At 35.4% G+C, this 144,179-nt stretch overlaps 2 protein-coding genes and 1 non-coding gene across 3 annotated transcripts in view; 1 reads left to right on the top strand and 2 right to left on the bottom strand.

Moving 5' to 3' along the window:
• The window catches only part of LOC110457285 (protein O-linked-mannose beta-1,2-N-acetylglucosaminyltransferase 1-like), a 57,047-nt gene extending 56,319 nt beyond the window's left edge, over positions 1–728 (top strand). Inside the window, exon 26 of the mRNA XM_021508489.1 lies at positions 1–728. This exon is cut by the window's left edge and continues 177 nt beyond it. The gene's annotated coding sequence lies outside the window, so the exon portion shown is untranslated.
• Positions 729–40,948: 40,220 nt separating this feature from the next.
• Positions 40,949–41,021, bottom strand: Trnas-aga. The gene has a single exon. It is a non-coding gene; the product is annotated as a tRNA-Ser (tRNA).
• Positions 41,022–43,623: 2,602 nt separating this feature from the next.
• Positions 43,624–97,691, bottom strand: LOC110457298 (protein PRQFV-amide-like). The gene is made up of 4 exons (XM_021508503.1): positions 97,548–97,691; positions 54,984–55,069; positions 49,524–52,269; positions 43,624–44,387 (listed from the first exon to the last, which is right to left on the bottom strand). Exons 2-3 carry the CDS (start codon positions 55,051–55,053, stop codon positions 49,571–49,573), a joined length of 2,769 nt encoding a protein of 922 aa, XP_021364178.1. The 5' UTR covers positions 55,054–55,069; positions 97,548–97,691; the 3' UTR covers positions 43,624–44,387; positions 49,524–49,570.
• Between the last annotated feature and the right edge of the window lie 46,488 nt (positions 97,692–144,179).

A 144,179-nucleotide genomic window follows, 5' to 3' on the forward strand; every position in this document is an offset into this window, starting at 1 on the left:
TGTGGATCACTGTACAATAGTTTGTTGTAAGTATTGATATTTTCATCATAATCAAAATCAAAGCTTATTGCACTACATGTCGAGGGGTTGAACATGATCAGCATAACTGTAAAATCATTATGCATTGTTAAAATATACATGTTAGCTATTTATACAATTAAATAATATAGGTATACATATGTATATACATAAAACAAATGACGAGAGTTTCTTAGTACATCCCTAGCGCTTTCACCTCTTTAGGTTCATCAGGGAAACTCTGAAAATATATATAATATATTTCACAAATGAAGCTGTATGAAACTTAAATCATTCTAGAATAAAATCTACGGAGTTTTGAGTGACTGAAGCAGAATGATTCATTAACCTGGTCAATTTTATTGTTGTGCTATTGTTTGATTTTGCCAAAATGAAATATCCTGTGCCCTTATAGGAGGGTGCCCCTGTAGTAGGGAAATAAGATTCTTTTTCTTTTTATGATAGTTTATATTTCACTGATTTCACCCTCGTCAAACATGAGTATTTATAGAGATGTGAAGGATAATGTTTCCCTACTACAAGAACTAAATGTTTGTTATCAAACTTATAATTGTTTTCATAGGAAGACATGTCCAATGAAGCTATCGATTTTTCAAAATCATTCATTTAGATTGGTTATTATGCTGTTAAACTGTTAGTATTGTTATAGGATATCAAAGAGTATTTGTTTTTAATTTACATTTGTATAATTGTACAAACAATTTTACTGAAAACATATTCTTGTACATTGTACATGTATGTAATATCAACTGTGATTTAAACCATTATATAGCGCTTTAATTTAGCGGTGTCAAATTTTGCGATTTTGTTTCTAGAATATTTTAGGTTTACAAAATTTGTGCAATATTTTCTACAATCAATAGTCCTATAGGAAATCTTTTAAAGTACGGCAGCAAATAGACATTTAAGGACATTTTTTACCCCGCAGACAAAATTGTGATAAAACCCAGTCGCAATATGAACAAAATTTGAATAAAACCAATGATTTCTGAAAACATTTTGATTTTCTTATCACAGAGTTGCAAGGTCACAATCTTAATAGTTTACAATCATTTTAACAGGAACACTTATCATATATTAATCTATGTTTGTAATTGAAATTTGTAGAAAAAAAGCCGTAGAGTGCAATATTGCCGTGATACGTTTGATGGACGTTAATACTCTTTAAGAAATAATTATCATCATCTTAACTGTTAATGCGATGTTTTAACTGCTAAAACAAAATGACATTAAGAATCAGCTTATATGTCCAATGGTAGTTTATGATTTTATGTATTTGCGTTTGATTTGATACATTATCCTGTATTTAATCTTTGCTGATTTTGATACATTCCGTCAATTTAATATTTTTCTTGGTATCATACGGAAGCTTAATTGTGATGTCAGAATCTTTTCAATATGTTAAACCAAAGAGTGTTGTTTTAGTGTATACATCTAAAGCTTCATTGTGCTGTAACATATAACAGTTGTTGGACTTAAGTTTGTACATAGTATCTAATTGGCCTCATGCCATAGCTTTCATAAAACAAAAGAAAAATAAAAGCATTTAAACCCATTTCATTTTTAACCTGCGTTTAACCTTAATATAATGCTTTATTTGCTGTCTCTCTCTGCATTGGCCTTATTAGGATATTTTTACTTGCACCCTCATGCAATGCCTTGTCAAACCAATTTATGGTAATTTTCAATGATATGTTTATCAAATTCTTTACACGCGTTTTAGTGTATATAACATTTTAAGGATTTCATAATTATGTTTTCTGTTTTATGTGATCTTGCAATTTAATCATGGTGAGACAACAAGAAAGTTGTCACTTCAATTTATTTTTGGCTCTCTGTAACAAAAATTGTAACATTTTAATTTGGCGGCTGGTTGGAGGCAGCCAAATAGATTGTTTCACAAGTGTGCCATTAGCGAGAATCTGTTAATTGCAAAATGGGTCTTCCAAAATCAAACTCAAATGGCGCCATTTGGTCGAAGATGGTGTATAAAATCATTCCACTCAAAAGTTCAACTGTGCGAATAAATCTATTTGAAGGACGATCTCCAGATGATTCGATACTATGTGATAAAACAAGATTTCTTCTTTTGCCAAATATTCCAATATCACTCATTTTTTCTGTTTTAACGAATGGAAGCTTTGACTAAGCTTGTTCCTGATGCCAATTTAATAGATTTTTCATATCAACTTTTTGCTAAGTTTATGCCAAAAAGTTAGATTCCAGAGAAGTGTTGTGGCGGTAAATTCTGTTCTTTGACCTCCGTCCCTGCAATATGTAGTATGTTTCAGTTATGCAGCTTAATTTAGCACAGATGATTAATTTTTCTCATTTTGTTGGCTTTGGGTTGTTACTTATGTTTGATTTTATGTGATTCAAGGAGACATGATTTTGTTTATTAGTGTAGTAATTTGTTTACAAAATACTTTTCTCTTTCAGCAAGTACCGCAGTTTGATTATGTATACCAAATCAAAGAATGTATGTACATTTTATAATCATATTTGTGTATGTAGGTATGCTAATCAAATGTACATGATGCGTCTTTATCTTAGAGATGAGTGTAAGAGAATGCTGGGAAGAAGTTCTTGCACAAAAAAGTGGTGTATTTTAGGTACTGGCCAGCCGATAAAAATCTTGATCATTACTTTTAGATTCTTAAGAAGACAAACACTACTACATGATTTTTTTGGACAAAAACATAACCGGTGTGGTACATAATGCGAAAACTCAACATTTATTTTTGAGTTTACAGTTTAACCTAAAATCTGAATAATGCTTTTAGCGTCAAAATGAAAATATATTATTGACTTATAGCCATGTGGTACCCATAACATAATGAAAATTCATAAATGGATGTGTTTTCCTCATTACAAAGATCCAGAGACATAGCTGCTAGAAATAGTAAACTGACAGAGAATAAACTGTAGTGGTACAGTGAGACAAAGGACAAGACTGAATGACACAATAACGTATAGGGGAGACTGTCTCCAATGGTACAATTATATAAACAACGAAACTGTCCCCAATGGTACAATTATATAAACAACGAGACTGCCTCCAATAGGACAATTATATAAACAACGATACTGTCTCCAATGGTACAATTATATAAACAAAGAGACTGTCTCCAATGGTACAATTATATAAACAACGAGACTGTCTCCAATGGTACAATTATATAAACAACGAGGCCGTCTCCAATGGTACAATTATATAAACAACGAGACTGTCTCCAATTGTACATTTATATAAAAAACGAGACTGTCTCCAATGGTACAATTATATAAACAACGAGACTATCTCCAATGGTACAATTATATAAACAACGAGACCGTCTCCGATGTTACAATTTTATAAACAACGAGGCTGTCTCCAATGGAATAGTGACAAACCGAGACAGGAATTTTACAATGACACAGGAGAAGGCACTGTCTTTGGTGGTACAAAGATTTAAAGGACGGAACTGTCGATTGTGGAAAAGTAACACAAGGCTATGACTGTACGTAGTAGTCCAAAATCACAAAAGATAAGGCTACGACTGTACGTAATAGTACAAAAACACAAAGGACGCGGCTATGACTGTACCTAATAGTGCAAAAACACAAAGGACAAGGCTATGACTGTACCTAATAGTACAAAAACACAAAGGACACGGCTATGACTGTACCTAATAGTACAAAAACACAAAGGACAAGGCTATGACTGTACCTAATAGTACAAAAACACAAAGGACAAGGCTATGACTGTACCTAATAGTACAAAAACACAAAGGACAAGGCTATGACTGTACCTAATAGTACAAAAACACAAAGGACAAGGCTATGACTGTACCTAATAGTACAAAAACACAAAGGACAAGGCTATGACTGTACCTAATAGTACAAAAACACAAAGGACAAGGCTATGACTGTACCTAATAGTACAAAAACACAAAGGACAAGGCTATGACTGTACCTAATAGTACAAAAACACAAAGGACAAGGCTATGACTGTACCTAATAGTACAAAAACACAAAGGACAAGGCTATGACTGTACCTAATAGTACAAAAACACAAAGGACAAGGCTATGACTGTACCTAATAGTACAAAAACACAAAGGACAAGGCTATGACTGTACCTAATAGTACAAAAACACAAAGGACAAGGCTATGACTGTACCTAATAGTACAAAAACACAAAGGACAAGGCTATGACTGTACCTAATAGTACAAAAACACAAAGGACAAGGCTATGACTGTACCTAATAGTACAAAAACACAAAGGACAAGGCTATGACTGTACCTAATAGTACAAAAACACAAAGGACAAGGCTATGACTGTACCTAATAGTACAAAAACACAAAGGACAAGGCTATGACTGTACCTAATAGTACAAAAACACAAAGGACAAGGCTATGACTGTACCTAATAGTACAAAAACACAAAGGACAAGGCTATGACTGTACCTAATAGTACAAAAACACAAAGGACAAGGCTATGACTGTACCTAATAGTACAAAAACACAAAGGACAAGGCTATGACTGTACCTAATAGTACAAAAACACAAAGGACAAGGCTATGACTGTACCTAATAGTACAAAAACACAAAGGACAAGGCTATGACTGTACGTAGTAGTACAAAAACACAACGGACACAGCTATGACTGTACGTAATAGTACACAAACACAAAGGACACGGCTATGACTGTACCTAATAGTACAAAAACACAAAGGACAAGGCTATGACTGTACGTAGTAGTACAAAAACACAACGGACACAGCTATGACTGTACGTAATAGTACACAAACACAAAGGACACGGCTATGACTGTACGTAATAGTACAAAAACACAAATGACACGGCTATCTCTAGTTGTACAATGATACAAAGGACTTAACTTTCGACAGTTGTATAATTATACAAAGGCTGACACAGTCAGGAGTGGTACAGTGAAACAAATGGTGATACAGTCGATAATGGTAAAACGACATATGAATCTGTCTGAAGTTGAAATATAACACAAAAGGTAATATAACACAAAAGGTGAGACTGTCTCCATTGAAACAATTACACTTCATGGGTACAGTGACGAGGGAAAAACTGTGCAGTAGTACAAAGATGGAATACAGATGGTTTATATAAACTTGCTTAAGTTTTATATTCCACATTAAAAGGCTTGATTAGGTCATTCATATGAATTTGATTATGATTGAACTCCGCATATACAATTGGACAGTCTGAAGAGGAAATATTCTTTATCTAACGTTTCTGTCGTATAATTGACTGACCGTAGATTCCAATTGGTTTTACTTTAAAATGCATGGCTTGTTGTATTTGTTCTAATTCGTACTATTTGTATGTTGACATACTTACCTGTATACATTCTGTACTTGCTGTGTGCAATATATTGTTAATGATTTTGAGATAGCTGCTGTGTGCATTTTGCTTTAAGTCAACAGTTGTTGCGAGATTTGCTGTATTTATGTGCCATTTAATTGCAATATCGTTATGAACATTTGTTCACGTAATCATAGATATTTACGATTCAAGTATTTTTGAATTGTATGAGAAAAGTCTTTACTTATTTTATACCAGAAATACAATTATATTGTTGAAAGTTTCATACAGTGTAGTGTTACTGATGAAACTGTTACTGCCTAGTGCGCATTGTTTTGAATTCTAATTGATTCATTTATCTTTGTGTTTTATTTTCAACTACATTGTATATACACGTTTAATAATCGTGCATTGTTTTGCGATATAATTTTTGATTTTTTGATTTTGATAAAAATATCCGGAAATTTGATTCCGCATTTGATTTCAAAAAAACAAATGTTGATTTACCATACAAGTTATTTTCGTTTTCCGTAAATGTTTTCGTATTGTGTATTTCTATACCCCTCCCCCGCAACGACGTTAAGTAAAAGCAATTAGAGTATCTTCTGTCCATCCGTCTACTCGACGAGCGGTTGTCCATATATAAAATGGTTGGCCTAAGACACAAATTTATCAAGACTACGCCTTAACAACTGCATTGATCTCAAGACAACCTTGATAATTTTATCATTATCCTTGGAAGTCGCAAATATGCATTCCCCCCTTGTAAATGGTATGAGTTTAATTTTTTTGCAACCAAAAATGAGTTCTAAGGAGGTTTATGGGGTATTGGTAAGCCCGAGGCTTACAGTTTGGTTATTTCAAACTAAAATACTACTATCTCTTCACATCTAAAGTGTAATCAATTAATTTTCTTAGTCTTATAACGGTAGACTGAAATCTGGATTTTCCTTATCTTTTAGTAAATCTTCGATACCTCAAAATGACTACACATAAGCACTATTCAGCATAATCAAAAATAACTTTGTTTCTAAAATAAACATCATGATTACAATTCAACCGCATTTTGTGTGACTAAAATATATTTGTCTTACGGGTAGCAAAGGCTCGATCATTCCAGATTAGATTTGGAATAACAAGTGTCTATAGAGTGGAGTGAGAAATAATTTGTCTCCCACATGACTTACTTATATACTGTAAATTTCATGGGGTGTGGCAGTTCATTCCTTGGAATTTTTTCAATTCGTATTCTTCTCTTTCATTATTTGATTTGGAGGTCATAACTTGAGCCTCAGCATTGACGCTGTTGTATTCATCTCCTCGCTGCTTTTTTGCTAGACACATAATACTTGTTTACTTGATTATGGCATGCATAAGTTATTTGTCAAACGATTCCTGTTATGTGTATGATAAATGTTTCAGGGAAATGCTTTATTTGTATGCTTCGCAAATTAGGATTGATATTTCAGGAAACTTTTAGATGGTGACGTTCAACGTGTTAAAGCCCGTTGTACTGACATACATGTACACGTGACGTGCTGTGATGAAATAGATAACTAGTTCACGTTTCATGTGCTTTCTATAAAGATCTTGTATAATCTTTTCTCGTCAAAAACTTGTTTAAATATGAAAAAATATCACGTTCAATGGAAACTTGTTTAAGATATATTTTATTGATATGCGTATTGAAGAATTCATTTACATTCTCGAAATAATTTTTAATAAAATTTTCAAATATCACAAACGGTGTTGTGTGTTTATTTTTGTATTTGAAATATTGTAGACTTGATCATTCATTGATTCTTAATAATAACAATTTATCATTAATATAATAAAGAACACTCCCCCCCCTAAAAACAACAAAAAACAACGAGACACATTTAAGATATCACACATGAAGAGGTTGTAAAAATATCTATGCTTACCATACACATTGTAATCAGCTGACACAGATATGGATGTGACAATGACAAAGGTTAATAGGTGAGCAAATCCTGCACATAATTTATTGATTTGTCGACGGCTTCCTCACAATAACTTGGTCAAATATGACAGAATTCTTATGTGACTTGGTCAATATTTACACTTTGTCTCATAGCTTAATCTGATAACAATAGAAATATCTTTGTTTTTAACGGTGTAAGATGAATCGATTATTGGCAAAAAGGTGCAATTTCCATTTTCATGGTGTGAAATCTGTACAAAAGGAGGTAATTGCAGTTCTGTTTTAAAGGTCATAACGGTCAATCATATTAACATTGAAACATCATTTGTGAATCAAAATGGGACACCTTAATAAAAATAAATTATAAAAAATTATATATACGAAATATATATATTCCTTCAGCTTAAATTGGTCAAGTATGTTATCTCTTTTCACCACATTCCAGGAATAGTTCTCAACGTTCCTGAGTAATACAGTACATATGTTGATTCTCCTTACATTTTCATACACAGCAACGCAGCAGAAGGATTGTAAGTATGTCAAATGGCATGGGACGGGCGTATTGTCTCGCCCTGTGGTACTCTTGTTTATTTTTATTTTTTTAAAGTTGTTTAAATTATACTACAGAATACAGAGGGGTCAATAACATTCTCATTCGAATTAAAAGTACATTAAATTAGGGCTCAATTTGAACAAAAGAAATCTTTACTTGGAGATACTTGATTACGTATGTGGAGAATAGGACCAAATGTCCTATCCGTACAAACAGGCTTTGAGAATCGAATCTGTGGCACATTATCAGTTGCTTTTATGAGTCTCCAAGCTTGCTTCCAAAAGTCACCGGGAACAGTTAGAATCGTCTTGTCATTTTCGTATTATAAAGAAAGGAAGAGAGTACAACATTGGTCGTACATAGTGGACATCCTATGGTTTCTTCAGCAAGTCTTCCATTCCAACGTGACATAGTATTCAATTTGACTAAGGACTGTTGTAATGTCGATGTGCATTACGACACTTTGTTTCCTTTGAGAAGTGTACAAGGACTTTTTCGTTATTATGACTGCATCTTGGACAAGGCGGTCCTTATATCCATATGGCGCAGCAGTGGTATTTTCCTCTCGTTGTTTACGGTACAGGGTACCAAGTTCAAAGCTGTTATTTGGATGATACATTTTCTCTAAAATAGAGTGGTCAGTGAGATTTAAACAAATGTTCTCCACTGTTCAATGTCGTCTTCTTTTTGAGAACAACGAAGATACCGAAATTTGGTACGGTGTCTTACGATCGATACATTTTGAACTTTTATTTTCATGTTATTTTTACAGACTGTACTCGTACCTTCCATTGTTTCCCTATAGTGGGCCTTGGGTTAACCTTTTTGTCATATTTATGTGTACGGAGGAAGAGTTGTGATGACATGTCCAAGCTGTGATGGTTAAAAAGATACTTTTACGGCCCCACCATCCAGGAGTCCTGTTTTCACATGCCCTCTTCATATGCCCTCTAGATCTGTTCAAACAGCCGTTTTCTGCGACGTCTTCTCTTGAATGATAGACAGGCTGATTCCATTATCGAATGATCCATTCCTGAAGAGAACATTGCTCACTGACTGGTCAAGTGGTAGTCTATGTAGAATAGTAACTTCGCCTTTAAAACACTGTTCGTATAGGACAGGGCTCCAATGTTTAACGGACTCTGAAAGAACGAACACCTTATTTTGGTAACGTTTAAATTCGAATTGTTCTTTGTTTAGAAATTGGTGTTGCACCTTATCAAAATCCTGCGAATTAGTTCCAGCAGCAAAGTCATTAAAATTAGTGATCCCACGCAATCATTATCTTTAAAGTATCACGAAAGCTGTGGACAGTTTTTTCGCGTTAACAAAATATCAGGCGAATTTAAATCAAAACGTCTTCCACGAGTTCGTTATGCACACGATATTCCTTGTCGGAAACAAGCTATTGACAGGAGATGTTACAGAAAACACTCCTCCCCTCGCCATACTCCAAACTAATCCTTACACTCTCTAAACAAACCTTAGTTCGCGAACTCTGGAACAATAACAAAAGTGTATCTTATTATGCACCGGAGCTCCGATTAATCCGATGAATTTAGTTTTCTTTACCTCTGTTTAGCTCTTTATCCTTGTCGACACGCTGTGGAAGCCGGCCATTCGAGGTTGTTCGGGTTCTCCGAGTGTAATTAATTGTCTTTGGAAGTTTATGTTGTCGATGGCGGGTCCTGCTTGTAACTGTAATATCAGTGTGTGATTCAGAAACTGGTAGTCTAATTATTGCATTTCTGCAGTTACGCGATGTCTTACCAGAAGATTCAATATAAAATAATAAAGTAATGTTGAAGTCTCATTCATTATATATATGTATTATTTTTTAATATTTCTTTTTCCAAATCCTACTGGTGTACCATATGCTTATTAACACTAGAAATCTGGATTGTCTATTGCAAAAATGTTCCGTGTTTTTTTCTGGCAAAATTTTGCGATAAAGGAACGGTCGCTCCGAAAATTAGACAATCTTGTTTTGTCGACACTCTCGTAGTTACTATTTTGACCAATGTGTTCATTTAAGTCATTCGTATCCTACAAACATACGGATACGTTTGTAAGAATGCAGTTTTATTTTGGATGTTACCGTTGATATCACTTTTTGACATATATACATGTATACATTTAAGATAAAATGCCAATTGCCTGAAGAGCCCGGCAATGGTTGTAACAGACGATCTGATTTGTATGGTTGCATATACTCTCAAATTAGACAGTGTCGTGTTTTGCAGTTTGAATACAAAGCGCCATTTCGTGGGTACATGAATTCGTGGGTTACGAGTACCTTCTCAAAAGTGTTTTATATCAAACTTGTAATAACTTCGAGGACCTATGAATTCGTAGATGACAATTATCCACGAAATAAACGAAATAATAAAAAAAACTACGAAAATGAGTGATTTCACAGTATCTCCTGAGATGCCCAAACAGGCAGAAAAGCCTAGGCCTAGCAGTCTTCTGTGTTAGATACATGTGTATCATTCCCTCTATAGATAACTGTACAACATATAATACTCGCCTCAGTTCTCAGTAGCTCGGTGTACAATAAGATCCAATTGTATTCGCAATGCCGTTCCTCATTGATGAGCATTTATCCGTTTTATCAAGGACATTGGGAATTCGTATAATACTCCATGCAGATAAGTCTTCAGTATAAAGCTTGTTTATTTGATTTGTCTTGGTGGAAGTTTATTCACGTCTTTCTTCTGTTGTCTCTTTGATCTGCTTCTCTTTTTTTTGGTGTATTTTTATGGTTTATTTTACGATTTTGTCCTTGTGTGTGGACGCTGTGGTATGTTTTATATTTTCACTTTTAGAGGTGACATCTGCTTGGTGAGAACAAATTCTGATGGTATATGTGATCATCCAGTATCTTTGCCAGAGGTGAAGCGCGCTATTTCTAATATGAACTGTGGCAAAGCGGGGGGACATGATGGATTAGTATTAGAACATATAAAATATGCTAGTAACACTATGATGGAGATAATTGTACATATGTTTAATAACATTATCGAAAGCGAAAGCTATCCAGAACATTTTAAATATGGTATTGTGATAACTTTATTCAAGGGAGGGAAACGAGATAGATTATTAATGGATAATTACAGGGATATAACGTTAACACCCGTTTTACAGAAAATTTTAGAAAAGGTTCTGTTCTTTAGAGTTATAAAGAAATGCAATGAAATTAATTTCCCTCACAAATTGCAACAGGGGTTTAGAGAACAATGCGGTAGCGTTACGGCTGCTTTCATTGTGAAAGAATCTATCTCTTATTATATTGAGAAGAGATCGAAAGTATATGCAGCTTTTCTTGACAATCAAAAAGCGTTCAACACTGTATGGATCAAAGGGCTAATGTATAAAGTGTATAAATTGGGATTCAATGGCAAATTTTGGAGAATTTTATATAACTCGTTTATTGATGTTAAAGCATCAGTGCTTTTCGAAGGCAAGAGAAGTAAGACGTACACTATAGGACAGGGGGTAGGTCAAGGTCGAGTTCTCTCTGCTTGGTGTTTCCTTGTTATGATAGACGACCTTGCTAGTGAGTTAGACAATCGAGGTCTTGGACTTACGATAAAAGATATACACGTACCATGCGTGTTATTAGCGGACGACACATTAGTATTGTCAGCCTCTATAGGGCTACTTCAAAAAGAATTAGATATAGTATATACATACTCTACTCGTTGGCGTCTCAACTATAACTCCACAAAGAGCTCTCTAGTAATATTTCAATCCCCACGTCGACGTGTGATGTCAGAAGAATGTGGGCCTATACAATGTAAAATTGGTTCCGATATAATTCCAATGACATCACAGAAAACGTACGCTGGGATAACGTTTACCCATAACCTACAATCAAGCAGTAGTATTTTTGATGCTTGTGTGAAAGGAAGGACTAACCTAAATTCACTTTTAAGTATTGGTATTCACCCCAATGGGCTGAACCCTGTATTAAGTTTTAATATTATTAAAAGTGTTGTATATTCAAGTATGTTGTATGGTTGTGAGCTTTGGAATTCATATACTAAGCAAGCTGTAGAAGAGTTGGAACGTACACAGAGATATGCATGTAGACGTTGTATTGGTCTTCCTAAAACTTCCTCCACAGCAGTGACTGCTCAGTGTTTAGGGTCATTTGATATGTGGAGCGAAGTGGAGAGAAGGAAACTATTATTTTGGAACAAATTGTGTTTAGGTGGTGCTAAGTTTTTATGGAAAACACTTTTTATTATTAGACTATGCCAATTTATGTATGGTAGTTCATCAACTACTCAAATAGGATTTCTGCCTGATATATATAACATAATGGTTAAATTTAATATAGAGTCATTTATCAATGACTATGTTCTAAATATATTCGTACCACCGATGTTATGCAGGAAACGTTTCATTAAAAGATTTATATATGATTTTTATTATATAAGGTGGACAGATAAACTAAATACACGTGATGAACATAAGAGATATGCTGCTATCCATAGTGATCCGGGAATAAATCCAATATTGCAACTAAGCACTAAACAAATTTCTCAACAACATGTATGGGATCTAGTAGAGTTATTTAAATACTCAATATCTTGTGAGAATGAATTGGTTATATGTAAGATATGTGAGAAAACAAGTAAAGATATTGTGTTGCATTTTATATTAGAATGTCCAGGTTTATACTTAAGCCGTGATAAAATGATGGATGGTGTTTAAAAGGTATAGAAGTATTGTCATATGTACAGTTTTCAGAACTAAGCATTGAAGACCAGTGCAGCTTTTTACTTGGCGATCATTCACATGTATACTTGACTGATATAGAGTGGGAAACACTAATGATAAATATGGCTGGAAATATCAAAGGAATGGTATGTGAGATGGAGAGTTTTCTATAATTAACCTATTGATGTATATATAAGTGTAAACGTATATATGTAAAAGATGTATGAGGAATATATATTGTAGTGAACATTTTGTATTATGAATTATATAATGCTGTTATATGAATGTCCAATACGTCATTATTTAATACATTTACTTCTCAAAACGATGTATATATATAAAGTAAGACACATTTTGTAAAACTGTTTTGACATATGAAATCTCCTAAAGGAGGTATCCCGGCATCTTGTCTAACCAGACAAATAGGTTGAATCCCACAATATGTCGGATTAGACACGTTGATATTACTAAAATGTTGTCACACAGTGTCGGATTAAACAGGTTGATATGTTGCCATGCAATGTCGGATTAGACAGGTTGGCATGTTGTCTCACAATGTCGGATTAGACAGGTTGCTATTACTAATATGTTGTCACACAGTATCGGATAAGACAGGTTGATATTTTGTCACACTTTGTCGGATAATACAGGTTGATCTAACCGCTACAACGTCACACAGCGTCGGACAAATTCATTGTTAATATTTTAAACAAAAAGACGGCATGGGAGTAAAATCGCTTTCTTGTTAGAGTCGTCCCAAAATAAGAATTTTATCGATCATGATGTTTCTCTTATCTCCTTAGTCTGTTTATGACAAAAATCTAAGTTTTGGTAATGAAAANGTGGATAATGTTTAAAGTATCCCACTCCTTAGTCTGTTTATGACAAAAATCTAAGTTTTGGTAATGAAAACCAAGCGTTTTAATTAGCTGTTTTTATAATGACTATGATTGCTCTTAGTCTTAAACAGTCGGAAAAGAGTGTGTTTGAGAAATAGAACTACAATGTATAAAAATGATTGTGACTTTTTAAATGTCAAACGTCAGTTTGAATGGAAATGTTTTAAGTAAGGTATTTTATTAAGATTTGAAATAACTAACGGTTCATTTTGGCATAGCTTATTTAAATTTACCACGTTTCAATTGTATACTTTGCTGTAGTCATAGATACATTATGATTGTACTACATCACAGTAAACGTGGAATATCTACGTTTTCATTTTAGCACTTACCGTTTATTCTTACCAATGGGCATTTTCTCACCCATTACAAAAAAACTAAATCAGCATGTGTAAGTAAATATAGATTTTTTTAGATATTATACTGAGATAAATCTATTTTCAAAATCTATTCCATTTCTCAATTTCCAATGAAGCTAATTGACGCTAATGGAACAAAACTTCACGTAATCAGTAAGTATTGGGCACGTCACAGCTAATATACACTGTACGACAAACCACCTGTCATTTTCGAGATGTAGAGAAACCGCAAAGTTTACACTCGAAGTCAATTATATATATGTTAGCAACAGCATTGATATATATGGTTTCATTTAAAACACTAAAATCTTGTTTATCATTCATGTGCGAATGTGGTTTGTCTGTATTGATTTCAGCAACTGTCCGTGAATAAAAAGTCCCCATATATACCTATATATTTACATGGTTTCTGTGTGTCGTCCTTTGGCGATGTTTGTTTAGGTTTCTTAAGCACGGACATTTAAGCGATGCTGTTCGAAAGATATTTAAGTCATTAAAAATGCTCCCTATGTGAGAGCTAAGGAAATATATGTTAAAATACTGTATAGTGCATGAATGTTTACTCAATTTAAGTTGTATTCCATATTGTATGGGTAATAAAAAAGGGAAACATGTGTCTAATACGCAAAAATAAATACGTGCAAGAAAAAAACACCTTTGGTTTGTTTGTGTTTTAACAGCTTTAGTCACGTGGTGGTACACATATATATGAAATTTTCTGCATAAAGTATCTGAGATTAGAACACAGAAAGAAAGCCTACAGGGTTTGTTTCACGTTGCAATGCTCTTTTTTCCCGTTATTGTGTTTTTTTTTCGAAATTTGAAACATGAACGAAGTGACCACAGTTATTACAAGTCAAGATAAAATCCGAGGTCGGAGTCGATGGAAAGAGTCAATAACAGTGTCGGCGAAGACATAAAACAAAATGAGAGAAAAAAAATGACCTTTACCAAATTCTGGAGGCTAAGCCAGATACTACGGTATTCCACCACATGTGGAACCCGTCATGATGTCTCCCGTAAATTTAGTAAATTTTGTGGGTCATCAACCGTATAGGCGACAGTGATCAACATTTAATTAAACCCCTGAAATTCCCTTAAACTTCCAGTGATGTCCTGCTTAAAACGAAAGAGAGAATGAGAACAAATGTTATAGACTTGTGAATGAGATCTTGATGTCTTTTGTTATTTTGCTGTTGTGTAAGAATCTTCATGTAGGTTCCATTCATGCACTGGTCGTGTTATAACAAGCGTTCCAATGACCCTGACGTTGATCTTTGGCAGGTGTTTGTCGTTAAACTGATGTAAGGTACTCAGATACAACAAAATTATATAGAAGAGCGTCAACGGTGAAGCTTAATTTATTTTTTAATTTGTTGCAAATTGTACTTTTCACATGTTTTACATGTACTATGTAGTAAAACATACAGTTTTAACGTTTGAACATTGCACAAATCAAGTATACATACTTTCATGCATTACGTAACTGAGATAATTATATTTCTATATTGATTTCTGAAAACAGAGCCGAACATCATAAAACCGCGAAGGAGGTAGGCTCGATTAGTAAACTGTTCATATGGAACACGGTTAGGGCCGTCGCACCATAGCACGGGGTGTGATCCCATGATGGCGACTAGTACCCTCGTCATCGTTTCCATGCCTTTTAAATAAATGCGTGTTGGTAATAAGACGATAATAAGTTAGTGATGATACAATGACTTTGTCATCGCAGATTCATACCATTTCCTTATTACCATAGTATATGTACCATAATATCGGCACACCGTATCCACTACATGTATCAGGCATGCCATCGTAACATTGTCCAATTGTCCAATTGTCGTCGCAATGTCGTTCCCTACCATCTTATATTTATCATTGTATCATCGCCGCAGCACGCCTAAAATAACGAGGGTTCGATAAGTATGACATACGTTGAAATTTCCATCGTGATCATCGACATATCTCACTGTGGCCATTTTGGAATCGTTCTATAGCGTCACCCTACCTTTGTGTTATCGCTGTCGGCGGTATTAAGTGGCCCTAACCGCATTCCATACATTCCAGAGTACATTCCGTGTAACATTTACAATGTCACGTGGCAGATTACAGTAATACACGACACGTTTACTCGCCTTAAATCCGAACCGTCATGATTTTTTCTACATTAACTGTACAGCACGCTACGATCTTACGAGTTAGCTTTAAAGTCGGAGCTGACAGGTCCAATATTCTGATTTTGAAATTTGCCATTTCTCAATTTTTACGAGACGTTTCATTAATAGAGGGTCTCGTTTTGATGGACTCATCATATATGTACAGAACTCTACTTAATATCATGGATATATCACATACCATTAGATTGAATGGCCATAAACACTTCCAGCGCCCGTTTTAATGACGAGTTTATGGCGTCTGTGTACGCCTAAGTGCGGAATCCCATTCTGGCTATTTCAAGACAATCTACAAATACTATACTTACACGCGCAAATATATCAACAGTCTGAAGATGTGTGTGATGCGGGGCGCCCGTCTTATCTGTGGAAATGTACTTAAAATATGCTTCGAAAGTATGCTGAAAATTATTTTGAAATTGCAGACATTTGTTTATTTTTTGAATATTTGTATATTTAAGTGTTCTTTAGTTTCGTTAACTTATATAAACTGTTTATGACAATTTCTGCAAGTCAAACACTGAAGAAACAGTGGTTATGATCGCAAGTGCATTAAACCCGTCACAATTGTGTTGCACGGATCATTCCCGTCTTTGCAATCTGAAAGATGGTTTTATTTATGTGTCCTTCTAGGAACTTTTAGATGTGTCGTAGTTCGAACCCTGCATCAATTGGGGCTTGTATGGTCTTAGCCCCACGCTATTTGTGGCGTACTTCTGTATACATCCTGCGTTCGCCATATTTGTGGATATTCATGAAATTATTCTCAACTGTGTACTTTGTAATGTTGACAACATCAAGAATTAACTCCCTGCGCTATTTTCGTCGCTGGACAGACCCATATGAGGCATCAAAGTGGCGATAGACCAACGCCTTCTGACAGTTTCCTCCCACTGACGGCTTTGTCAGATTGATACAGCCGACGTTACATGATGTTGTCTATTCCTTTAAACTTATTATTTTCAAACAATCAAATAACAGAGATGATCAAATAATAAAGGGGAAAACTGTTTTAGTTTACGTAATAGGAAATAACTCGAACGAAAATGTCTTATTGAAAGTAGCGCTTTAACATCTTTCAAAACATCACCTTGAAAAATACAGATATTGTAACTAGATGACAGCTGTTTTCTTTGGTCACCTATTAACAAGGTACATAACTTGTGACAAACCAATCTAGAATTGTATCGGGTAAACTCATATTTCCTTAACTATGATATAAGATAAGAGTTATTATCATTCTAGTTCATGTCAGATTAAACCACCGAAAGAAACTATGATGTTTAAAAATAAATAAATGTATTTGTAATTATAAAACCCCTTGGTCACTCGGCCGTGGATTGGCAAGAACATACTTGCTGTTAGCAACTGTATGTTGTAGGACGCAATTAATGTGGGAACCCCCGGCAGAATTAGAGATTTGATTTTGCACCCTCTATTTTGGGACACAAAAGTAACAAACGAAAATCTTATCTATACCATCTCCCTACTTCCTAACAATGCCTTTCTTTCCCAACCCATTGCTTAGCTTAATCTTATGTTGGTTCCGTCCCCACGCCGGGACATTCCAAAGTTCTTAATACGTCGCTTATGTATAAATAATCATTAGATTTTGATATCGTATATGGTTTACAGTTTGTTTCCAAGGCCTAAATTCCGAAGAAAAAGGTAGATCGATAAAATTATCAATATATTTCGGTCCAGTTGCATGTCTTTCCCCAGAAAATAAGCAGGTCCTCGAAATGATAATCTGTTTACTTTGGTAATAAGAAGACTTTAAATACAGATACAATTTGGCCGAACTCAATTGTTTTCTAATCGATTCTACTTTCGGCGTGACAATCTGTTGACCTCAGTTACAAAATAATCACTAGGATAGGTCACCTTATTCCCTTGGTTTGACAATATGTATAGCGTAGATCGATGTGATCCATACCCATGTACAATTTGGTTCGAAGATTTTTTCTACACTTGAGGTGACATTCATTTAACTTGGAAACGAAGTAGAACTAAGTTTACTATATGAAGTCTGGCCTAAATAAATAGATTAAGGTAAAATAAAACAAAACAGGACAAATACTTGCATATTGTTGTGTAGTCTCGTTCAACCCGACTCTTGTTGTTTGCGCAAGCTACGCCGAACAGGATTACAAGTAATCAAGCGTCTGGTTAAACGAGACTTATTGTTGTGAAATGAAGACATGCATATGTATAGGCTTCACGTGACAAATGTGACAGTGTGCACGTGCAAAAGAACAGCCTAATGTAAATAATAAGATTATCTAGGTCACCTTGCTTATCATATGGGTATGGACAATATGGTTGACTTTCATGGCACTCTCCAGGTAGAACAAATATAATCAGAAGATGTTTATATATTATAAAGGAAAAATATAACTCGGGATTCGAAAATGAGGGTATAATATTCCATTAGATACTTCAAACATTTTCTCATCCTCGATATTCCATCATAAATCACGCACTTATGTTAATCATATTTGAAAGATATTTTTTTTGGTTTATCGTTAAAATATGTAAGGAACGTTTAACAATCTCGTCCATTTATGACCAAAGAATTATTACTACTTGTTCTAAATCTCAAAATACTGAGCCACAAAATGTCATATTAAACGAGTTTGATACACAAAATATGACATGTTTTCATTTACCGAATCACATGGTAGATGTAGATATGCCATGATTAGTAATGTATTCGTTTCTATCGAAAGACAATATTCAAAACCGTGTAGGGGTACACAACTTTGGTGAAGCGGTCATAGAGAAACCACCAACAGGTATATTGCAAATTAATTCCTGCAATGCGTTACAAACAGAGTGCCATGTGTCTGGTAGTCCTAAGTAAATGCTTGAAAATTTTCGTCTGATAAGATAGTGTTGTTATGTTATGTCTATACCCATTGACAACTCAAAAGTTAATATAAATCATAAAGCGCTTAGGTAAGTATACAATTTAAAATAATATTCTTATTATTTTCCAGCCTCCCATACTCTCCCCTCCTCCGGCGCTATATAGGCGTCTCGGACGTTCAACCCCCTGTAAGCATAAACACCGGAAAAAACGGATTTGCTACGCATCTGTCAATGAGAAATTAAATGATAATCTCATATCGATATTTTTGTTATATTCGGGAATTCCAGTTTGGAAGTATCATGTATAAAATGGCACAGGCTAGCTCTCCGTTCCGTTACCAGAGGATATCGCCGACACACAATGAACGGTTGTCATAAACCTTCCGTAGTCTGATTTCCCTGATCAGCTTTGGGGTTTGTGCCAGACGTTTTGGTTCACAAGGGGAAGCCTCAGATTTTTTTTTTTTAATTAAGATCAGATGTCGTCTGCTATTTTTGGTCCTTCGTATTAACGTATTGAGCAACCCAGTACTCCATACTACTGTTGGAACAATCTGGATATACACGCACGCGTAGAACCTTCATTCAACCATCGAGTTACAATATGACACATTTTCTTGTTCGTCATGTCGGGTTTAGTCCACTTACTACCATGTTTCAGTGCAACCTTGCTTCGTGGTCGTTTAAGATTATAGTTAGTACGAGGCATCTCATGTCGGAAAGCAGTCATCAAATGAAGATTGAATGTAGTCTTTACAATGATCTTACGTATTCTGTCAACTGTAACTGTCAACAGTATTTCCTTACTTTTCGTACCCACTGTAGTCTGCAATGCCATTTATTTTGTCAACATCATTTCCTTTGTTCATATTCCCGTGTTTTAATCAGTTTTGTGCCACAACAATAGATGTTGAAGATGATTAGATCAAATATGAGATAATATAATCGGTTATGGGTATATTTTCCTCGGCTTCTCTCTCTTTAAGAGCCCCATTCCCAACCCACATCGCCTAATGCTCTGCTAAACTCCCTATTAAGGCTCTCGGCGAGGATGACACGAACAGTCTCGCAGTTAAAATGTCTCACCAAGATCGATGTCTAATTCAATAAATTATATTTAGTCGCCAAATTATACTTGAAACAGAAACACTAGCCATTAATTGACGATATTGGTACTAAGAGCTGACGAAATATTTTTGCACTAAGACGTTTCGAATAATACGTCAATGGACGAACTACGGTAGGTCTTATTTTTAGAACTTTTGATTCAATAACATGGTGTTTTTTTTCACTACGTCATCAAATAACTTTTAACGCAACTTGTGTAATTGAATTAATATTTCGTCAAATGGAGACCGAACTCGCGCAAACAATATGACACAAACCATGCTAAAAATATCGTGATTTTTCACTAAAATGTTCTAATTATTTAATTGTGTTAGAACATGAACGCATTGACAGTGTTTTTATCTATATCTTAAAGTCTCTGATTTACAAAAAATGGTTTTGAAAATTGGAAATATCAAACCAGTCTTACGACTAAGTATCAACAAATTTATTGAACCAATAAGTAAAAAAAAGGGGGAAAATATTAGAAAATGTGAATTTCAAATGTTTTTTTTCTATAAAGTTAGAAGTATCTTTTCATAAACGTTACAATGATTAATCGTACTGACCGGATGCTTTCCTTGTAAAATCGATTTTTTTAGGTTAAAGAAATTGGTACTTTTTGCGAGGTATGAAAAAAAGCCAACGAACAATTTCATTATGAAAAATCGCACTGAGTTGTTAATGATATAATGTTTAAGATACACACGACCTTGAGGGAGCATGTGTCATCTCCGAGCCAGAAAATCTCATTTTTAAGCATAACTACTACTGTGTTATATATATAAATATATATTTATATGTTTAGGTTGTCAAATTTTCGGAGCGATCCGCGAAAATTTGACAACCTAAACTTGTCCACACTGCTGGAATTACTTCTTTGCCCCATATAATATTTTAAGCAATTCGTATCCTACGGACATACCTCCATTAGGATCCTGTGTTATATGGGATTTTACCGTCTATATTACTTCTTTGACCCATATATATATATATGGTGTGCAGAGAGGTAATTCCAACAGTGTGGACAAGTTTAGGTTGTCAAATTATATATATATATGTGTACACACAATATATCGAACTGCAAAATTGTCTTCAAAGTTTCCAAAATTTTCAAACTGAATCCCTAAGACTGCTGGAAATATTTCTTACCACATCAGATGCTTCACGCACAATGTATTTGCCGTTTTTTATCATTTCGAAAACCTTAATTCTGTGGCTATAAGTATGACGGATATTTTGGCACCTCGGTTAAGGAAGCCGTGCGATGCTGGCTTGCACGAAACCTTTCGTATGTCATCCCGAACGCCTTCTGTAAGTGCTAAATATCTCGGCTCAATTTCTCGCATGACAATTCAATTAGGCTTCTGACGGGTCAAATGGGGCTCTTTATGGGATAATTTTTTGTTTAAGTTACAACAGTATCTTTAATTAAACGAAAAAGTGAACAAAAATGCATGGTTTTGTGTTATTTCTCTAGAATATGCTTCTCTAGCAATAATGCTGGTAAGAAGTAAGATTTCGGAAACAAGGGTGTAGGTATGATACATTTTGGAATCCCCTTAATGGGCCTCATATATGTGGCAGTTCAAACCAGGAAGTTTTATAAGCAATAAGGCCACACATTCGATACTAGCTCTAGGAAATTACTCGGAACAGTTTACGATGTTTAATTTTCATCTGTGGAAACAAGTTGGTTATTTTCAGTTTTTTTTAATGAAATATAAAATTTGAGAAATATGGTCGTGATTGTCGTAGGTTTGTAGATTTGGGTTTCCAGCGTTTTCCCAACAGTCTATCAAGTGTTTATTGAATATGGGTAGGCTACAAGACCTTTCTCCTATATAAGAGTTACCTCCCCTCGTGAGAGACAGCTTGGCAGTAGCTAGATACTAAGAATGGTACAAAAAAGAGTTAATAACTTAATCAACCTTGGATATGTCAATTGGCAGTGATATATATTATCCTTAGGCTATAAATAGCCAGACCACTAGGAGCAATTCTTTTTTAGACGACAAAAAACACAAACTCTGGATAAATAGGACCGGGCACCTGCAGGTGTTGCATTTCTGCACCAAACGTGCTATATATACACTTCATTAATATTTTCTAAAATACCAAGAAAGACAGAAAGATAGACAGAATGACAATGCACTTTTCATATGCGACACGTCAACTTAGTAGTGTACGTGAACTGGCAAGTGCGCGTGTCACGTTCATGGATGTTCATCGTAAATGACGTCATTATAGGAACTAGTATACATGATAACGACATACAGTTTACATATACCATATACAACACCGGGCTTTATGGGGGTGGGGGTAGGNACTTTGATAATCTCGCTCCTTATATGTAAGATATTAGGCGAACGTTTTAATATCTAGCTTTGGCACAAGTTAATGACAGTGCCTTTTCCGTTCAATATATATCCGTGTCACATGACCACCCACGAACGGAATCAAGTATTCATCGATATTGTCAATTTGTCGGTCAACAAGCAGAGGGTGTACTAACCTTTGGATTGTTGTTTACCACTTGTTCTAAACTTGACTCTTGTTTTTTTTCTTTCTGCATAACATGTTGCAAGAAAAAAACCTCGTGACATTACATCTGTAGTTGGCCTCTGCGTTACCCTAAAAGAGACTTTCGGTCGAAGCGATTTTATTTTTTTCTGTACTTTTAATTAGGAAGCGCCAGAAAGAAAGCGACTTAACTATGTCATGCTACAGTTAATATTGTTATAACATGTTTTTATGAGAGGCGACCAATGTTTCCCCTCTTCTGATTTCCTCTGTGTCTCTCGCATTATGCTTAATTAATGAGGGGTCATTGGACAAACCAGAATTGATGTGCTTTCCCATTGCAACACGTGTAATATCTAGATTTTCTTTTAATTCCAATAATGTATCCGTCCTTTCTATTGGGTTGTTTCCCTTGACACTCGTCTTCATAGATGGTGCTAGAGTTTGCACCGTCTCCCCCTTTTTAAAAAAAATCAAGTTTTAGAGTTTCTGAAGTCGACAATTGTTTATATGGACTTGGCATATAACAAGTGATAAGTATAGCTACATGATGCCACCGTACCAAAGATCTTGCTTCCCATACCGTGACATATAGGATATTTGTAAGAGGAAGGAGCAACGCAAATATATTACGGTATAACGGTGTAATGTATGTTGAACCTACGACCCCAGACTTTTTAGTCGAAAGGGAAATTCCTTTAGCCGAAGCTAGTAAGGCGCCATTGACTCAAACGGCTTTCATTAACATATCCCTAATGAAGTGGTCACGTGACTCAAGTAACGCCAGACGAGTTAGCATCCGTCTAGAGTTTGGACGTCCCAAGTTCAAGTCCTGACCTTGCCGTTGGATTTTCCCACTCCTGTTAAAATAATTATGATGGTATCTTTTAACGGCTCTCCTTGAAATACTACCGAAATATTTACCCTCATTCTCAGTGCCAGCATGGCTTTCGATGATCTCCTAGGAATGTTGTAATAAACGCTAAAAAGAAATTAAATTTTGTATCTGTAATTCCGCCTTCTATCCCCCACGTCACCATCGGTGTTTCAGCGTAAGAAGGCATCATCTAGATTTGATTAAATTACAACGGAGCCAAAATGGCTGACTATGATAATTATGGTATACATAGCCCAAGAACAAAAAAATCGAAATAGGCAAAATAAATAATATTTACAAGCCTTGGGGACGGAGAATATAGCACTAATATGATTTAGGATCGATGGAAATGACACATGCACCTTGCGATGTCAAAAACGAATATATTGTACATCTTAATTTCTTCTGAGAATACCGATAACTGTTAAAGGGTTTTCATTTTTGCGTTTACTGTTAATGGGTAAATGTTTCAGCAGAAAACTTACAAGTGTTCCTTTCCAAAATACGTTGTATGATTTCAATGTTAGACGGAGATTAGATCTGATTTGCTTTTACTGTATTAAGGCAAAATCATATAAACACATGTATTAGTTCTGTTTTTTTGTTCCATCTTATTTTATGTGATTCTGATATCATAGGTTTTCAAAAGTTGAATGTTTTTGCATCGATTCCTAGTATCTTGTTAACAGAAACATTAAATTTTGATGATCATGAAATATATTTCAGCTTCATGTAATTTTTTTTTCTTTCATTTGGTAAAAAATGCATTGAATTTAAAATTAAAAAGAACGCAACTCCTTTGGCATAAGCATTTTACAATGTTGGAATTTGAGAGACTAGCATTTAATTTTGAGACAAAGATTGTCAAGGGCAGTAGCTCTAGCGTGGAAAGAATACGTTCTACAATTACTAGCTAAGGATTCGCCAAATTATGCGATTCGGAGGACTCAACGCATACCACAAATGAGTTTAGATTACCAAAGTATGACTCCAAATGTAACACATAAGGTGAGTTCGGACAGTTTGAAGATTTAGATCAGAAGGGTACTGTAAGAAAAGACATTTTGAAACAGAAAAGTTAATTAGAATAAGAAACATTTGTGCAATATGCTCCTGAGTAACGAACCAACAGTAGCAACTATGAGAAGTATATTACAACGATCGCGGAATAACTAGAGGAGAGGTAATGAAGGAGAGGGGAAATGTGAGGAAACAGGTTTCTTCTGTATTTAATTTGTTCAATCTTATTAAATAAGCTTCATCCGCAAATTTGGAATACATCAAAATTGTAGTGTGACAATATATGCTGTACTACATTCTGCTACCACTGGCCTTCCACCACTGGGTCGCTGGTTCGAGGCCTACGGCAGTCGCCAGGTACTGGCTATAGGTCGGTGGGTTTTTTTACCGGGAACTCCGGCTTTCCTCCACCACCAAATATCGTCCAGGAATACCTTACCACACCGTGATCTACAGGTATCGTCCAGGCATACCTTACCACAACGTGATCTACAGGTATCGTCCAGGTATACCTTACGACAACGTGATCTATAGGTGTCGTCGAGGTATACCTTACCACAACGTGATCTACAGGTATCGTCCAGGCATACCTTACCACAACGTGATCTACAGGTATCGTCCAGGTATACCTTACCACAACGTGATATACAGGTATCGTCCAGGTATTACTTACCACAACGTGATCTTCAGGTATCGTCCAGGTATACCTTACCACACCGTGATCTACAGGTATCGTTCAGTGATACTTTACCACAACATGATCTATAGGTGTCGTCCAGGTATACCTTACCACAACGTGATCTATAGGTGTCGTCCAGGAATAGGATTGATTTAATCACTACGCATACAACCAATACCTGAAATTTCACTACTTACCGATAGTTAGATGAGTAGTGTAGATAAACACACTAATACATTATTGCTGTGTAGCCTTTTATTAATTACTCCCCGTAGATTTCGATTTAATGCCAGAAATCGGTTATTAATCGCTCTTTTGAGATTGACCTGCATTATTTCAATATTGTTTAGTGGTCATTTGGGAATAATAACCTCATTATGACACTTTTATAAATTAAACGCAATATAATCAAGAATGTCTTCATGAAGTAAACTACAACAGTCACAGCGTCAACACACAGAATAGGAACACACATGATAGTAACACACAGGATAGGAACACACAGGATAGGAACACACAGATTAGGAACACACAGAATAGGAACACACAGGATAGGAACACACAGATTAGGAACACACAGAATAGGAACACACAGGATAGGAACACACAGAATAGGAACACACAGAATAGGAACACACAGGATAGGAACACACAGGATAGGAACACACAGAATAGGAACACACAGAATAGGAACACACAGGATAGGAACACACAGAATAGGAACACACAGAATAGGAACACACAGGATAGGAACACACAGGATAGGAACACACAGAATAGGAACACACAGGATAGGAACACACAGGATAGGAACACACAGAATAGGAACACACAGGATAGGAACACACAGGATAGGAACACACAGAATAGGAACACACAGGATAGGAACACACAGGATAGGAACACACAGAATAGGAACACACAGGATAGGAACACACAGGATAGGAACACACAGAATAGGAACACACAGGATAGGAACACACAGGATAGGAACACACAGAATAGGAACACACAGGATAGGAACACACAGGATAGGAACACACAGAATAGGAACACACAGGATAGGAACACACAGGATAGGAACACACAGAATAGGAACACACAGGATAGGAACACACAGGATAGGAACACACAGAATAGGAACACACAGGATAGGAACACACAGGATAGGAACACACAGAATAGGAACACACAGGATAGGAACACACAGGATAGGAACACACAGGATAGGAACACACAGGATAGGAACACACAGGATAGGAACACACAGAATAGGAACACACAGGATAGGAACACACAGAATAGGAACACACAGAATAGGAACACACAGGATAGGAACACACAGGATAGGAACACACAGAATAGGAACACACAGGATAGGAACACACAGAATAGGAACACACAGAATAGGAACACACAGGATAGGAACACACAGGATAGGAACACACAGGATAGGAACACACAGGATAGGAACACACAGGATAGGAACACACAGGATAGGAACACACAGGATAGGAACACACAGGATAGGAACACACAGGATAGGAACACACAGGATAGGAACACACAGGATAGGAACACACAGGATAGGAACACACAGGATAGGAACACACAGGATAGGAACACACAGGATAGGAACACACAGGATAGGAACACACAGGATAGGAACACACAGGATAGGAACACACAGGATAGGAACACACAGAATAGGAACACACAGGATAGGAACACACAGGATAGGAACACACAGGATAGGAACACACAGGATAGGAACACACAGGATAGGAACACACAGGATAGGAACACACAGAATAGGAACACACAGGATAGGAACACACAGAATAGGAACACACAGAATAGGAACACACAGGATAGGAACACACAGAATAGGAACACACAGGATAGGAACACACAGGATAGGAACACACAGAATAGGAACACACAGGATAGGAACACACAGGATAGGAACACACAGGATAGGAACACACAGGATAGGAACACACAGGATAGGAACACACAGGATAGGAACACACAGGATAGGAACACACAGGATAGGAACACACAGGATAGGAACACACAGGATAGGAACACACAGGATAGGAACACACAGGATAGGAACACACAGGATAGGAACACACAGGATAGGAACACACAGGATAGGAACACACAGGATAGGAACACACAGGATAGGAACACACAGGATAGGAACACACAGGATAGGAACACACAGAATAGGAACACACAGGATAGGAACACACAGAATAGGAACACACAGGATAGGAACACACAGGATAGGAACACACAGGATAGGAACACACAGGATAGGAACACACAGGATAGGAACACACAGGATAGGAACACACAGGATAGGAACACACAGGATAGGAACACACAGGATAGGAACACACAGGATAGGAACACACAGGATAGGAACACACAGGATAGGAACACACAGGATAGGAACACACAGGATAGGAACACACAGGATAGGAACACACAGGATAGGAACACACAGGATAGGAACACACAGGATAGGAACACACAGGATAGGAACACACAGAATAGGAACACACAGAATAGGAACACACAGGATAGGAACACACAGAATAGGAACACACAGAATAGGAACACACAGGATAGGAACACACAGAATAGGAACACACAGAATAGGAACACACAGGATAGGAACACACAGAATAGGAACACACAGAATAGGAACACACAGGATAGGAACACACAGGATAGGAACACACAGGATAGGAACACACAGGATAGGAACACACAGGATAGGAACACACAGGATAGGAACACACAGGATAGGAACACACAGGATAGGAACACACAGGATAGGAACACACAGGATAGGAACACACAGGATAGGAACACACAGGATAGGAACACACAGGATAGGAACACACAGGATAGGAACACACAGGATAGGAACACACAGGATAGGAACACACAGGATAGGAACACACAGGATAGGAACACACAGGATAGGAACACACAGAATAGGAACACACAGGATAGGAACACACAGGATAGGAACACACAGAATAGGAACACACAGGATAGGAACACACAGGATAGGAACACACAGGATAGGAACACACAGGATAGGAACACACAGGATAGGAACACACAGGATAGGAACACACAGGATAGGAACACACAGGATAGGAACACACAGGATAGGAACACACAGGATAGGAACACACAGGATAGGAACACACAGGATAGGAACACACAGGATAGGAACACACAGGATAGGAACACACAGGATAGGAACACACAGGATAGGAACACACAGGATAGGAACACACAGGATAGGAACACACAGGATAGGAACACACAGAATAGGAACACACAGAATAGGAACACACAGGATAGGAACACACAGAATAGGAACACACAGAATAGGAACACACAGGATAGGAACACACAGAATAGGAACACACAGGATAGGAACACACAGGATAGGAACACACAGAATAGGAACACACAGGATAGGAACACACAGGATAGGAACACACAGGATAGGAACACACAGGATAGGAACACACAGGATAGGAACACACAGGATAGGAACACACAGGATAGGAACACACAGGATAGGAACACACAGGATAGGAACACACAGGATAGGAACACACAGGATAGGAACACACAGGATAGGAACACACAGGATAGGAACACACAGGATAGGAACACACAGGATAGGAACACACAGGATAGGAACACACAGGATAGGAACACACAGGATAGGAACACACAGGATAGGAACACACAGAATAGGAACACACAGGATAGGAACACACAGAATAGGAACACACAGAATAGGAACACACAGGATAGGAACACACAGGATAGGAACACACAGGATAGGAACACACAGGATAGGAACACACAGGATAGGAACACACAGGATAGGAACACACAGAATAGGAACACACAGGATAGGAACACACAGAATAGGAACACACAGAATAGGAACACACAGGATAGGAACACACAGGATAGGAACACACAGAATAGGAACACACAGGATAGGAACACACAGAATAGTAACACACAGGATAGGAACACACAGGATAGGAACACACAGATTAGGAACACACAGAATAGGAACACACAGGATAGGAACACACAGAATAGGAACACACAGAATAGGAACACACAGGATAGGAACACACAGGATAGGAACACACAGGATAGGAACACACAGGATAGGAACACACAGGATAGGAACACACAGGATAGGAACACACAGAATAGGAACACACAGGATAGGAACACACAGGATAGGAACACACAGAATAGGAACACACAGGATAGGAACACACAGGATAGTAACACACAGGATAGGAACACACAGGATAGGAACACACAGGATAGGAACACACAGATTAGGAACACACAGGATAGGAACACACAGAATAGGAACACACAGCCGGTACTAAGGAAGATACACGGACCTAACTGACAGGTTCTGTGGTGAAACTAAAGTATCAGGTACAAAATCCAAAAAGAGCGACGCCATGCTCCATGAAACTAACCCATCCCGAGTGATCAACAAGTAGAGAACAGAGACAATATAGGCTATAATAGAAAACAAAGCTTTGAGTAAATAACATATTGAAATAACACACTGAATCTTCATAAAACGTCTCCCTGAGCCAACACAAATACAAAAGAAACTACTTTTCGAGTCATCAATTAAATTAAAAACAAGAAAAGAATGAAAAAGAGAGAAAAGTGAACAAATAGGAAAAATGAAAAATATAACCCAACTACACAGGTACATATATGATATAGTATAGGTGCTCTAGAACTGGGAAGGTAAACAAATAACTTTGTGTAGTTAGTCAATTCTCTTAAAACCCCCGAAAAAACATGGAAAGGATTTTTAATAAACTAAAGTATTATTAGCTTTCGGTAAGATACCAATTGTCAAGATTTTCGCTCTGCATTACAGATTTGTCGGCCTTTAAGGTTCATTTTTTTAAGCAAATAACAAAAATAATGAGACCTTTTGTGTCATGATGGGTGGCGCGTGTAGTTAAGAAAACAATCCCCATCAGAAACTTCCGGTTTTTGCTGCCGTTTGTTTTTAATGAGAGTTCCTGGTGATTTTTGATGTACTTATATTAGATCCTGGCGTTCTGTTTTAGTACATTGATCCATTCCTTTACCAATTTTGTCCATATGTGTTGACGCTGTGGTATTATTTATTATCTATTTCTTTGAGATACTCGTCTTTCTTTGGCTTTCTGTAGCCCGATAGCTTGTGTTTAATGTGGCACGATTAAAATGAGGTTATATCTTTAAAAATCATTTGCTGCGAACACAAATATGTAAAATAAAGGCCAAATTCGTCAAGCAAAGAGTGTAAATGAGATTACCAGTGTCTCGACTCTAAACCGTTGAAAACAACTCATTGCTCCAGTGGGCCAAATCAGTAGAGTCAGCTGTCAAAAATCATAGAGACATTTCGCCAAATTTTACTCTAATTCCGAACAATATGTAAAGTATTAATTTGTAAAAGGTGTTTAAAGCATTTGTGTGGAACAAATCACGCCCTTTTTCATTTTTGTGACCACTTGTACCTATGATAGGCCCTATATAAAGGCCCTATAACCACGGATAATAATTTGTGAACCGCTTTGAGACGACCTACGAACTAGGTTGTGATAAAGCGGTGTATAAGAACCTCGAATTATTATTATTACATTGAAAAATGGTCAAATGATGCAGTAAATGGTTTCTTTTTTTTGGCTTTCTTCGTCGTCTTTATTAATATTAGATCAGTATTTCATTATTTTGTATTCCTTATGAATATGTTAGTAGTTTTTATAGTAGGAACATTGTGGCTGGAGTGTATTCGTAAATGGTTAAAATAAAAAAAAACAGTTTAAAACTTAATACCTGTTGTTGTCACTTGGAACCTTAAGAAAGGTTTTGCATGCCTCTATCAGCTGTTGAAAGGCATAACACAGAGTATATTTTGATTCAGCTGATATTGTGTAACTTTCTTATCAACTCTGCGGACATTTTTTTTCCGGACATGTTTATATATATGCAGTTAAAGGGTTACAGTATAAATCAAATTATTAAGAAAGGTTTCCATTTTTTTTTTATGAATTTTGCCAAAACGATGCCGTTCATAAATCGATCCCCTACAATGTACTTTTCCCCCCTCATATTTTTAGATTGGTCTCCAATCTGACTTGAATATCATTTCATTTCATGACGACGTAACCCCAATGTATATTTACAATAATGTATATTACTGATCGGTGATAGCTAACAAAAGCACTCTCCATTTGATAAATATCGGCAGAAGCGTGCATTAAAATCCTGATGTTAGAAACACTTCCAAACTGGCCGCATTTACTCTCCTCTTTTCACCAAGAGCTGACAGTCAGACGATAGCACAATCCTATTAACAAGACTGAATATGTAAAGTTATCTATGTAGGTATCAAAATAAATTTTCTCGAGATAAATCATCGACGTTTGGACGCTCCTCGCGAAGAAATTCGTTTACAATATAGATCGTAAAATCGAAGTAATTTACAGTTGCCATAACCGTTTTAGCGCTTATACTATAAAACACATCAATATGGACACATTGCCATTTTAAAGGTCCTGATTGAGACGGCTTGGGTGTGTGTACATTTCTGATTATCATTCTCGTTACCTCTATAGCACACTTATGCCAGGCCTTTTTATGGAACGTTTAACCCCGTTTTCTTTTGCAACAAAAATGTCAAAATACAAGTGTATAATATGGTTTATGTGATGGCAGTTTTAAGAGAACTGCACACGCTTAGATAATCGTCCATATCCATGGTTATAACGCTGAAAGTGTCTCCTCATGATGTAGTAATCAACATATGTCGTGATTTTTTACCTGGTCGGACAGCAGGTGGGTGTCCAGGACAATTCATTCTGTCCTTATTGCGTTATGTGTTATCAGTGATAGGGTTTTCAAAAGGTAACTTGATGGGCGATATGTCACCGTTATCGCTCGGTGTAGTTTTAAATGCGTGGCTGTTCAGTAAATCATGTAGATAATTTACTGTTTCCAATAAAGTCTTCAGTATTTAACTTTTGTATTGATTTTATACAAATCTGCGAAGGCGGCGATTTAAACCGTGATTTGACGCTATATTTTCATTTTCTAACAGGTACAGGTTTTCCAATTTAGTCTCAAATAGGCTATTTCATATTCTTTATTTACTTTACAAATCTAACCCAGGGCTGACGCCACGATTTATTGTAAGCGTACATATTTCACAGGTAGTCTTGTTTTAGTGTTTTTCACACTCAATACGCTAATCGGTTACAATTGGTCAAAACGCTAAAATGTCAGTGCGCTCAAACAAGAATGGTTACAGCATTCTGTTTTCACTTGCAGTAAACGTCACAAGTTCTATTATACAGAAATAGGTTAGGGATACCATATATCTTCTGTTTTTTGTTTTGTGAATATTACTATGAGTTGATGATTTATTATTCCGTTTTCTACGTTCTATTATTTATAGTATAATTCCCATTTGGAAATTTCCTTGTACAATAAAAAGTTATTTTTTTGTATTTGACATAGATTTACATACATGTCCATGGCGGGTGTCGCCGATGACGCAGATAACGTATACCCATCCGGAACACCTGGTCTTATCAATAATCTTCATTTTTCAAAAGTCTCCTTATATACAATGTATATCACCTTTGTGCATAATCTGCCGAAGTTTAATAGATTTCATTGAGTTAAAATTCTGGTTTTGTTCACGGTTCGGCATGTCTTTGTAAATTTGTAAAAAAAAAAAAATGAAAAAAAAAGACATTTTGATATGATTTGCTTTTACTTAACAAGTGTATATATCTGATTATAACTTGATGCCATGTCTTATATGATGTTCTGTTGACGTTAAGCGTATACGTGACGCAGATAAATCGAAAGAGCTTGACTTCAGACTAACGTTTAATGGATTTTGTTTTTCTTTTTTCTTTGTTTTTGAATTCACCAAAAACTATTATTTAAAAAAAACACTACATCCCATTCAGAGCTAGGGCTTTACAACCATCGTACCTCCAGTGTGTCAGAAATGTTGGACCACCTAAAGCAGATAGACGTAGAGATACTCGTCTGACCATGCTTCATAACATTGTAAACCAGAAAGTCGCTATCGTAAAATCAGACAGATTAATCCCTACAGTTAGAAAATCCCGAACGAACCAGCAGTTTTCGTATCAAATTCCCCATTCGAGCCCCACAACGGAATTATTCAAATCAGCCCTCTACCGTCACTTTTCAAACGCAAATTAGACCATCTCTCGTATCTTTTAAAAACAATCTCTTTCCATTTTTCACTCCTCGTCTGACATTTTATCTTCAAATTGTTGAAGTTGGTCAGTACCATTTAGAAGTAGAAATAGAACGGCTCTAATTTTGAACAGGATTGCAAACAACCCGATTTACGTAACGCTCGTCATAAGTATTTGTCTTTAAATTTGCTTCGTTGTAAAAATTAGCACCAAATTTCTGAACGGAATGTATTTCTTCACTCATTTTTTGCCCATTTATTTTGATATTAAAATGGTATGACGATTCAATAATTTTGCCTAAATGTTAAGGAAGGTTTTTATTAGATGGAACATTCAACAGCTAGAATAGGCCAGCTACATATATCTCAAACGTTAGGTATGACCTCACGATTGAAACGACGTCACAATCGCTAATTCAGATAAGTAGTTTACTAGAGTACAACTGACTTTGACTAGCTTAAACAGCATAGAAATTGTAAATATACATTTATAAATTATAAGTCCACTGAAAAAAATCAAAGGTGTATTGAGGTTTTGACCCCATATTCTATAACCAAGGGTATATTATCTTTGTATCACATACTTACATTGGATGGACTTTAGTTTAAGGGTATACCATTATCATATCATCTTTAGGCTTTACATTTATTTTATATAGTGTTTGGTCGTGTTTTACGGATAACTTATACATTAGCGTTCTCCCCTGCTTATTTAAGTCGTGTTATAAGGATAAGTATACCTTAGCGATCTCCCTTGATGATTTCAGTCGTGTTATAAGGATAAGTATACCTTAGCGATCTCCCTTGATGATTTCAGTCGTGTTATAAGGATAAGTATACCTTAGCGATCTCCCTTGATGATTTCAGTCGTGTTATAAGGATAAGTATACCTTAGCGATCTCCCTTGATGATTTCAGTCGTGTTATAAGGATAAGTATACCTTAGCGATCTCCCTTGATGATTTCAGTCGTGTTATAAGGATAAGTATACCTTAGCGATCTCCCTTGATGATTTCAGTCGTGTTATAAGGATAAGTATACCTTAGCGATCTCCCTTGATGATTTCAGTCGTGTTATAAGGATAAGTATACCTTAGCGATCTCCCTTGATGATTTCAGTCGTGTTATAAGGATAAGTATACCTTAGCGATCTCCCTTGATGATTTCAGTCGTGTTATAAGGATAAGTATACCTTAGCGATCTCCCTTGATGATTTCAGTCGTGTTATAAGGATAAGTATACCTTAGCGATCTCCCTTGATGATTTCAGTCGTGTTATAAGGATAAGTATACCTTAGCGATCTCCCTTGATGATTTCAGTCGTGTTATAAGGATAAGTATACCTTAGCGATCTCCCTTGATGATTTCAGTCGTGTTATAAGGATAAGTATACCTTAGCGATCTCCCTTGATGATTTCAGTCGTGTTATAAGGATAAGTATACCTTAGCGATCTCCCTTGATGATTTCAGTCGTGTTATAAGGATAAGTATACCTTAGCGATCTCCCTTGATGATTTCAGTCGTGTTATAAGGATAAGTATACCTTAGCGATCTCCCTTGATGATTTCAGTCGTGTTATAAGGATAAGTATACCTTAGCGATCTCCCTTGATGATTTCAGTCGTGTTATAAGGATAAGTATACCTTAGCGATCTCCCTTGATGATTTCAGTCGTGTTATAAGGATAAGTATACCTTAGCGATCTCCCTTGATGATTTCAGTCGTGTTATAAGGATAAGTATACCTTAGCGATCTCCCTTGATGATTTCAGTCGTGTTATAAGGATAAGTATACCTTAGCGATCTCCCTTGATGATTTCAGTCGTGTTATAAGGATAAGTATACCTTAGCGATCTCCCTTGATGATTTCAGTCGTGTTATAAGGATAAGTATACCTTAGCGATCTCCCTTGATGATTTCAGTCGTGTTATAAGGATAAGTATACCTTAGCGATCTCCCTTGATGATTTCAGTCGTGTTATAAGGATAAGTATACCTTAGCGATCTCCCTTGATGATTTCAGTCGTGTTATAAGGATAAGTATACCTTAGCGATCTCCCTTGATGATTTCAGTCGTGTTATAAGGATAAGTATACCTTAGCGATCTCCCTTGATGATTTCAGTCGTGTTATAAGGATAAGTATACCTTAGCGATCTCCCTTGATGATTTCAGTCGTGTTATAAGGATAAGTATACCTTAGCGATCTCCCTTGATGATTTCAGTCGTGTTATAAGGATAAGTATACCTTAGCGATCTCCCTTGATGATTTCAGTCGTGTTATAAGGATAAGTATACCTTAGCGATCTCCCTTGATGATTTCAGTCGTGTTATAAGGATAAGTATACCTTAGCGATCTCCCTTGATGATTTCAGTCGTGTTATAAGGATAAGTATACCTTAGCGATCTCCCTTGATGATTTCAGTCGTGTTATAAGGATAAGTATACCTTAGCGATCTCCCTTGATGATTTCAGTCGTGTTATAAGGATAAGTATACCTTAGCGATCTCCCTTGATGATTTCAGTCGTGTTATAAGGATAAGTATACCTTAGCGATCTCCCTTGATGATTTCAGTCGTGTTATAAGGATAAGTATACCTTAGCGATCTCCCTTGATGATTTCAGTCGTGTTATAAGGATAAGTATACCTTAACGATCTCCATTTCTGATTGTAGTCGTGTTATAAAGATATTTGACCTTAGCGTTCTCCATTTCTGATTTTAGTCGTGCTATAAGGCTATTTTGCCTTAACGTTCCCATTTCTGATTTTAGTCGTGTCCACCCTGTAGGTGGGGGATCGGGAAAGAAATACACCTGCTGTTAACCCGCGGCATGTATCGTGGGAGGCGACTGATTTGGAACCCTCTGCAGAATTTGGGATTTGCTTTGGTGTCCTCTATTTGTGGGCACAAAAGCGACCATAATAAATCTGCTGCGCCCATTGCAATATTTTGGATCTTTATATTTCTTTCTACTTCTTACTACCTTTTATTTCCTGGCGCCTTGCTTGACAATACTTCACTTTTGGCTTGACTGTTGAGCGTTCGCCCAGGTGAGGAAGGCAATGGGTTCTGTTCTCAGGCCTTGACATACCGAAGTCCTTAAAAATGGTAGTTGTTATTCCCTGCTTAACGTTCAGCATTTAGGGGAATGGTAGCTGGTTCACCCGTTATCAGTATAATGTGACCTGGCGGAATGCTGTGCTTGTTGCCTTCGGCATGGCATTTCAGTGAGATATCACTATAAATTCGGCATCAGATCCACGCTATCCCAAGGAGGCAAGAACACCAACATACCCTGTCTCCTGCATATACACACGCAAGCACGAATACACTTCAGACATGGAAGCACGTCCTTAACTGACCTTAGCTGTTTTAAAATAGGACGTTAAACAAAATTAAACCAAACCTTTAGTCGTGTTATAAAGATATTTTACTTTAGTGTTCTCCGTTTCTGACTTAAGTCGTGTTATAATCATTGTTATTTTCAAATGTACTAAAACGTTCTCTGTCCGATGAAGTCTTGCTTCAAGGGTGATTTATACCACAGCGTTATCACTGTGTGATTTTAATCGTTATATAATAATAAGTTATATAAGAGCGTTCTTTCTGATTCGGTGTAATACATGAACATACAAGCGTACGTATTACCACCCTCTGTTCGTTTGTTGTATGTCTTTGATGTCGTTCGCACAGACTTCATTTGATTTTGGTCAGGTTGTTCGAAGCATCAATATTTTAACACTCAGTTAACTTGAGTTTTCAAAATGTATAAGTATTTTAACATTTTGTCTTGAATCGTTTAAAATACAGATATTTTTAGTCTTCGTTCAGGTAGCGGCACGTTTAACAACCGGGTCCTGAGCATTATTTAACAGAATTGGTGACATTATTTTCACATATTTTTTAAAAGCTGTAAACGATTTTGTACCTGTCCTCCGCTCCTGTGGTTAATGCAGACGCTAGCGTATTTCTTTGCCTTGACAACACTCATTGTTCACCCATGTTTCTCCAATTTTTACTTGAACATTATGCAGAACCCTCCGCTGTTTTGCAGATTCAAAATTCATTTGTTTTGTTGTACGTACGTACGATGTCTATATCATTGTTATCTTATAACGGAAGGTTTTGGATCGATTTCGGTAAATTGTCAACTGGAAAATATTAACTACAGTAAGGCATGCATGCTGAAAGAGATTCCTTTCTTTAATCGTACATTGACGTCAGCGATATTTACATTTACATGATGGCAATATCTTTAATCTATAACGATACTTTCAGAAAACCTATGACCCCGGCCTGTACGTGATACGAAGATTCCGTAGTAATATCAACGGCTAATGTGTTTAGAGAGGAAGGCAAACATGGTTCCGGTTATCTGACCGTTCTATACTTCACACATCTAATACTAACATATTTCACTCTACCATGTGAGGCACAGTCGATTATGAAGACAGATTAGTCGAGTTTATGTTGCCGTATTCTTGCCATGTCCAAATGTTCTGTTGTCTTGACAATACGACACTGTTTACGTAGACATGGATACGATCAGGCTGGACAAGACATTACATAATGTCTTCCATCTTGTTTAGTTATGTCACAATACGTCTAGGTGCGCCTCTATTGCTGTGTGTAGTATTATGTAGAAGTTATATGGATTAGGATTCTTTACCTCGGCGAGCAAGGTTGATTCCATATTATCGAGTACTTGAGATTGTGTTTCGAAACCAGGTGAAATGTTTTCTGTTAGATTTAATATAAAGTTACCATTTACAAGATTTTAAGATTGATTAGGCATGCTGTTTTGTTCTTGTGTTTTGATATTGTTGTAGACTTTCTATCTTTTATGTCTCCTTTGATCCTGTTGTTGCCTTTACATTTGTTTCTCCTTCGATCCTGGTGTTGCCTTTCCATTTTTGATGTCTCCTTCGAGCCTTGTGTTGACTTTCAATTGTTGATGTCTCCTTCGATCCTTGTGTTGCCTCTCCATTTTTTATGTCTCCTTCGATCCTGTTGTTGCCTTTCCATTTGTTTCTCCTTCGATCCTGGTGTTGTCTTTCCATTTGTTTCTCCTTCGATCCTGGTGTTGCCTTTCCACATTTGATGTCTCCTTCGATCCTTGTGTTGACTCTCAATTGTTGATGTCTCCTTCGATCCTTGTGTTGCCTCTCCAATTTTTGATGTCTCTTTCAATCCTTTTGTTGCCTTTCCATTTGTTTCTCCTTCGATCCTGGTGTTGCCTTTCCATTTTTGATTTCTCCTTCGACCCCGAATTGACTCTCAATTTTTGATGTCTCATTGGATCCTTATGTTGCCTTTCCATTGTTTTGGTTGTCTCCTTCGATCCTGGTGTTGCCTTTCTCTCTGCTTTGGAGTCTGCTTGGTTTCTGGCTGTTAACGTTCGTGTCGGGATATCATCCATTCTTGTTGTTTTTTCATTTAGTTTTGATGTCTTCTCGGTTCCTGTTGTCTTCTTGTATTGACGTCTTGTTCCGATTTATGTATGATTTTGAGATGTTTATAATTTAGTTTACAATGGCACTTTAATATTTGATTGATATTTCTCGATCCTATTACTACAACTGAATTAATTTGATATTGAAGTTTACCACATTCAAAAAAGGCCTGATACGTTTACCTTATTCTGACAAGACCATTGTATGCTTAAAGTCATAGGAGTGAATTGATAAACGGAAATAGGAAGTACATCCCTAGTTGAAAATCCAATGTAGGGAGACAGTATCACAATTTCTGCATATTCTAATGTTTAATATTAAACTGATGAATATTGTATGTTTATTATTGACAGAACAGTATGTTCTTTCAATATTAAAGTATTTCAAAGCAATCCAGACATTAATTCAGTTTTTTTTTTATCAATGAGTCACATGTGTCCATTTTTCTGTTCTTCAAGAAACCGGCTACCTATTTTACTACTGTGAAGTTTTTCAAGAAAGATAACTCTTCCATGCAATTACTATGTGTATATGGTTTTATTATCAAGTCTCAATTTTTAATCGTTTAACGATAATTTATTTTACACAATTTTAGTTAATCTATGGCAGTTTCATTTTTGTTGACATTATTTTGCAAAAAAATGTGTCTTTCATTTTTTTCTTCAAAATTCACTCCTGTTTACATACATTTCCATTTAAAATCCTTTAAAATTCTGACAACCTGTATTTTTTTTGTGGCAGAAATGTTTCTTTACTTCAAAGCAATATAACTACAAAATTTGAAGAAATTCTACATAGAAATGGTGACACAATCCTATTACCTTAACACATTTCCGAAATGTTGCACTTGCGTTTTTAAGTAGCTTATTAGTATAACTAAATCATGATATAACAAACACCTTATAACATATGTATATTTACCAAGCACGGTTTTGTCTGCTTCTTATGATTACATTCTGTGCTTTATCCCATTTTTACAAGGTCCTATTTTTAAAACAAATTACCTTACTGAATCAGAATGAAAGTTACCATTTCTAACCAGGATATGATTCGGCGTTTATACTCTTTGTATAGTTCTTACTGGCTAATAGACTGTCTTGGTAAGGAGATATAGACAGAATACTTTATCATGCTCGCATCACTTCTCTTTTTACCTGATTCATACAACATCATGATTTGTTATATGACGTTCGTCTCTGCTTCACTTTTAATTGGTCGAATCCACGATACGATATTGTATTGCAAAATGCGATGTTGACTTGAAACTCCAAATTCAAATTTGAGAATTCAACAAAACATCTCTTTCTTGGGTTAACTACAAATAACTATGTTTACCTAAAGTTATGATAAACGGACCAAGCAATGATCAAAAGATACATTTGACTCATTTATACTAGGTCAGTAAACCAACAGAGTTTATCTCCTTCGCACAAGGTCACAATACCTTGTGACTATTTGCTTCATACAAAGTCGAGATAAAGCGTGCTTGTGGTGACAGAGATACCACCGTTTGTTGATATTATCCTTAGCACTTCACTGACTTACAAACAACAACTTAAACGTGTCGATAATGTGGCATTTGTTCGTAAATCTTGTACTATTTCGTGCAAGATTTTGCTTTGTATTTTTGGTTTTGTTTTTGAACCTGGTCTGTTTTCATGTAAAACAGTGTCCCACCTAGTATGTTCTGTTGTATGGTATAAATCCCATTCAGTTTGGTATGATGTAATCTTCGTGGTAACACACAGTCTTGTCCGATGTATGATATAATGATCAAACAAATTTTCTCGTGTATGATAAATAGTCACACCTATTCTACTCTGAGGCATGATGCTTCGTCACACTCAATGTGTCATGACGTGTCCCACTTGTCCTTTATGACGTGAGATAAATGGCCTACCCCACCCACTGTTTATGCATTGTAGATAGTCCCACTTATTCTGTTTCGAAATTTGATGCAGAGTCAGGACTAGTTTTTTTTTAAAGTATGATACATATCAAATCCTGATACATAATTAATTTAATATACCAAACCATACATGTTGGATCTTCTGTAACAGGAGAGGAAAAATGAACGGCCAGACCGGGGTTCGAACCCGGGACCCTCCGAACTCTAGACGGACGCTCTACCAATTGAGCTATCTGGTCGCCGACGATCGATCCCGTCCAGTTCCGCTACATCTTCAAACGAAAGTTAAAAAAGTACATATGGACTGTGACATTGGACATCTTAAACGATGACCCGTGAGAGAAGTGGTCCACAACAGGGACCCGTGAGAGAAGTGGTCCACAACAGTGACCCGTGAGAGAAGTGGTCCACAACAGGGACCCGTGAGAGAAGTGGTCTTCAACAGTGACCTATGGGAGAAGTGGTCTACAACAGTGACCCGTGAGAGAAGTGGTCTACAACAGTGACCCGTGAGAGATGTGGTCTACAACAGGGATCCGTGAGAGAAATGGTCTACAACAGGAATCTGTGAGAGAAGTGGTCTTCAACAGGGGCCTCTGAGAGAAGTAGTCTACAACTGGGACCCGTGACAGATGTGGTCTACAACAGTGACCCGTGAGAGATGTGGTCTACAACAGGGATCCGTGAGAGAAATGGTCTACAACAGGAATCTGTGAGAGAAGTGGTCTTCAACAGGGGCCTCTGAGAGAAGTAGTCTACAACTGGGACCCGTGAGAGATGTGGTCTACAACAGTGACCCGTGAGAGATGTGGTCTACAACAGTGACCCGTGAGAGAAGTGGTCTGCAACAGTGACCTGTGAGAGAAGTGGTCTACAACAGGGGCATGTGAGAGAAGTGGTCTACAACAGGGGCCTGTGAGAGAAGTGGTCTTCAACAGTGACCTGTGGGAGAAGTGGTCTACAACAGGGGCATGTGAGAGAAGTGGTCTACAACAGGGACCTGTGAGAGAAGTGGTTTTCAACAGGGGCCTCTGAGAGAAGTAGTCTACAACTGGGACCCGTGCGAGAAGTGGTCTACAACAGGGGCCTGTGAGAGAAGTGGTCGTCAACAGTGACCTGTGGGAGAAGTGGTCTTCAACAGGGGCCTCTGAGAGAAGTAGTCTACAACTGGGACCCGTGCGAGAAGTGGTCTACAACAGGGGCCTGTGAGAGACGTGGTCTTCAACAGTGACCTGTGGGAGAAGTGGTGTACAACAGGGGCATGTGAGAGAAGTGGTCTACCACAGGGACCTGTGAGAGAAGTGGTCTTCAACAGGGGCCTCTGAGAGAAGTAGTCTACAACTGGGACCCGTGGGAGAAGTGGTCTACAACAGGGGCCTGTGAGAGAAGTAGTCTACAACTGGGACCGGTGAGAGAAGTGGTCTACAACAGTGACCTGTGAGAGAAGTGGTCTACAACAGGGGCCTGTGAGAGAAGTGGTCTTTAACAGTGACCTGTGGGAGAAGTGGTCTACAACAGGGGCCTGTGAGAGAAGTAGTCTACAACTGGGACCGGTGAGAGAAGTGGTCTACAACAGTGACCTGTGAGAGAAGTGGTCTGCAACAGTGACCTGTGAGAGAAATGGTCTGCAACAGTTACCTGTGAGAGAAGTGGTCTGCAACAGGGGCCTGTGAGAGAAGTAGTCTACAACTGGGACCCGTGAGAGAAGTGGTCTACAACAGTGACCTGTGAGAGAAGTTTTCTACAACAGTGACCTGTGAGAGAAGTGGTCTACAACAGTGACCTGTGAGAGAAGTGGTCTACAACAGTGACCTGTGAGAGACATGGTCAACAACAGAGACCTGTGAGAGAAGTGGTCTACAACAGGGACCTGTTAGAGAATTGGTCAACAACAGGGACCTGTGAGAGAAGTGCTCTACAGCAGGGACCTGTGGGAGATGTGGTCTACAACAGGGACATGTGAGACAAACCTTAAATCAGGAGATGAAGTATAAGTGGTTTAGAAAGCGGTTACTTTGATAAGACGATTTTTAGCTAGATACGATTACTGTTTTTAATTTGCTCACTACATACTAACTTTGAATATTTGTCTTAGAAACCCCTGTCTATAAGCCATCATCTGCTCATTACTACTGTCCAATTTGAAAGATAATTTAACTAGCATGGCAGATCACCTATTTATAACTACAGTCAACTTTATCTTGAAAAGGGCAAAGATTTATAACGACACAGATGCCTGCTTTTGTTCATACCATACTTCCTCCCGTTGTCGTATTTTAAGCTTGGTTTGAAGTTGCTTTGTTTTGTCCTTTTGTCCATGTACGTATATGTTTATGATTTTTGAGCTGTTATGATATGACCGAGACAAACGTCGCCTACGCTACAGCGTCAGTGACCACATTTAGGTACGAGTATTATGAGTCCACTGAGAGATAAGTTTAGTCGCAGGTTTACGGCCGGTTCCAATTGTTCTGCCAAGTATTAAGTTATGGCCGTCTGCATTGGGAACCAGACACATTTTCTTTTCCAAATCTCGTTTATGAAATTAAACGTTTTTGACACAAGGCTGTTCTCTTAAATATAAGTTTGTGTAGCCGGTTTTTTTCAGTCATAGAACTTTTGTTGATGGAATATCGTTTCTGTTTATAGTTTTTATTTTTAAAGGGACGTTTTCTAAATAAAATGTAATTGCTGATATTGTGATTTGAATAACGAGTTAATTCATTCGCAAATTTATTCGCAAATTTCAGGAACCTTTAACGAGTATCGGCCATAACCAAATCTTTTGGGATGTATAGTTTAGTCTTTCACCTAGATGAGAAAATACGAAAAAGACTGATGGAAAATTCAATTTTCTTTAATTCTTAACATTTTCGCCACACCCGACGAAGACATTTAAACAAATAAATTACCATATTTACAAGATTGAGCGATGCAACTTGACAACAAAGGTCAAGGTCATTGAATACATGTGATGTAAATAAAGTCTAACACATCTGCTGAATGTCCTTGACTGGTCAATACAATGATCCAGGAATGTTATCGCGACGGATGTGAAACATATTTTTAACCTTTTCCCTAGTGATATATACCCACATGAAAATATTCTTTAAACATCAGTTTATTGTATGCATTGAACTTACAGTCTCATTTGAATAAAATTGACCGAGCAAACGTAATCTATATCCCGGCATATACATTTTCCACCAGTGGACAATGTTAAAATCAGCCTAGCCATTCTCCTGACCGTTTACCCAGGTACTCTCCAAATCGTTTTCCTATAAACTCGGCCCATCTCTTGTTGGAGCGTTTGCCGAGAAACTCAGCCCATTTCTTGGTGAATTCGATACGGCCGTTGTCTGGGTAAGTGTCGGTAAACTCGGAGCCAAGTTGTCCAGTCTGGTAATTCCTAATAGCGGCTTTAAGATTATTAAGTCCGAATGCATGTTCTAGCGCATGCGGTTTTAAACTTCTAACTACATCCGGGAACCCGTATTTAATACTTCTTGTTTCTGCGGGACTAGGGAAATCCTCCTCGGGTGTGTTCAAATGATTAACAGACAGACGCAATGCTGTTTTCAGAAACGAGTCATCCTTAGGTTCATCTGGAAATACAAGATCACAACTCCATAAATACAACGTAAAAGTGGTATATACATATTTAAGAAAACTCAAAGAAAAATCCTTCTTGATGTTAACGATTTTAAAATCAAATACGTGTAGCTTTTTGAAATTGGGCTGTCGCTGCAATCTGGCATATCAACACATTTATTTTTCTCTTATAAACCATAATACTGAAAATGTCTAATAGACTATGTAGTGAAAAATGAAATGACGATTAGCTGATGTGATTCGTAACACTGATGTATTTTAGATGGGAAGAGTTTATAAATGTCAAATGTAGGATTGAGATACCAATAGATCCCGTATCAGCAAATCTAAGACCAAGACAAAGATAAAAACTGAACATATTTGGTTTCAAAATGAACTTAAAGATGTGCATTCTACTATGATTATCCAAATGTAGATCATGTGCTTGTTACTTTATCTATTAAGAGTCTAATCTATTCAATTTCTCCTAATTGTCAATTCAATTGTCTAACTTACGTTTTTTACTTCAGAGAATTCTATTCCCCCCCCCCCTCCAAGAGATATTATATATATAATAAACCCAAGGAGACGTTAGAAATTAGTTAACTACTTTAAAACATGCTTATTACAAACCCAAAGGGACCTTAAATATTAGCTGTAATCCGTGTTTATGATGAACGTAATGAATAACAGGCGAAATAAAAGAAATTTCAACTATTCGTAAAGGATATAACAGTATCGGATATGTATTTTTTTTGTTAAGTGACTCCCCTGTTCATGATTTCCTGATTAAATTTTAGAAAAACTAATAATGTATATATCCGATCTCACGTTTGCTGCAATGCAATTTTCGCGTTTCCGCGGTTGAATGGTTTAATGAATATAAACAATTGCTAATCACGCAGTTCTACATAACCAGATATAGCTCGGTTTAAGAGTAGGGATTGACACTTTAGAAGGTCAATGCTGGACTGTAAATCATTTTGACGCCCCAGAAAGCTCTACAAAATAGCTCACCACAATAATAAACTTACAATTGATTACCAGTGTCCTTTTCGGAGAACATACCTAGCAACACGCGTAGTACCGTTCTATGTTCACAATAACCATCCTCAAATAACTCAAGTTAGTGATTATCTCTGACAAAGAGTTAATGTCCCTGTTGTTTAGGGAGATTCGATTATCTAGTGACCACTTTTCAGCGAGAGTGACAATATCAAAGAGTTCACAGTACGACGCCAGAGTACGACTTTCGGTTTAGAAATATTCCAGTATATACGTTGTTTCTTGACATAATCAATATCAGTCGATAACTACTTTAAACTCGTTCGAAGTCATCCAACATGAAGTCAAGACATACCACATCCTATAAATAAACAAGATGTAGCTTAATTGATAAACCAAACAAAGCTAGACCTAACAGCAATGCACAGATTAAATGAGCCAAAACAACAGGCTCATCCTCGAGTCCATCTAATCAACAAGATGCCGATATTGACATCATGTGAATTAACAATCAACCAAAGCGTATACAAACAAGAAGTAAATTATAAATCATACTTGATAACAAGTCTAACTACGGAATCATGAAAACAGACAAAAAGTCACCAAGAACGGTGTTAGGTAATAGCAAATGTAACTAATATCCAACACAGAATTTAGGTAAATAATTTTAGTCATCGACTTCATGTAATTAATGTCGGTCACCGACTTAAGGTAAATTATGTCAGTTAACGACTTAAAGTAAGTTATGTCAGTGACCGACTTTAGGTAAGTTATGTCAGTGACCGACTTCAGGTAAGGAAATTTCAGTCACCGAACTCAGGTAGGTAATATCAGTCACCGAACTCAGGTAAATAATGTCAGTCACCGACTTCAGGTAAATAATATCAGTCACCGATCTACGGTAAGTACTGCCAGTAACCGACTTCAGGTAAATAATATCAGTTACCCGACTTCTGGTAAGTAAAATCAGTCACCGAACTCAGGTAAATAATGTCAGAAACCGACTTCAGGTAAATCCTATCAGTCACCGAAGTAATGCCAATCACCGAACTCAGGTAAGTACTATATTCACCAAGTTAGGGTTAAGTAATATCAGTCCCAAAAGACCTAAAATACAATGATGATTATGTTCTTTATGAAGGACACCTTATTTTCTTTTTAGGATGACATGAACTGTCTTTTATCGACTTAACTAGGCACTTATATCTGTGTTCTTTAATACACACTATACTAATTAAGCTCTATAAAAATACCAAACAGCCTGGCAATAGTGAAGTGTTGAAATGTCGATAGTCTCTTGAAACAAATGTTTCTCCTATTTAAATAATACCATTGGGATAAACATGTTCTTATTTCAATAAATATAAGTTGTTTGCCACAAATGTTTCATACACATATGACGTGCCCCTTATACTTTCGTGTTTGTTTGTCTATTAATGTCAACCGCACGTGCTTTATGTTGTATTTGAGATACAGTCTTTGTCTGACCTTTGATGGTTTTAAATACTCAATCTAATGGTATAATGTTCGATACCAAGTTGAAAAAATCGAAGCCATTAATAAATAGAAAACTGACCGGCGACACACTGTGTGGCGTCGAATGTCTTTTCCTGCAAAGACGACCCACCACGACGAAGTTAACGCCATTATAACACACCCTGATGTGTTTAAATAGAACAGAAGCGTATGCAGGTCAACTATCGGAGTGGTTTGTCGTTAAAAATTGCTTGGACATACACGGGTTGACGGACAACGCGCAGACTTCCACAGTGTAAGACGGAAAAGAAACAGCATGTTTTCCTCGTGCCAGAACGGACATGAACACGTAGACATGACAAACAAGTCGTGCCTGTCGACGAGACTGGGAAATAGATTGGCAAATGGTTCGAGCAAGAGCATTGTAAATACACTGATAAAGGCTATTACATTATCGTGTGGCATGGATTACTAAACACTTCACCTCTCGGCTTGTTACATGTGCTAAAGCTGTATAACATAAGGTCCTTAATCGCAATGAGCATTACTAACCGATTAAGTCAAATATCCATGTTAAAGAAATAGTCATTCATGTTTAGTCTTCATACATATTGCAGATTCTTTAATGATGATATTGCAACTTGACTAAAACAAAAACCAAAACATTTAAGGTAGAACTTCCTAGCGAACTTTGTTATATTTACGGCGTTTTTCTTATTCGCGATTGCTTGTTCACAACAAAGTTTTGATTCTGTAACAAGTTTTTGATCCCAGACCACTAAATTGTAAACCAAGGAGCTTTGCGAGTAGCAGTTCATACTCTCTTAAAAATATGCACAGCCTCTAAATATCTGTGTAGGTTTTAAAGATGACACAACATGAATCTAGTAGAAAAATAACTTTATAAAGGCCCGTATTTGGTAGAAAAATGACCGGACACGTAACCATGACTGAACTTTTTTTTTAATCGACTTGAGTCGAACCGTTTTCCTCATTTTGCTGATCGGTTTCNCCCCCCCCAAGGGTTTTATATGTTTAAACAGTATTCATTTTGTGTTAAAGGAAATGGGTTGTAAATATTTTCCTAAGCTGACTTGGAGAAAAAACGCTGCACATGAGAATTATATAATGTAGATATATATAGGTGTTTTGTTTCCTCAATGATTATTGTAAATTGATTATAAAACTATCACACGATAATTGTGTTAACAATACAAGAGCATAAATGTTGTATATCATCTGTTAATATCACTGTTACTACAAAGGTGATGGGACGCATCTCAATCTGAAACAAAAATACATTTTAACACAGGAGATTAATGACATAATTACATGTAGGTAATTAGGGATAAAATAAATGCTTATTTTCCCGTTCATTAAGCTGTTCTAGAAGCTCAATTATATATAATATATATAATCCACAAATTTGAAATTGAGTATTTTCCCCACATGTAAAAAGACCTACCTTGTTCAGGATTCCAGATATTCTGAAAGCTTTGTTACCCTGCTTTTATATTTGTTAATAAATAATGATGACTTTGTCATTGCCGAAGTAGTGGAAATACTCGTAGTTTGACCCTTCAAACCACTCGCGAGGAGGAAAAGAATTACGTTGTAAGTTTAGTTGCAATATGCATCTGTATACATTTCATTTTGTTTGCGTTTTTGAACACGCGCTGTTTATTTTTTTAATAAACACGAGTCAATCAAGTATTTTACAGGAATAATATTTCCACATTTACGGATCATGGACAAAGTTTCGCTGACAAAGAAAATGATGGAAGAACACATGAGCAACACACATAATATGGTGAACACACCTCAATATAAATGTTGATAAAGCCATTTTCACACGAAAATTGTTTAAGCATAAAAAAGTTACAAATACAAGTTAGTAATAAACTGTGTTAGTAGATATTGAAAGCAGTTATATTAATGAACTAGTTAGTTTCTGGTTACAATGAAAAGAAATGAATATTAGTTAGGAACACTTCGGATGTTAAGGTTTCGACGAGAAATAAACGTGTTAGTATGGTTAACTTATTATGCAACAGTAGGGAAGATTAAAGATATGCAAATCGACATCATGCTGATGAGGTCATCACATCTGCGGTCAACAATGACGTCATAACAGGACAGGGCGCATGACGTCAACACGGGGACATCGTCTTGCATTCATCAATACGCCGACATGCAATATGGGATACGAAGAGTTTGGACGCCGAGCATCCGTAGGGAAGTTGGACAGCACAACACACTCCTCTTCCTACACAAAAAGTTCCCTACCTGCCCTCCCCTACCTCTCCAGTACCTTACTGATAACATATTGCATTTATGCTGTCCTTTTGATGTTAATAACACTATATTCTATTTGATTAGGAATACATCAGATTTTCGTTTTCGAAAATGTTGTTATTCAAAACAAAAACTTCGATATAAATGTATTAAAAAATGAAAAAATAAAGATGCATTCCCTCTTAAGAAGTAAAATTTATAATATGCAAGGTTCTTAAAAATATATATCTTATGCTTTCAATAACCAGAGGAACATCCCCCCCCCAACCCATTCTGTAATTTTGAAACCTTCGAGGAGGTATTGTACTGTTGCACCGTTTTGGAAAGGCTTAGCAGTCAAGGAATCGCAGAAGAAACTGACATTCAAGACTTACGCCTCTGCTATTGTGTTCAGCGCTTCCGGTTGTTTACGAGATTGTGTCTATGTTCTTTCTGGTATGCTACCAAAGAGACCTACACTGGTATCCCCAGCAAAGTCAGATATTAGCGACACACTGAGTTCGTCATCAAGATCACTCTTGGTTTCGCCATTGCCAAACATTGAACTTTGCACTAACGTCGACTCCATGTTTGGTTGTAAAAAAGTCTGTCGACGCCTTTTTGGTAGATGCAAGCCCGGCGATGAGGCTAGATGTCTATCGAACGAGTCAGTTTGCACAAAACCTGACTGCATAGAATGTTTTCCTATGAAGTTAGGCGAATTAAAAGACGTTGCACTTTGAAAGGGGAAAAAATGGAGAAAGCTCGTATCAAGGGACGGAGTTTTGGATAGGGAACCAGACGGAAATTTGGAAGCTGAAATCCTTGGTCGCATTCCGAGATCGGAATATGGTTCGTTTTTGCCTAGGTTCAAACGATATGTCCCTAAATAGGGGAAATTGAAAGGTTCTGAGCGATCCGATGACACATATTCCATATCTCCAATGTCTGGTTCACTATAAGCACGTTTTCCTATAAAATCAGGAGGAGTGAACGTGATCTCGCGGTCTTCCTGAATAACCTCAGAACTGCGTTTTCTAATAAACCTAGACATGTTATCACTTGTTGGAGTTTCGCCGGAAGTTGACTGGTCTTCGTTATCATCTTCTATTGCTGGTAGGAACTCTGTCACCTCCGGATAGCTCCTATTATCTAATTGATTTGGACTTTTGCTTAAAGTTTCCGGAACTTCTGAATCTATTTTGGTGTCTTTTGACATTTGAAAGAAATTGCTTGGATCGTATTGATATTTTGAATTAACTGCATTCACCGGACGTTTGGAAAGTTCTTCAAGTATATCAGTTTGACGTTTTTTGTTCTTCCAATTTTCCTCTTGTAGTCCTCCCTTTCTACCTAGAGTTGGGAACTTGTGGGAAAGTTCGCGTTTACCTATGAAATCAGGGGAAATAAATCCTCGTTTACGTTCAACCGCAATAGAGCTATAATGATATCCACGTTTATCAAAATCATCATTGGAGCTGTAACGTTTACCAATGAAATCAGGAGGGCTGTAACGTTTACCAATGAAATCAGGAGGACTGTAACGCTTACCGATGAAATCATTGGGGCTGTTACGTTTACCAATGAAATCAGGAGGGCTGTGACGTTTACCAATGAAATCAGGAGGGCTGTAACGTTTACCGATGAAATCATTGGGGCTGTAACGTTTGCCGATGAAATCATTGGGGCTGTTACGTTTACCTATGAAATCATTGGGGCTGTAACGTTTGCCAATGAAATCATGGGGACTATAACGTTTACCGATGAAACCAGGAGAGCTATAACGCTTACGGATGAAATCTGGGGTGCTGGAACGTTTGACAATGAAATCATGGTGACTATAACGTTTACCGATGAAACCAGGAGAGCTATAACGCTTTCCGATGAAATCTGGGGTGCTGTAACGTTTGCTAATGAAATTGGGAGGGCTATATCTTTTACCAATGAAATCAGGAGGGCTATATCGTTTACCAATGAAATTAGGAGGGGGGTATCTTTTACCAATGAAATGATGGGGGCTGTAACGTTTATATTGTGAACTTGGGAATTGATTGAGCGTGGGAGGATTTAAATTATTTAATTGTGTTATTCTGGATGTAGTCTGTCTTTCCAGAAATCTTAGCATATCACTTGGATGTTGTGATCGCTTTCCAACGAAATCTGGTATATTGAATTCACGATTTCGTTTCCCTACAAGAACCGGCATTTTTGAGTCGTGTGAATTTAGTGTTGTGATTCTACTGGACGTTGCTGATAGTTTTTCAAAATGATTTGATCCCCGTTTACCGACAAAAAAGGGTGCATCAAAGTTCCGCCTATCTTTATCTAAAATAAAATCACTATCGCGTTTCTGTCGATCGCGTTTTGAATAGTTATCTCGCTTTTTTCGTTTCACTTTAGAGTGAAATCGTTGTCTCGCCTTATTTTGGTTTATAGCTTTTATCGTGGCTGTATTGATTGCAACATGTTCAGTTGTTTTGTCTACTGATCGTTTCCTGCGACTAGTCAAACCTTGACCAGATTTAAGATTTTCAACTGACCTTTTTCCCATAAATATAGAGCTATCAAGGTCACCGCTGGCCGTTCGTCGCCCGACGAACATCGGGTGACCTCGACGTCCAACGAACATTGGCTTTGATAAACCTCTCGCTACCAGCACTGGATCAGCACGCTTTCCGACAAACATGGGGTTCCTACGCTTTTCTGCCGCCAAATTGTTATCTGTTTGTGAAGTGCGCTTCCCAACGAAATATGGAGATCTTCTCCTGCCAACAAAAAGTGGACCTCGTCGCTTGCCAACGAATTTAGGCACCCATTTGCTTCTTCGGCCTACCATCGAAGGTGTGTAACGGGTTTGTCTGCCAAAATATTCACTTTGCGCTGCACCTTCAGAACCATCGGGCAAACCTTCGTTTGACCCACCGAGTAAGCTGGAGAGCAAATTTCGCTCAATTGCTTGTGCAACTTCTATTGGCATGTTTTGACTGTCATCAGATAAATCTAAATCGTCATTCGCAAAGTAGTCCCTTTTACCCACAAACTGCGGAATACGCGCCCGCTTTATCTCTTGCGCTAATATGTCTGTTCCGCTATTGCCGTCGTATTGTTCCAGCCTGTCAGCAGCATCTGAACCTGCCGCACCTGCCGCAAGGAAAAGAAAGAAAACAAAAATCATGAGAATTGAATTTGCAGCCATATGAAAAAGTATATTAGAAAGCTCTCATATTTTGTTACTTTTCGCTTTTACGGAAGTAATAAAGTAACGACATTAAGCATTTCTAGATGTGTCATTTTGAATCTGATACGAGAAAAATAATATTGATTCATCAAAGTGGCTAAAAATTTAGCTTCAAAATTTATAAATATAGCAGAAATTTAATAAATTTGTATGTATGAATTATTTTTCCGACACATCTTGAACAAAGCATTTTTGGATATCATTTAATAAGACGTTAATTTTCCTTTAGCTATTGATTTTTACTTGAAAACCTTGAAGATGAAACTTTCGGTTAAGTTGACATTGTCTTCTCTCAATTGATTTCGTAACTGCTTGAAATATAAGTGATCCTAAGTGTGTCTGAATCAATAATTATTCAGAGGTAAAACATAAAATATACATCAAGGTATTAATGTGAAAACGATTAAATGCGATAGATAAAAAGACATAAAGAGGTATTGAACATTAACTGATTTATAAAAATGAAAGTGACACAATTGATTCATGTGAATAAACGCCACAAAATTGATAGATCATGGAAATTAAAATCAACAAAAAATATATATTCTGATAACAGAACATATTGGTGCATCGTGAAAAGATAATAAACACAATTGACATATGTTCGTTTTAGGAAGGCACAGTCAATATATATATGTATATATTCCGGAGGAAATACCTTTTGGATGACAATTTTTTTAAATTGTTCATTTATCCTGCTACGTTTAAACAGTTTAATTAAAAGAATAGAAGAAACTTAATAAGTGAGAGCAATGCGGCCTTGCGCCTCGCGACATCGCTCTATGAGTATGTTACAGCCGAATTGTCACAACAATGCATCGCATACCATTGCCATCTTCTTGAAAGACATTTTAATTCAAACGCAGATATATAACTATATGCAATGGGAGATTTAGCAAACAGAGAGCCATTTTGCCAATTCCAACGGATCGAAAATGTATATTTTATTAACAAGATAACGGTACACTAGTCACATGATGTTTAATAACACTAGTTGTTTTCATTATGCATATTATAAGATCAAACATTTTTGTTTATTTGTTGATTTCCTATTAAGAGTTTTGATACAACGAGATTGTCTTCATTTCAGCTTAACGTGTTATTATTCCTAACACGACAGGGTTCTTTTTACTCTTAAATATTATTCGTCTTGAAATTATTTCGTAATTTCGAAATCCTTCATTCTGATTTATAAAAAACATTTAAGTAGTTATTATAAATGTGAACATTATATCTAGTCGGGAAATCGTCATCTAATATATCTTAAAACACAATATCAAGCATACGTTTCACAACTTTACGTTTAGTCTGAAAGGAATGGAAGATATTATCGGTGATAATGGTACACGCGCTCTTTATGTACTATTGCTGAATGAATTTCAAGAAAGCCTGATATTAATACCATATTTTTGTTTGCATTTTCAATTATTACAAACTATTTCCATAATCTGGTTCTTCACAATTACAATGTTACCTGCAGCCTTGTTCATCTGTTATGTAAAACATCTATAATTTATAATAATGTAAATAACAAAACACCAAGGAAACTCTTAAATAGACTTAAAATGAAAATCTGAAATGTAAAAAAATCATGAACATACATTTTACAAATCGTTATTACATATAACTGATGTAACCGAATAAAAACAACCAGTCCTAATATATACCATTAATCAATACCCATTTTTTTTAAATGTACGGCAAATCTTCGAGACCATTATTTATTCCTGGAATAATATCACAATATCCATTACTTAAGAGCTACCTTGTTCATATTTGTATATTATTTTGATCTTTGTGAAACTCAAGTATTTGTTATTGCTTCAATCTAATAATTATCAAAATACTGATGATTCTAATACGACTTTTATGTAATATATGTACTAATTCCTGACGCTTTGGATCCTGGTCCATTACATCCATCGCTCATACAGATATATATGACTCTAATTAACAGGTTTCAGATTTGATTGATGTATAAATGAAATTGGAAAGATAAGATCGATATTTAACCATTGTATCGGTTTATATATCATCTGCATTTGGTTCAGTATATCTAGTTTAATTGTTGTTTAAACAAACCCCTCAACTAATCAAAGCAGAAAAGAATATGTAAACTGCGAAATATAACATGATATTTACAATTTACATATAAGCCATATTACTGCCAATTAATTTCCTTCCTCTTCAACACACTTTTCAAGACTTAATAGTATATCTCCTTCATCATTATGGTTGTAAATAATGAAAGGAATACGGTGCCACCTACATATAAGTGTTTCGTTTAGACGAGATAATTCCCAGCAGACTACACTCTTTGACGTAGAATACAATGCTAACGATGATTTCCCTTCAGTTTAAAGGACAACACAGAGCTTTTCATTGAAGTATCGTATATCAAAATGTAATGTTCCAGGTAAGCTAATACCTTTGTACAAAAGAGTTCGATATAATATCTGATACAACGCTCACACACAATCATTCACAATAGCCAACAGTATCTTCATGGCATTGCTTTGTTTTAGTCTAGCTAAGCAACACCAATGATTTCGTATTTGGGTGGTTACAAACTAGCTTCTGATGCTGTCGCATATCCCACTCCGGGGTGTTTCCTTACCTGGCCCATCAGCGAGGATATGTTGTGTAATTAACATAAGTGCCAGTATACATGTTTCCAAGAATTTCATAATGCTGGTCTTCAGACTGAAAGTAGAAAAAAAGATTCTTAGTAAATTGGATGAGAGAGAGGCTTAGAGATTTGAGAGTCTGAATGGAATTTGACATCAGAAAACCTTATCATCTTAAATGATATAACCTGTGATTTGTTGTTTATCAACATATTCAATACTTCAGTGCTTGCATTGCAACTTTGAAATGAATTATAACTTTTGTTAAAAGTCTCAGTTTTTCTTTCTTTCTTTAGTCTATACACATGTTATTTATTTAATCTCTAGACAAATGTGTTTAAATAGACCATCCTTGTCATATTTGTTTTTGAGTTATGCTTTCTCAATTTGAAACTAAATGTTTATCAGAAAAAATGGAAAATGGCTATATACAAGACCACAATCGTCACTCACATAACAGTCTTGTAGGAAATGGAGGACATCCTAAAGTAAGTTCTAAGAAATAAGTCGAAAAATAAATAAAGTACGTTAGGACACCTATTAAATTCCACGATACACCCGTTCAGAGAGTGAAAACAGTAAACTTAAGGGCAAGACAATGCAACTATGCAAGTTCTAGTTAAGCCATACACTGCTTTCAGTTTGCGTTCATTGACCTTACGAGTGGCATCGAGGTTGCAGGGAAATTGTGAAGCACGTACGTTCCTTCTTTGACCCATGAATTAGGTATAACTATACAATACGGTAGCAGTTATTACAAATATTTTGAAATATTGTTGGAAACCTCAATATGACAGCGATATCATAATTATCACTTACTTTCATGCGTATATTTGTATGTCTATCTTTATTTCTCATTGATATACTTACGCTTTGTAAATAGGAACAGATTTTATAAAACTTCATTATCATAGCTATGTATTTAGTATTTTCATTCCCCCCCCCCCCCCCCCCTCAAACTGTACCAATATCGGGTAAGTCATATTGTCCCAGTAACGATCATTTGAATTTTATAATGCATATAGAAACCTTTTAAAAATAAAACAATATCGCTGGTTGCTACGTGAAGTTGCCGGTAACATAAGTATGTGTTATTTCAGTATGCTATTGTAACTTTCAGGATTAGTTTTTTTTGGCATTATCATTTAACCAGAAAAACGAAAAATACATGTCCAGGAATTAAGGTTATCAACGAACAGTTTAGACAAATTTTCATATTTCTAAAATCTATTTTCAAAATATTGTTTTTTAACATCTTACCTAAAGCGGCTGTGTGGTAGTGAAGCTATTTAAAACAGGATTCGGATAGCGAAAGGCAATCACATGTTGAATATGATTGTCCATTACACATTTTGTGACTTTACCATTGTTCCTGTCGTAATGGACTGTTTTCTAATGGGTATTTGTTGGTGATTCCAGTCATAGGAAAAACTACAGTTTGTCCTAATAGGTATGGGGACAGAATTTTCAATATCCCACACACCTACAAAATTAATTTACTCTTTCTTCGCTTTTGGCAAAATCGATACTAGCAATGCGGATGAAGCAATAAATATGACAATTTTTTTGTATAGAAAACCTTCAAAGCGAGCTATACTACCAGTTTATTTCCTTAAGGAAATGTCAGGGGTTGGGGGTGGGGTTGGGGTTGTATCTTTCTACTGATCAAAATGGCAATTGAATCTAATGACGTATTTTACTGAGATGAAGTTATATTTCCAAATGTCAACAGACCCGATTCTAAACGTCAAACGATTTGCTTTCCACACTTCCTAGCAAGAATTTCGAGGAGAAATGGGTCACTTATAACGGCGATGTAAGACACATGTTTATCATTCCCTGAACGTATGTATTTATTGTTTTTCCGATGTGGGTTGGTTCCTTATCATTATAACTCAGCAATTGAGTGACATCACGGTCTGTAATAAGAAATGTCATATGGGCTTGGCTATCAAAGCAGTATTTTTTTTACAGAAAATAATTATGTGTTAACATGTTATAGAAAAAAATGAATCAGTTCCCAGTTTTGGGGTGAGAGAAAAAGAATAATTCTTCCCATTGGGTACGAGATGAGAACATTTCAACCCTCGGGGTAGGATTACTCCTGTATACATGTTCCACGAGAGGGAGGTGTGACGTACATTTGTAGAGGTGGGGGAGATAAATGTCTTAAATACAAAAAAAAAGGATTTATATTGTCCAACATTTGCAATCCTCAATAAGGTACCCTGAGAAGATGCTAAATCTTTACATTAAAAATGGCGTTACATTAATACATTTCCATACATACAACCATCTGCAGATTCATGTGGAGTATATTTCCCCCCTAAATGAATGATCCTACATTCACGAGTTAAAGTAATATTGACGAATGTAATGGATGCCGATATACTTCTGATTGTTCGTTTCTATTTACTCCATTTGTCAGTGATATGACAAATGCTATTAAGACCATACGGATACATGTGGATGCTGTTTGCTATCTGTTTCTTTGATGTGAGAACTTCAATTCGCATGTTTTGATAGCGAGCAGGCTTATTTCAACAAAACGTTGCTATGCGTTATAGACCACATCCCTCGTGTAAACAATAACTTTTTGACTATGAATACCTTTGGTAGAGTTGCAATGTGAGTTAGCTTGTGCTGTTCTATCATTAGTACAAAAACGAATGTAGTATATATAAATGGGCACAGATAAAAATGTGATTAACAAAATTAAATAAAGAGAAGATTTACTTGCGTTTCATATTGTCTAAATCCTCGTCAATAAAAAACGTTAACGTGTTTATTTATCACTTTAGATGATACAGCGAGAGACAATTAATGAAAAAGTAAAAAAAATGTTTATATGTATAAAGCTGAGAGGGGAATAACTTTCAATAACAGCCAGCTAATATATACGATTCTACTAACACAGCTTTGCTGTATTGGATGTTAGTTACTGTGACAACGCATCGTTAAGCTGACAAATCTTTGCTGTAATGGATGTTAGCGACTGTGACGATGCACCGTTCAGCTGACAAATCTTTGCTGCATTTTGTGTTAGTTATTGTGAAAATGTACCATTAAGCTAACAAATCTTTGCTGTATTGTGTGCTAGTTACTGTTACAGTGAGAGAGTGCACCATTTAAGCTAACAGTTCTTTCCTAGATTTTGTGTTATAGTTGTTATCGCTAGGTTGACAGATTTTGTTTTAGTTTTGTGATAATTCCTGCGGCACTGAGACAATGCACCGTTAAGCTAACAGTGTTTCTGGATTGGGTGCTAGATACCGTCACACTGAGATAACTGCAGTGTTAAGTTGACAAATCGTTCTCGGATTTGTTTTTAGTTTCTGTAAAACTTGATGTTTGATTGATATTGATTCTGTGACATGTCTGTGAGCAATGGAATGGACAGATGTACATGTAACAGTGGCTCGCTATATCTACATGTGTTTGTAGTTGACACAGCATGCCATGGCAACCTACTTAACCCATTGGCCGGGGAATATACATCGTTAAGTAGCGGACTTCACGTCAGTGTTCAAATGGGCACGGAAACCCTATGGACGGAACTGTTCACTGATAATGCATTGTTGATATTGTTAGAGCCTCTATATTCCGGCACCTGTGATGTAAAACCATTATCACCTCTGTAAACTAGTCACTGTGAAGTATAGGTAATGTTACCTCTATAATCCAACCACTGTAATATATAGGTAATGTTACCTCTGTATCCGATCACTGTGATGTATAGCTAATGTTACCTCTATAGTCCGAATCCAAAGGATGCATAAGAGATGTTACCTCTGTAGTCCGACCACTGTGATGTTTAATCTTTGTTATCTAGACACTATGATATATAGTGTGGTCCGACCCCTGTGACATATTGATAATGTTACCTCTGAAATCCGACCAGTGATATTTAAGCTTCGGTACCTCTGTAATCCGGCCACTGTGATGTATATGTATTGTAGGCTTTATTATCTAGCCACTGTGATGAATAGCTTATGCTACCTCTGTAATCCGACCACTGTGATGTATATGTAATATTATCTCTGTAATCCGACCACTGTGATGTTTATCTAAATATAACCTCTATAATCCGACCACTGTAATATATAGCTAAATTAAACCTCTGTAATCTGATCACTCTGATAGTTAAATGTTGATCTTAAATAAAAGGAATGGCTATTTCATGGAATTTTAACGTATGCTTTGTTTTGTTATGTAAACTGGATACCCAGCCGAGATCGGCGAATAAATAAATGATGACAAGTTTTCTGATACGAATTTGTTCCGATATTTTATAGGGAAACGACATTTTCTGGACTAACTCTTGTACATGTATTATCACCGATAGAGATATTTATTTTCAGCATTCATGCAATTCCTTAATGAGTACAGAATATCATATTTATCACACAATTATTTAAATCAAAAATTCATAAAAAATAAATTGAAGCGATTGATTGCGCTTTTGACTATAAAACCTTATATTTATATCTGTAAATATAATAACGGAATACTTAAACACATAACCCCGCATTATGTGACTCAGTATGAATGTCGACAACACACCGCTGCACGTGTTTATGTCAGCGTTTCTGTATAACAGTCATATCGTATTAAGATGACTTTTTGATGCGTCTAGTTTTCATGCAACCACGAGTCTACTACATATACAGTTATGTGGAGGTGTGGGGACGAACTGTCATTTCTTATTTACCTGCATACATCATGGTTCCATTTACAGATCATAATTTTATTATCGAATTTCTATTGCTTTGAGAAGAAGCCTTGCATTCAGAATTAACACAATACAGCAAATGCAGGCGTTCTGTGTATGATCTATTTAAAAGTAGCTTTACACGTTTTCTCTCCGACTTACGGTCTCTTAAAAAAATTTTTGATTCCGAAGCACACAGAAAAATCATACAATGTTAAATGTTCTAGCTTGAGTTTGGTAATCATGTAATGATTTTTTCCTACCTCGAGTTTTGTACATTGATACCTGCTTTGAAAAATACTTTCTGAAAAGGAAATATATTTTCAACATTTGTCAAATATGCCTAACCGCCATCTGAAGAATTTACATCGTATGTATAAGACCGTTTTACTCTATCGGCCTAAGTGATAATAGATTCAGTGTAAAAAACAAAATCATATAAATACATTTGCTAACAATACTTATGTATTGTACTGTGTTAATAAAATTTGTTTTCTTTTTCTTTTATCCAAGTTTGACAGTTGCCAATATCTTTCTTCTTATAATTGCACCGTTTCAGCTTCATTTTGCGACGGTTCGTGGTATTAAGCGCAAGGGTGCTGTAGATTAATGTGCCACACACGATACTCGTTAATATCAAGAAATGCCCTGAACGGTATCTGATATCAATAATCATCACTCGGCCATTTTCCTATCGATTTGTGAATCAATATTTTCATGAAACTATTACATTGCTTCGTTTGCCTTGTACCCAATGCAGTGATTCCTCGGGGTGTATGAATATTTCAAAAGAGCTGAGAAGCTATTAGCGAATCCTTACTTCAGCGTTTGACATTCAATTTAGCAATGGGTTACACTTGATAAAATGTCCACAAGCTATATCTCTTTCCCAGCCACAGAAACTTCGATAAGCCTGAGTACTCCGTACGACAATGTGATGTTCTGTCGATACAGAAACCTTTGACTGGGAGGTCTTCACGTTTCATTTAATACATCAGGTTCAAAAATAACTTTTCTATATGTGTTACATTTTTAATCTGTAATATAAGCGTGTCGTTTACTTTTTACATGTCTTTCTTCAAAGAATAATCCGTAATAAAATTATGAAAAAAGGCGGAAAAAAATGAAGAAAATTTGAACCCAAAGCCTTGCCTTCAGCGAGGTTAAAAATAATTAATTCTTCTTTCAGAAATTTATATAACGCAATCAACCATCCTTTTTTTTGTGAGGAGAATAACCAGCTAGAGTTATTTTGCTAATTTATCTGTTTTTTCGCTTTCATGTTGTCACGTAACGGCTCCGGGTAAACTTGTTCGATACTTTGATTTTAATAAGGTCGTGTACTGAATGCAGTTTCTCAATACCTTGAGGAGAACCTTGTCTCCAACACGATACTTGGTTGAGTATAATGCTATCTTTCCGTTTATGTTGGCGTCACTTCTGTCTATATTGTATTCGTTTTGGATTTTTGTTTTGTATGTGTTAACACTGGTATATATATGACTTTTTCTGACTAATTCGACCTTGTTCCCCTTATCTTTGGCAAAACAGCACCGAACAGGAACTCAAGGACAACGTTATACTTGACTAAACAGACAACACCATGAATGACTTATTAACAGGACAAGGTCATGCTTCAATGAACAAACAAAGGTCATATCTTACCAAAAAAACAACATCTTGAATGACTTAATAGGACAACTCAATGTCTCACCGAACTTTAAAACGTCATACCTCACTGAACAAGAAAATACAACGTCTTTCCCCAAAAAACAAAGCCATGTCTTATTGATAAGGATAACAACATGTCTTGACTAACAACAACAGCGCCATGTCTTACGGAACATACCTTATATTACATGACGTCGTATTTTACCGTACCATAAATAACTGTTATTAGTACGATATTCGGTACTTTATCAGTACGACACCCGGAACTGTATCAGTTTGATATCCGGTACTGTCTCAGTACAACATCCGATACTGTATCAGTTCGACATCCGGTACTGTATCAGTACGATGTTCGGTACTGTATCAATGAAACATCCGGAACTGTATCAGTTTAATATCCGGTACTGTCTCAGTACAACATATGGTACTGTATCAGTTCGACATCCGGTACTGTATCAGTACGACGTCCGGCACTGTATCAGTTCAACATCCGGTTCTGTATCAGTTCAACATCCGGTACTGTATCAGTGGAACTTCCGGTACTGTATCAGTGCAACATCCGATACTGTATCAGTGCAACATCCGGTACTGTATCAGTGCAACATTCGGTACTGTATCAGTGCAACATCCGGTACTGTATCAGTACGGCACCGTACACCAAAACCACATTTTCGAAGTAGGTTTAAAGATTAAGCAGTTGCTCTATACTATGTGGTCGATGATATTATTAAAAAAAAACAGTTTAACTTTTCGTTACGCACTTTTAGCATAAAGCGTGTTTTTATTGGTTGTCCATAAACCAAGGCGGGAGGACATTTCGCTATGACGCAATTATCGAGAACATGGTGTTTATGGGACATTTAATAACGATGTTGATATTAAAATCAGTTTCTATAGTGACTGATCACAAAAATAGGATACGCGCTGCATGGGACTGATAACACGTTCATCTATTCCAGTCTGTTTTGCTAATCAATATCGAACAGGCAGACATTGTTTCACAGAAACAAAGCAGCAACCTCATGATCACCTTTTTAAAGATATCAGACTTCTTCTGTTTAAGATCTTGAATGAGTCTTCTAAAGTAGTTCTAGCATTCAAGAGTACTTGTAAGATGTACATTCCCCTTTGTGAGCTCTCAGTGTTAACAATCCATTACATAGTAAAACTTCTATAAAGTATTGATTGATTGTTTGGGGCTTTGCGTGCCCTTGCATCTGCCATGGTCATCATGAAAATGGTGTCGTAAAAGATGGAATCACGCAACGGCCAGTTTATCAATAAAGTTTAATTTCACTAAATTATCAATCATTTTAACATACATTGGACATGATAACATCACCTTTTGTTCTGACAGATTATTTTAACAACGGGCTGATTCGTTTATATACGAAGTTACATTTATAACATTGAAATCAGCGAATCAAAACTTTACAACTGTTGTTTTAAAGTAAATCGCCATACTGGCCGAAATTGCAAATAAATAAAAAGATGATCTAATTATTGGTTACAACTGTGAGTAGGATATATGGAACAGCATGATTTACATCACGTAAGCACTAAACCTGGCTATGACATCGTAGGGTCTCCACGTGATAGTAATTGTTATTGTTGCGTAGGCGCATTCAATTTAACATCTGTTTCCATGTCTCTGTCAAAGGCTTACTCTAACACTATTTACCATCATGTTGCACTTTACAAACGCTTCACCATTTGCTATCATTTCAAACATGTCTTTGTTCTATAAATGAAATAAGCGTTAAGTTTCTGTTCAATCACAAAGTGTTACTATGGCACTAGCGTGCTTACAGTCAATCACATTCTGTTGTCATTAAAATGACACCGATGATAAAACAACGCGGTTTCCTAGAAAGCTGTGCCAATATGCACGCTGCCAGGAAATGTAACTGCGTGTATATATATCTCACAGAAAATATTAGTTATACGAGAATATTGTTTATTTGCTTCGGGCTTACCTGTTTGATCCACCTTTTCAATTTCAATTACAACACGTACGGTCAATAGGAAGGTATCCCCGTTGTGGCATTGACCACCATACGGCAGTACGCTAATACAACATTACTTAGATTCATGTGACTCACAGCTCACTCGTTAGCTTCTTCTAAACAGCAAGAAAACCCTGAACTGTAAACAAAACTGTAATTTGAACTCTTTAGATAAAAAAGAGGGAAATATGAGAGATACAAAGGGAAGATTGACGAGGAAACCATTAAAATGTACAAGGAGAAAAAGACTTTTTCTTCGATGACAGCCGCCATATAATTAAAAGTCAAATCCAAGTAACAATCTCAAAACGTTGACAGGGATAGTGGTTTGGTTAAAAGATGGCACACGATCATACGTTAGTTGCCTCTTGCAGTGGGTACCATCAGGTGTGTTCTTTTCTCAATCCCCGTGCTGCAGGGTTGCCTGGGTATTGATAACAAAATCAGAAGCAATACAATTGAGCTTAACCAACAAACGAACAAAGCGAATGAAGCCATTACCGAAAACAGATTCTTCATTGTCACCAAAAAGCATTGTCTCCAAAAAGAGGGCACGGTGTTCCAAAAATCAATCGCCCTATAACATCAGGTAGTGGGTTACAGAAGGGGTATCATTCTATAACATCCCTGAACCAGCATTGCTCCATTCAAACAGTATCTTAAATAGAACAGAAACGTTGAAACAGGGTATAGATCATGTAGACAAGAAGTTGCTTTTAAGTGTTTCAGTGTATATCACAATCACGATATTTCATTACTTGTGTGACGACCATGCATATGTCAATATCTTTAATGAGTGTTACTGACCTGTGTTACCATAGACACTGAATCCATAAAGACTTTTACGGGAGCTATGTGCAGTCTAAAGGGAATATTTTACAATTCACATGCAGAGACATACATTTCCGGCATTGCGGATGGAAGGTATTTCCATCAGCTTCCGGTCCATTGTTAAGCTTCCGGAAAGACTGGACTCGCACTTAAGAAATATTGAAACACATGATTTTTCATTTGACTGCACAAATGTTATTTATAATAGAATGCATATATGGTGACGTTGGAATCGTGTGTCTAGTGTAATATGGCAGGCACTTGGGCGATAAAATATCATTAGGTTCATTTTCTATGAGGCAACCTTACTATTATCACATACATTGATAGATTGATTGAGTGGATTTACGTCTATTTACAGTCATCCAGCAAACGAATCACATACATTTTCTGTAACAATCAAATACAAGCATAGGACTAAACGTTGTCTCTATTCCATTGGTTTTCATTCAAAGTTAAAGTGCTTATGCTTTGTCCAATTAAAGAATTCTGAAGTAATCATCATAGCCATTTCAGTTTCTGGCCTTACTGAAATGTTACTCATGTGTAATTTGAACTTAATGAACTACATATTATCTTGACCTAAATCAGAATGATTTGGACCTAACACGGTGCACGAAGCAACACAGGTACCTCAACTTCTAGTCTTGCTTTCGGTATATATTTTTTTTATCGAGATTTATTCCAAATTTGTAAAATATCTTTCCTAACTAAAATTCGAGTTATGTGTATTGACGACGCCCATGGTATTTGTTCTTTTCAAAATACTGCCAGTTAACAAAGTAACGCGATAAAGGAGACCGTGTTTGATACAATTCCTCCGACACAAAATGATACTGCAATGCTAATTGATTGACGTAGCTTTCACAAACGATCATGGCATTGCTGTTATGGCAAAGGGTCTTACAAGCTTTCAAATGACGGCTAGTCGAAACTAGACCAGGAGAAGAAGGTACAACTTGACCATTGCGGTATTAAACAAGAGTACAATGTGTACAAATCTCAACAAGTACAAATCTTAACAAGTCTTTGTATCTATATTTGTAGAAGCGACTGTGATCAGTTTTGAACAATCACGTAATATCTGACTCTCTGTCTAAACAGAGTTTGTGAAAGTCATAGTAATATTGGAAACGTTTGATATTGAAGGTTAATGATTATAATAGGCATTTTATAGATATAATCAACCTACGAATTTTGTCAGTGTTCTATTTATTAAAAAAAGCTGAAATCTTAAGGTAAAGAAAGATAAGGTAGAAAACATGAGGAAAATACTTTTGAAAAAGCAATAAGTTTGAAAATGTTTGATTTGTTACGCTAGCGTACCCATTAGAAGCTATAATAACTAAGTTTCAACTCTAATTTCTAGTGCTGATTCCGTTTTGAAGGTAACGTTAAGTTGAGAAAACAGCGTAGCCGAAGAAGGTTTGCGATATAAGGGTAACAACTTTATAAAGCAAAAAGCACCTTCAATTCACGAAGCTCTCTAACGTCCAAGTCGACAGAACATCAAATACTGACCCTGTATTGACGTCTTTAATTGTATCAACAGTTTAAGAACGCGTTTAATAGCTGAAGTTGTTTAAATAGACGAAATATAATTTTCCAACAATTGTTTTTTTGCTACCTAATGCATAGGTCGCCATTTCCGTTTATTCACAACACATTTCACTAGATCGACATAGGGGAAAGCTTACAACAGGTGATGTATACGGCTTCACGAGAGCGAAAATTCCCTTACAAATCTAGTTAGTTTCGTACATTGAAGCTTGGCATATTATTGGAGTAACACATTCAGATGTTGAGCCGGAATGGGTATTTCATTTAAGATGATGGCGGACTAGAAATATCATTTATATAGTTTCTTAGATCGTTCACTGAAAATCACAATTTCTTACACAGACTGATATTGATATTGTCTAGGCCGGATCGTCTTTTAAGGAGGAATCCGCTAAGAGGAATCGGCATTGCATTTGAGTTATACGAATAATCAATGGCTGCGTGACGTTGCAATTAAACAAAGATAAATATGAGCGTATAAGAAGTTACATTGTCTATATCATGTGTGAAACCTTCTGACTCAGTGTTCTAGTAAAGAAAAAAATTAGTTTCCATTATCTTTATATTCGTTTTTTGTATGTAGATATCTTAAAAAGTAATATCAAAACTGAGCGGTGTTTGGTTGCAGAGTGTCATCACAGAGCGATTGGTACATTTATATGGCGACTTCAATATACTTTTGTATCATTGACCTTGATGTTAAGTTCGGCCATTGACAAACCCTGAACATCGCGCAATGACTTAAACCAAGCAAGTTGGTATTTAAAGGGTGTTGATTTTATTTGAAAAGGGTATTGGATGTTTGAAAGAAGACGTTTCTGCCTCGATTTAGTAATACGGTCGCAAATAAATTCAATAATCCAGGATGTTCGTTTAGATTTCCCAAATAAACAGACAGATATTGATCATTGTTACATGGTTATCAGGCCTAATGGAACAGATCTCAAGACGTTTGCTGGCGACGTATCGGAGTTTTATCAACGCAAAAAGCGTTTGTCGTCCGAAGTTAAATTGAAGTCAAAAGGTTGAATTACGTTAGCTTCTGAAATTAAGTGAGCCTGATTTGCAGACATCCCTCCGGCGTTACGACAACACATAGCGCATTCCTTTTACTTGTCTTAAACACAAGTCGGTTGAAATGCATTGGAATTACATCAAAGCAACGCTGAAATCATTCTTAATCTCACTAAATACTCATGACAAAATGCTCACTAAACTAAAAATTCATCTCATTATATTCATCAAAAGATCACCATGAAATTCAAATTAAATTTATCCTGACATAACTTTGAAATCACAAGTTTTAAATATTAGTCAATACATATTAAACATAAACATCATGGTTTGAACCGAACAAAGGAACGCCCAATCTTCCTGCGTATACCAGAAAAACTCTACTCTTCCCATTATCGGCACCGTTAAAGTTTTCTTGTCTGCGGTCTCACTACTGCGGATTAACTGACGTCACATATGACATTTATGATGACGATAACCACTTTCAATGGTGTCTCCCAGAAGCTTTTTATTTAGAACTGTCACATGAAAATGGCACAACGTGGACACAAATGCGTGACACTTTACCCGGTCATGTTAATCTGACAATGGAAAACAAACAAGATTCTCAAGAAGAATTAAGGATACAACACCTGGAGAAAAGAGAAGACAAAGGCCATCAGATAAATGTCGCGATAGGGGCTTGCGATCTCTGGTAATTTCCAACAAATAGGTTCATAGGGGAAATCCACAAAAACAAAAGATGCATATAAACTAATAGAACGCAATTCAAACGAGTCACCGATTGTGGAAGTATTTCATTTGAGATTACCTGTGTTTCACTTCTAGCAGATTAACTTTGTATTTTATGGCACAGAATACATAAAACAGACATTTAAGAAAAGAACTCCATTTAACCCATTACTTTAATGTTCAGTTGTGTTGACGATATATTACCGTTGAACAATGATTATTTGAAGGACTATGTGCATCTCAACTTGAAATTAAAGAAACTACGCACCTTTCTTCCTTGACGCTCCGTATCCTGACTTATCTGGACAGAAATGTCTGGATCCATTTGTTCCGCTGACTACTAGACTACTTAGGCAGTATTTATGCAGTGCTATATGTTTTTCATTTTGCTTTACAAACAGTGTTTCAGAAACACAATTACGCAATAAAAACAGTGCCATAATGTCCGTTGCTACTTCTAAACATGTTCTTCAGGTTGGTGAGTATAGATTATAAGAAGTGCTTTTACACAACCAATAACATTTTCTATGTGACGTTTCGATGACTAGTACGATATGTACAAATGACCCAATTCAACTGCTCTTTGTTAACTAAGCCAGTTCTAAATCGAGACGAGGGGGCTCAAAGACTCTCGCACATCTATAACCAAATTGTATTGGTTATGTAAAAAGAACTTTTCATAGTCCGTTTTAACCATCATTGTCCGTTTGCCTCACAAAGATTTCGACATTTTATATGATGTTGTTGCCATTTAAAACATTTAAAAAAAAATCCATCTCGGTAGGTTTAAATCTGTACTATTGCTGTATAGTTTCTATGAGTGGATTAAAGGCATTTCTACAAACTAAGTAAGAACATTGTAACCACTTTTACAGTGATTATAAACGTAAACAATAACCTGACAACGTAAATAGCATGGCCTACGTATACAGACACCATGGGATACATACTAATCTAATTTTCTCCTCCACTTCCGGTTGTATCTGTCAAATATGTATGTGTGTGTATACTAGTTATCTCATTCAGTATATGTGTTTAGATGTGTCGGTTAGTTTAAACTTTGTTTTATTCACATAACATATGTAATACATAATACAAATATGATGTGTCGGTTAATGCGACTATACAATTGGTTTATGACTCTATAATTAAATACATTAAACGTATAAGGTACATGTATAAGTGCAGTTGTATTACATTTTCATCTAAAAAAACGAGAAAATCGTATGAAAGGTGAATAATTTTGTTCAATTTCACCGTTGATTTCACTGCGGGCTCATGTGAAGTTAAAACCTTTGTGCTATTGTTTGGCATTAAGTAATAATTTTACAGATTTTTAATATCGCTGTTACTATTGATAGAAAATTAAGAACTTAATTAGGATACAGTGACCATACAATAAGAACAGATTTTCATAAAAAATAATTTTGTTGGAAATCATCGCGCTTCCATCTTTAAGCTTGCTTTTTTTCCTCTTTGAACGTCTGGATTTAATTTGACGGTGGTAAACAGATATCTAGTCTGAACATCACTACCCTACATTATATCCCACGCATATTTGAGTTCCGTGTGCAAAATTAGCAATTATAAAACGCGATTCATAACGATGATACCGTAGTGATTCCGTCTATATAGGGACAACGTTAACGGTGTAAACAAATAAGACCTGATTCCCGATGGCATTTTCGTTGCTATATATATATGTATACAATCGTTCATGCTCTAATTGTTACGGCAGCTAAGAAGCTACAGTGTAACACTGCGGAACTACTTGTATACTATTGCAATGTATCAGATATTAACTTTAAAACGATGTCAGATGGAATCATAAAATCCGAACAACAAACCTTTGTCATAAACAATTTGTTGCAAGGCATGATTGTACTACACAACATATCCCGTATATCACAAAAAAATCATAGAGGCTTTTGTTTCCGCAATATTCGTGGGCTGCAAAAACTATCCCAAATAATTAACTTGAGAATCTGTTTCCATCATGAATTCATCAAATTACAGCTGTTTTCAAACCCATTGATAGGTTTTGTATATAACAACAACCATTGCGTATCGTTTGGGCCATATTTGTTAGTGTTGAATATTTTGACACTATTGAAATGACAGAAGCTAGGATTTCTAGTTTCGTCACATCTGAAGATGCCATTTTTTTTCTATGTTGGGAGAAGGTATGCCTTTTTGTATTTCATTACATTTTAGGAGTCGACCAATGAGACCCCTTACATTTTTTTGAGAAATTTAGGGATATCTGAAAGGCATTTTGTCATACATAATCAATAATATTTGAGAGTTCTGATATTTCTCTTCCCAAAAGTTTTTTTTTTTTTTTATAAAATGTTTACAATATGATGTGTCTTATGAAAAGTTAAAAAAAACTATTCTTCTGTTGGTGGTCATTGTATGGTCTAACTTTGTTGATAGATCGTTTAGAATATATCAAAATCAGAATCAGCTCATCGCTTTACGTGATGCATAAACATTCCGGTATAAAGAACTTCAAATTATAACGCCGTATAACCGTATAGGCTGTTGCCATATCTATCCGTGTCAAGCCCTATATCTCCGATCTGTACCCCGAGGATGACCGAAGAAGAACAAGATGTTCGTAAATAATTCCAACCGGTTATTGTCAATTACAGACGGAATACCGACCGCATAATGAACTCGTTTGTAATAACATTTATAGGGAATAGTATCTCGCTGTGACATTGTTTACGTCTTAGTCTTGTCTCTGTCTTAGAATACATCCACTGGAGTACCAATAATATAATAAGAAAAGTAAATGGAGGTTAGGGGTAACTTTTTATAACAGTTGTATGGCCTTATATTTTGGATTTTGCAATCAACAGTTTACACTGGAGTTTGTAAAATATTGAATAATTCAAAGTAATATTTTCAGTGACCTCTTATAATTTCTCGTTGACGATGGTATACTTTTCAAAGACAAACTCATTCTTTATTTCATTTCTAAGTATATTATATATAATAATAAATTATAAAGTAATGGAAGTATGTACTAGTATAAAAGGAGTTAAATGAATCGCTGTTCCAATGAGCGGTTGCTTAATAAATATAATTAGTGTTGCAGTAGTAAATACTTCCCACAACCACTGTAGGTTCCTCACTCCCACAACCACTGTAGGTTCCTCACTCCCACAACCACTGTAGGTTTCCTCACTCCCACAACCACTGTAGGTTTCCTCACTCCCACAACAACTGTAGGTTTCCTCACTCCCACAACCACTGTAGGTTCCTCACTCCCACAACCACTGTAGGTTCCTCACTCCCACAACCACTGTAGGTTTCCTCACTCCCACAACCACTGTAGGTTTCGTTACTCTCATGACTCATTGATTAAACCTGCTAGAAATTGGTAAACTTTTTTTGTTACCTACTAGTGGGTAACACCCTGGACGTGATCTTTTATTTATGACGTCATGTAACAATGCTTTTCTACGTCATTTTCCATTGTGACGTCATGCTCCATGGTAATTGTTTTCCCTATCAGAAACACACATGGTGTATTTTCCAAAGGAAAAATATCGTTTTTCAGAAAAAAATCGAACGTTATGGGAGAAACAGGTCCCCAAACTCGTGATGATTGGTATCACGTTTATCTAGTTCTCGTTAGTTAATTTTCAAATTGTAAAAGACACTCGGTAAACCTCACGTCTTTATACAATTTGAAAATTAACTAACACGAGTTAGATAAACGTGATAACCAACCATCACTCATTGGGACACTGTATAGACCCAATTGAATTCGTTTAAAAGTTAAACAATAAATATCAGAGTGTCGAATCATCCAAACACCATTGAATCTCTGACGAAAAGAGCGTAAACCGAGGAGTGACAACAAGCTGAATAGAGCTGTACGGATATACAACCTCCACTGATACCCCCTGAAAGGCATCAAACTGACTGTATCGACCTTGCTGCACTTTTGTACAATGTTTTTTTTCACATTAGTTTAGCTTTTGGTACTTTCATTTCAAAAATCCTTAAAACAACACGCCATATGGTTTGATGAATTTTTTTCCTCAGTGGGTTCACGATGAAACACTTTGTCTAGCAGGATGGTCATAAACTAGTGACGTGTACATGAATAATAGATGAACCAGATGTACACATACATTCGTGACGAAGCCATCAATAATATATGAGCCTTCCTCAAACGAGTAGACTGAAAAAAAAACTGCGCTACATAGAAGCTTTAACATTTGAAAAAAATGTTTGTCAAGGAAAAAGTGAACACAGCTTTGCATGCATACCAATGGTATCAGGAAAGGGTTCATAATGCCGTTTTGTTTGTTGTGGTGCATCATTATTTACTTTTGCTTTTGTTCCGATTTTGTTTTTGTCCCTATGTGTTGCAGTGTGTTACGTTTTGTCTTTGTTTGTTGACGCTACGATATACTTTGTCGTTGTGTGTTTGGGCAGTGGTTTATTTTGTCTTTGTTGACGCTACGGTATACTTTGTCGTTGTGTGTTGGGGCAGTGGTTTATTTTGTCTTTGTTGACGCTACGGTATACTTTGTCGTTGTGTTGGGGCTGTGGTTTATTTTGTCTTTGTTGACGCTACGGTATATTTCGTGCCTGTTTTATGGATCTGTGATTTGTTTGTCACTGTGTTGACGCTGTGGTTTATTTTGTCCATGTTTCTTGGCGATAATATATACTTTGTCATTATGTTTGTTCTTCTGAGTTGATGCTTTAAATCCTTTACAGATGCGACGAAAAAACTATTTCAGTAGTGCTGTTGAACATTTTGAGCCAAAGAAAACATTAGTTCAATCGATAAATAAAACGGTCATGTCAAAAAAGATCGTGTTTTGTAGTTAATAATGATCTAGTAAAACAGAAAACAGATTTTCCGCAGTGAAAACACGTCAATAAACATTACTTAAATAAACGTGTTTTCCTGAGAAACAGTTATGTATTTTGAGGTGCAATTTATCTTGGGATTATTGATATGCATTCAGAAGCTATAGACAAACTGAACCTTTACATGCATCGCGCGTGTGCAAAATCACCATTAACCGTCAGCTTTGATAAATATTTCAATTTAGAAACGATAAAATTAATTAATATCGATCGATTCAACCTATCCTCTTAATAAGACAGGAACATACATCTATTACCGTGATTGACCAGTGGTCATTGCGCTAACGTCCAATAGTGACCACGCGCACGGCCATTAAATTACGGCGAAAATGAATAACCGGATTCCCCTGGGGCTGTACCCATCGCCTGTTAATTCATTACACGCCAGCCGTTTGATCCCGGTAATCACTATATCACTCTTATAATTAATTATAACTTACTGGATTTGGGTTCAAGCTTGCGATATCATGAGCGTTTTATATAATGGCGAGGCTGTCTGAGCATGGCGATGTTGGTAGATAGCAATATACTTCGTAATTTGTCCTGTTGCCTTTTCCATAGCTACAAATGCATATGCTGATAAACGCCACTGTTATATATCGGTGATAAATAAACATCAATCCGCCTGAAGAAGCCCTAGAATGCAGAAAGGCCTAGCGGACGATCTGAAAAAAATATGTTTTTATTCTATATTTTCTTTCGCAAGGACTTATTTATTTATTATCTACTATATATATATACATAAATACCATGTGCTATTCTAGGAGCGGGACAAATCACGTTAGCACGTTTTCTTTTCTACCGTTTAACTCTGAACGATTGGCTTGAATGATTTAGTTTGTACAGTTATGGTCATTTAAGGAGGGAACCAGGTTTTAGTGGTGAGGAAATCCGGAGTACCCGGAGAAAACCACCGACCTGCAGCAGGTACCTGGCGACTGCCCAGCGTAGGCCTCGAACCGGTGACCCAGTGAAAGAGGGCTAGTCCACTCTGCCACCGCGGTCCCCCAAGGATTGATGAAAAGTTATTACATAGTTATAATAATATTAATGGTATTCTTTATTATTAGCAATACTGTCGATTTTGTCAGAAATGAGAAGACAAAGGGATATTAACTTCTTCATTCATTGATATTCACTCGGAGATACATAGCCAGATCTGAAATATTAATTCTGGTGGTGACATACCCAAACATTACTGTCAAGATTAAGACGGAACATGACCCAGACGTGAATGGTATCATTTTCATGACAATATGACACAGACTTGGCATGGATCATACGTAAAAAGTAGGTTGTTTACATGAAAGTCTGCATAATAAATTGATAAACTGCTTTAGAAACTATTGATTTGTCTTGAAGATGACAAAAAAGTATGTACCGTCCACAATATCCGTTTTATTTAAACATTTACAGCATGTTGTTGATAAACCATGTTTAGTGGTGTTTGGTGCGGCTTAAAAAAACCTCAAATGGCGTTACAATTCACCAGAATACCGATATATCGAATAAGATAATGGTAAATGTCGGCTTCCTGCTGGAGTGTTAACGTATGCATAGTCAATCAGACTAAACAACTTAAGCAATACTCATCTTTACGATTGTTCTTTTAGACATTTTCCATTCTCTTTACGATTGTTCTTTAGACATTTTCCATTCTCTTAACGATTGTTCTTTAGACAGTTTTCATTCTCTTTACGATTGTTCTTTAGACATTTTCCATTCTCTTTACGATTGTTCTTTAGACATTTTCAATTCAGCATGAATACTATTTTTTTGAACTCTTTTTACTGTACAGAAACCATTTGAAACGGCACATTAACGCCTTTGATAAACAAAAGGCTTTTACAATCACGTACAAAATGCTTTTGGCTGCTTCATGACATAGATGTGCTTGCAGTTGACCCACCTTAACTAGCCCTTAATGATTTCGTGCTATAAAAGAAACTAAATTAACGTAACACACCATGTGTTTGTTTTAAATGCCAGGAAATTTAACACAATACATGTAATTTATCGTCTATATTAGTCTGTACGTGTTCCCTACGGCCAACCGATCAGTTGGCTCCTTACTTAATTTATTGGCTAATTTTTTCTTCGGTTCCTTCGCCCTTAAACCAATTGAGTGTTGAGCGTCTCCGTTAATCTTCACACAAACGATAAAACACTATGACAGTGTTAATCAATGTCCTCGTATCCATGACAGACGGCACGTGATAGTTTATCTTTTACAATAACCTGTAACAGTCTTCTTTACAGGCAACGCGTTCTTAAAGGAATGGTTGATGCTTATTAGCTTTACCGCTAAACTTTCGTCCATTTAAATAATATGCCCCCCGTGTTAATTTCTCTATTCATTAGTGATTATGCTATGCTGTGTACTTAAAGATGTTGTCATGATCGATTCATCGTTAGTGCGGAGGGGGCGGGTGGGGGAAAGGTTGAAAATTAAAATTCACAGATATACTGTAATGAGAAAAAATAAATCGGTTTAAAAACATGCAAATCTTCAAAATTATGAGGTTGTGTACGTTTGATGTTACGTCTAATTTCATATGTAATTGTTTTTTCTCTGAATCTTAACAAACTCCGCCCTTGTTTTTAAATGTCACGGTGTATTATTAATTGTCTCTTAAATTGAATACACCATTTACAACGATATTATTTATGTGTTGATGTCGAAACATTGAGTTTATACGTACGAAGAATTATCTTAATCATATCATAATAAGGGATTAGCACAAATCCCTGCCTTCTTCAACTATATTTATTGGTTTAATATTCCACACTTTTACGACTATCATATATATTTTTTTTATCCCAGCATCGACACTGATAACATTTCATGATTTAAATACCGATGTTCTTTGCACTGAATTGTGCGTGTGTTGTACTGTAATATAGTTGTAGGCCTATATTAATTGTAAGGTTTAACTGTTAAAACACAGTAAAAACGAATATAAGAAAATGTACCACAGCGTCAACTCGAAGGGGCATATTTAATATAGATTATCTTCATAAGTGTTCCTTGAGTTGGCAGTATTACCTTGTTTCGACATGACGGGTGTCTTCGATTAAGCAGAAGACGCTTATCCCTTCGGAATACATGGTCTTATTATTTCTGTACTTTATTAAAAGTCTCCATGCATTTAAAAAATTAAATCTTTATTCACGTTTTGCTCCATCTTTTCTTTTCTCTCATGTCAACTCTTTCCTGTTTTGCGATGTCTTCCCGGGCACCAGTTTCACATGAGTCTGTTTGTTCCGAAGGCGTTATATCCCGAAATAAATGTTGTTCTCTTTTACTTCCAATTAATTTATCCCTAATTGATATAGCGTGAATTGAAAACAACGGTTTTACGAGTGTCATACGGAATAGAAACTCAATCAAGACCCTATATATAAACTGGTGTACATATATGTATGTTTCAGTAAAACAAATCAATAGCAACAAAACAAAGAATACATTACTAGTTTTTAAATCAAGAACAATTATTCTGTCATCAGAAGTTCTTGTATTGTAGTCATTGTAATGTGAACGACTATTCTGTATCAATATCTAGTATACCGTTTGTTTGATCAATGTTCCATGTAGTGATCTTCACTGAGCAGTACGTGGTATATCCGTCAGCGTTAATACGAAACTTATATTGTATCTATCGACTCCTGATCACTTATCTACATTGTTTGTCGCCAGCCATGACTTAGTTTATTGCCACAGATAAACGTATAAAATATTAAAAGGCACATGAAATGATGCATTAATGACAATTTAAAAAACCGTGGCGTCAATATAAAGTTCAATTGGCTTTTCCATACGGAGTTTACAGGTCGAATCCATGATCTTACGGTTGTCAACAGTACCTGATTTCATATTGCAGTCTACATTATGATTACTAGATTATTTACCGTGTCTTCAATCGTTGTTGATATACTTGCATTCCTAAATTTGAAAAGACATACCATGACCAGTTTCACCTCAAGGGGTTAATTATGTACTGTGTTTTGGGGACTAACCAGCCCCAGTTTTGTTGGAAATTGCCCTGCTCCTATTTTGTTTGAGACTTTCAAGTTCCTTTGTGTGTAAGAACCCCGATTTCTGTTGCTATGGAGACTCCCCAAATCCTTGGTTCGGAGACTCATTGTCATTTTCTTTGGAGGCTCTCCAAATCCTTGGTTCGGAGACTCAATGTCCTTTTCTTTGCAGACTCCCCAAATCCTTGGTTCGAAGACTCATTGTCATTGTCTTTGGAGACTCCCCAAATCCTTGGTTCGGACACTCAATGACCTTTTCTTTGGAGACTCCCCAAATCCTTGGTTCGGAGACTCATTGTCATTGTCTTTGGAGACTCCCCAAATCCTTGGTTCGGAGACTCAATGTCCTTTTCTTTGGAGACTCCCCAAATCCTTGGTTCGAAGACTCATAGTCATTGTCTTTGGAGACTCCCCAAATCCTTGGTTCGAAGACTCATTGTCATTGTCTTTGGAGACTCCCCAAATCCTTGGTTCGAAGACTTATTGTCCTTTTCTTTGGAGACTCCCCAAATCTTTGGTTCGGAGACTCATTGTCCTTTTCTTTGGAGACTCCCAACTCCTTGGTTTGGAGACTCATTGTCCTTTTCTTTGGAGACGGGCCAGTTCTTTCATTTTGTCAACTCCTCATGGCCCGTTCCTTTGTGTCGGAGACTCCTCAGTTCTTTTGTTTTGTAGACCCCTCCCCCAGTTCATTGGTGTCGGAGACTCCTCAGTTCCTTTGTTTTGTAGAACCCCCAGTTCCTTGGTGACAGAGACTTCTCAGTTTCTTTATTTCGGAGGTTTGCAGTTCCTTCAGTTTGGAGACTCTGCAGTTCTGTGTTAGGATTTTGTTCCTAAGTAGTAACGCCCTGACATAATTATTACTGTATACTGCTATTCAACTTCAGATGTGGGCGTTAGCGTTGGAAAAATATGATAGAATTTTAGATGTTTTAAGAATGTTTTATTTCAACGCGAGTAGCCCTTTGATGCAGATATTGTTTACAATCTCGACAACGTTTGTCATGAACAGGTTTACATTAGTGTTTTGAATTTGCGACATCTTTTTCACCAATGTTTTTATACTATAGTGAGCGAGTGTTTAATGTCAGTTTTCTCTGATAGGGAAATAATGAATGCCTCAATTATGAAAAGGATACATGTATATATTTCATTTTTAAAAAAGATGTCTGTAGTATGTCCTGAGACAAGTTGCATGGGTATCAATATGCCAAGAGAGGGATCTATGTCTGTACATATATATATTTGCTTTTGCCATCGACGACAACCTTCCCTAAACGATACCCATTTGTTCTCACGGCTCCGTGCCTTAATGAGTCAGTTTGGGCTCAATGTTTTCTGCAGGATTCAGTAACCTGGATTTAACAGACGTTATTGTATGGTAGTCTGGGAACAGTGATAATATCCCTGTATTTGCCTGAATACATGAATCTAAGGAGTGAAGTTGTGGGGATTGAGTAAAATGGACTAAAAGTGGCAACACATGAATACGATATATCGTTTGATTTGCTGTCAATTACTTATACAAAGGATCTTAAATGAGTGTTCATTTCATATGAGATTTTATGAAACGAGTCTTAGGAGTTTATTTTTATTTTTGCGTGCCTTGGCGAGCAAAAATTAAAACTTTGAGACGAGTTTCATAGAAGCTCATATGAAATGTAAACAAATTTAAGATACTTTTTACTAAATAACTCAGAAAACTTAGAGAGCTTAATCAAACGGAGAAAGCCATTTTGTTGCGTCATTCACAATTTATGACGTCACGTCATTGTCCATATTTTGACGTCACAATCGATTTCTGACTGGCACAGCCAATGAAAAACGCTCCAGGGTATATTACACTAGTGACATATGTAAAAATATTACACGGGTGAATTAACTGGATAACAGGCCGATTATGTAATAACAATATTATAACGAAAAATCAGAAGATCTCACCAAAATAAGACGGGAGAAAAACGATGAAGAAGGAATTAAAGCATTTTATGATTATAAAACTGTAATACGTCTTTATAGATCCTGTTATGAAATTCAGATTTTGATTTGTGTATGCAGATATGAAAACTGAAATCACAAAATCAACCATATTACTTTATTAATCTATCTTATCGTAAGCCGTATGTTAACGTACACAAGTAACAATGATTGGATAGGAAACAAGTTTTACCATTTCTTTAAAGTCTGTTGATGCATTTAATTATAGCACACAAATGTCCGAATATGAGTGGTATTTTTCTCCCCATAGGGATATTGTCACCCTCTATTAATTTTTGTATATTTCTTGAATGTTAACAGTATGTTCGATATAACCTGTTTATTGCATAGTAACGTGTCATGCGGACATTAGCGGTAGTCAGGTAAATCACTGACTGTTTCTTTTCGTATTGGGAAAAAGTCGAAATTTTAATGTTATTTGTGTGTAGTTGATTGCTTGTATTACGTCTAAGCTGAAACAGTTTAACTTCAACAATGTTTCTCCAACAATAGCTACAGAAATTTTATTGAGCCGCGGTTCCTACTTTTTTGACTGTTTTCTATATTTAGTACCGACAATACTTGTACGGAAGGTCTGCCATGAAATTCGTCTAAATCACTTCTTGTTTTGAGATTATCCCAAGATCTAACCGTTGGAATGGATTTGCGTTACTGATAGTGATGATGCTATGCATTTACCATCGATTTGACTTTTTCTATTTCATGATCCCTGTATTCCTAGTATACCTCTGAGAAATATAAGGGCTGAGCTTAACAATCATTGCAAGTATAATAAGACTCCATGACGTTTCATGGTGCATTTCAATACCAAACTCAACATTTTATCACCATCGTTTCATCGATATATTTTTTCATTTAAATTCAGTAAAGAAACAAACTACTATACTACACACGTAACTTCCATGTAATTTTCAAAGCAGAATCATTATCTTCATGTGTTGTCAAATAAGGTATTCGGGATCAATTTGTGTTTAGATTCTATGCGATTGTTTTTTGTTTAAAACAGTCATTTACATGAACAGTTTTCTCTGTCATTCCCTCAGAAATGTAACGTATCTCGTTTTATATTAAAATATAAAGGTTGTCACTGGCTTTCAGAAAACTCAAATTCAATAAACGACAGCCTCAGTCCATGAGCATAATATATCACACAGCCTTGAAATACCAGCGCAAAAAATATCACGGCGTTATAACACCATGGCAAACCATATCATAGTTTAAAACAGCAGGTCACAAAATACCAAAGCTTGAACAAAACAGAACACTCCATGAAGACAATATATACCAAAGCGTCAATGCGTCATTGCACGTGATATCTGTGTTTACATCCTCTACAAAAAACATTGCTGAACCGGAAGTGGTCGTTATAATGATGCCACAATGACTATTATTAAATGTGTATGTTCTTACCTGTTTCAATGAGATGATTTCGTAATGAATATTTGGTGCGAGACGGCGAATCTCAGTTACCTTGGTAATATGCTGAAATGCCATAGTTCTTACTCTATGCACTCAGGAAGGGCATTTAAGAATTTGAGCGTTTAATGGTATAGATTACATGGAAAATCTTACATGGAATAATATTTCAAATATACATTTTTTTGTTATTGCCAAATGTCTTACAGGGTTTAATAAGTACTTTTCCTACTTTTGTTGTATTACTGTTTAACAACCAAATTAATATAAGATGTCACTTTTTCATCCGGTAATTTTTAAACCGAATGACAAAATTTCTTTACAACGTCTTGCTTATTTTCTGCGTGTCCTGTACCTTTAAAAATGAATTAAAGGTCGATTCCTTCCTTTCAAATAAATCAATGATAGATTGCAAATAAATGGATCAATACTGTCGCAGATGCCGATAAGATATAACAAAATGCATCCGGATTATTTTCTGATTTCGCAATGCTCCTGTGGTATCAATGTCGCCTTATTATCGAGTGTTATTTTGTTTTTGTCGATGAGAGATCTGTCGATCTGTTCTCTTTACATGTTTTTCAATTATTTTTTTATCAAGCATCGTTTCTTATCTGCCATCGTTCCAATGTCTACTTATGCAGATGTGATTTTCTTTAAAAAACCTTCAATAGGTTTGTTTATCCGTCATCATTTCTACTTATTGTCTATACACCGGTATTTTCTCTCCTCTGATAAGATGGCTGTCCTGATATATAAGCCAGTGTCGCGTTGTATTGATGAAAAGTAATGCTTTATGAGGCTGTGTAAGAAAAACAAAGGCCTAACACCGCTGTGCACTTGCTCGATAGAAGGCTGTTTCTCCGATAATCTTGTGACGTCCGGAATTATCGGCTCAACTGTTTCGTCCTAGTACAATTATTTACATAATCTTTACAACACAATGTTTACTACATCTGGTACAATTAACCTAAATTTTTAAAATCGAAAATTTATTGTATGTTTCCGGTCTATGCATATGATATCACTGAAATGAGTTTCAAGCTCAATAACGAGTCCTTCTTTTATCAAGCACACACTATGATGTGACTGACTACTGTTGAATGAACGACCGTTAGTACAATGGTCAGTAGTGAAAATAACTGATTCCTAATGATTAAAAGTTAACAGGTATATAATTAAGTCGAACAGAAAACACCTATCAGCAGCTGAAATTTACGGTGGGTGATTGGTGCATTCCGTCTTATCGCCTCGAACGGACGAGATTTGAGCGGCCGCGGTGGCCAAGTGGTTAAGGCGTCTGGCATTCTGCTACCACTACCGCTAGCCTAGCCCTTCACCAATGGATCTCGGGTTCGAGGCCTACATGAGGCAGTCGCCAGTAACCAGGTACTGGCCGTAGGTCGGTAACTCCATCACCAAAACCTGGCACATCCTTAAATGACCATAGATGTTAATAGGACGTAAAACGAAAAAACAAACCAAACAAATGGACGAGATTTGACACCTATGTAGTTCCGTCATGTACGAGCAGATTATCAATTTTCGGGGTGATGGAAGAAAAAGGCTGGAATGAAGAAGCGATAAAAAGGACAAAACGTCTAAAATTAGTCCCCAATCGACCGGATCGACTTTCCTATCTTATCGAACTCGATGATTGTCAAACTCAATATTTATAATATCCAACTCAATTTTTATAAGTCATTTGAAATAGATTTTTGTACCAAGAATTGGCGTTTTTCGCTATAGGCAACCTATTTAGTTAACTAAACATTTAGCAGTCGAAGTAACGTTATGAGCCATACATGTGTTTTACTCTATTTTGACGTTGTACTGTGCATTATCTTGCGGTGTTTGTTCATAGTATAAGAATTGGAGGAACATCTGTCCATGACACCCCCCCCCTCGGTATTTGGCATGGACACTACGAAAAAGTCCTAAACCATGTTCAATTATATCCTTAATATTTCTACATGTGTGTCAGTTACTATTGACTATGACTATGATTCGATTTTCCTGGCTATAACGACAGAATGTACACTGACATCAATAAATGACCAGCACAATATGTGGGGCGTAAAGTAAATGTGTTGAATACTCTGGCCTGCATCGCTACATGTCGGCTACCGTACAATGATAGATAGGAAAAGAAGATAGTTTGACATTCAGCGCGTGAATGCTGATGACAGGTGTCGGAATCAAATCTCGCGGGACACAATCTCGTCTGTGACGAGATTTTCAGAATTTATGACCAATCTATCCATGCTGCTTTTGAAGCACAGGTTAATGTCTGTCTGTAAGTATATTCATCACGGAAAAGAAATAATCGGATTCCAGCCTGAAATATTTAGCAGACGACCCGAGATTTATACAGACATTTTGGTGACAGTGTATCGGTATTGTGGCAAGAAAATTAACCAGTTATTCATATGTACCATGTCTGTAATATAATCTGACCAACAGCTTTATCAAAACCAATCGAGATTATACCGACATGAAAAGACATATGAGGATAGCGAATACTAGTGTAAAATCCTAATTAAGATCCTTGTAGCTGAGATGCCTATACCATATAAACAGTTCATGTGGTCCAGAATTTCCTTTCCATGTAACAATAAAATGATAAAAAATGAGTTGGCAAATATCTGCTGAATGCCAGTGAAAATGACATACTCATCATTCCATAATCCTTCAACCTATCACGATTGATGTAATTTAAAACTAGTTCCATTTGAGTACCAATTTCATTGTCCTTCATAAAATATATTCGTACATGAATACCAAAAATATTGTAAAATTGTACATAATTCATTCAAATCAATTCTATATCAGAGTTTATGGGCTGTCAAATGGTTTAAAAAATATAGTATAAATGATGGGCTGTCTGTGTGACCATAGCAACGCATTAAGTATTGTACTTTGTTAGTAATAAATACACCTTTTAAAAATATCTATCGAACTATGTGATAAATAAATAGCGTGTACCATGTGGTGTTATTCTTATCAGTGACACTGAAGTGCTTAAACAACTGTAACACTCATCCAGTATTGGGACATTACGACAATTACCGGAAATGGCCGACTCCATTACCGGAAGTAAGATTATAACACTTTTATGGACCAGATGATAGGTATCGGGAAACGCTGGCACGTTCATTTAATGGTTATATTGGTACGAATCATGAAGTCCGCACTGGATAAACCAGATGTTTTAAACACCATTGATAAATTCTATGCATATTTTTTCTATTATTTCGATAAGCTAATTGACGTTGGTATTATCATTACCTGTCGTCTGCTGTGATGCCGGTCAGAGATTTTGGATGTCATGGTTTTACTGTGACTATATTTTATGACTTCCTCAATCCCACTTGGAAAGACATAATGTATAACCGGGCGAGCTAAATAGCATAAACACATACATGTGAGATTGTATCATATCTAAAGTAGGCATACACGCTTTGTACTCAAGCCACCTTTGTTCTAAATACATATTATTTCCGACAAAGCAAACATTTTCAGATGGAATGAGAACGAATATAAAACAATCATATACTATAAATATGATTTACTGAAATATGTACAAAAAAATACATTTTATACACAACACAGATTTGAAAAAGGAAAATGCCGCAATGTTTCACCGTGCAGGCATGACGTCATATTATTGTTACCAATGGCAACACACTACGAACGTCGTCAACTTTAAAAATTAAAATGAAAATGATGCGTTTTTTTCGCCGAAAACCCCCACTAGTCAGGTCATATAAGAAGGATTTTTTCGCCGTAAAGACTGGCGGAGTAGAGGGAGAACTTGATTTGCGATAGCTAGATTCGACTGTTAACTATGTCTTATTTGGTATGATTTATCCTCTGTCTGAGACATACAGTCTAACAGCTTTGTTCTCAAATGACACTTTCAGAGAAATATTACAAACGTATTCAGCACTTCTCCCTCCAGTGGGTATATACTTTTTACCTTAACTTAACTATCAAGATAAGAGAATGCTAAATGCGGAAGGTACTTACATTTCATTTCAAGGACTATCTCGATATAACGAGGACAAATGTCTACGGGGATCAGACATTAAAATAGTTTATCTTCTCTAATATATTGACACGCAAATAAAAGTCGAGTTTCTGCCGTCCAACACAACTACAAAACAACACCGTTGGGTCACAAAGCGTCAAGAAAAATATACTTGTTTCAGAAGATTTCCCTTCGATAGGCCAGTAAATACCATTTAAAAAAGACAGCCGAAAAGTAGGAGGCTGTGCTTATTGCGTTGGTTAAAGGTTAAACGTAGCTGGAAAACTCCTTATAAATGTTACTGTCGATCACTTATCTCCCCTTAGCAATATTTCTTCCTGAAAAGCGACAAACAGCGATTGTTAATTCTTGTACTAATCCAAAATTCCGTTTGACACGACGGACCCATGCTGACCAGTCAGTGTTTTAAGTTTCTTTACTATTTCGATGATGTTGGAGATTAATTTTCAAATTTCTGCATTTAAATACCATAATCTTAGCTAGGTATTATCGTATAAGTTAAACGATATCGATTTCAGAAATTATAGTTTTAAGATCATGAAGAATTTCTCTCGACATACCCTAAATGTAGGGGAGAATCTTCTTTTCACTGTTAGTTCTTTAATATATTCTAAGAATTTATTCCTAAAAGTCGGAGAAATTGTACCTCTTGGGGCTGTCAGATTCGTGTACACAAGCTACTACATTTATATAGAGGATACTAGTATGGTAAGATACACAGGCTTTACAGTGTAATTATACAGTCAAATACACGTAGACAGTCGGCTTTACAGTGTAATTATACAGTCAAATACACGTAGACAGTCGGCTTTACAGTGTAATTATACAGTCAAATACACGTAGACAGTCGGCTTTACAGTGTAATTATACAGTCAAATACACGTAGACAGTCGGCTTTACAGTGTAATTATACAGTCAAATACACGTAGACAGTCGGCTTTACAGTGTAATTATACAGTCAAATACACGTAGACAGTCGGCTTTACAGTGTAATTATACAGTCAAATACACGTAGACAGTCGGCTTTACAGTGTAATTATACAGTCAAATACACGTAGACAGTCGGCTTTACAGTGTAATTATACAGTCAAATACACGTAGACAGTCGGCTTTACAGTGTAATTATACAGTCAAATACACGTAGACAGTCGGCTTTACAGTGTAATTATACAGTCAAATACACGTAGACAGTCGGCTTTACAGTGTAATTATACAGTCAAATACACGTAGACAGTCGGCTTTACAGTGTAATTATACAGTCAAATACACGTAGACAGTCGGCTTTACAGTGTAATTATACAGTCAAATACACGTAGACAGTCGGCTTTACAGTGTACTTATACAGTCAAATACACGTAGACAGTCGACTTTACAGTGTAATTATACAGTCAAATACACGTAGACAGTCGGCTTCACAGTGTACTTATACAGTCAAATACACGTAGACAGTCGGCTTTACAGTGTAATTATACCGTCAGTTACATGCAGACAATAAGCAGTTATGCATTGCAATAATATCATCCTATATACTTGTATTTATACATATAGTAAAACGGGATACATGAAATAACACCACAGGTACATTATTGCAATTTCTTACAATTAAAAAACAGTAAAACCCCACTTCCTCGAACTCGGTTTACTCGAATATCCCTCATTCGTCGAAGAGTTCGTTTAGTCCCGATCGAGTACGTGCATAATTATTCTTTGTAAAGTAACTTCGTATTTCTCGAACGAAAATTAGTCCCCGACTCTTCATGGTCATAGTATTATTCCTATCTATTCGTCGAACAGATTGTAATTATTACACAGAAGAACAATGAAATGAAGTTCGTAATGCTGGCCAATCGGTTCTAGTCTGGTTTGTGTTCTTTTTAAGGTCGTAGATTGTTTTCTTGAAAACTGATGCATGTCACCATAAAGGGAAAGATGTAACAAAGTTGTCCTTTATCGTTAACGCATAAAGACTCAAACAGGACAGGAGAATAGAAATCGAGGACAAGAAGCATAACGTTATTCACTCTGCTTAAAGCCGGAGGTAACTTTCGGATTGGGCCCTTTAAGGAAGTTAGAACAATTTAAAATGTATTCCCAATGATGGCGCCGATATAGTATTGCAAAAAACAATTTTCATGACCGATAGATCACTGTTCCTTATCATGAAACCTTGGGGTAAGAATTTCCTTAACGAAGATGCAATCGTGAAATACAAAAACACAATAAATATATAACGTTCGTGTATAACCATTTGATGAAGTAATTGAGTAAGCTACTCAACGAGAGACAAAAATGCCAAATAAATTGGAACTCTCTCTCGTTTGAGATAAAAAAAACAACAAGGTGCTTGGACTCTCAATACCCGTTTTATTACCAATCTTAGTAACTTGTATGTTCTGTGTGTGGTTGTAATTACCTAGTAAGTTAGTGTAACTTGGAGAAATGCATCATCTACGGTCTGGTTTACATTTTCACATAATGAATTTCCAGGTAATTATGTTACGTTATGGTCATTTGACTGTTGTAGACGTCATGAATCTCCCACAGCGCCAGTTTTACCTCTATAAAGTGGTGTCATACCTCGGTAGTTAGTTCTGCCATGTAAACTGATACTCACTCTAAGATTAATACGCCCTGTAGGTACTCGAGAACTAATAAAGGGACTTATTACTGTTGTAATAAACATACACAATGGATTGGTTATAACGAACATAAACACATTTTCTGCGTCTCTTTTATTCACACACAGTGTCCGAAATGTGACTTTGTCTTTGACTTAACGGAGCAAGAGTGAGAGAGTTCCAAGTGTAACATATTTTGAAACAATGCATTTAAAACACATATCCGTGTTCTTGCAACATCATTAGTCAAATGGAGATGATATCCACGAAAAGTGGGTCAGTCAAGGTATATTTGTTCAATGGTGAAATGTCGTTACTTGAGTGCGGTTGTGTACGGCAGCACAAAAGTATTCTGACATTTAGTAAAGACAAGCGATAACTTGACCAATATTTCCACGCTTTGAAGAAAACATGTTATACATTAGGTTAGAAGCCTATGTAACGGATTAACCGAAGTTGTCCTCCGATTCGGGATTCGAACAATTACGAAGCTTCGAAAACCATGAATTTCATACTTTCAAACGCATAGGACCTAGTGGTAAAATCAACTGAGACTGACCGAAGGTTAATATATTGTGTGAATGGAATATCTCTAAGATTGTGTGTAATATCAAAGAATGCGCATTTGGTTAATGGCAATGTCTCAAGACGTAGGTATACATTTTTGTTGATAATACCATTTGTGAAGAAGGCCAAATGAAGAGGTAGTCAACTGATAACATAATATTAGCTCTGTTTTTAATGAATAAACCAAGCAGATACTTCGTTTGTTCCAGGTGTAGCAATTACCGGAATTATCGGACCGATATAATGAGTAATGATGAAAATGTGAATAGGAAATTCCTTCCATCCATGTTTTGCTGACCTATCTACGTTTTACTCAATAAAACCCCCCCAAATTATTTTGATAATTTCTAGGAAATATTGTTTTGAAAGTTCTTTATCCTTAAAGAAAACAAACTTTGTTTTGTTTTGATGGCACGAACTGTGAAAATCTAAATAGTCCCAAAAAACTCGCTTTTGAAAGGCAAAACAGACTAAAACCAATGTGAAAATACAATGGTGTGTAAAGGCCTGCTGTGACGCCTAAAATAGGCTATAAGTAATGCCAATAGGGCACCTAATACAGACTAAGGTTAAAAAACAACATCTTAATTTAAAGCCAAATATGAACCCCCAAAAAAGATTCACGTTCAAGTAACATTTTCAATAGTCTTAAAAAAGATGCCTACTACTGTGGACAACGTTAATTAATACCGTGAAACCCCAAATAGACTAAAACGTCATTAATATTTGTGATGAAACCTCAAATCGAATAACATTGATACCCACTGTGAATAAGTCTCATGTGAAGCGCGCCATGAAACCTGATAGAGACTAACGTTAATTGCTTTTGTGAAACACTAAATAGCCCTATGTGAATGCCCGCTCTGGAACCCCAAAACGGCTAATCTTAATGTCCGCAATTGTCGTGATATACTGACGTCATCCGTTGAAGGACTTGTATGAAATTTTAATATTCTCCATTGTCTGGGCTTAATAGGAACCCAGCACGTAAATCATATAAAGGAACACGACCAATCTAATAGAAAATTCCAATTTGTCGTTGCTATCTTCGTATTGCCAGACATGCCTATTTCATCAGGTATTAAAAGGAGAGTCTTCATATTCATATATATTCAATCTAACCAACTATATACTGCTTTGTACTAAGAGACATTTATTCAGAAAGTACGGTAGACTTATTAAATTATCTTCTTGATCTTCTTTTATATATTTTATTCAATATTTCACATAAGTAACATATAGGACTAATTTTGATATATAACTGTGATAAGGTAATTATCATCGTTTTTAAGAATATCATTGATTTTTTTTTCAAGCAAAATCTAAAGATCTAAATTGCAAACTAGCATTATAAGAGATTTACCCCCATAATTAAAGATTTTTATCTTAAGATTTTAAAATGTCGATATATCAAAAAAGTCCATCACAAGAGCAGCGAAACTATTTGAAATCTTCTGTGAAGTGCATATGTTTTGCAATGTTCAAAGTAAGCCTAATATTGTAAGGAAACACAAAAATCGGGTATAGCGTCAAAGTTCACAAAATCTTATTGTAGTTTTTTTTGCTATATTTATGATCTAAAAACTATACGAAAAAAAGAAATCCAACAAAAATGTTGCTCATTAGATGTTCGATGCGTCGACTTTAAATGATTTGCGTTAAGTTTCAGTTACAATGGAACACTCTTAAAACTTAACCCTGAAAAATCATAATGCTTAAAAGTATACCGATATTGTATTAGATATCCGCTTAGCTTGTCAGGATAGGATATATCCACAATGTGTATTCTTTCATAGAACTTTATTGACTTCACTGATCGTAGATGTACCCCTCTGAACTTGAATTAAGGACACTAAAGAAGTATTTGTATCAGCCGCTTTTCTCGATTGCTATTTACATCATATTCGCCATAACGACTTACTTCTCGGCTGATTTATACGGGTACTGATTTTCCTCTTCTGTTCATTATCTTTTCCTTTCTTGATATTAACAGCTCCGCTTCTTAAAACTTATGTGTTACTTGTCGCAATTTATTCGGTACTCACCGGCATGCTCGGAACATCACGGTTTCCAAGATAGATGTCGAATGCTTACGGACACACTTACAACAAAAGGTTTCGAAAGATGTATATTCATTAGGGATATGCTATGGGCATGTTTAATGGTAGTCATCAGGACTTAGTTGGGAAAGTTTCTATTTTGTTCTGCGATATAAATTATACACTTTTTGATTTGCTCATTTGTCATCGACCAGATGTGTATATTCAGGACCAGGCTATTCCTTTGATTCGACTTCTTTTTACTCTCCTGCTGTCGTTGTAAAGCAGAAGACGCTTACCCTTCCGAACCATCTGGTCTTATTTTTCTTTTACCCTTTCAATGATCTCCATGTTTATGTTTCTTTTGTGCATATTAGTTTTGATTCACTGTTTTTTTCCACATCACGGTTCTCTCTCTTATTTCAACAGTTCATGAAAGAAAACATTAAATGCAAGCAAAATATTTCCATTAACTGATGGTTCACCAACCTATCCCCTAAACTAACTCGGCAGAAAAAGGATGCCGTTGCCACGGCAATGATTAGAAACTGAATACTTCGACTCGGGTTGCATTTAGATTTTTTTGTGCATATAATATGGAAAAAACAATAGTTTACAAACTTGCCTTTCTATGTAATCTTTAGAATAAGAGGAGGAAAATAATTAGTAAGAGGACAATCAGACACATATCTACTGGCCATTGAAAGGTAATATCCTTGAGTACGCAGTTATAAGATCGCTGTAACAGCGTATCCAACGGAATTTGTATAAGTGTAGTGGCATTGATTTATTGGTGCAGTGTACATGAGGAATTTTCAAAACCAGCTGACCCAAAACGGCTTAACTTGACTTTGTATGTAAGCATTGGTAAATCTGTATGTTGAGGGAAAATGCCTAGATAAATTGAGTGACAGACCATACCTTTCTAGTCACAATACTATATGCCGAGAAACAAAAATCCTCCTTTCTTTAACTCTCGAGGCAATTCGATACAATGTGAAAAAGTTTTCTTAAGAGAACAGTAAAAACGATGTAAAAGTATGATGTACTTATTACGATTTTATCAAAAATAGTTTCTCTCATACAATTTACGATGCTATACAATAGAATAAAATACGTGAAAACATAAGAATTAAAGGACCTTAGGTTCGGTGGACACAGACTATTCTAAATATCAAGGCCACAGGCGTGTTCTTTTAATTGTCCTTCATCATAATGTAGACCGTCCAATACGACTAAGACACGGTAACTACACCTTGATTGGGGAAGGCGCTGGATAGTTATATTCATATCGAATCTACGCGCATCTTTCTAAGTATTAAACGTATACAAGAAAGCGAATCCGCAGCTTCGGTATCTAGTTTCAAATTCATGATTTATAAGGGGGAAGGGTAATCTGTGATAGTGGTTAAAATTGTCTTTCCTCCGTTTATGTTTCTCCATACTTCCTGTTTGTGTCTGTTGGTGTCAAATCAAAGTTCGTTTTTTGCCTTGTATATTGGACCTATACTCACTTTAAACAATTTTTTCTTTCGTCAGAAATAGAAATGTACGTAACAACACTACATCAGCGTATCTTAACAAGGAAGTAACAAATGGTAAGGTAGGGTGAACGCAAAACACAAACATGTGATTGTACTTGTGAAAATTGGAAATAGATGCAGTGTGCCGAAAATGAATTGCACTTCACCATACAGCTGTTTCGTCTTTTAAGGACTCATAGGTGATAATAGGGGCCAAAACCAGGAAAAAAAAAGGTCTATACTACTGTTGAAACAGAAGGGGAAGTTAATAAAACCCCTTTATGATATGGATTTGAAAATAATTCCGCACGTCTGTGGATCACGTACTGCTGTGGCTACGACCATGGCTATCAATGATGTCAAGGATGATGTTAGTGTCAATTCGTCAATAGACTTAATGGGAAACCTCAGTAGGGCTTCGACGTGTCGTACCAAGCTAACGTGCTATGTGATAATTTTCGCCAGTATAAGTGGCTAGGCCCACTGTTACGAATCAATGGTTTATCACCATAATTTGATACTGGATTAGGAATAATTGCTTCGGTTTTTAGATATAAGATTCAGAGAGTAATGATCGACAGATATGTTATAGTATACGTGTTATCTTAATATCCCTGCAAAACACCAACAACACAACATATCAATCTAAATTATAAGATTTAAAAGATTGTGAAGCAAAATAGAAAAAAAATCAAGAGTCCGACGATCAAGAGCAACTGGCTTGAAGCAAGGAAACACGAGAAATAAGAGACCTTTTTACACCCGAATCAAGGGTAAACGTTTAAGGTATTATACATGTATTGTATTCACGTACATTTCAATATAAGGATCACTCCGCGGATGCAATGCCATGCATATATTTATCATATCAAAGTGAAGGCATCTTTAACATACAAAAGATGAAAATATTGTGTGTATTACAGTATATCATATATCCTGAGAGAACATATCCTGGAGAATTCTCATTTAACGAACCAATTTGTCGATGCATGTTGTTCAAATGTATTATGTTTTGGTATGGTATTGAGTAAGCAGAAACGAATTCCCTACAGGAAACACATGGATTCCTCTTAACGTAAAAAAGGAGAAATAAATTTGTTTCGTAGCGTCAACATTCAACAGCATATCTGCCCAAGGATATTAGGAACCATTGAAACACGAAAACAAGAGGAAGGAAAACGTGAGGCCCCAATAAAGAAAAAAGGACGAAATAAAGGTTTTCCAGAAGGATAAACAATTCCCGTTTGACATCTGGCAAACGTCACACGTTGCACGTTTGAAATATAAATAACTGATATATATAACACGGGTCGAATACCACTGGAAAAAAAGGAAATTTATAAAGTCATAACCAATATTGTATCTGATTCATTTTTTTAAAGAACATTTCATTCTTTCAAATTGTTTCAGTAAACGAATCAACTGATGAGAATAAGAATTCTGCCAAGAAGAAAATATCCTTCTCAAGTACAATCATTTTACAACTCGCATATCATTATCTAACTGTGATATAAATGGATTTTCTAATTTGTAAATAATTGGAACGGAAATAAAATATCCAATTATAATGTTAAATATCAATAATTTATTATGTTTCATTGTCATTGATTTAGCTTTAATATCATACGCAAATTAGAGACACAATTCCGATCCCGTGGGCGGTGAACTTTAATCAGAATTAATATAATAGCTTCTAGAAGTTATAATCAGCAGTTAAAATCAGGACTGTTGTAATATTCTATTCATTAAGTGTGTATTAATGTGTATTTGCTTTCATACACCCGGTCATTTTATATATAGCTGAAGGTGGAGACTCATTATTTTTTAATTGAGTAATTATGTAGATTATAGCATTCAAATATTATATAAGGATATCTTTTCATTTCTTTTTGTCTTCGTGATATTTTCTCAAATGCAATAAAAAAAAAAGAAATTATCTTTGAAAACAGATTTTTTTTTTTAAGAAAGTCGGTTTTTTTCATACCATCACGGCGTTTATAAGATATTTATTCAAAAACACGAAATGTTCTAGAGAGCACATAGTTGATATTGACATATTACTCAATGATGAAACCTTTTCAAAAAAAAGGAAAAGTCTCTTCGAGGAAGCTTTTTTGAACGATCGAACAATTAGCAATCAGTAGTCCAAATGTGAAGATGTGTTTGTTGTCTAAAAGTGACGTCATATTATCTTTTATAATTTACCGCTACTTTCTCATACACATATATATAATTCATATAACTACAAGCATGTCTTTGACCTATTATGTGTGTTTGTTATCTGTTCACATCATTGCAAAGATCTACGACATTTGGTCATGGTCAATGAAACAATGGATACACATGTAAATGGATATTTTGGATGTACATACCATCGAAATATGAGGTAGCTAAAAATAGTTCCCATTATTATGGAAATTGTCTATTTTTTATAATAAAAGTGGTAGAAAGTAGTTCCTATGAAAAACTGACATAAAAATACATTCAAAAGCTAATAGGAATATTTTAAAACCACATCATCAAACGCAGTTTGTGCTAATGCTTTGACACTCCCGGTTACATATATTCTCTTTTCCTCTGGTCCTCTTAAATAACGCCTTATAACTATTCTCAATAAGTAAAATGTACTCTTCAACACTTCCGTGTGTCGACAAGATCAGGAAAGTACAACATTCCTTGGGGAAAGCTTTATTTCCTGAAAATCTAAATTATCGGAGCCTCTTTTGACTTTACACTGACAAGTGATTGCCACTAAGTTTGTCTTTGGATTTAACGTTACCCATGTTAACATTCAACGCGGCGATATTTCAAACCATAAATTGTTACTTTTATTTCACCCAGTAAATTTTGAAAGTTGAAATTGACAGTCTGCGTGAAAGGTTGTCACGTGCTTTCTGTAAATTTATTTATAAATAGACTTCCATGGGAACCGTTAACAAGGAAATTGTTATTATGAACTCGATTTTTACTTCCAAAACCTTACCCAGTCTACCTTTTCTCCTCAAAATGTGGCAACAGCTGGGAAGGTAATTTGTATCTTTCCCTCTTTTATCATATTTTGAGATTGGTTTGACTGTAGATACGGGAAAGCTAAAGTAAAATCCGATAATTTAAACGAGTAGTTACTTATCTGCGTATAAATGGTATTCCCAATAATCCATCGTATGAACTCATCTATGGAATTATAACTTTCAAAATCTTCTTTTCTTAAATCCCAAGAAACCTAGTTATATAAGCAACCAGAATAAGCTAATTAAAACACATATTCGAGTAATTGGTAACACTGAGTAATATTCATGCACTACGTTAATGGGAAGAATCACAATATTCAACTTATAGGAATCGAGAAACTATTTAGTTAACATATGGAACATTGTTGCACATATTATACCGTATGTAAGAAAATTTCGAATATGCATTATTTTATTTGATGTCTTGATTACGCTTGTAGTAAAAGTATATTTATTTGTTAATTTTTCGATTCCTGATAGCAAGTTTATAAAAATTTCAGATTCAATACAAAAGCACCTGACTACAAATCGAGACATGATATGTATATTAGGTCGCTAGAGCGAGAGTGCCTTTCTGTAACTTTGTCAGTTTAACATGCTCCCTGACAATCAGCGAGCCACTTTAACATGTTTGAGAGGAGCAACATCTTGTATCTGCGCTTTCCTCGCGCAGCAATAAGTGCACTGACATCACTTAAAAAAGACGTCTTAGAATTAAAGTGAACCAAGAACGGCGTGTGGTATATTAAGTGTGCTTCGTCATCAAGGCAGTGTCATCAGTCGAGAATTTAAAAAGTGCTAGTCGCAAATCACGGCCCATTTACAAAGTAGATTTAATGAAATTGAGACCACAATGCCCAACTAACAACTTTTAGATGCAAACGTGGATATTAAATAGAAGTTCTAAATTATCGCAATTGAAAACAGAAAAATAATTGTGTCCAGGCGTGTTTAATTGTGAACAGTTAGGCCATAAGATGTTCTACGAAATGTATATTTCCTGACATATGAGCTGAAGTACATCTGAATTATATAAATAGTCTTTAGAATTGACCTTTCTGGCCAAACGTTGAACAGTTAATGGTCATGATAATATAATTGACTTTTTTTGTATAACAAATGCTGTGTTAAATGAGTCCTAATTACGATGAATGTAACAAAGGCATTTCCATCGCATGGTATGCTAAATTTTATCTCACATTGTCTACGATCGAACCCATGGTTTCTTAAAGACCATCAAGGAAGTTTCCCTGGATGACCGTTTTTCAGGTTAGGTTAATCTTCCATATGACTGTTATTTGATATTGAGCTTGTTTCTTGTTCTCTTAAATATATTCCTCTGGCGATTTCGGAGAACTCTTAATAGCACAAGAACATATGGCGTAATGATTTTTATACTACATTAATGCGAAACGTTGACTTCCTCAGCATGGGTTGACAGGAATAAGTATCATAAATTCAAGTAAGCGTTTTTTTTTTTATACTTGGTGATAGGGTATGAAGTGCTGGCATGGGGAAACCAATAACGTACTAAATAAAAAATAGTGTGTTTGTGTCAGCTTACACTTTGACTATATGAGATGTATTGACGTATACTGTGAAATAAAATAAATGATATACAGTAGGTAGCATTGTCGACGCATATAATCAAAAACTCAATCAAGTACCCAAAACTCAAACAAGTCTAGAAGAAGCAATTTACAGATAGTTTCCAAAATATACAAGGTATGATTTGTATATGGTCTTTAAGAAATTGAGAGTTTCTACTAGATGTTTGCTAGATAATCGTATGGAGAGTTGGCGGAGAACAACAGTTTGAATGAAACTGAGAACACAATGCTCAACTAACAACTATTACCAGGCAGAGAGGAAGGCTGTGATGCAGTCGTTACCTTAATTACATTGGTGAACAGAATTGTTAAACAACGAATGCTGGAGAACATTTAACGAACATTTCTTATCGAATCACACAAAGAGCTTTGCTCCCATAGAGGTATATCCATGGAATCCGTAGACGAAAAGAAAGCACAGTCTTTTACGCCTGACAGTTTCTAGTAGATACAGGTATCAATAAGAGTTTAATCGATTGTCGTTATGATATGGTTGTCTTTATATCTTCACTAATGTCCTATAACAGTTGTCAATACGGTAAATCCTCGATTGCTCACAATTAAGATTTACATTAACCTTTAACTGAGAAATGATTTATCCGGAGATGTTTAATTTACCGTGTGTGTATTACAGTCAGTCGACCAACAAAGTATCCAGTTAACATTGATTTTTATGATTATAAATATAGACCTTTGTATTCTACGTTTTTTCGTAAGTATTATTTTATTTCTGATTTCTGTAGCTTAACGTTAATTGACTTTTTTTTTATTTTTCGTAATTCCATACGTAATGGAACTGCCTACTTCGGTTTTAGAATATAACATTCAAGAGCCTACTGAACACGTATTGATTCCGTTTAATTGTATATCTGTATAGAAATAAAATAAGTCTCCTTTTATTGCAGGTTGAAACGATGTTAAAACATTGTTTAAAGACTATTTGCAGACTTCAGCATTAGGGCAAATTGTTTAATGCGTGTTAAGCACAAAAATAATCTTTAGAAAATCTTGTATATAGAATGGTAAAAAAACCTTTTTTTCACAAATAGAAATTGACACTTATGTGTAAACGGATTCAAACTGATTATCCAATCACACTACAAAAATATCTGTTAATTATCAGACGTCTCCAAAAACTGGATTTTGAAAATTGTGTTAACGATTTGTTAAGTTAATTAGACTGTTAACATCTGAAACCTGATCGATTTCCATGACTGACAAAATTAACACCTTACAGATTAGACAAAGATTTTTTTTTATATTTCAAGAAAGTTATAAGATTACTGCATTGTTTGAATTGCCTAAAACTGCTTAATTTCAAACAAACAAGGTTGAAATTGTATTGATTTGATCAACTCTTGTATTAGATCCAATTTAGCTGATCACGGTTTTAAAATGCACTGTTGAATTCGTAAACACACACGATTTGATTTCGCATGCTTAATACATTGATTTTTAAAATGAAACTACACTTGATATCGTAAAACTAAATGTACGTAAAAATATATATATATATATCTATAAGGAAAAACAGAGCCTCTGAATCTAGAAAATATTGCTGAAGCGAAAAGGTGACGATGACATTAAGTATCAGTTTTCAAACACCACGAAAGAGAATCTTGTTACTGTTTTCTGCCTCTTATTTCGTGATTTACTCATTAGCAAATATCAGCGATCTGCGGAATAGTTTTTCAGTCTATCTTTTAACAATGACAAAACTCTGAATTAATGTTCCATTTCTCTGCTCTTTAAAATGTTCCCCAAGCGTACACAGCAACGAACTTTAGCGATAACGATATTTATTGACGACTAGTGAACGTTAGATGATTTTGTACATGAGGATGTTTTTTATCGATTTTAAAGTTCAAAATAATTATCAAATGCCAGGATCGTATGTATCATATGTTGGTTACACGTTAGAACAGTGATAAACACAAGAACGGGCTAGTAAATCTGTAATCTTAATAACTGTTACTTTATCTCTTTTTTTTAATGACGTTAAGATTAAAATAAAAACCAAAAGTGCAATACAGATATCAAAAGTCCAATTATCAAGAATTAAAACGATGACAATATATGAATGCTTGGATTTTATCCTAATTTAATGTAAAGAAGATAATGACCTATCTAGAACACTGTTTTTATATCTATTCTGACGTTTTAACTTTAGAAGTTACGGTCTTGATGATGGAAAATTTACATGTCAAATATATCAAACAAACTAGAAAGCTGAATTAAAAAGATTATACAGAACAAGCTTACCTTTCGGTGTTCAGGTAGAGGAGTTGTTCTTGTGACGAATGTTGCGGGGACCTCCTTAACCAGGTAACGTGTTCGTCGTGCTGTCGATTGCTTTAAAAAGACCTCTGCTGTTTGCATTCACATAATATAGTTACTGTCACCCTATCTGCAATGAAGCAATATATATATACCCATATGGCGCGCTGTAGACGCTACTACCAGAAATGGGCGGGACTTTGTGTCATTCCGCCCCCCTGTCCATACCATGTGGCGCTAACTGTTGAACGGGCGCGCCCATGGAGCGAGAAGTATTGACGATAAATATCGGTCGCTTGTTTCTACAGCCGCAAGCGCTTCAGTGACATCAATCGCTGTTCACGTATAGAATGTGAACCGTGCAAATCCCCATAGATTATAATCACGAGGAAGTCGCAATTTTCAAATCTACGCACGTTATGAATAATATATCATATTATTTCGGGTTAGCTGGACACTGATTTGTAAACGTATGGCTATGTTTCCAATTGTTTGCGTTGATAATTGTTCGTATGAGTATTATCTACTGTACATTTTGCTTAATCGATGGCAATGTCGCCAAAAAATGGCGGCCAGTGGCGACATCGGCGTGATTTTACCATACAATTTGGCGATTTTGTTTTTACATCTATTGACGACAAGCAATTCTCGGTTGGGCAAATGTGAAAGGTATATGGCGGGAAGGTGTGAATACATTCCTTTATTGAGATGTGGGGTGTATTATATCACAGAAAGAATGATTTTAAAAGTACAGGTTTAGTTGTGAGTACATTTTCGAACTGGCGAGTTTATCCAACAGAGATTCGGCTTAACCTAGTTGTCTGAATTAGCACAAGATGGATATATTTGTTTCTGGACAGTTCGTATAGGGTAATTGGTGACGGAAACACTAAGCAGACTTTCATGCCATTTTTACTGGGAAATCAGTGGCAGACTGACTAAATAAAGAAACTACCAATGACCTTACTTAGACAAAAAAATATGCATACGAAAGTGCAAACATGCCAACATGAAATTGATAAAAGGAGAACAATGAGGGCACACAAATCACCTGGGAAATTGAGAAAATGAAATAAATATACATAATCACTTTTTTTGTGTGTGTTAATTTGTGATAATTTATGATCTGATGACGCTTTAACGGTGTTGTTTCGATTTGAATGCATCCAAAAATTGTTAAGAATGATTATATATTGAGTTTTACCTTATATAAAAGACAGTCACAATATCAAAATAATACTGAATATTAACGATGGGCATGATAACGAAATATTACTGTATATAAACGAGGGGCATTAACACGAGGTTGACTGAATATCATAGAGAGGCGTTTTATCGAGGTTTAACTGTGTATTATACATGATATTATACCAGGGATTTTACGTACAATAAATACGAAATGAGGTTTAGGTTCAATCAGAACCTACATAATAGGACTATACACTCTTACATTCGTTAGGGCCGGGTGGCGCAACGAATAGCGCACCTACCTTTCACAAATTTGGTCAGGTTTGATGGATTGCTGATAGGAATTGAGAAGATTTTTGGACAATTTTCCTACCACATCACTTTCTCCGAGTACCTAGGTATCCTCAGCATCAACAACCTCTTCACTTTCATCAGGACAAATAAAACCGATTAATATAAGTTCCGTCTTTTCTTGATAATTATTGAAAAATAAAAAAGGGTATTTTAAATTTTAAATTAATAAGATATGCAACGGGTTGTCTTCTGTTTACAGGTTGCCGCTATTTTGCCTTTTTAAGCTAAACCTTTTACGTTAACATATCATTAATACGTTCAATTGTTTGGTGTGTATCTTATAAGTTATCAGTTTCATACCTGCCGTTGTAAAAATAAAAGTATCACAGCATCGATACAAATTTAAACCAAATTCAAGAAACAAACAACAATAGGAAATAAGGCACACCAAAAATAAATCAGAAATACAAAATTAAAACAGGCCCAACATACGGGACGAAAAGAGGGATCAGCAAAAACCTGTCCTGCACAGTATGTGAATCTTGTCCTTATACTAAGTACCTCCCATCGAAGTACGGAGTTTACCTTGTATTCGTGAGGACAGTGAAATAGCATTATAGCTTTATGGATAGGAAGTTTGAAAATGCATCAATATTTCACATATTTTAAGAAACAAATCAGATTTATATCAGGTATGAAAGTTAACACGATCTAAGATTTCATATTTCAGCTTCTGCTTCATAAATACGTATCAAAGGAATGTATGCATATTATTAATGTTTTACTACAGTCTTGGTTATCTCGATTTCTTCGTTTATCTTGAGATAAATTTTCTTTAAACTCTTTTCACTAAACGACAATTAGGAAAAAATGCTATAGATTTCACTTTACAATATCTTATATGAAGTAAACGGTTTTTTTGCTATCTTTTAAACTTAAATACAATATTTTGATATGGTATGTGTTCAATTAAGTATGCTATAAACATCTCAGCTATATATATAAATACATGTACATTGAATGGGTCAAATAAGTAACATCACCAGTAAATTCCCTTATAACACTGGATCCTTACAAACGTATGTTTGAAGGATTCAAATTAAAATTGGTCAATGGGACAAGGAAGCAATTCCAACTGTGTAGACAATATGATGTCAAATATTCGGAGCGATCCTCTGCTTTATCGAGACGCAGAAACACACAGAACACTAACATAACACAAAAACAAAGGTAAAACTATGATAAGGTATAACTAATATTTGAAAACAATAAGCCCCTCGGCTAGGGTAAATCGAGGCAGGATTAACAATGACCACGTCATGTTTATATACATGTATTCTCCATTAGTGTTTAATTGTACTGTTTTTTACATTATTATTGAAGAAAAAAATACTCTATGTAGCTATCGGGAAATCAAGAACTGTATCATGGCTACAGTTGATCAGAAGATCGTTTTATAACATGCGTCATATTGATGAGTGTGAGAACATTATGTTACCTACCGTCATTATCCTAGCCTGTTATAATAAACCTTTTTTTTTATATAATGCAAACAGTTGTTTTTAAGTTCTGCACGTTTAATAATGCAAGCTTTATGATGTAGAATATTCCATCGGGCTCTTAACTACATATATCATCAGTTCTTTTCTTATATTTTGTGCGTTTGTATTCCTAAGATCAAAAGCTTGCCAATGACAGTAATTTGCCTCAGTACGCTTGCACTGTCTCAAAGCAAAATGATAAAAATATTTCTTACCAACTGAGTTTGTCCATAGACGTTGTGATGTGGTATATATGATAAAATATAAGACACATAACAATTAAAATTTTAAAGTATTTCATACAGTAACTTACCGTATACAATGATATATAACCGAAATCTAAAGAATGCAGACAACTTTCCTAAAATGATGCTTTGTCGAATGCATGTTATAGCAGTATGTTAATGTGTATCGACGTTGTAGCACGCTTGGTCTGTGGCCAGAACCAAGAGTGGTACATTTTTGTACATTTATAACAACAGAGCATTTACCGATAATGGTTACGAGCTGATATTTAAATGTACGGTATATATGTTTTCTTATTGTAAAAATATCAGGATTATCGATTTCCATTGAAAAATATAGAATCGGGTATCATCTTGTCATCTTTTGTATACATGATCTTGTTCATATTCCTTCTATACAATGGTCTGTGATAATGCGTGTTCAGATTAAAAGTGAAGACCTCGCAGCCCTGCCGTGAGGACATGTGGTGTAAACTGGATACCAGGTAATATTTGCGACGTTTGTTTCACGCTTCAGGTTTTGCGTTGAACTTTAACTGCGAATTCAACATTACGGAAATAAGCCATTATTGCTTCTCCTGGAACATAACAATGCCCTGAATACAACGTGCATTTCCCAGTTTGGAAACTAACAACGAAAACACATCACAATATGTCGTATTTCACATATATTCGGTATATAGGTATTATCTACGATCTTACATACGGAGCTAAAAGCGAATCAATTACTTCGCAAATACGTACAATAGTTCACAGTGAATGTTAAAATACTTAGCACATCGTTGTGTATAGGAAAATTCCGTTGTATTCCGCTGTTTCTATTAACAGGTTTTCTCTCTGTATCGAATTTGAACTTTTGTCTAAGGGTGTTGACACCATCGTTTATGTTGTCATATATATACGTTTTATACATTTGATATAACTTTACACAGAATCAGCAAAACCGTAAACACGATATTGAGAGAGAATAAAAGAATATTTGACTAGTTACATTTGTACAACATTACATATTCGAAATCAATGCATTTTGGAGTTGGATAGTGCCGAAAATATAATTTGATAAATACGTCCTTTACAAAGGTTAAACAAGAACTTTTAAAGCAGTTTCTGCATTAAATAAATAGCAAGAGTTTTAATGTAACAGGTGTTAACAACACGAGAGAGTCGGGTGAGACGGGTTCTTTGTTGTACCTAGACGATCACAGTCTCATAGCCCTAAGCCGGGGTAGAATTAGCAGTGGTGAAACGGTATCTGTATCATACCTTATTTTCATCACTTAACAATTAGATAGTTATATATGAACAAACCCATTTTAAAGAGACCGTTCTATGCTTGGTTTGGTTTGGTTTTATTTTGTTTAACATTCTATCAACAGCTAAGTAATTCAAGGCGTGCCGCCTCCGTGTGTGTTATGTAAGGGTGCTTGCGTGTGTGTGCATGAGGCATGGTATGTTGGTATATTTGCCTCCTTATGATAGCGCGGATATATTGCCGAGTTACATCACTGAAATACAGCTTTCTGACCTGTCATATTATTCTGACAACGGGTGAACCAGTTGTTACCATTCCCCTAAATGCTGATTTTTAAGCAGGGAACAACAACTACTACTGTAAAGGACTGGAGAAGGAACACATTACCTTCCTTACCTTGGCGAACATTCAATATCAAAGCCAAAAGTGAGGTGTTGCCAAGCAGGGCGTAAGGAAATTAATCGCCTCTTACGGTACAAGCAGGTGTATTGTTTTCTTGATCCCCGACCTGTATGGGTTTTGTCCTATGCAAATAGACATAGATTCAATTGAATCAACCAGTGTTGAGGGGTACAAGGCTCATCCCCGCCGATTATTTTCTTAGGTAGGAGGACTTCCATATTTTATTTTTTAATCAGAAATACTTTGCAAACTCCTCCTCCAGATCCATATATAAGATTACACTATTATACATGAATATATTGGAAAAGTGAATTATGAGGGTAATAAATAAACGAATAATTGAATAATTAACCGTTTTCGCGGACAAATATACAAGTGTCGATATTTAAGTAAGGAGACATCTAATTTCTCTTCATCGTCATACACTGGGACAATAACTAAACATAAAAATCAAATATCTTACAGGGTCAACAAACTTCAATGTTTTAAAACAACAAGAAGACATTGTACATGAAACTTCACGTGAAACCCCCAGTTCTAAATAGATTATTAATCCCTTGATACACTTCTGAACGTCTTTTAAAAACAAAGTTCTGACTCTGAGCATTTCACAGAAATGCCTAGAATTACAAACAGTCGGTGTTTAAAACGAAATATATCTAATTTGGGAGTGTAAACTCACAATGGGACAATAAGTCAGTCTTCAGTCTAGTCATTATAGAAAAGAATCGTAAGAAAGACAATGGATTGTGTACATAAAACGAATTTTACATTTGATCAGGACAGACACTTATCTTATCTTCCAGACAGCGTAGAAATGTTCAAGGCTAACGATGGCCATACTTGTCTGTCCTTCACTGAGATCTTATCGGGCTGATATGGACAAATATTCCATAGATAAACTGTAAATCTCTTTTTAAGTGGAATCAATATTCTGCCACCAACTTGATTCCCGATTCTTACTTGTTATATCGTTAACAAATCTATGTATATATATATATATATTTGAACAATTAATGTTGATATAATTAGTCTGTATTACTCCCAGTGGGCAAGTAGACCTTCTTGCACGGAAAAGAATGACACAGTACCGTAAAAAACAGCGAATTAATTTAAAAAATATGATAATTTTTATGAACAAATAATCCCCCTTTTAATTCAAAACTACATCCAGCGTATTCCAATTTTGAAGAGGAAAATATGGAACAATAGGCACCATATGAAAAGTAAGGAAAGATTTTAACATTCCCGTAAAACATGTTTTTCAACATTTGTGGATACTCTTTCCATAGTACTGCAAAGTATTTAAAGTATACGTGAACAGTCTATCTTTTCTATGTATTGTGGTATCGTTAACTATGCAATTTTAGATTGTTCGGTCAGTCGTATGAGTTTGGGAAGTGTAACGTTTTTAAACTCTAACCAAGATTGTAAGAAAGTAAAAAGACACAAGTCTAACAAAATACAGCTTCAGGTACAATGTATTCTGTTTGAAGTAGAGTTTGGTAAAGGTCCAGTTATGGAACTGATGTGTAGGATTCATGCTTCAGATTTCAACTTCTCAAAAAGAATTAAAGTACAAATCATAATCAATATGTATACAAATTTGGGAAATATCATATCTCTTTTATTTGATATGTTTTAAAGTAGTGTAAACTGATTATTCGGGGGAATACCGGAAATATGTTGAAATGTTTTCCCAAAATTTCCATCAAAATGAAGTCAGTCAGATTGTTAATATGCGGACAATTTTGACTTCGTGACATTTTATTCGTAACGTAATATTTGACAGTTAAAAGGTAAAGATCATGGGAGATACGTATATCCTGTCGCTATTGAGCAGCATATTGTGAAATGTGAAAGACACTTTAACCCCCCCCCCCCCTTCCCGGTAAAGTATGGACTGTTAGAAATGTTCACATGACGTTGAAATATATTCGGTTTATTGTTTACTATGCCTTAACATCGACGTCGATATCGTTCCGACGTGTCTACCAACCAGATATTATTTATTTATTATTGATGAAACAATGATTGTTGTCAGAGAAGTGATCCTATTTGTCACAGAAATATCGATATTCTCTATCAGTATAGATAACTCCACAGATAAGTCCACATATAATAAACTGATAGGTGTTACTAATCTCGATTAAACATCTACCGACAAATCCTAACAAAAGCTCAAAATATGTAATTTTGGTGCAAATCTCGCATATTTCTGTTTCAGGCAAACAGATGGTTGTTTTTTTTCATCGAAATGGATGCTCCGGATTTAAGTTTTCACGTGTTTTGAGTAGCAAATATTTTATTATTTTGGTGTCATCGAAATGGTTGCTTCGGATTTAAGTTTTCACATGTTTTGAGTAGCAAATGTTTTATTATTTTGGTGTCATCGAAATGGATGCTCCGGATTTAAGTTTTCACGTGTTTTGAGTAGCAAATGTTTTATTATTTTGGTGTCATTGAAATTGTGTAAAGGGAAACGTAAGACACATATACAGATGATTGCACCTTCAAATTTCGGAACATTAATATGTAGTTAGTACAATAAGCCATAACTAAACTACATCACACCATAAAACTGTTTTGTCCTTTTTGACTCAACGGTGATGCAAGAGGAAAAACAATGGAAATACATAATTGGTTAAAGCTACTGTTGAAACTGAAGGGGAAGTGCGTAAAACCCCTATCATATTTAAATTTAAAATTCGGTGATGCTATGGGCCAAAATATTGGGAAGGTTGTGTTATTCTAAAATAGTATTTTTATTAATAAGATAGATTATCTGAGATATTCTACTTCTATACTTCCCAAATCGTTCAACGAAAGGAAAAAGAACAACTTGGAATACCAAGTATACATCTTTGAATGTAGAGCTTGTGACTTAGACAACGTTTGATATATTAAGTCGTTTATTCCTTAAATCAAATTCTCAACGTTATCTGCGACAGGAAATCTTACTTAAACAATTTCCCTGGAGAAGCAGATGCTGATGTTTGCTTTCACCTCGAGGTCTGACTCCTTGTACCTTACCTTTGGAGGGTAAATCAATACGATAACTACGCTACGTAATATTAACTACTATACTAACAGAACCGAGAATGTCCTTCACACTTTTGCTGTCATCAGTAACTGACTGCGGTATAAATAAACCAGCCCACACACATTTCATAGAGTTGACTGGGGTAAAGGATACCTTCTAACATATATCATAATTATTTTCAGTTCAAAACAAAATCGATTCATTTGCATGCTAGTAAAACGCTGATTAATATAGCTTAAAAAGTGGGGTATATTTATCAAAGTACACTCAAATCACATGCATCAAAAAATGGAACAAATATAGTTATGTATTAATGATATAAAGGAATGTTAATAGTTGAATTGACAAAATATGGACATTGTAATAATATAAATAAAATACATATATCAAGAAAATATCAGATCTTCACATGATTTTTACATAAACAATTTTGGTCATAACATTGATTTATACATGCAGCTACATGTTCGTTGAAAATTAGGTAGCTCGTGGAACTTATATTTGAACCATGTACATGGCCGCTTAGACGATTGACGTTAGGGAAAAGTGATTGTGTACATAAACATATTTTACGTCTGTTTGCTGTGAATTTGGGACATTACAATACAAACAGTTGCTATCACAGCAGTCAGATACAGAAATATCAACCGAATGCAGGAGTTCCTCACTCAATACTGTCATTTGACGTATATACTGTCACAAAACTGAAATCGTAGTCACTGCTCAGAGTGTGTTGTGTGACCGTACGTGATAACATGTGCGATATTTGAACAATACCTTCGAGTTTGTCTTCACAAAAGTGTAAATATCTGAGACGCTTCTTGACATTTTATGCATTTAATCAAGTGTAAATATGTGCTCAAACAGAAACCTGGAATGCAAACTCAGCTGTAAAAATACCCTCGTTTTATATAAGTTACGTTCAATACACTGTTTCCTTTCTGCTGGTGCATTTATCTTCCTAATTACACTATTTACACAGATTGTGAATTTGGATGTTAGATCAGATCATCGGGTAAACTACTATCGATTTAAATTCCTCTTAGTTCATAAATTGAAATGTGATGTAGAAACTACCACACTAATTAATGAAAAAGATTCCCTTTGAAAGCGATGATATATTTATCAAAGTGGAAAAAATAACTTACTGCGAAATTAATATCTTGTTTGTATGAATTGTTATCACTGTAGTCAAAGTGAAACGCTGGACATTATCTAAACTCTAATTCGTTAGGGATGGATGACAACAACGATTAGTGACACACAGACAGGAACAAGGGGGACAACAATAGGGTTTGAAGAGACAACAACAAGAACTGAGGGCTAACAACAGGACCCGAGGGACAACAATTGGAACTTTGGAGTCAACATGAATTCGAAACACAGCAACATGAACTTGGAAGACAACAACAGAAACTGGGGGACAACAATAAGACCCGAGGGACAACAATTGGAACTTGGGAGACAACATGAACTGGAAACACAGCAACATAAACTCGGAAGACAACAACAGAAACTGGGGGACAACGACAGGACCCGAGGGACAACAATTAAAACTTGGGAGACAACATGAACTGGAAACACAGCAATATCAACTCGGAAGACAACAACAGAAACTGAGGGACAACAATAAGAAATAGGGAGACAACAATCGGAACAGGAACAATTAAAACTGGGAACAGCAATATGAATTTGGGAAACAAGAACAGGAACTAAGGGACAACTACAGGATCTTGGGGACAACAATAGTATCCGGGAAGGCAAATAGGAAGTGGGACGACAACAACAGAAAATGGCTAGACAACAGCAGGAACAGGGGAGCAAACTACAGAAACCTCCAGCGGAACAAAACCAGTAATCAAAGTATAAGCGTTATCTGTAGCATATCTATCACTCGCATGAATGTCTCACGTTCATTTCAGGAACATCAATACGCCATTGTTGATATAAAATACGATGTATACGTCTTAGATAATGGTAGCCTGTTGGCCACAGAAGCAGCATAGTTAAAAATGTGGTAATGATGGCAACCGTAAATCACATGAAGATAAACACTTGTCAGGTAGAAATGTCCAGCTTAGAAGTATGAATGTGACATTTTAATTAAACTTAGAAATCTTAGAAATAAGAAAAAAAAACCAGATTGCCAGCAACAATTTCATTTAATGAAATATTCACGTATGCATTCAATACAGTTTACAATCATTTCTCTTTATTCATATTTTTTTAAAGAGAAATAATAAGAGATTATTTTCTGATAAAATATCACATTCATGTAATCTGAATCACCATTAGTCTGACGAACTATATGTTTAATAGTCACAGAGCATCGTCATTGATGACCGTTTGTGTAAATGCTGTTTTCTCCATCAGATGACCTTTGAAATTTGGCGTAACGACAGGTGCAACATATATAGAGAAAACGCTTCCGGTTTCTGGAGTACATTAATTTGTCACCAATTTTTTCATGTGTGTTCATGGTGTCTCCTCGGTACGTTCTTGGTACTGTATTAAAACGACACTGCATTAGAGAGGTATCAAAACCATACCTTCCCACATCTAAAAAAGAAAGAATACAAAACTGTTCAGTATTGTTATTTTTCATTAACTAATATGAACGCTTGAAAGATGAGTGTGAACCATGGGACATAGCTTAAAAAGTGCTTTTACAAGAACTTACATATTGCCAAATATTTTTGTGCATACCAAATGTAAATTGTGGTTAAAATGTAGATAAGGAAGCTATAGAATAATTGAGATGCTTTTCTAATTAAAAATGATCTTCTCTACCTAGTACTGCAATCTTGATTTATTTTTCCTGAATATTTGCACTGAGATGGGGATCCATGATGTATTTCTATTACCTATACTTATCCTCAGTTAGCACATGTTTCTCAATACACGCGAGGTATTTTCCCCTTAATTTGAAATACATGAAACACACTTTTGAACAATATTCTTGAATAACTGTTTTGCATGTTATACTGTACAACGAATCATCGACGCATCCACTCAAAAAGAGATAATCCCGAAGTCACGCAGCTGAAAACCCTGCCTTTAAGGTATCTATCCTTTATGTATATATCCCTTGCTCTATATACAGTGATCGTTAGGCAATTCATACATTTTTTACATTTAATGATAAACATTAATTACTACCTAACGAAAATAAGTTTCAAATGAATCAGACTTTCCATTGATTTCCTACTGAAATGTTTGATTTTAAATTAGATATCAAAGATTTATTTTATCACGTTTTGAATCGTTTGATAGAATTTAATTTGAGTAAAACGTTACAAAAATGTATGTGCCGTTTGACATTACACTAGGAACAAGCACATACATTTAGGAAAAATTAGAGAAAGAGGGGGTTAAAAAACAATTAATTTTCATTTCAGATTCGTTAAACGACATTTTAATCTTCGATTTTTAAAAAATTCCCATCGATCATATTCATTCATATATCTTTAAGAAATCCCCGTAACGCCACTCTTTTTCATATAAAAGAGAATTATCAGAGCTATAGGCCTCTCCTGAAATAAATCGCGAACGAAGTTACAAAGAGAAATATATTTCCCTATTCATTTTTGATTTTACAAACACAAAATGTCCTTGACTAAAGAAAACAAACTGGTTATAAAACAGATATATGATTAGACATGTCATTCGGTTGCTCTGATCGTCATTAATTTCATGGTTATTTCCCAAAACATGTCGAATGATGATATATTATTCAAAATTACCAATTTTTATTATTCACCAGGACAACACGTATACTTAACAAAATATACGTTTTAAGTAACAGTCAATATTCAACATGATAGTACACTGTATACAAATTTCGAAAAGACGATCGATTGATATGTACGTGTATATAGTGTTTAAGGGTGAAACATTGTTGTTCTTTTTTACTTTTCTTCCCGTCACATGTTTATAAACTGTCTTAATATTAGTGATAACATGCTGACAAAGCCCATACAGATATTAACCTATAAGATAGTGATACTGACCTAACCCATACAGATATTGACATATAAGATACTGATACTGACCTAAACGAAATAGATATTGACCTATAAGATAATGTTTCTGACCAAACCCATACATATATTGACCTATAAGATAATGATACTGACCTTACCCATACAGTTATTGACCTATAACATAGTGATACTGACCTAACCCAAACAGATATTGACAAATAAGATAATGTTTCTGCCCCAACCCATACAAATATTGACCAATAAGATAATTATACTGACCTAACCCATACAGTTATTGACCTATAAGATAATGTTTCTGACCTAACCCATACAGATATTGACCTAAAACATGTTTCTGACCTAACCTATACAGATATTAACCTATTTCATAGTGATACTGACCTTGACCATACAGATATTGACCTATAACATAGTGATACTGACCTTACCCATACAGATATTGACCTATAACATAGTGATACTTACCTTACCCATACATATATCGACCTATTACATAATGATATTGACCTTACCAATACATATAATGACCTATACTATAATGATACTGACCTAACACATACAGATATTGACCGATACCATAGTGATACTGACCTAAACCATACAGTTATTGACCTATTGTATAGTGATACTGACCTAGCCATCCTGATTTTAACTTTTAACAAGATGACACTAACCTAGCTTATAACATAATGATTCTAACCTAACCCATACAGATATTAACCTATAACTTAGCGATACTGACCTAACCCATACAGATATCGACCTATAACATAATGATACTGACATAAACCATACAGGTATTGACCTATAACATAATGATACTTACATAAACCATACAGTTATTGACCTATAACATAATGATACTTACATAAACCATACAGTTATTGACCTATATCATAGTGATACTGACTTAAACCGTACAGTTATTGACCTATTGCATAGTGATACCGACCTAGCCATCCTGATTTTAACTTATAACAAAATGACACCAACCTATCTTATAACATAATGATTCTGACCTAACCCATACAGATATTGACCTATAACATAGTGATACTGACATAAACCATACAGTCATTGACCTATAACATAATGATACTTACATAAACCATACAGTTATTGACCTATAACATAATGATACTGACCTAAACCATACAGTTATTGACCTATTACGTGGTGATACTTACCTAGCCATCCTGATTTTAACTTATACCAAAATTACACTGACCTAACCCATACAAATATTGACGGTGCGATAAAGGTTGTTTTCTCGAACCTATGTAAAAAAAAATAAAAAAAATCCGGCGATATGTATGATTTACATACTTTTCTGTATTATACAAAACATTTTCATTCTGTAAAATCACGTTAAGGGCGTTTAATATATTCTTAGTCCATATAATATAACACAAAATTAGAATTAACACGATATTTCAGTAAGGTATCATTTCCAACAAAACACAATAATCTGTGACGCCGATTGTGTGATCTACTTGATTTGATAAGAGATAATATATGTACATATGTATTCATAAATCTACAGTTCATCAAAGTGATCAACTACAAGTAAACACCTTTCTGATCATTGCAGAGTAGCAAGGGTCGAATCAGGATTCATCGGACAAACCCCTGTTCTTGCTTACATAGAACAACGCATCGAAATAAAGCGTAACAAAACTACCCCAATGATGTATTTTCCACGTTTTATTTTTTGCAACTTCTTTTTAAATTCAAAAGAATAAGTAGAAAGTGAAATTAATGTATAGGGAGCGATAGGTCATACCAAAGACATATACCCTCTGGTGAAATTCATCGTACATGATAAAACATGTACAATTTCACGGCCGTACCTCTATATCATCACCAGAACAAGACCTTTATTGTTAAATGCAAAAAGGCCATAAACGAACAAAGAACATAAGTTATTAAATCTCATCAGCGACGCGAGAAAAGTCGAGACAATTACCTTTCAGTCACGTCTGTCGCTAAATACCTTGTCAAGAAATCCACTGAGTTATTGTAGCACAACCGCGTGTAGGCCATGTCAATGTGTTACTTGCAGACAGAGGTTATTCAAAAAGGGGATTGCAAATATTCACCCTGGTCAGGCTTCTGACATCACGTCAAATTTCGCAAAATAATTTTTGAAATGAAATACCTGATTTCCACGTTTGATATGACGTTGAGACAAAGAAATTTAGTAAATATAGAAGAAAACTTTGACAGAATATAAAATGAAAACATGAAATGTTGACGCCAGTCCCTCTTTCGTGAACGCTTAATAAAACACTCAATAGTTTGATTTGATCGGGGTCTAACGTTCTCGCAATAATCACTGTCGTATGAAGACGGGCTATTCAATGATGTAGAAAGCAGCAAGAAGGATTAATACAAATGACAATATGATAGTTATGCTGAAATTAAATAAGAGTAATTAAAGTAAGAAATGAAACTAAAAATATTATGATTGCATTTTGGACCATTTATATGTTACTGTTAGCGAGTGTGAATGGGCAACTAATGACTGCAAAAACAAACAGAAATATAATTATTTTCTATTGAACTTATTTTGTTCATCTGATATCATTTTCCAAAACATTCCAATACTTTGTTTAACGATACTTTTATAATCTAAATGGAACTTAATGGGAAAAACCTAAAAATATAAATAAACACATTTCTGATGATAAACACTCTAAAGGACACTTTATTAATGATTTTTTAATAGTTTTGAACAGTTTGATATGAAATCATAGTTAAAAAAAGTCCATAAAAACTATATATGTACACATATTGGTTTGAAAATATTTGAAATTCCAATCATTTATATTTAGGTCAAGTATAAACGTGCGACGACTACTTACCTCAGCAGACGCAGGGTTAATGCCATGTTTACGTCATTATTATGCATACGCGAATTCACGAGATGTCACGAGAGCGGAATTCAAGGTATTGTTTACGCAATAAATAATGTCAGTGTTACTACACTGTAATACCCGATTCAGTTCTCACATGTCAGGTAATTATCTCGCACCTCTTAGTATTGCACAAACAGGTATTTTTTTCTCTCCTAAAGCACATTATATTGGTATAAGGCTTAATCGATCTACACTTTTGCGGTATAGGGCTGTTGATCGGCTTCCAGCTTTTATCTTTTTATTCACGTTTTTTTCTTTCTGCCCCGATCCTTGGTCCACCACGTTTTAACATCTTACGTGTCTGCGCTTATTTACCATTATGTAAAATATCAAATCCTTAACGGCACATACGAAATCAAATTAAATTCCTTTTTATTTCATATCTTTGAAACGATTTACTTCCTGAGTGTTGCATTAACGGAAAGTTAATAACTTTTGCTATGTAAGAAAAAAAGAAATGCCACCTCCTACATCCTCGAGATAGGAAAAAAGAGCGAATTTCAACGGCAAGGTTTCTATAAAATTTAAACCGTTTTTGTGCTTGCAATGTTTTCCTTGTCAATATTCATGAGAAAATAATGAGCATCGGGGGCAGCATGTAATTTAGAACATACCGTACACAAAACACTTTCCTGAAGATTGTCGCATGTGATTTCTTATACCGTGCACAAAACACTTTCCTGAAGATTGTCCCATATGATTTCTAATACCGTACACAAAATACCTTCATGAAGATTGTCCCATGTGATTTCTCATACTAAACACAAAACACTTTCATGAAGATTGTCTTATGTGATTTCATGTACCGTACACAAAACACTTTCCTGAAGATTGTCTTATGTGATTTCATATACCGTACACAAAACACTTACCTGAAGATTGTCCCATGTGATTTATAATACCAAACACAAAACACTTTCCTGAAGATTGTCTTATGTGATTTCATATACCGTACACAAAACACTTCCCTGAAGATTGTCCCATGTGATTTATAATACCAAACACAAAACACTTTCCTGAAGATTGTCCCATGGGATCTATAATACCAAACACAAAACACTTTTATGAAAATTGTCGCATGTGATTTCATATACCGTACACAAAATTTCTAATACCGTACACAAAACACTTTCATGAAGATTGTCGCATGTTATTTCTAATACCGTACACAAAACACTTTCCTGAAGATTGTCCCATGTGATTTATAATACCAAACACAAAACACTTTCCTGAAGATTGTCGCCTGTGATTTCTAATACCGTACACAACACACTTTCCTGAAGATTGTCGCATGTGATTTCTTATACCGTGCACAAAACACTTTCCTGAAGATTGTCCCATGGGATCTATAATACCAAACACAAAACACTTTTATGAAAATTGTCGCATGTGATTTCATATACCGTACACAAAATTTCTAATACCGTACACAAAACACTTTCCTGAAGATTGCCGCATGTGATTTCTAATGCCGTACACAAAACTCTTTCCTGAAGATTGTCGCATGTGATTTCGTATACCGTACACAAAACACTTTCATGAAGATTGTCGCATGTTATTTCTAATACCGTACACAAAACACTTTCATGAAGATTGTCGCATGTTATTTCTAATACCGTACACAAAACACTTTCCTGAAGATTGTCCCATGTGATTTCTAACACCGTACATAAAACACCTTCATGAAGATTGTCTGATGTGATTTCATATACCGTACACAAAACACTTTCCTGAAGATTGCCGCATGTGATTTCTAATGCCGTACACAAAACTCTTTCCTGAAGATTGTCGCATGTGATTTCTTATACCGTGCACAAAACACTTTCCTGAAGATTGTCCCATGGGATCTATAATACCAAACACAAAACACTTTCACGAAGATTGTCGCATGTGATTTCTAATACCGTGCACAAAACACTTTCCTGAAGATTGTCCCATATGATTTCTAATACCGTACACAAAACACCTTCATGAAGATTGTCCCATGTGATTTCTCATACTAAACACAAAACACTTTCATGAAGATTGTCTTATGTGATTTCATGTACCGTACACAAAACACTTTCCTGAAGATTGCCCCATGTGATCTATAATACCAAACACAAAACACCTTCATGAAGATTGTCGCATGTGATTTCTAATGCCGTACACAAAACTCTTTCCTGAAGATTGTCGCATGTGATTTCTAATACCGTACACAAAACACTTTCCTGAAGATTGTCCCATGTGATCTATAATACCAAACACAAAACACTTTTATGAAAATTGTCGCATGTGATTTCATATACCGTACACAAAACACTTTCCTGAAGATTGTCTTATGTGATTTCATATACCGTACACAAAACACTTTCCTGAAGATTGTCTTATGTGATTTCATATACCGTACACAAAACACTTTCATGAAGATTGTCGCATGTGATTTCATATACCGTACACAAAACACTTTCCTGAAGATTGCCCCATGTGATCTATAATACCAAACACAAAACACTTTCCTGAAGATTGTCTTATGTGATTTCATATACCGTACACAAAACACTTTCCTGAAGATTGTCCCATATGATTTCTAATACCGTACACAAAACACCTTCATGAAGATTGTCCCATGTGATCTATAATACCAAACACAAAACACTTTCATGAAGATTGTCGCATGTGATTTCATATACCGTACACAAAACACTTTCCTGAAGATTGTCCCATGTGATTTCTAATGCCAAACACAAAACACTTTCATGAAGATTGTCTCATGTGATCTATAATACCAAACACAAAACACTTTCATGAACATTGTCGCATGTGATTTCGTATACCGTACACAAAACACTTTCATGAAGATTGTCCCATGTGATTTCTCATACCAAACACAAAACACCTTCCTGAAGATTGTCGCATGTGATTTCTAATACCGAACACAAATTACTTTCCTGAAGTTTGTCCCATGTGATTTCTTATACCAAACACAAAACACCTTCATGAAGATTGTCCCATGTGATTTCTAACGCCGTACACAAAACACCTTCGTAAAGATTGTCTTATGTGATTTCATATACCGTACACAAAACACCTTCATGAAGATTGTCCCATGTGATTTCTCATACCAAACACAAAACACCTTCCTGAAGATTGTCGCATGTGATTTCTAATACCGAACACAAATTACTTTCCTGAAGTTTGTCCCATGTGATTTCTTATACCAAACACAAAACACCTTCATGAAGATTGTCCCATGTGATTTCTAACACCGTACACAAAACACCTTCATGAAGATTGTCTTATGCGATTTCATATACCGTACACAAAACACTTTCCTGAAGATTGTTCCATGTGATTTCTAATACCGTACACAAAATACCTTCATGAAGATTGTCCCGTGTGAATTCTAATACCGAACACAAACCACTTTCATGAAGATTGTTCCATGTGATTTCTTATCCCAATCACAAAACACCTTCATGAAGAGTGTCCCTTGTGATTTCTAACACCGTTCACAAAACACCTTCATGAAGATTGTCTTAGGCGATTTCATATACCGTACACAAAACACTTTCCTGAAGATTGTTCCATGTGATTTCTAATACCGTACACAAAACACCTTCATGAAGATTGTCCCATGTGATTTCTCATACTAAACACAAAACACTTTCATGAAGATTGTCCCATGTGATTTCTCATACTAAACACAAAACACTTTCATGAAGATTGTTCCATGTGATTTCTTATACCAATCACAAAACACCTTCATGAAGATTGTCCCTTGTGATTTCTAACACCGTACACAAAACACCTTCATGAAGATTGTCCCTTGTGATTTCATATACCGTACACAAAACACCTTAATGAGAAGATTGTCTTATGTGATTTCTAATACAAGAGCAAATTAATCTGTTTTACTATCCGTAGATGTTGTTTGTGAATAGTGTATTATGGTGTTTTGTGCAAGTAGCTTATATTAAACGTGTGTCAAGGGACAATTTATTTACGTAACTGCTGATATAAATCCACAAATTCGCTTCAGAAATAGTAGCAGTATATTGACGTTTAACTTCATTTTTTTTATTGTGTCAGAAAAACACCTGTTTAACATCCTAAAACGACCATTTACAATAAGAAATATGTTTTTATATATTTTCTATTTACAGGATCACATTGGCTGGACGATAAACTGCGTATTTTACGTTTTGTCAATAAAACATCGCGCACGTCTTTAGGTGCTGAGTCTGATAAAGTTGGACACATTGATTGTAAATTGATAAGGACTGGTAGATAGAAGTCTAGACAGTACATCAGAGTTTCCTTCATACGGCAACATAAAGCAGTCTGTAATATTAAATCATTTGTGCTGGGCTTGCTATACGGACAGTGTATTGCATCCGTTGATCTTAAACAGGTTAATCAAAAATGAAAATAATCATATAAGCATTTTTTCTCACTAAATGTCGTTATGTGTCGCTATGTCAAAAAAATTAAGGAACTGATACTATTAATATAACCTCAGACAAAATTAACGGAAATTAATTTCAGTATCAACTCTGAAGGAACATTACAGATGGTTAAGGAAGTGTAATTGTGGAACGTTATTTTGAGATTGATACTAGAATATAGACATACATATATTAATAAAATAACTTGTCAATGCGGATATGTAAATGTTTTGCAAAAAACAAGATGGCACTGTAACTAAGAGGTATGTACATAACCTGGTTTAAATCAATGTTCTGAAAATTCTGACAAAACTTCTACTTAAACTAACTAACTAGATAAATTAATAAAACAAGAAGATATTACCATATTTCCAATGTCCTATGTTTATAGATTGAAACCTAGTATCAGACGATAGTGATACAGGATTTCGAGAAGAGACAGCGAGGCTTAATAAAATCTTGAGGGGAAATGTCAGAAATCGGAGCTTTAGTATAAGAATATGTATATAACAAAGAGAGAAAGGAAACAGTACCTCTAGTTCTATATAATCTTAATGAGCGACAGTATTGTCAAAACCTGACCTGATTTCTGAAGAGTTTATGAGAAATCATGGCGAGGCTATACTACTATCAAAATTCGTTATTTGTGACGAACGTGTGTTATATAGAGGATCTGACACGTGTGTTTAGGTAATATTGGATTTATATTGAACGAGTTTATTAATTTCATGTGAAACGAGCCTTTGGCGAGTTCCATATGAAATTAATAAACGAGTTTAATAAATTCAATATTACATGAACACGAGTGGTAGATTCTATATATCATATAATTCGAGGAACACTCCAACATACATATTCTCAACACGTCTAATATATATAACGATGACGGACGAAAGGACGCATTACATGCATTTTGTTTGGAGCTCGCTGCGCCACAAGAAATAGTACCAGAAACTTGTCCCGGATTGCCTTTTGAACAAACAATCATTTAGGTTTCTTTTCATCAATCAATGTTTTAATAATTATCATAACAACATTAGTAATTTTTTATACGAAAACCATTCAACGAATTGGCATCTACGGAAATAGCAGTGACATCATATATTTGGCACAACGGCGCGTGCACTGTCAAGGTAAAGGTCATCACAACACACACAACCTGTCAGTCTGCACGTTTTAAATATGTACAGAGACTTGAAGTGATTGTCACTCTCTTTAACATGGGCGCATTTCTTTGGAAGGAGTTGTTGGTGAATGTGAACGTCGATGTTTCCGCTTGTCACTGAGCCGGAAAATATGCTGTGGAATCCAGAGAATTTCAAGTGAAATTTGAACATGCACATGTTGAATTTGTGTGAACCTAACACTCGTGTTCATATATATTGAATGATTAAATTCTTTTATTAATTTCGTTCTTTCACAGTGCCCCTGCCTCTGCCATCAATGCAAATAGTATATCCGGTAACTCGGTCAGACATTTTGTTTACAAACGTAGAAGTTGTAGTATGTAGGAATATGACATGATTTCCACGGTGACAAGACTTATTTGCATGTTTATTGTACGTGTGCTATATCGTTTTATTTTTTTATTGACGGCAATATTGCACGGAAATAGCCTGCATTATATAATAAATGTTCTTAACAGATGAACGTAACACACAGACATCTGACTGTTTCCTCTTTCGAAGACACATCGGTGATGCTAGGGGCAAAAACCTTGGAAATCCAAATAGGCTAAACTACTGTTAAAACAGAGGGACAGGTGTGTAAAACCACTTAATTATGAATTTAATGTTTTAAAGAGAAGAACTGGAAAATTTCAAATTATACACTCTGTAAAATGTGTATATTATGAACCCTGCAACTATTTAAAAGAGATAACTGTGACCATTAAGGTGACAGCAAACACGGGGATCAAATAATCAACCAGCAAAGTATACCAGCTTGTATCTCGAAAGATGAACTTAACAAACACACATATATTGGCACCTTTCAAATTTGGTGATAGATACAGAAACCCAAAAATGAATTGCACTGCAACATATAGCTGTTCGTCCTTCTATGATGCTAGGGGCCGAACAGTGGGATATCCCAATAGGATAACTACGGTTGAACAAGAGGGACAGATGCGTAGAGCCACCCAATTATGAAATTTAAAAACATTAAAGGAGACCTGGTACATTTCAAGTTAATAATTGTGTAAAGTGTGTATATTATAAACCCTCCCACTTCTCTTGATATGTGTATCAATGAGAAGTACTGACCAATATCATAGCCAGAATGTTTTACAGTAGTTGTGCAATACGGACCCAAGACATTCATAGCCAATGTTATCCACAATATATACCTGATATCCATGGCTAGGATATTTTCTATATGAACCTCAGACATCCATGCAAGAGTTTTCTTAAGTTGTAGTGTCAATATGTACCTCAGACAGCCATACACTAGTGCCTTTAATATGTACTACAGACATTTAAGTACCCTCATTGTTACTTGCTTTTTGTTCCTATTTCTGTTGGTATTGCTGAAGACTGATATACCCTCCTGAAATTCCGATAAAACACCAAGAAGATAGAAAAGAGGTTTCCTTTCCTGAAAGTCCTGGTCAACGTCAACTTTTGTGGAAGTGCTGATGGCATGACGTCTTCTGTGAATTATCGGAGCCTGTAGTTGTCTCTTGTGCCACACGCCAGTTAAATATCAGTTCATTGTATCGACGTCGTAGTACGTTTTTTCAATATTCGTTGACGCTGAGATATATTTTGCATGGTGTAAAGACGCTGTAGTATATTTTGTCCACGTGTAAAGACGCACTGGTATATCTGGCGCTGTGGTATGTTTGTCCTTATGTGTAGTTTGACGGTCTTGTATATATTTCTCTTCACGATGTGACATGGATGGTCTTGTATGTTAACACTGGGGTATATTTACTCGTCATATGTTAACGCCGTGGTTGTTTCATTTCTTTGTTTGTTGGCGCTGTTTTGTCACTGATGTTGTGGTCGTAGAATTTTATTTTTCCTGTCTGTAAAGGCTTGGCAACTTTTTGAAATTGTCTGCCAACACTGTGGTCTATTTCTTTCTTGTGTGTGTGTGTGTGTTACATTTTGTTAGTTAGTGTTGACGCTTTGTATTTGTTGCCTTTTGTCGTACTACATTTTGTTATTACATGTGTACTGCTAATATGGTATATTTTTGTTATTGCCTTTTAATGTTGTGGAATATAGTCATCATGTGTAGACCAACTCGGGTTATGCATTGCTAACAACGCATTAACGAATTATGTTATTTTTCAATGCTTGCTTACACTTTATATTTTTGATTAAAGATTTGTCTCCCTTATATATATGTTATAAAATGCTCTAATAACTACCCGATTATTATCAATGTATTCAGCGTATGATCAGTTAATCAATCTAGTTTTATTTTAAATAATATTTTACAGGTTCCTTAGGAACAGTTACGTAGGAAACGACTGAGTCTTCACCCTAAATGTCAATATATGTATATGCATTGTGTGTGCGAGCTATTGGATATTTCTAAAAATATATTCTTCATGTTGGTAGACATGGATTGCAGAAAGGTTCCTGTAGCACAACCGGATACGTGTAACATGTAGATGGGAGTAAGAAATGGTATCTTAATAAACGTCACACAACAATTAAATACTTTCGTGGTTGTGCTACAGGTACCTTTCTACAAATGTATATCTAGGAACAGTATTGTATAAAAAATATTTATCACAACAGCAACTTAACCCAAACTTTAATTTTGTATATTTGGTAAATATATATAAAATTAGTTAACAAATAAAATATGAAATACACGATTCAATATTTAAAACAAATAAATATGTAAATGGGATTAAAAATGATCCTCTTGGTACAATCGTTTTTGTTTTTAGATAATAATATATTTAACAAAAAATGTATTTTGAAATTTTTCATTCTCTATAAGCTGATCAGACTTGCAGCAGATTGGCCCAGGTATTAATTCTAATCATTTACCCAACTATAATATAACTTAATGAATTTGATTATGATATTGTGACATGCGTCTACTTTTCAAAACGTCCCATACTTAAAACTGTATTTATGAATTTGAACTTAGATTCAGTAAATTTAAACATAATACATTAAATGTACTCACTTATTCATGCATCTATAACTCTCAGGGTAACGATTATTAAAAGGGAAATTGTTTTATATGAAAAACATATTGACAAACCGAAACTACAACGTGTAAGGTTGCATGTACAGTTAAGTTAAAGTAAAGTTTTGAAATGATTACCAATACCAGGTTGCCTCTCAACTGAAATCTTATTTTCATATTGAAAATGTGCTCCCGCTAAGTTGTAGCGTCATTTTACTATTAAAAATATACAAAACCTTATATCTATATAGAACAAATGTCACTCTAAGTCACAATATTTCGGCCTCCTTACCTTCTTCAAGGGCGAAAGTCAACGTTTATTTTAAGTAACGTCCATCGTGCTTATTCGGAGGAAACGGAAATGACGTACAAATATATGACGTCACAATGACGTTATCATTTTCTGTAAAAGAGAGTTCAGATTTATTTTTATTTTATCATCACTAGAAAAAATCAAGATTAGTTCTGAATACCAAAAAGTATTTAAAACTTCATTCCAATAGGTGTGACCATTCGAAAAACGGTATACCAAAAAGATATGGTTGTGGTTGTATTGGTTCAGGCAAGGTAAATGTTGAAAACTCCTGGATTTGAAATTAGACATGTACAAAGCAAACTGTGTGAGCATGACAAAATGCGATAAGACTGATTCAAAATATCATATTGTGAACAAATACAAAACAACGATTCCGTAGTATACTGCATATCAATTGGATCTTTAAAAAATACTGCAGTTATGCTTTTTTCTCATTTGTTTGAAAGAGTCCCGTATAAAAAAAGTTGTTTACTAAAGGAACAAGGAAATATTTGTTTCCTATTAGCTGATTAAAACTTAAGATCAAATTTGCTTTTCATTTTGAAATTGTCTTTTTCTACTTGGTGTCCTTATATGTTGAGAAAAGAGTCCGTTTCATTTCTTATTTTTCGACACCCAAATGTGTTTCATTCCGAAAAATTTGACTTCTCGGAATAATCCTTTGGATTTAATATTAAAATGAGGATTATTTAATGATTTTAAGGGCAAATTAATGACGAGTGAACTTGTAAAATATCAATAAAATATTTCTGATTGGTCATGCGGGGAATCAAACTCAGACAATAGAGTTTGGTATGTCACCCTGTTAGAGATCTAATCCCATTACTGAATGTCGCGTTCGGTATATTTAGATTTGGAAACACAATTTCATCTGTGGCTTTCAATGATATTCGCTTTCCATTCGGTGTTCTATTAGAAACAAAATTCTGCAATTTGACACGAAGCAATGTTTGCAATTTTTAATTCTATTCTGTAGAATGCATGCACCGAGTTCCAAACTTGCCATTAAACAACAGTTCAATACGTACAAAAGTATGTGGTATGCAGTTATGTTGCTTTCGTCTTTTGTCCCTGACGACCCCATCTGTAATTATATAACTGATTAATTGATTAGATATCTCTAACCTTCACCCGAGGTTTTAGGTTAACATGCGCGGTTAAGTAGAATACACAGAAAAAAAAGTCACGTTACGAGCTCTATTATTTCAATAGTACTATGAAGACCAATAATGTTACCGTTGAATGCTAACATGCGTTAATGCGCTCCTTGTAATTTGAACCTTTAACTGGTAAAAATCGTTATTTGTTCTGTGATAGTTCCTATCATGCCGATAGAATTCCTAGGTAATCTGTATTCTTTTATGTACTTATTTCAGTACCGTAGCAGGCAAAACCTTAGAAAACTCACAAATTTTTTTATTCTAGACAATGACGTTTTATGGCAGGTTTCCTAAAGCGTAAAAGCTAATTGAGATATTTCATGTTACAAAATGTATCTGATTGAATACAGGGGAAACTAGCATAAGTGTATTGCCATTTTTTGACATTCCAAAGGCTTTCGATGGAGTTCGGCGCAGATAGCGAATTGCAAAGCAAAAATCAAATGATATTGAGGGGTATATTTGAGAATGGTACGAAGATTATTTCAATGACAGACAGAAAATAAAATGTTTTGAATCTTGCCATGATGATTTGGTTAAGGGGGAGACTTTCCTCATCGGTCAGATCCGACCCCATGCTATTTTCAATATTGATGAATTATCGATATCAACAATCGTGTCTAGAAGTTTTTTGGATGTTCTTCTTTGATAAATGTCTTTATGTCTTACATGAAAATTGAAAGTTTAATAACTGTATGTTGAAAATGTATACTGCTATGTACAATATATATATATATAGAAAATAAAAAATAAAAAAATTCTCTTTTTTTTTTTATGAAAGTACAACCCACGTCCATTGTCATTGCTGTACACATTATTTTACATGGTTATATTTGACAAAGAATTCAATATCAATTGCGATTTAACCACAATAACTGAGTATCAACTCTATTGTATTGACGGTATTAACCTTCGCTGTAATTACATTTGTATCTTCTCTTTATCTGTTTAACAGTGAAAAAAATATGTCGTTTTTCACCTGGCACAATGATAGCAATACCAACAAGGCGATAGTGACACAGAAATGGATTGTTAGAAGTCGGTTTCATAAAGAATTCAGCAGATGACGTGATCTGAGTGGGAATTAAGTATATGACAGACAGATATATATATACAATGAATATATAATTGTATATCGTTATTGTATATCGGATTTATTTGTAATGTCCCTGCACTCCTTTTCTCATTTCCTCCTACTGATTTTGTTTGTACATGTACTTTTATCTTGTTCTCTCTTTATCATTATTGATTTGAATTTTCTAAGTTGATGTTTAGAAAAGGGCAAACAAATAAAAACCTAATCAGACTCTTGAAGTGATTGAGATTAAAAGATGGGTAAACATTCCACTGGCCATCCTCAAGTCTATCGATATATTTGTAAATGAGTGTTTACTCTGTATCAGTTTTTCACAAAAACACAAAAAAACTAGTAAGCTTAGTTCGAAACTGTTTAACTAATGAATGTAGTTATAATCGGAATGGGGAGAAAATGACCATTTTACTGTATGTTCAGTGTACCTTAAATCGTCTTTTATTCTTGCCTTTAAAATGGGAAATTGTTCCAAATATTCATAAATCTAGCATCTATCTCAGCCAAGCGACAAGTGATTGTAAATGGTATAACTGGGCGTCGGTTGAATTAGGGATGGACACACGCCCACAGTATCCGATTATAGGAGAAACCTATATAGGCAAAAGTAAAAGCAGAGGCATTACACGTTAATACTCCAGTTAAAAATTACATTATCATATAATTTTATTTTATTAAATAACAAGTACCAATCAAACCATACACATAAATGTCAAACACTCTTGAGGGACCAGATGGAGAATAAGGAGAAAATCACGTCGTCAGACAGGTGACCCCATAACTTTTCATGTCTGATCCTGGAATGGATCCACCGGCCATTATCATCATACTGTACAATATATGCAATGCTATGTAATCTCCTACCAAGGTACTAAAGTTTGACATGTGAAAATATTTTGTCCGTCTCATCAAGGATGTGTGTAAATGTCCATGTCAATTGCTGCAACTGTACTAGAGGAGAGGAATTAATATAAGCTTGTAGCTTGTTTTCCGATCCTCGTTGTATCTGTACTGTATTGTAATGTAGTGTGCAAGTGATGAAATGAAATATTGTTTAAACTAAAGTTTGACATGTGAAGATGTGTCAGTTTCATTACTTCGATTCCTGTGTCCACTGCTATACTTTCTCTTTCTTTTGTAGCAATGGGGTTGTGTCTTCTCCCAGTGATTCTTTTCATTGAGTTTCTTTCGTTTCTTTCAATATGGGATGCCAAACACTAACATGGCTTCTCCTCTGGGTGTGTGTATATGACATCGTCTTAATCAGCTATCAGATAGCCAAGAACTTTGTCGTGTCCGTAACAATTACCAATATAAATGTGTGGTGTTGTCGAAAGGCTGATTATTGATCTGTTGTTTTCTTTGTGCCTAGTCGTCCTTCACCTCAGGAACAAGTGGGAACAGCGTCGTGTTAGTTACTGACGTCATAAATTAGAGAGCAGGAACAATATAGTTATTGCCATGATTTCAGTCCTAAAATAAATAGTATCACGTCCAAATATGGTATGGAACTATCAATTTACCAATCCTTTATAAATGGCTGTAGACACCTGTTTATTACTCCGTATCGAAGTATTTTCTTGTCGTGTGCTTGAACTATTTGTTATTTAATATTTTTCGACTGTGAGATCGTTAATAATCAATAACAAAACAAATAAACTGTGTATTAGACTAAAAGGCAAGGTTAGGTTTACAGTATCATCCAGTGAAGATATTTGGAACAAAGAATAAATAAAAAAAACAAAAAAAAACAATAAAACTGATGAATAAACACTGTATACCTGAAAAAGAGACCCAGGTTTAAAAAAAGTTATTATTTTAACAACAATTGTAAACTAAGTCTCTAACTTACAGTAGCGGACAGAGTCATGATATGAAAGACATAAGAGTACCCGGAGATAATCCCATGTGAAAACAAGATTTGTTGCAGCGTACAAAATGTACTTATGAATCTGACACATCAAAATCTTGAATTGACCTAATATTGACAGATAACAGCTTGGACATACATAATGTAAACGTTATATATTGTCCACACTGCTTGTATCGAGGGGGGTGGGGTTGGGGTGAAGGTAAGCTTGATGAAAATAAGTTAGCATATTCATAAAGCATGAACAGAAATGAAAAGAAGTGAGAAAATCAATGAGTTTAGAATCTGGAAATACAACATTAACATTAAGCAAACTAATAATGCGAGAATAATTATATTGATTATAAGATAGAGATAACTAGCATTTTAGAATTTAAAACACCTTTTATTATGATATATCTAGAAACCTAGATATGAAATATGAAATGAAGAAAATGCATTTTTTCCAAGACATGTCTTAGAAAATATATCATCAGATGAAAAGGGCAAACAACTGAACCGTCCAGTAGAACAAAAAAAAGGCAATTGATGATATTTAAACACAACTGGAATAAATAATATTAATATTAATAAATATATTTGAAATAATAGTAAAAAATATATTAAAAAAAAAAATGAAATCGTTTGTTTTGCAAAATAAACAAATTAAATTTAAAAATTGAGACTTCATAACATTACTTTACAAAACGAGTAACAGTGACAGAGAATACAGAAAAAGTTTGAGACAAGTACCTTATTCAACGCTTATTACGAAATAATTGCAGAAATCCTGGCTAACCGCCTTAAAAGTCCTTAGTAAATTAATTCATACTGATTAGAAAGGCTGTGTGCCCCGGAGAAATATTTTGGATGCGAAGAGAATGCCACATGAAATATTGATCATAATCATAATGAAAACCAGAAGGTTCAATTATCTTCCTTGATCATACATGTAAAGGCTTGACGGATTTCAGTTTTGGTATCACTTAATGCAATTTGATTTGATCGACATGGTTTTAAACCTGTTATATTCTGTATGTAAACTAATGGGTTCTCATCCAAAAATTTTAAGATCTGTCTGACATGGGTGCCAGATCGAACCACTTTTATATGTAATTCAGGCATAATCTCTTGAGAGTGTAACTTAAATAAACCAAAAATTAAAATGAAAAATATACACTGCAAAAATAACAAAGATATACAAATAAGTATGTCCCCCAGATGATACACAATTAATTAATACCACTGAATAATTAAACAGGCATTTAATTACTATTGTTTATAGATGATGACAAAATTCGGAGAGAAAAGTTTATATAATAGAGAACTAACTGTCAATTTGAAAGACAGGAAAATGATTGATTAATTATCAAGTCATTAATTGATATCAATCATTTGATTTATTTAGAAACACTTCAGACAGGTAAGTCATGGGTTTTCATTCTGTAAACCCGAGTACCACTGATGTGCTGTTAACCGACAGACTGTCCATATGATGCGGTAAAGTGTTTGCTTTGTTAGGCTTTCTGTAACGGCAATCTAGACCTTTTTTCGTATATCTCGTGATTATTTAACTCCACATTGTAGTAGACTAATTACCTTCTGAGCTAAGCCGTAGCCGTGTAGCTAGAATTCATTCTGTCGTAATTTGCAAGAAATATTAATTAAACAATTAATTCTATGTTATAGCCAAAATGTTTGTATTTATAATGATGTCAGCGGTTTTGCAGACATTTTCCCTTTTCGCTTAGTTCCTACATACCCCGGAACTCTTCAGCAAGAATGCTTTGTATTATTCGTACGTCATTTTGTACGACTGAGGGGTCCTAAATGGACAAAATGACAATATAATAAAGTCAATGTTTACTAGGTGCCTCCTTGCTTGATATTTCGACAGATATTTGTTTTAGAGTGAATTGTTTAAAAAAAAAAATGTATTTGTGTATGTTTTTATGTATTGAAAAAGTATTCCGTCTTTGCGTCTTCTCTTGTGAGCAGGGTTTGATTGTTACGTCATTGGTTTGTGTGACAAAATTACGTCGTTTTCTCAAAAATTGATGAAGTTACTCCCACAAACCAATGACGTAACAATTACTACCTGCTCACAAGAGAAGATAACTCTGCAATTCGCAAAGACGGAATAGGTTTTTCAAAGTAATGTATATGTATTTGTTTTTCACTGAAAATAAAAATAAGGCACAAACTAAACCATAATTCATGGGAAAATTAGTAAACGAAGAATACGATTGTCACCAGTCAACATTTACACATAGAAATACACCATTTCAGTCTATTTTTCACATGTAATTAGTCATTTACATTACGTTTGTGTGCCATACTCGCTTTCGTCAGAGGTCCTATACAGATAGATATTTGTTACAGACGTTAGGGTAGTTTCCACACACTTAACAGGTCATTCGTCAGGCCGTATCGGTACGATGGACCTTTACAGACGACCAATACACTTCCGATGTCTCGGACTAAATGGACTTCTCTTTTTCTATCAGCTTGATTTAAGTTCTTTTCGGCTATTGGTCCCTGTGTATCTGGTTCTATTTCAGTGAACATAAGGTCTTTCATATAAAATTTGAAGTTTCAAATGTACGAAAGTATTTTTTTTTTTAAATATGTAAAATTACATTGCAGATAATAAGGTCTCACATTGTTATTATTAAATATCTTAGTGTTTACATCAAATGTAAAAAATATGATCATATACAGTTATTATTTAACATTTATATGTACGTCTCAAATTAGGATAGAGACTATTTGAACATATTTTTATCTCGAAACATACTGGACCCTGTATTCAATTTGTAGTTATTTGAGATTTCTTTTCTAATAACAACGATTGATTAAACTGGATCTTTATAAACATTGGATAGAATGTAGTTTTAGGCTGAGGATAAGTTTAGGTTTTATCAGACATTTTGTAAAGTTTATATGCGTATTAACGAGATTGTTTTCGATGAAGCTTTTGGATTCTTCCCAAAAGACCAAAGCTTATATTTTTTTACAACGAATTTATGAAAAACCGTAAATGGTTATGTATGAACAACTATGCGTTTTTCATCAAACTGTTATTAACAAATGGGTTTGTATATTTTTGACCCATGAAAGGTATGCTACTTTTGCTCTGATGCGTTGTCCGCTAACATGTAGGTCACACGAATAATTAACGGAACGAGACATGATCATAACTGGTTTTCTGTGTACTACAAGACTTCATGATTTGACAACACAGCCATGAATACGAAACTGATTGCTGGCGATACGAAACTAATTACCGGATAAATAGAATTAGACGTCGACAAGAAGGTGTGCATTGTTCGCAATAACCGTTAACGCTTATGTCGTGTTCTAAAAGAAAGCAGATGTATGTATAATTCGTGTTTATCGTGTACGCTTAGATTTGTTATAGACTGAACATGTTCAGTTGTATGGTGGTGCGTATATGCCATTTTGGCTTCGAAAAAGATTCATTTCAGGAAAGAAAACGCCGTAGCTCCTTACTTCCGTGTAACAATGTGTCGTAAATCATAACAAATTGAAGAAAAAGGAGATTTCATTTAGCAGTAGTCGCAAAGGCTGCTAGCACATGGTTGTAAACTTCGAGCATACGATGCCGGGAGATGTCGTGCTTTATCTTATAACACTCGCTGTAGCACAAAAGAAGTAAAATGATATCAGTTTTGATGCAAAAATGTAAAGCTCATATTACCGGTGTTAGTTTTATCGTGCCCGAGCTTAGTAAGAATTATAAAAGACATTTGTAATACCACAAAGAATATTGAATACCACGACCCCACACATTAGCAACTACAAACCGATGGTGTTTGGGGACATTGGGTCTTGTTTGGTTTAATTTTGTTTAACGTCCTATTAACAGCTAAGGTCATTTAAGAACGTGCCTCCATCTGTGAAGTGTATGCGTGCTTGCGTGTGCGTTTGCAGGACACAGGGTATGTTGGTGTGCATGCCTCCTTGTGATAGCGCGGATCTGATGCCGACTCTATAGTGCTATCTCACTGAAATACTAAGCCGAAGGCACCTACCACAGCATTCCGCCTGGTCACATTATACTGACACAGAGTGAACCAGTTGTTGCCATTCCCCTTAATGCTGAACGTTAAGCAGGGAATACCAACTACCATTTTTTAGGACTTTGGTATGTCCCGGCCCGGGGACAGAACCCATTGCCTTCCTCACCTGGGCGAATGCTCAACATTAAGGTCAAAAGTGAGGTGTTGCTAAGCAAGGCGCTAGGAAATGAAAGGTTGTTAGAAGCAGAAAGAAAGATAAAGATCCCAAATATTGAAATGGGTGCAGCAGATTTATTTTGGTCGCTTTTGTGTCCCCAAAAAGAGGACACCAAAGCAAATCCCCAATTCTGCAGGGGACTAAACATTAGTCGCCTCCTCCGATACATGCAGTGGATAACAGCAGGTTTATTCTTTTCCCGAACACCCACCTGCAGGGGTGGTGTATGGGGACAATCTGGAAAGCGCAATGTGCGAATGTTATGTCAACTGCCTAAGGACAAATAATTAACTAACTTTTCTTTGTAGTGGAACAAGCTTAAAATCACATACCAGCTCATCTCATACGAGATATTATCACAAAAGATTTAGTTAGTTTTGTTCATTTTTATTCGGACTACGCTTGAGATTGTTTACAAACGAAGGTTGTACGGTATTGGAATAAACCTGAATGTTTTTAAACATCGAGTTTAATTTGAAGGAATTTTCGTTTGTTGAAAAAAACAGCAGAGGTATGCGATAAATCATTTCATTTTGCAATAGATTTTGAATTTCAAATTGCATTTGATTTGATAGCATGGTGTTTCCATTGATATATGATTTCCAATGTACGTTTAAGACGACGCTGATCAGGTGCAATAATGCAACGCTGTTACGTCTGGCAAAATATTTGTATAAACTAGACTAAAACCAACTCCAATCGATGACCCTAGAAGAAATTGGAAGCAATGGCACACCCAATGTACACATTTTAATTTATAAAACTCAACCAAATGCATAACAAGATATTTTGGTAGTGCCAACCTGTTATGCCGGCAACAGTGATTAGTATTGATTTTGCAAAGCATGAAGTCGATAGTTTTATGAGAACACAATTACACACCAGTTTAACATGGTACTATCAGGCAATCAGTCAAATTGACTCAGCAGATGTAGTAATGATGTCATATTAGAAATCATTTTATTGAAATTATTTTAGTAGGAAGTGTTTCTGAATGTGTAATTTGATATTTGTCACTTACACGATTGGTATTTGTCACTTGTATCGTGGATATTTGTAAGTTGTAATGTTGGTATTTGTCACTTATATCATGAATATTTGTAACTTGTATCATGGATATTTGCAACTTGTATCATGGATATTTGCAACTTGTAAAGTTGGTATTTGTCACTTGTATCATGGATATTTGTAGCTTGCAAAGTTGATATTTGTCACTTGTATCATGGATATTTGTAACTTGTAAAGTTGGTATTTGTCACTTGTATCATGGATATTTGTAACTTGTAAAGTTGGTATTTGTAACTTGTATCATTGATATTTGTAACTTGTGAAGTTGGTATTTGTCACTTGTATCATGGATATTTGTAACTTGTAAAGTTGGTATTTGTTACTCGTATCATGGATATTTGTAACTTGTAAAGTTGGTATTTGTCACTTGTATCATGGATAGTTGTAGCTTGTAAAGTTAGTATTTGTCACTTATATCATTGATATTTGTAACTTGTAAAGTTGGTATTTGTCACTTGTATCATGGGTATTTGTAACTTGTAAAGTTGGTATTTGTCACTTGTATCATGGATAGTTGTAGCTTGTAAAGTTAGTATTTGTCACTTGTATCATTGATATTTGTAACTTGTAAAGTTGGTATTTGTAACTTGCATCATGGATATTTGTAGCTTGTAAAGTTGGTATTTGTCACTTGTATCATGGATATTTGTAACTTGTATCATGGATATTTGCAACTTGTATCATGGATAGTTGTAGCTTGTAAAGTTAGTATTTGTAACTTGCATCATGGATAGTTGTAGCTTGTAAAGTTAATATTTGTCACTTATATCATGGATATTTGTAACTTGTAAAGTTGTTATTTGTTACTTATATCATTGATATTTATAAGTTGTAAAGTTGGTATTTGTCACTTGTATCATGGATATTTGTAAGTTGTAATGTTGGTCTTTTTAACTTATGTCCTCGATCGTTGCCATTGAACATTAATTTTCCGCTTGAAATGGTTAAAGTTACGTTATTGATTATTTTTGACATTTGACAAGTTTTTTGATGATGCAATCAAACATCTATTAGTATGGTGTTGTTCTATGTGTATTACTAAGTATTGGATTGATTGTTTATTGATGTTCGCTAGCACGCTTCTGAATGTTTACTGATAAACTTTTTATTGTTTATTGGTACGCGTATGAATGTTTACTGATACGCTTCTGTATGTTTACTGTTACGCTTCAGCATGTTTACAGATACACTTCTGTATGTTTACTGATACACTTCTGAATGTTTACTGATACACTTCTGAATGTTTACTGTTACACTTCTAAATGTTTACTGTAACACTTCTGTATGTTTACTGTTACACTTCTGAATGTTTACTGTAACACTTCTTAATGTTTACTGTTACACTTCTGTATGTTTACTGTAACACTTCTGAATGTTTACTGTTACACTTCTGAATGTTTACTGTTACACTTCTGTATGTTAACTGTAACACTACTCTATGTTTACTGATACACTTCTGAATGTTTACTTTTACACTTCTGAATGTTTACTTTTACACTTCAATATGTTTACTGTAACACTTCTGAATGTTTACTGTTACACTTCTGAATGTAAACTGTTACACTTCTGTATGTTTACTGTAACACTACTGTATGTTTACTGTAACACTTCTAAATGTTAACTGTTACACTACTGTATATGTATTGTTACACTTCTGTATCTTTACTGTTACACTTCTGAATGTTTACTGTTACACTTCTGAATGTTAACTGTTACACTTCTGTATGTTTACTGTTACATTTCTGTATCTTTACTGTTACACTTCTGAATGTTTACTGTTACACTTCTAAATGTTTACTCTTATACTTCTGAATGTTAACTGTTACACTTCTGTATGTTTACTGTTACCCTTCTGTTTGTTTACTGATACACTTCTGAATGTTTGCTGATACACTTCTGAATGTTTATTGTTACCTGATTCGCTATATAAATGCATTTTAATCAATTTCGACTGTTTCCCAGACAATTCACCAAACGAACTATAGCTAATGTGTGCTACCGTATAACTGTTGACTGGTCACGTGAAACTGTTGACTGGTCACGTGAAACTGTTGACTGGTCACGTGCAACTGTTGACTGGTCACATGTTAGGTAATCAAACGCACCTATTATTACAAGCACCCCGCGATGATCAAGCGTTTTTGGTACTGGATTGTTGACGGTCGTCTGTCGGTAGATCTAAACATCACATTCGACATAAAACTTTTTGGTTTTTCATTGGTCAAGTAACAAAACAGTTGTTTCATGCCTTATCAGGCAACAGTCAAAACCATTTTCCCTCCGAGTTGGGACACACCAAATGAACTGTTTCCCTCGGCCTGCGGCCTCGGGGAACAGTTCATCTGGAGGGTCCCAACTTCTCGGGAAAATAGTTTTTACTGTTGACTGATAAGGCATGAAACAACTGTATACTGTTACACTTCTGTATGTTCACTGTTACACTTCTGTATGTTCACTGTTACACTTCTGTATGTTTACTGTTACACATCTGAATGTTTACTGTAACACTTCTGAATGTTTACTGTTACACTTCTGAATGTTTACTTTTACACTACTGTATATTTACTGTAACACTTCTGTATGTTTACTGTTACACTACTGTATGTTTACTGAAACACTATTGTATGTTTACTGTTACACTTCTGAATGTTTACTGTTACACTACTGTGTATTTACTGTTACACTTCTGTATGTTTACTGATACACTTCTGTATGTTTACTGTTACACCTCTGAATGTTTACTGATACACTTCTGTATGTTTACTGTTACACTTCTGTATGTTTACTGTTACACTTCTAAATGTTTACTGTTACACTTTTGAATGTTTACTGTTACACTTCTGAATGTTTACTGATACGTTGCTGAATGTTTACTGTTACACTTTTGAATGTTTACTGTTACACCTCTGAATGTTTACTGTTACGCTTCTGTATGTTTACTGTTACACCTCTAAATGTTTACTGATACACTTCTGTATGTTTACTGTTACACTTCTAAATGTGTACTGTTACACTTCTGAATGTTTACTGTTACACTTCTGAATATTAACTGTAACACTTCTGTGTGTTTACCTTTACACTTCTGTATGTTTACTGTTACACTTCTGTATGTTTACTGATACACTTTGAACGTTTACTGTTACACTTCTGTATGTTTACTGATACACTTTTGAATGTTTACTGTTACACCTCTGAATGTTTACTGTTACACTTCTGAATATTAACTGTAACACTTCTGTGTGTTTACCTTTACTCTTCTGTATGTTTACTGTTACACTTCTGTATGTTTACCGTAACACGTCTGAATGTTTACTATTAAAATTCTGAATGTTTACTGTTACACTACTGTATATTTACTGTAACACTTCTGTATATTTACTGTTACACTTCAGAATTTTTACTGATACACCTCTGAATGTTTACTGTTTCACTACTGTATGTTTACTGCAACACTACTGTATGTTTACTGTTACACTTCTGAATGTTTACTGTTACACTACTGTATATTTAATGTTACACTTCTGTATATTTACTGTTACACTTCTAAATGTTTACTGTTACACTTCTGTATGTTTACTGATACACCTTTGAATGTTTACTGTTACACATCTGTATGTTTACTGATACACTTTTGAATGTTTACTGTTACACCTCTGAATGTTTACTGTTACACTTCTGTATGGTTACTATTACACTTCTGTTTGTTTACTGTAACACTTCTGAATGTTTACTGTTACACTTCCGTATATTTACCGTTACACTTCTGTTTGTTTACTTATACGTTGCTGAATGTTTACTGTTACACTTCTGAATGTTTACTGTTACACTTCTGTATGTTTACTGATACACTTTTGAATGTTTACTGTTACACTTCTGTATGTTTACTGTTACACTTCTGAATGTTAACTGTTACACCTCTGAATGTTTACTGTTACACTTCTGAATGTTAACTGATACAGTTCTGTATGTTTACTGTTACACTTCTGTGTGTTTACTGTAACACTACTGTATGTTTACTGTAACACTTCTGAATGTTTACTGTTACTCTACTGTATATTTATTGTTACACTTCTGTATGTTTAATGTTATACTTCTAAATGTTTCTTGTTACACTTCTGAATGTAAACTGTTACACCTCTGATTGTTTACTGGTATTACGATACCTTTTGTACTCAAGACGTTTCAAGTAAGTGACACTTGATTAAAAAAAAAATCAACACGTTCATTTACGTTTCAAATGAAAAATAATCAAGATTAAAAGTGATATATCGTTAAAACAAGCATCACTAAGCAGCTTATCCCTACACCAAGCCACTTTGCTAGGGAGACATACTGGATATGTGTACTATAACAGAACTGTATTGCTACTCCACCCGTCTTCAGACGTATCTGAATTGTCGATGCTCTTCTGCAGATATAAACGACAGGTTAAATACTGGCCATATATATATTGCGATTTTCCCTTTTTATTTCTTTGAATGCAATAGTAGTTGAAACGATATGAAAAAGAATGTGTAAGAATTTTGTAAATGTCAATTTGCAATAAAATGAATTTATGTAAAATACACATAAAGTTATGGGAGTAAATGAATAATTGCTTTAGAAATGATATAAGAAGCACTTACAAGAAACCTGACCTAAAGTATATCTATGCATCGCTGAGATACAAGGCCTCATCATATATATATATATATGAAGCGTTCATATATCACACAGATTCAGATTCAGATTGTTTTATTCCTTGTGTAACACACATCGGAGAGTAGACATACAAATAGTACAGTATATTACAAATTTACAATGATACATGTATACAATAATATTCATTAATCTTGCAGTACTTCAAAATAACATATAATAAGAGACAACATTTTACACTGCAATACACCAACATCGTAAGGTTCCGATACAGTGCAAGCATAACAATAGTATAACTTTCAATGACGTACGTTACAGGTAATGATAACTGGATTAATATAGTTACATACATTGTATCGCACATATGTCACGAATAAATACTCTCTAGTAGAACAGTAAAAAAAACCAATAAAATACACTGCCATAGTGTAATAAATACGATGTTACACCTGACGTTAGTGACAGTGATATTACGATATAGAAAATACTCGTCGATGTTTCGAAGTTGTTAATTATGATTAATTTACCATATAATTTATATCACATAGGAAAGGAAATGAACGGGCACAATCACCTTTTTTTTTACACAATATACACATAATACAAATATCTTATCAAATATGGTATACTGAAATGAACATTTACAGGAAAAATGAGATAAAATATTATACAGTGTTATTACGACGTTTTAAACTTAAAAACAGGAATTTTCCTAATTTATTTAATTCCTTAATGTTTTGAGTAGTAAATAACTGTATCAATTTGAAAACACTTGGTCGTTTGTAATAAAAAGGCTTAATAAACTCGCGCCTTAAGTCGTTATAAAAGTTACACTTTAATATAAAATGAAATTCGTCTTCAATATCATTAGAGTTACATAAGTTACAGAATCTTTGTTCTCTAGGAAGGTTTCTATATCTTCCCTGTTCAATATTTAAATTATGAGAGCTAAGTCTAAAGCGAGCTAAAGTCTTTTTATATGAATTATCAATTGGTTTTATTAAATATGATTGCAAAGAAAAATTGTCTATTAGATGTTGATAAAGGAATCCTTTCGGAGTTGTTTGGATATTAGTTAATATTTCCTGCCGGTAAAAGTCAAAAAGTCTTTGCTCAATGATTGTATAGATATTTCTATCATTTCTAACATTTTCCCAAAGGTAAGTTAAACCTAATTTGTTGAGTTCTGTGCGGATATCAAGAATCCAATTATCATTTGACAAAATTCTTTCCTCGTAACATGTTTTTAAAATGCAATTATTCGAAGTTTTTAATTTTAACCAATATTTAAAAACTTTCAGTTTTCTACATACAGACAATGGTAATCTTCCTAACTCACAATAAACTAAATTATTACACGTACTCTTCTTGACTCCGAGTAGCCTTTTACAGAAATGTATGTGTATCTTTTCAACATCAAGAGCTTTATGAAAGCCCCATACTTCTGCACTGTAACTTAAGACGCTATTAATATAAGTGTCGAATACAGAACATTGTGTTTTGATATTAAAATTATGATTTTTGAACTTATTACAAAGCGCATAATATGCCTTATTACCCTGATCTGCAACATGCTTTTGAGTGACATAAAATTTACCATTGTAATTAAAGAGCATGCCTAAGTAATTAAACTGGTCGACGACTTGGAGCTCTTTAGTGTCGTAAAACCATTTTTCGTTGTTTCGTATCCCGCCACCATTCCTGAAAACTACTATTTTCGTCTTATCAGTGTTCAAATTGAGTTTGTACTTGTTATTATATGATTTCAGAGCTTCCAGAATATGTTGTAACTTTTCTGGCGTTTCTGCAAATAGCACCGTATCGTCAGCATACATTAAAAGAAAAATGTTAATTAAATTAATTTCAATAGATGGACAACCTTCTTTTATAAAATGAATTTCACAGTCATTGACGAACATGGAGTATAAAATGGGTGACAAAATTTCACCCTGAAATAGACCGATTGTATTTGAAAAAAAATCTGAATACAAACCATTGTGCTTTACACATGACTTAACTGAACTATACAACGATTGAATTATACGTAACATTTTCCCTCTAACACCCTGCTTAATCAATTTGCACCACATATGAGATCTGTCGATTAAGTCAAAAGCTTTCTTGTAATCAACAAAGCAACAGTAAAGTCTACCACCTTTTTTACTTAAATATCTATTAATTAAAGTCTGAAGTACAAATATTGCATCAACGGTTGAATGTCCGGGTCTAAAACCAAATTGAGCATCTGTTATTACATTATTTTTAACATCCCAATTAACTAGTCGCTCATTCAAAATGGAGGTAAACAACTTCCCCATGCAACTGACTAGAGTAATGCCCCTGTAATTATTTGTATTTTCTATATCGCCTTTCTTATATACGGGGGTAATACTCCCAGTAGACCAAGCTTCAGGGAAAATCCCTAATTGAAAAATATAATTAAAAAGTTTGATTAAATATGGAACAAGTATATCATTGCAATCAATAAAAAGTTCATTAAGCATTTTGTCCTCACCACAACTTTTATTTCTACTTACCTTATGTATTGCAGAAATAACTTCTTTTTCTGTGATATGGGAGTCGAGTTCTTCAGATACACATGATATATTATTTTCATCTGAAGTTGTTTCGCCTATCTGGTGAACTGGATTACCTTGACAACTTAAATCTTTAAAATGATTGTAGAATTTGTCAAGAGAAATTTTGTTAGAAACTTTAAATTTTCGTTTCGAAAAGTATTTATAAAAATGTTTCGGGTTGTGTTTTCTAAGATCCTCCATCATATCTCCCTCCTGTCGCTGATATTCTCTCTTCAGTCTTAACTCAAATTTCTTATAATCAGTTTTTTTCTCGATTAATATTCTATGATTATCAGCAGTTTTAACATTGTTAAATGTATGTAAGGCATCTTTGTATATCTTATATTTCTGCTTACATGGAAGATTAAACCAGGGTTTATCCTCATGCTGAATACTTTTTTTCTTTGAGACATTATCAGTTATAGTTGACTTACATCTATGTACATCAAACATTGGTAAACACATCTCATTTAGAAAAGAACAAAGTTTGTCAACACATAATTCGACATCTGACTTGTTTAACAAAGGTGTAACGAGGAGTTTACTTAATACATTGATATTTTGACTAAGGTTCTGTCTAATGGAGTTTACATTATCATCATTCCACTTTACATTTTCACAAACCCATCTAGCATGAGCTTGATTTCCAGGTAATTCTTCATCAAAATTTATATCTAATCTCAATTTAAAAGATAAAGGTGAGTGATCAGACATAGTTACAAAATTACCAGACTTAAATTCTTTTACATTTTGAAAATTGTCCCCCTCAACTAAAAGGTAATCTATAAGGCTTGTACCAATAGAACTAAAGAAAGTAACACTTCCATCCGGGTCACCTGAGTGACGTCCGTTCAATATCCTAAAACTAGTAGATTTGCACAGAGACAATAACTTTCTTCCAAAAGAGTTTACAGATTTGTCCATGCTTTTCCGCTCAGTAAGATCATACACACTCTCAGATTGATAGTCAACAGCATCAAATAATACATTACCATCTTTACCCAAGCCATCATTAATTATCATATCAGGTCTGGTACCAGTTCTGGCATTGAAATCTCCAGTTATGTACACTTTACCATTTGATCTATAATTTATAATGGAATCTTGCAAAGTTTGAAATAAATCTATTTATTCTGTGTTATTTTCATAGAAAACACTTTTTTCGGGGGGAAAGTAACAAAACACAATTTAGCTATAACTTAAATTTCCTTCAAGTTTTAACCATATTATGCTATCGTGAATATTTTCAACTATCGAAATATTGTTTTTTAAGCAGTTTTTATAGAATATAACAATATCCCCACTGATACCAGTTTTCCTCGGGAAGACATATTTACAATAACCATCTAACTCAAATTCATCTTTCTCAGATAACCAACATTCACTGAGACACACAATGTCATAATTGTTGATAATATCTAGAAAGTCTCTATTACAGAGCTTTCCTAATAGGCCTTTACCAATGTTCCACGACAGTACCAACAGGTCTCGCTCAGCCGTATACGGTTGCGCGTCACTCTCCGCGTGATCCTATGCACGATGATCCTCCCAAGGCCGCTGGGGGCCCCTGTTGTTGGACTGTGGATTCGCCGAAGTGGCAGGTCTGTTCATCGCGCGAGGCTGGGTTGGTGGTGAATATCTCTGACGCGGAGCAGCAGTAGGCTGTTGACGTCCTCTGTCAGGTGCTGAGGTGGACCGTGTGTCCGCCTGTCCTGTAGAAAATCCACTTGATCTGCTGGTATGCTGGTTTGCGCGTTTGTTGACATAACTGGCCTGGTCGCTGTGGGTGATCCCTGGTTGTTCCTCGTATAGCCTACCGTCTATGTACAGCCTGTCTCGGATCAGTTTTGCGGTGTTCCCAGCTTGTTTGCTACGTTTGAGGACTGGATACAACCTTTTCCTTCTTTCCTCTATTTCTGCCGGATACTGTTCATGAATGCCAAACATGGTCCCTTTCAGATGGAATGACCTGCTTTTGACCAGTTGGAGATCTTGGTTGTACACGAATCTGGCAACAATCGGTCGGGGCTTGCCACGTATGTGCCTACCAAACCTATGGACGTTGACAAAGTCAATCCTATGCTCAATACCAAGTTCTATATATATGAAGTCCCTGATGAGAGCCAAGGTATCCTCATTGCGGTTTTCCCCTGAAAGTCCGGTGAAAACAAGGTTGTATTTCATAGACCTGCACTGTAGATCTAGAACAGTCTGTTTCATATTGTCGCGGTCCAGTCTGAGTGTATCAAAATCACTACAAAGTCCACTGATGACTGCCTCCTGTTCTTTTACTGCCTCTGACAACTCCTGGTAACTAACCAAATTGGCACTGAGTTCGTCATACTGGTCCGATACAAAATTAGCTGTAGATTGGAAATCTCCACACTTCCGTTCGGCATCTGAAACACGTCTCTCAACCTCATTTACTCTGATAGTTAAACGAGAAAGATGTTCTTCAATCGTATCTAGCTTGTCTAGCTTCTCCATTTTGCTGAGTATAAAGTCAAGTTTACGGTTTGTTTCGTCGTGAAACTGATAATGACACTCGATTTCATCCTTGGCTCTAAAGGTCGGTTTCGGAGTCGAAGATGGGGGGATAGGGGCCTGCTTGGTAGGGCTGCCGTACAGTACACCACTCACAGCGTTCAGTATGCTACTCACAGTACCTATAGAGTTATTACTGCTCTCGCTTTGATCTCCATCTTCTGTATCATTCTTCTTCCTTTTCTTGCTCTTCCCCATGTTTACACAGTTGACGTTACAGAGGTAAGTAAAATCTCACTAACACTATAAATAGTTATGTCGCGGCCATCTACACAATCTAACAGTAGCGCGTCGATGAAGCGTGACAGATTTTCGGCCGTGCGTCGTGACGTGTTTCAGAACAGGTGAGCATCGGGGTCATGGTTCAGAACGTTCACTATATATATATATATATAGGCGATATAATAAACACAGCACCCAATATAACAAAGGTTCATAAGACACAAAATAAATCACGGATAGGCAACACAGCTACATGCTTACGTAGTAAAAACCTGCCGCCGTCTTCTGTCCCAAATAAATGTCAGAAATAATCGTGATAAGGCACAAATAATGTCGAAGAATACGGAGCTCATCCAACCTGGACACTTATGGGCGCCGCCATCTTTTTCTCCTATAACGTTCGCTTAGGATGTACACCTCTGAAAAGTCAAAAAATTCTTGTAATAAACTTTTTTTCTTATATGGATTTTTGGAAAAAGTAGTTAATGGCATAGTAGAAAATGCAAAAAAACCCACTATATGTCCGTGTGTTCGATTTTGTGCTATGATCGGTCAAAGATACCAATTTAACACAACATGTGATTTTAGGTGATTTTTTGGGTCTTGACCATTTGCAGAACAAATTCATACAATTTCTTCCAAGTGTGTTATCAGATATGTATGAATGATTGTAGAATTGATGAAAATATTATTTTCTTTTAAATTATGGAAGTAAAATTTCTTAAACTTATTCTTTTAACTCAGAAAGCCGATTTTAGTTACCCCTACCCCCCCCCTTTTTTAATGAAAAAATACTATTTTTTTACCATTTTTTTGCAGATTAAACGCTTGATATAAAAAGTTCTGTTATTAAACTTTTTTTAATGGTCAAAATTCAAAAGTGCTTCAGTTACACTAAATATGTTAACAAAAATATCAATAATGTATAATTTTCCAGTTTTTTGCATATTATTTTTATCATATTAAACATTATAAAGTTGTACAGCAAAATTTAACCTGCTACAATTAAAAATGGCGACACAATGACAATTAAGTGATCAATCTAGTGTCAAAAAAGGTGAAATTTTGGCCTTTTTTGAAGCGCAAGAAATACACATAAATACACACTTTCAAAATGGTAGCCGAATTGGTAATGTTTTTAAATTCTTGTAAAAAAAGTTCTACTAACAACAGGCATCTAGTTTTTTGACATATTTTTCAGATGCGTGTTTGCTAATAAACTTGATCATAATGTGTTAAATATTACAAAAAGCCATTGCACCAGATCAAAACGAGACATGATTGTGATTGAAACCTCAGAAGAGTACATCCTTAAATGAACAAATTAGTAACCTGTAAAAAGTGAAAGGGAGTAAATTACTGACGTCGGGGAAGCTACGGGAGCTAGGAAAGAGCTTAGACAAATAATCTAAATCGAACCCGGATTTACAAAAATGTTTACGACGTAAGAAAATATAGCAGCTTACTTATTAGCGAGAGCTGTTTGTATAATTGAACGACGTTAAGCCTTGATACATGGGGCGAATACACCATGGACGCCTACTAAGCTTCGAGACGGATCTCGTTAAAATCTCGTGGTGTCAGCGTGACGTCTACTCCTTGCTGTTTATAGGCTTGCTGATGTATTCCATCGTTAATGACAAACGAAGACAGACCATTAATTATATTTGGTACCTTATCATATGACACAACATTATCCTAACATATGTTACGACATTTAAACACGATCTGATTGGTCGAAATGACTATGAATGTTGATTATATTAACGACGTCAGGATGTGGTATTTTTTTTTATACTGAAGTCAGTCCTTTTTGTTGTAAAATCTGTGTTTTATTATGAAATTACATTACAATTTGCTGAAATAGTTAAATTAATATTTCTTATAATTATCCAACAGCTATATAGTAAGTACTAACTATCTATATATGCCAGTCAGATCTATGCAGTGTTATAATAGTTTCTGCTCAGGGGTGTCTGTACCTATAATAACTAACCAGACCGTTCACCATAAACTCAGTCGCTCAAGGTCTGGCTTGATTATCGAGACATTTACATTTACACACTTTTCGAAAATGTAATTAATTAATCTCTTTCTAAAAGAGTTAAGCATTTTCTTGTTGTTCTCCTTGCTAAAAAACGGTAATGCAAATGATTGAGTTACACGATTGAAAGAAAAAAGACTGGCATCAGCTTATCTTTGAATTCGGTAACTCATTTTTATGACATTTCTACGGAAGGTTCGTCAATGTATTTTTAACGTATGATCAAAATGGAAAACAAATCATAGCTACTCAAATTTGTTTTAAATCAGCTACAAGATTACAAGCAATTAGAATCTGATTACATATCAATTTCACTACCCATCCAACCGGATGTAACGCCATCAGATACTTTATGATGTTTTCTTGTATCATGTTCTATCTTTCATTCTCCACATTTCTGATGTTATTATTCAGGCTGTCACTGTAAAAGTATACATGTTAAACCAGAAAGCTTGTTACGCATGATGAACACGTTCAAACAACACACGAAACACAGTCATTTTTAAAAACCATAAATCCAAACACTAACAAACGAAATGTCTTCAACATACACACTTATAAACAAAATATTCACAGCAGACATCTTCATGTACAACAAAAGCAAACAGCGATCCATATATCACAAATACATGGGTGGTCGGTTGGCACAGTGGAGAGCGCACTTGCCTTTCACCAAAGCGATCGGGCTTCGATTCACCGATCGAACGTGACTAGGTACTGGGTTACCTGCCCGACCACGTGAGTTTTCTGTGGGTACTCCGGTTTCCCCCCACATTAAGACCCGCCGTGCGCTAACATCCGGGCCAACAAGAATGATTAATATAAGTTGAAATAACATAATTGTTTTAAAATACTCACAAATACAAACAAGTAACATCTACAACAAAAGCACAAATTAACAACAACACATGCAGTAAAAAAGACGAAATAAAAATAATCAAAAACAACAATATCAAAACAATTACCAAGGAACACGAAACACGCGTGAACTCTCACAGACGAAGGCGATCGACCTATAACCTCTATCTAGGTTCTTTGAACGGATTGTAATGCAATTCCTTTCCAAATGTAATACGTGTTGATGTTTATTTCCGTACTCAACAGCTGGTTATAATTAACATGCTGTCTTTCTTCACGTCATCGTCTTATTACTTATAGCGTTAACTACGTCACACCTTAGAAACAATGTTCACGGTACAAACATATACCTACATACACTTTGTTGTCACCCACGTTTAATTCAGTCCTCTCTTCTAGGTATTTACTCTTCCTGCATCCTGAATAACACCCCACCTGGTCTGGATGCATGGCATTGTTGTCACTACATTAAGTTTATACCCGAATACGCTAATGTACGTTTTTTCTATATTAGATTATC

Source organism: Mizuhopecten yessoensis, unplaced genomic scaffold, assembly GCF_002113885.1.
Source record: "Mizuhopecten yessoensis strain PY_sf001 unplaced genomic scaffold, ASM211388v2 scaffold9073, whole genome shotgun sequence".
Taxonomy (NCBI): Eukaryota; Metazoa; Mollusca; class Bivalvia; order Pectinida; family Pectinidae; genus Mizuhopecten; species Mizuhopecten yessoensis.

Coding starts and splice junctions, on each gene's coding strand:
- LOC110457298 (XM_021508503.1), bottom strand. CDS start 55,053: ATGAAATTCTTGGAAACATGTATACTGGCACTTATGTTAATTACACAA. Junction 52,270..54,983: donor TATCCTCGCTGATGGGCCAG/GTAAGGAAACAC, acceptor TCCTTGCGGCAG/GTGCGGCAGGTTCAGATGCT.